At 39.1% G+C, this 144,179-nt stretch overlaps 1 protein-coding gene across 2 annotated transcripts; it reads right to left on the minus strand.

Moving 5' to 3' along the window:
- Window positions 1-14,886: 14,886 nt before the first annotated feature.
- Window positions 14,887-88,373, minus strand: LOC132124008 (zinc finger homeobox protein 4-like). Of its 2 annotated transcripts, XM_059534727.1 has the most exons (10): window positions 87,818-88,373; window positions 70,487-73,062; window positions 69,008-69,510; window positions 53,269-53,500; window positions 30,344-30,460; window positions 25,988-26,121; window positions 25,295-25,495; window positions 24,832-24,949; window positions 19,468-24,684; window positions 14,887-19,148 (listed from the first exon to the last, which is right to left on the minus strand). In XM_059534727.1, exons 2-10 carry the CDS (start codon window positions 73,014-73,016, stop codon window positions 17,671-17,673), a joined length of 10,530 nt encoding a protein of 3,509 aa, XP_059390710.1. In that variant the 5' UTR covers window positions 73,017-73,062; window positions 87,818-88,373; the 3' UTR covers window positions 14,887-17,670. The 2 variants fall into 2 exon arrangements, with proteins under 2 accessions (XP_059390710.1, XP_059390711.1); XM_059534728.1 differs by lacking the exon at window positions 30,344-30,460.
- Window positions 88,374-144,179: the final 55,806 nt, after the last annotated feature.

The following is a 144,179-nucleotide window of genomic DNA, read 5'->3' on the forward strand; positions in this document are numbered from 1 at the left end:
CATAAAAGCCATCTGAAAACTAGCAAAAATAAAGTGAAGCACTTTTTCATAGAAAAACATTCCTTAGGAGGTGAAAATGCCTTTAGATTAAGAAACCCACTTTTAACAGACAAGCTCAACACCATGTCTTCCTTCTCTTTCTCACAGATCCTCTCAATTCCAGGCTGATGCTAATGAATGCAAGACTGGCACTGACATTATCTGCTGGTAACGTCTGAGGTGGAGGGAATGAGTTTGGCACGGTAAGTGATAGCCTCGCTGACTCCTGTGGAGAACTACTAAGACAGACTGCATGCCTGGAAGGAAAAGCCAATACCTGTGTTCCTCCACAGGCCCTCCATTCATTGGCTGTGCCGGACTAGAGTGGTTTAGAGAGAGAATGAACGGCAACGAGGAATTAAGGGGGATTATGGGCCAGTCTGCGCTGTAATGAGCCTGAGGTGAGGTGGGTTCCAGCCAAAGTCTGAGCAGGCCTCTCATTGATGTCTACTACACACAAAATTGCAAATAATCTGCAGACATCCCTCCAGATGTCCCCTTGAATTTCCTGCAGCTTAAGACAAATCGAAAGTGCTTTGAAAGTTTTGATAATCAAATAGCAAGTTTGATTGAAACCTTGCACATGGAAGAAAGTAGCGTGCAGCCATCTAAAGATGTTTAACTCGTGCCCTAATGACAGTCACCCCATCTCTAGAGAATTTCACAGGGATTCAGGAGAGAATGATACCTTCTCTTCCCAGACAGCGTTATCTGGTCAAATAAAGAGACTGAATTGCAGCACCTTGGAGTTGAAATTTAACAATGTTTTCAATTTTTATTGTAAAAAAAATAATAATAATATATATATATAGTGAAATATTACCACAATTAAAAATAAACACTCTAATAGACATTTCTATTTTAAAATATATAATCTTACATTTATTCCTGTGATGACAAAGCTGAATTTTCAGCAGTCATTACATCCTTAAATATGCTAATATGGTGCTCAAGAAACATTATTATTATTATTATTATTATTAAGGCATGGGAAGTTTATTTATATAGTACATTTTATACACAATGTTAATTCAAAGTACTGCACATGAAAATTAATTTTTAAAAAAACTAAATGCATTAGAAATAAAAGTAACATAAGAAATAAAATAATAATAAAAGCAAATAACAAAACAATTAATAAAAGTAATTTGGAAAACATTTAAAATATATGAAAATTAATAACAAAAAAGAGAATACATAAAATACAGCACAATTATTATTAATGTTGAAAACAGTTGCACTGGTTTATATTTTAATATATAAAGTTTTGTTTTGTTTTTTCAGTTCAAAAGAAGAGAATTTATTTAAAACAGATCGGTTTGATGCCAATAAATTATGAATAAAAGTATACCCACAGAGAGAATAAAGCATATTCAAATACAACATGACAGCATTGGAGAAGAGAAGGCCGAATTATAGTTTAGAAGATGCTTGCTGAATATAAACTGAAACCTCTAAATGTGCAAATCACCTGAAGGGTAATGACAACATACAGCATACAGATGTTCATTTCAATGCAGCTGGCCAAGAAAATCATTTCCTCCCGTTCCCATGGAAACCATACTGCAAAAGGTGTCTGTCTGTGAACTTCAGCTGGAAATCACAGAACCAACGTGTCTTTGAAGATTAACCTCAGCGACAGAATTTGTTCTGTTTGCCAATTCCCCACCAAACATGGAAATACTGATCAGCAGGAGAAGAAGGGAAATTGATTTCCATGCGTGTTATCGTTTCTTTTTACAGCGGTACAGATAGGCAGTGTAAACTTTCTCCTGTTCACCTGCTGTTTCTGTATCCTATTTGCCTCCATTATTTACTGAGCAAAACATTTTTTTGAAAGAGGCAGGAGGAAATTGTGTGAAACAAAGCTTGTATGCATGATCTGATATTAGAAAATTCCTCATATTTTCATGCTGGGTACCAGGACACTTCTATTCACCAATGAAAGACATACCTTTGCTTTTTCCTCCACAAAAGCCTGCTTTTCCAGAGGTCATTGTCAACACACCCAAATGAACGTCAACTGTATCTTTCAATCTGAAAGCAGCGACTTGTCCTGGTGATGCTGCTCTTGTATGAGGCCTGCCCTCTATATGCCCCAACTGATTGCTTTGCATTCACAACAGCTGTGGCTCTGCAGCAATTTTAAATCGCGCATGATCTTTTCTGCTCAAACATTTTAAAAGGCTAAATTATTCCTTCTGAAACACATTTTATTTTGTTGAAAACAAATGCTGCGTTTCTAGGCATCTGTGTGGTATTTGTTCAGTTTGAATAAACATCACACACATATTTACAACAGGACAGTCTGTGAGCAGCACAATTATGAACAAACTACAAACATGTAGATTTAAAATTATGTAAAACATATATAGGTTTCAAATGTTGTATCTGTATGTGTCACTTTTGTAAGCTTTCATCATAAAGCTACAGATTTTATATATTTTATAATAAAGTTTGATAAACTACATTTTTAATGTTGTTGTTGTTGTTGTTGTGGTGTGTGTGTGTGTGTGTGTGTGTGTGTGTGTGTATATATATATATATATACATATATTTTTTCATTTCTAAATATGTACATGTAAAATGAGGTTTTCAATCTTCCATCAAAAAGCTTCTGAATATTATTTCCTTGATATCATACAGGGTTGATGGTAGCTCAAAAATCTAACCGTCCTGAAACCTATTTTTGTGCATTAATTTCTATCTCAGCTGTGTTTGTGTCTAGCATTGCATCGCTGCATGTATTTATGTATTTATCCATTGAGAGGCACACAGCATGACCTACAACTCGGCTCAGAGCATCTTGGGGGGCTGGTATTCCCCCCGGGCCTCTCATCTTTCACTGTGCTGTGACAGAAAATGGAGGCAGTGAGTGCAGAGTGCTGCATTAAAAACCCTTTACCCATTGGTGATTTATAAGCGTCCGCCCAGCTCAAGCTCGCAATGAAACACCATCTTTCCTGCAAGAGGCCATTTGTGATTTTCAGTTATGGGGGGTCGGATGCATCATATCAAAAGACCCAACTTCACCACGAGAAGGTTGCATGTCTAGTAATTTAGCATTTTAATGGTTATTCTCACCTATTCAGTCCGATGCAGTGTTGGTGAAGTAGCTGAGCAAGATGAAGTACTACAATTATATGATATCCTCTCGTTGACACCAGGTAGTCCTGGCAATGAATATTTGAATGTGGCATAAGCATGTTTTTCACTGAACAACTGCGTCAGGCAGAGCCTTGGGTCACCAGAAATCAAAAGTACCTTTCCAGAGACGGACTGGACTCTGTGTCCTTGAGATGGGCCAAAATATAAAGGAAAAACTTCATTCATAATAATACTGAATTTATCTACTTCCACCTGTGCAAGTTGCTACGTGAATGATAAATGGACCTGAAAACAGCAAAAAGCACACCATTTCATTTATATAGTCATTTTGATGTCACCCTTAAAAAAGAATGAATAAATATTTCAGAAGATGAATAGAAAATTCACAATGAACATATGATTCAGGCTCATGATTAACAAACTAGTCATTATTTTAAAATAACACTAATTAATATATTATTGTACGTTATCGTTTGACAAAGGTTGTGACTGTAACCAAATACACATATTTTATGTTAAACGGCATGTTTTGAACATTTCTTTGTCTGTGTGTGTATGCATGTAAAATCAGGTTTGACGTAATTAAACAAAGAATGTTTTTTATTCATGTAACATATTCAATTGTGTCTCATTCAGAGTTCTAATGAAAGTTATGAGACACACAGGGAAATAATGAAGATGGTGAAAACTGGAGAGGACTTTAGGGTTTGCGAAGGGTTGTTATAGTGATCAGATGTGCTGGCCTGATGTCTACATGGTCAGGTCGGGCCACAGACAGACTAACGGTGTACGCATTATTCCCTGAATAAACACAACAAGCCCAATAGAGGTGTTGACAAGCATCTGTTTTATCATTAATCAGTTTTTATATAAAGATTAAGATGTGTTTCCAAAGTAAAAATTAAGCAAATAAAGAGTTGTCACAGTACATGGACACATACAGGAAGATGTCAAGAAGTAACTCTAATGTTCTGATGCTTTGTGGACAAAATAATGACTCAACACACAGATCAAGAATTAACCTTGGGTTCACTGGACAGTCTTAGATCAATAAGAAATTCACAGTGAACTTATGATTCAGATTTATAAACAGCAAACTAGTTGTGGTTATTAAAGATGTGGGTTTTCCGATCATTATATTAAAATAACACTGATAAATAGAAGTTTGGTTGTTATAGTTTGACAAAGATTGTGACAATAACCAAATATACATATTATGGGAGGAAAAACATGCAAATATTGTCTGCATTTATGCTTGAAGAAAGCAAAAAAAAAAAAAAAAATAGGTGGCAAAAGGCATGCAACGTCATCACATGAGCTCTGACCTGTGGTTTCTCCATCTCACAGATATGACCACTCAGAGTGGTAAACAGGTTAAACGGGAAAATGCTTGTAATCCAAGTCCCATGTCTGGAAATGAGAGGGTCTTTTGTGTAGCAAGCATGTGTGATGCACTGCTTAGTAATTTACATATGGCTGTACTGTGTAAATATACAGGGAGGACTCAGACAGGCACTGCCAAAACACACAAGCGCTCTCTGAGAATACAACGGCTGGCCTCTCGTTCAACATCTTTGCAATGAATAAATGAATAATGTTGCACCAGGAGAAGTTCATAACAGCCATGCGGGGACTGTGATATTCAGAGTCTGAATATGCATAACATGAAAATGTTTTGTGTTGTACAATGAATGGAAGAGATAGAATGTTGGCCTCAGACTACCTACAGTAAACACCTTTCACTAAATCATTTCAGTTGTTAAAACAATTGTAAAATGATGAACATCAACTGACACATACTAACATTCTATTCTATTAATAACAAAAAAACATATTTATGATAACGTGTGATATATGTTTGATACATTAATATAAAAAACAAATAAAAATGACAAATGCACATTTCTAAATACTTAAAAATACAATGAAAAAAGCCAATATGTGTAATATTATAAAATACGAACACACACACACATATATTATTAACGCATTTAACTCACTTTTTATCTAGATCATCTGCCATTTCATACAGTCGATTGATAACTAATATGAGGCAGGGCAACAATTTACTGTATCATGGAGCCTAGAGCAGTGGTTCCCAACCTTTTTCAACTCGCGGCCCACACAACCAAACACTTACGTTTGCACGACCCACTGCAAAAAAAATTAACTGACCCCATTATTATTAAGTTAATAATTTAGTACTCAGAAGCTAGATTGTTAACTGTTTTGGCACACACATATATGCTAAATGAATTCAGGATGAGTTTGAAACCTATTTCCAAAAGAAAACCAATTAGAGCTTTATCAAAAAGTTGTAATGTCTCTAGAACAGACATAAGTCAAAATAATCACTATCGTAAGGGTGTAAAAAAATGTATAGACTTATGGCAAAAAATATATAAATAAATAAATCCAGTGTCCAGGTTTTTTTTTTTTGCCATGCATTGTTCATAGAGCTCAGTAATTGTAGCGGTGCCTCTGGTGTTGAAATAGATTTGTTATACATTATACATGGTTCACACATACTTCGTTTGCAGTGTTTATACAGTATGTGTGAGCGGTGCAGAAGCAGCAGAGAGTTATTGTAACGCGAAAGCACATTAAAATAATGCACGAGCACGAATCTCTCTGTTCACACGCAGATTTCTTTTGCTCTGTCACAAAAACAGACGTGCTTGCTTAGATACACGCTGCTCTCGCCCGAAGAGAAGCCTTTTACCGCGTGCAGTGTGAACGCTCTGATCCGTTAACATGGGTTCGGAAAAAAGGCGCATCACAGACAGTGTGTGAACCTGGAGTTAGGCATATGCCCAGTCTGTTCTGTTCTCGCGCTAGGCGCGTTGCATTCTGATTGGATCGGATGGCATAGCTACTGCGGGAGGTCAAGGCTGCAGAAAATGGTGCTATAAAGCGAATAGAAATCGCACACGCTCAAATCGTTATTTTATGGCGATTTCGATTAATCACACAGCCCTAGAATGGTCTGGAAATTAACAAAAAATAACTCGGGCTAGCACCGCTTAACAAAACGGGAAAACCAGATCCAGGCAGAGCTCAGCAGCGGGTAGACAGTCAACGGAGCAAGCACTCAGGAGGGAACATGCTGAAAGCCATTTATGCACTTTTGAATTTGTTGTTCTGTAGCATATGCAGCAAAAATATCTAAGATAAATTGGTGTTTTATTCTTAAACCAATAAGCGAGCTCAAATAGTGGAAGAATAGTAACAGTTTAGTATTTATTTTTTGTTATTTAATTATATATATGAAATGATGTTATGCTATGACTTAGACATTTTTACATATATTAACAATATTATTATTTATTTTAAAAGTAATTGGCGGCCCACCTGCAATACCACCGCGACCCACTAGGGGGCCGTGGCCCACAGGTTGAAAACCACTGGCCTAGAGAATATCTCTAAAATTCAAGATATGGGGCAAAATGCGCCTATTTGAAATTTTTGTCTCATATTAACATCACATAGTTAAGAAATATCACACGAGCTGTAGGCTAAGTGCAATATCACACAAGTGCAAATGTGATACTCATCTTATACAACAGGTCATTAAGAAATTAATATTGTGTTATTTTAGACACAATATTGTCTGTTTTGCTCAATTTTGCCAACCAAAATATAAAGACATATCAGAACGGTTTATCCCTGAGCAACCCACAGCGGCATTTCATTTTCATTTCACATTGAACCATTGGCCATAGTCGCGTTGGCTTTGAAGTGGCGCTGCACAGACCGATCGGTGTTTGACATCAAAGTACCGCGAGAGCGATTCAAAAGCACAAGGAGTCGTCTGCTCTCTAAGCTCTTGCGGTTCTTTGATGTCACACACGGATCGGTCTGATGGTGATGATCCGCTTCAAGTCGCACAAGCCTAATGATTCAATGAACCATTCATAAAGAACCATTTACTTTACTCCTGAATGAATTCGCCATTTGAACGAATCAAACGAATTAATAAATAAAAACTGGTAGTTTTAGTTTATTATTTACAGTATCATTTCATTAAAGAAATCCTATTTTCATAGTAATAATAGTACAATTAAGAAAATAAATTATTAAAGTTATAGTTCACCCAGGGCTGGACTGGTAATCTGGCATACCGGGCAAATGCCCAGTGGGCCGACGCACTTGGGTCCCCCAAGTATATAATAGAATTTTTTTTTTTTAATTGGCCAACGACCGGCCCATAAAGCAGGGACAGTGGCCCATTGGTTCATTTTTCATACAGACACTGGGCTGGCCCAATCATCTCTTAACAGGCTCCACCCCTCTCCCTCTGTTTCTTGTGTCAGATGCAGTCAGTGGCTCAGAGACAGAAACAAAAGCGCAAGGGAGGTGCGGAGAAGTTGTGGGCCAAAAAAATCAAAATTCAACGTGCAAAAATAACCTACATGTTTACCTTTCCAAGCCTACAGTACCTGACGACATTTTGCAAAAACAGGTGAACATAGCACATGGAGGTGACTAGCCATGGCAGCGACTGGCAGCACCCAGGCAGAGGAGCAGGTGTCTGATAGTGAAGTTAAGGAGGGACAGATTGAGCAGGAGAGTGTAATTGAAACTGTAAAAATGGAAGTTACATGATTAACAGGGAGGGAGTGTTAATCAGGGCAGGTGCAGGAGGATAGTGTGTGTGTGGGCCTGGTTGGGCCGGGCCACGACGAAGATGATGGTTTAACGTTACCTAAATTAATGAATATTATCATAAGACAACATAATCGTTGTCGCTATTATAAAGTCTGTCAGATTGTCATCTACTGCACTAGCCACTCAGCTAAAGTCAAATAACGCAGCATAAGCTATTTTGCATTTTTGTAGCTAGGTTAGCAGAGTTAACTTTTTCAATTGCAACTTCGGCTGATTATTCTAATGTTAACCCTTTAAAACCCATAATGGCCGTATGGCCCTTCTCAAGAAAAACTTAAATGATGCCATTTGATTATTTTAATAATTACTCAAAATGGCTGCGTCAAAGCGCCCACGACGAGTTACACATTGGAAGAGAGGTAGCTAACGCATGATATTTGGGGATTAAAACCCGCCTTGCATTTTGAAAGCTATATATTTTTGTTTAGCTGTAACTATATATTCAACAAAGAAGATATTTTCTCATGTTTCTAATGAATCTCCAATATCATTAATATGCAATATTAATGGTGAGTGAATAATATGAATATCATATATATTATTAGGACGTTTTGTGTGAGTAATTTGGTAGTATAGTTTTTTTTTTAATCTAAACAATGAGAGATAAATATTGTTTAGTGTCAATTTAAAGATGGGTTTGTGCTCTTTAAAACAAAGTAGCCTATACTGGCAATTGTAAACTATTTTTTCTGCTGTCTGGTTCATTTAAAATAAAAAAACTTTTCTTTTTAAAATTAGCAGTATTCTACATCCACATTCTATTGGGTTCTAAAGGATTAACTAGCTTTTATAACATGGAGCACATTGTCCATCTAGAAATCCTGCTGTTCAAGAATACAGGACTATATAACCAAAATGGATCCTTACTAAGTGTACTTTTAATAACTTTTCCAAATAATTGTAATAATCTCTCTCTCTGTCCTTATGTATAGTCAAGCCAGGTTGAGTTAGCAGTGGAGGAGAGCAACTTTGATCACCAGGGAGTCAGTCAAGAGCAAGCGAGTACACTGGTCCACTTGCACTGGTACACTGGTCCACGGCACTTTGTTCTCAGCTTTGTAGGGTTTTTTGGGAATGGAACAGTATATATGGATATCTACAGGGACCGCAAGGATGGTGTACTAGTTGGTTGTGTGGTTTGATACTTTACACAACAATGACTTTAAATGATCTTTTCAGAGTTATTTCTCCAAATTTGATATGCAATTAATTAGATTAATTAATCACCACATCATGTAATTAATTACATTTAAAAAATGTATCGCTTACCAGCCCTAAATATATATATATTATATACCTGTCTAGGAAGATTTCACATCTATCTATCTATCTATCTATCTATCTATCTATCTATCTATATATATATATATATATATATATATATTTATATATATATATATATATTGTGAGCCGTGTCCCGGGCACCTATCAGCGTCGCCCTGACAACGAAGGAGATCCACCTGCACGCAATCACCACGGGCTAATCGGTCCCAGCTGAAGCAGATGAGGAGAGGACTACAAAAGCTGCACCCGAGAATACACAGGAGAAAAGATCTCCAGACGACAGCCAGCTAATGTTGTGTCTCTAGTCCCTCCAGAAAGCGACGGACCGACCAGCCCGCCACCCGAGCACCGGACACCGAATCCCCTTGCAATCAGCCGGCCGGCGAACAGGATCACGCGGCACCGAGGACGAGGACCTGACACCTCTGGCACCTTCACGGTTATATCTGTCTGTCAATAAATGCACCCTACGGGGCTTTAACTTTCACTGCAACCTGTCGTGTGATTCTTCAGCCCGCCACAGTGGTGGAGAATGCGGGCAAGGCGGAGCCTAGACAGCGCAGTTGGGAAACATCTGGTGACGTCACTCCCTCTCACTTGCAAACGTTTGTGAGAACCCGGACTGGGACGGAGGAAAACCGGGGACCGCCTCCCAGCCACAAAAGGGGTAAGTGACTTCTCTGTTATTGTCATTTTACCCTGTGGATGGTTGAGGCTGTCACTAAAACCCGGTTTCTCTGTCCCTGTTCCGGTGCGCTGCGAGAGGGAGGACTGCCCGGAGAGGAATCCCCGCCCACTCCTACCGTTTGGAGCTTGGTTGAGGATGGTAGCACTCCCTTGTGGGCCCTGATGACGGGGATGTCGCTTGGGAGGGGGAATGTGACGAGTCAGCTGCCTCCTCCCTTATTGTCACCGGCACCCCGTCCTAAATCGCCGCACTTCACCAGGCTCCCGACTGGAGTGGGTGTGTGAGAGAGGAGAGGTGCTGGACGAGTCAGGGCTGGCGGCGTGTGATGGGGCACACCTGAAGGAAATGGAGCCTCATCACCGCCGCTGTTTAAAAGCCCAACGCGCCTCTCCTCGGGGGACTGGTCTCTTCCCCGTGCATGCACACTGGTGTCCTCGTGGGTCCAGGAAGGGTGCGTTGAGGGACTCCCGCGCCACCAGAGACGTGAGCTGCCGGACCCGCGATCCGGATGGGAACCGCATCCGTTTACACGGCCGTCGGGCCAGGATGCCGGGCCGTCCATCCCCTGCCAGCGCCGTGGCCAACGAGAGTGATGCGGGCGCTAGAGGAAGCCGCCGCCCCTCGCGCCCCGGACCGAAGAGGGGAGCGCGTGCGGCCGCCGGACTCCTTACGCCCCTTACCTGGACCCTTCCTCCATGAACACTGCCCGACCCACACGAACCCCGCAGCACGACGAGGACACCAGATTCCCTGTTTATTTTGGACACTCTTCCCCTTTGGCCACTTATCCCGTTTTATTTGATTTCTGTTAATAAAAGCCTCTCCGAGGCCTGACGCCACACCCACTGTGTCTGTCTTGTGCTCCTCCCCGTCACAATATATCTAGACAGGCAGAAAGTGTAATCTTTCCAGATTTGTAATCTTTCAGCAAAAGTGTAATCTTTCGAGATAGGCTACTCCCTTACATTTGAGAGCAGGGCTACGGTTAAACCAGGACCCCTGATCACCATTACATTCACTCATAATGTCAGCTCTATTTCTGAAAGCATCCAAGTGCTCGTAAAAATTCAGACCTCTGCTTAAATGCTTTTTCAAATTTATTTAAAGAGTTATGAAACATGACATGTTTACTGCGGTTGCCATAGTGTTGTTTCCAGTGTAAGAAACAATTAAATATGAATTTATTATGCAGAGGCTCAACCTCAATTCATGGCAGTCCCAGGATTTAGGTTTTTGCCTTGCTTCCCATTTGTGTAGAAAAGCTAATCCAAACTGCTTTACATGAATATTTACAGTATGCTCATAGCAGACACTTTCTTACCAAAAGAGACTTTCAAGAAGTTTCTGCTCTTTCAAAAGTCAATTAAAAAGGTGTCAGAAGTAACATTTTAATTAATTATGTCTAACAAACTGCTCACTACAACCTCACACTTGGTTTACTTCAAATAAACTTCACATTTATACATATTTATTTGCCTAAAGCACAAATAAACATATAAATATACTGCTGTATTTTTGGTTCATTTAAAGGAATAGTTTACCCAAAAACGAAAACTTGCTGAAAATGTACTCACCCTCAAGCCATCCAAGATGTAGATAAATGGACTTGTTGGACTGGACACTGGAGTCATATAAATTACTTATGGATTATTGTGATGTTTTTATCAGCTGTCTGAACTCTCATTCTGACGGAACCCATTCACTGCAGAGGATCTGTCGGCGAGCAAATGATGTAATGCTAAATGTCTCCAAATCTGTTTTGACAAACTCATTTACATGACAACTATTCCTTTAAACTTTGATCTGTCCATCTAAATAATGAAAACAGAACAAAGAGCAATTTATGCACAAAAAAAAAAAATCCTAAAAAATCTGATTGTAATATTTTGCTTTACTCACCATCCAGACCTTTATGACATCATGAACATCACACACAAGGCTTGTAAACAAAATGCTCAAAATAAGATTAGCAAATACTCATCTCTAGTGGATGTTTACATTGCTATTGTTATGATTATATAAAAACGGACATTTGTTTTTGCATCTCACTGTCTTATGTCTCCCAAAGAGTTTTCGCATAATTCAAACAGACTTTATGTTTGACGGGTTTGAAAAAGCATCTGATTGATTTAGGGAACATAAAAGCTGGAAGTTATAAAAGAAGAGTTCAGCTTTGAGGAAGAAAATACATGCAGTATGAAGCATTACACAGGCAGTTTATATAACAAAACTTGGAACTTCACACACAATTCAGAAACCTAACAAAAGGTTTCTTTTTTGTATTATCAAATCTACAAAACTCTGCGCTGTTCTTTAAGCACCGTCAATGCCTCAGGTGTTTAACAATTCACTGTGTTTCTTTAGATGCATGGCCTTAACTAAAATGCACAGAACATCAGCAGAGAAGTGTTCTTTTGTTTGGGAGAAGGAAATAAGACATTTCTCTGTGAGGAATGGTATCATTCAACTAGTTTTATCTCTCTTAAGCAATAGTGTCTCCCAACCTTCATCTCAAGCCATCTGGGAGGTGTGGTTTTCTGAGCAGATCAGAAAACATCACAGAACAATCTGCCTGGGAAGCCCCAGCGGCTTTGAAACAGCATCTTTTTTTGCGAGCATTTGTTTCAGAGGTGTAGCTCTCTGGCTTATTTAGATATCTCTCAGGTCTCCGTACTCTTCCATTCCTTAGATATTTGTGTTTGTTGAGCACATTGCCTACATGGATATTGGCAACGATAGAAGCTTATTTCAATCTCAGGATGGTGTAATTCTTTTATCCCTACAGCTTTCTTCTATATTTGTCTGCTGTGTGATGTTTCGGGGAACATTTTGTATCGTATTAAAGTATAAGTCTTGTTGAGATCTCTCTCATCACCTCTAATCTTGTTTTTCTCTGACCTTTTTTCATGAATGTGACAGGACTGTATACAGCAGCAAGAACGTATTGGGAGAGTGGAAGTGAAATGGGATTCGGACTCAAACCTGCAAAAACTTTGAATGAACTCTATATTGTTGCAAACCTGCTGCTAACCACTGTGCCGTGTGGATAAGGTTACCTTTTAGTTCGTAAGTTTTTTTATGAAAAAATAAAGTATTTTTAATTTAAAGCTGCTTGAGGCAAACACAAATGCACTACTGATGAATGCAAATTGTAATTAGAGACCTGATCTATGTCTGTGTCATGAATGCAGAAATGTTCTATTAATACAAGGCCTCTACAGTCAGGCCAGCATAAATTATTAGCAATTTTGTCTCGAACACATCTGGTGGAACTGCTCAGGTGCACATGGTAAATGAAGCACAGGTGTGGGGAACAGAGCAAGTTTATGAATCAAAGAACAAACTAAAATAGCTCCTGTGATCACCACTGAGAGGAGGAGATTTAAAAAGAGGAAAGATTAAAGGAGGACATAAAATAGAAATCTATAAGGGGAATAAATAAATAAATAAAAGCAAGGAAATTAATAGCAAATAGGATGTAAAAATTTATTAAAAATCATTTTATACAGATATTTGTATTTGTTTTGTTTCTAAGCTTATTTTCAATGTAAATAAATAAAAAAAAAAAATATATATATATATATATATATTGGACTGATGCATTTTCTTGGGATAATATAATATTTGCCACAGTAAATTAGGGATCATGCAGGAATGATACATTCCCATGTGCAGAATTTAATTATAATTGAATCTGTTTAAAATGAAAGACCTGAGCTCAGGGAGCAAATACAGGAATTAGTATTCTACGCTTGGGATTTCAGTGACAGCAAGAATGACAAAGATCCAATCACTTTTTATTCAGTTAACTGTCCCTAGACCCAACAAATGGCTTGAGAAAATATCAACCATAAATGTGTCAATAAACATTAGTATACGACACATCAGCTGCATCTCTTTGACTGAATAAGTATTCTACCATTAAATGACAAGTATCCCGTATGGACATATTTAGGTCATTTTCAAATAAGTAAAAATACAGTATTTTGGTGCGCACTGAATACTTTTTACAAGGGCAGACGGACTCTTTAGTGCAAATCTGTGGATTAACTTCAGTCCTCTCTCACTCCAGAGCAAAGAAATATAACAATTCACCAAGATCACTTGGCATAAGATACGTACAGAGCTACTGGGATCGGTCCCTGAGTCTTAAATGTCAGCAAACAACTGTGGAAAGATAGTGAGAGGGCAGAAGCGAAATGCCTTCTGCTATTGTTCTTCCAAAGGTCAAACCCTATCCAATCACAGAATAGTGTTACCCACACTCTACACAGCAGAAAGAAACAAGAAAAATAACAGGAATGACATCCATGTGTCCTCAACACTGGGTTGCAAAACAGATTTGGGAAACATCTGTTAGAATAAAAGATATATGGCCAAATATGAAAAAAAAAAGAAAGTCAATGTGGATGCACTGAGTAAAGCTTTTTGGACTCCAGAGGCTGATCAAAGATATGCAAACTGTGATAAATATCTCAGAGAATCAATTTCTAATCACTAATGGGAATGGCAAAAGTTAGCCGCAGTTAGACCATGAAAAAGAACTGCTGGATGAGATGTGATAGATCTTACCAAGTTGCGTCTGTTTTGTTTTAAAAACAAGTTGACATGCAACTTCCTGCAATTACTTTTTTTTGTCTGCGAGTTTTAAAAAAGACTAGTGATTAGAAGAAAAGTATGCAAAGTCCTTTTTTCTCTGCTGAATAGCAGTTAAAACTCACGGCTAGATGATCTGCTTGGTAGATTGATGAATAATCCATTATCTCTTCCGGGGGAGAAGCTTAGACAAATACCTGCAGAAAGGCTCTTGAGATTGACACTTCTAGAGATAATCCATTTCATCGGGATAAAGCCAGATTACAACCAAATAACATGTAAAGGCATACCATGTGAAATTAAAAATGTTCTCAGTGTGGATTTAGGGATAATGTGACCTCTTCTCAAGCTCATTGGCAGCATGAGCTCAGGGTAAGAATGGAATGGATGGGCTCTTCGAATTTGTGTCTTTTCCTTGTGATGTTGTTATTCAATAGTATTGATGGCTAAAATGCACAAAGTATGTGAAAGCATAAAGAAACATAGACAGTGATGCCAGGCCCAGAAGTGGTTTGCAGATACAGTTTTTAATGTATCACAACAATGAGCAACAAACATACTTGATGAACTATTTCCAGAAGTTGTTCAAATACCATCTACAATAAACGTCATTTCAACTATGACAACAGGTCTGTGACAAAATAAAAAAAGTTTCAAAACCATGTTATTACCGTAATACGGTACAGCTGAGACCTCAAACATTACAGTAACAAAAACTAATGAGCCTACTCTCTATATATAAAACATCAATAACATTTTTGGTTTAGTTTATTTAAAGTTTTCGCCAGAGAGGCATTTTTTTTATTAAAACCTTGGGGTGCATTTCCTATGTTACCCAGGCGTTGAAAGTACGTATTGTGTAGAATATGATTACGCCTTGATCATCCCTTTGATATCCAGAAGAACAATCCTAATATTAACCTTTAGAAGGTTGTCCTCCTATGCTTGACACTATCCATCCGTACAAAGGTTTTTGTTTTTTTTTTGGCTGCTGTGCAGTTGCAACATTTATGTACAATTACATTATTGGACCATCCTTTGTTTTTGTGTTTTTTTTTTTTTTGCTTTACCAGTCCTTTGTGTGGGAAGCATTCTGGTCCAGGCTAACACCTTAGCGCACGGTGCTAGCTGACAGCTCAGTCTCTAAATGCTGTTCCACATTCAGGGAAAGGCAAAAGCTGAGTTCTAAAAGCCTTTGGAATCAGGACAGTCGCTCATGTTTTGGACAGAGGCAGGATTGCACCTTAGGAGGCAAAGATGTCTCTTGTGAAACACAATCAAAAAGTGTCTTCAGGATTAAAATAAACATTAAAATATTACAAATTCAAATAAGAACATTAAAAAGTCACCAAAAAAGAGAATTAAAAACTGAGACATTTTACCTTAAAAAAAAAAAACAATAAAAAAAAACACCTGTACAGCAATAAAAACTAAAATGAAATGTTACTTAATTTCATTGTTTGAAACATTATTTGATTTAACCTGTCAAACAGTTGCATTACATGCTACTTGTTCATCTCAGAATAAGGAATACCAAAAGCAATACATTTTTGCATTTCTTCATATTAATAAATTTGTACCATGCACAGCCAACTACGAATATGTACAACAGCTTAGCTTTCTTTGTTCACGAGCATTTTACTTTCATACATTAAGCCTTCTGTTACTTTGGAATGAATCATATTGTCTAACTGTATCAATCCAGAAAGTGATTCGTAAAAATTAAACACCCTTGACAGCGTTCACATTCTTTAAGTTACACAGCCAAAAATGAAAAAAATTAGTAAAACAATGTAATTCATGATGAATCAGTATTCTGTCTAGTAGGAAGCTGAAAATGTATGGCAAGAGATAAAAAATAAAACATTATACAGTAGCAGCATAACATCATAAGATAATACTTTGTAATCCAAGTATCACTAAATTTGATGAAAAATGATCTATGTTCATGACATTAACAGAAGTGCCCAGAGTAGAATGGAAGAAACAGCCTAACCACTACATGGCAGTGTATAGGGGTAACACTGTGTTCATTCAGTCCTACAGAAGTACAGGAGAAAATAATAAAATAAAAATAAATTTGTAAAACAAATGCTTTGTCCCCCTTTTTAAAAGCAGCTTTCTTGTTTAAAAGAAGCAAATGTTCATACAATTTTTCAACACATTTTGTCCAACTTGCACTTTTTCAAGTATACAGTACTACTTTCATGGATGCACCAATTGTTACATGTATCTGGATTGTTAGGTGTGAAACGTCTAACAAATGTGTACCAATCTGCTGCTGAACTGCACACGAATAATAATTCAGACAAATGAACAAACAAACAAACACAGAGAACTGATATCTATTAAATTAAGACATGGCCTACCTCAAATAATAATAAAGAAAAAAAGTCAAATCAAATAAAAAATCAAATCAATAAGTGCACTATATTCCAGACACAAGCAAGTACCATAACAGTATAGCAATTCACAAATGAAAAAATGTCCTATTCACAAAATCTTCAAGAGTCTATCAAAACTAGAATTATTACCTCTTCAGAAAAGGGTGTGATGAGAGGTAAAAGAAAGAAGGTAAGAGTTGGCACAGATTATTAGTATATTCTACAAGAAAAAAGGGTGTTGTATATAAATACAGCTTGTGGCAATACAAACACAGGGGCATACACGACTTCACCATTCTAAATTCCCTCAGTGGTAAAAGCATATTCTCTTGTAGGGCAAACTAAAAGGATATGCGCGTGGCCCTGTAACAGTTATATTGTCTCTTGGTACACTACACACATCAAGGAAATGCCTCCAATAAAGCTTGACATGTTTTGGTAAAAGCCATTTATAAGCAGGCTTTGTTGCTGTTTCAACAAATGAGAAATGTTATGTTCTGACCTGAGAATTTAAAGCTACTGAATTACACCTAACTAAACTAAGAGAAATTCTCTTTGAAAGTTCTGGATCATTATCCCATACAGTACATGCTAGCATTTGGAAATCAATCCAGCTGAGGTGCAATTTGCTATCGTGAGAATTTTTGGCTTGAATCAAGCTCCAAAAGAACTTGTGAGAGTTTTCCTATTCCATGTTTTTTTTTGTATACAATATAAGCTCAGTCAAGCATCTGCAACAGTTCTGTCCATAACAAAAATCAATCATTTTCTTGCCAGCATATCAATATGGGAAAAACAATCCTGAGTCAATCTTTTGGTACTGTAATTTTTTGGGTTAGAGAAACTTTGGAACTGCAGTTAAAAGTCTTTTTTTCGTTTAAGCAAGGGATCCTTTTTTCACACCTACACACTGAACATATCCATTCTGATACTACTGAAATTGCCATCTAGGCCGGATGCCGCCTTAGCCTTGACTTTCAAAGCGTTATCTAAGTCATCCAGCTTCTGGCTTAACTCACTATCAGACTCGTCTGAACAACTTTCGGTGGGTAGTGAGGTTTGAACCCCTGAGGTGCTGCACGAAGTTGAGGTAACCGTTGAAGGCAAGGAAAGGGAAGGAGGAGGAGAAGCAGATGGGCAGGAAGCAGCTTTCCTGGCTGAGGCCTGGAAAAGAATATTTGGCCAGGACTTCATGGACAAGTGAGAGAGATGAGGCAAGGTGTTATTAGAAGAAGCTGCAGACTGCGAGGTAGATGTGGTGTTAGGACAGGGGGAGCAGACTGAGTGAGGTAATAATCTAGCATGCTCTTTGGCATTTCTCATTGCTTGTTTGATTGTTTTCTCTTTGTGCAAGCTCGACTGAAGGTGTTGGCCAAGTGCTTCGTTCCCGCTGACGGACACATTGCAGGCTATGCAATTGTACTTGCTCACAGCCTTACGAAGCACTGTCTCTTGCGGATCAATAAACGGGTGTCCAAAGTAACAGAAGGACTTCTGGTGGCGAACTGCTGAGTCTTCATCAGCAAAAATCATCTGGCACTTTCTGCATATAAACTCGTGTTTGATGGATGGAACGATAAATGCATCTGGAAAGCCTGAACTTTTGGTATTCGTTTGGGGTTCTTCATTTGTGCTTTCTGTAGAGCCTTTATCATCCTTAGTTTCAATAGCCTCTTTTGACTTGTGAGAGTTGCTCTGTGCACTCTTTGACTTCATAAGGGGCGTTTTCTGCTGCGGTTCACATTGCTTCTGCTGCTGATGCTGCTTCTGTAAGGAATCCTGGAGGGACTGCTGGTACTGTTGGTACTGCTGCAGCAGGGCAGTTGGAGTAAGCCCAGCGATAGCCTGCGGCATTGCAGGGCCGTAGGGAAACAGGTTTTCCATTCCACACAGAGGAGGGAAGTATCCTCCCTGCACTCCACCAGGAAGTTGGGGTGAGAAGCAAGATGCAAAGCCAGGGATGAAATAAGGCAAGAACTGTCCCCCTAGGAAGGAGCCTGGGTCACCAGCAATGGCATTCTGAAGTGCTTGCAGTTGTACTGGGTCCATCTGTGCCTCACTTCCCAATTTTCCTAGCACTGAAACTGGTGGCGAGGGCTTTTCCCTTTTTTTCACAATTGGGGTCTCGGGACGGGCAGTGTCAGCTTCTCTTTCTTTCACCTTGGGCTTCTCTAACTTCTTGTCTTTCTCTGATTCTTTTATGTGCTGCTCAGTCTGATTTGCTGCCAAAGGAGTGGGAGGAAGAGGAAGTGCGGTGGGTTGAGGAGGAGGAGGTGGTGTCTGAAGAAGAGTCTTGGTTGGGGTACTGCTGAGAGACATGGCAGGAGAAGGGGTGGCTGGAGTAGGGAACCCAAGCATGCCAGCACCAGGAGATGCTAAAGCTGAAATACATTAATATAGATAATATTGAAATATTTGACTGAAAAATCACTCCTCAATTTTGCTAGACATTATTTTGGGGCTATCCCTCTCTAATGGATCCAAGCACTTAATGAAAAGAAGGATACCACAAAAAGAAAGGAAAGATGAAACCACGAAAACAAGCATAGGCATGAAATAAACTAAATTTTTAGGGGTCACAGTCATACTCAAAGTATTCCACATTTTTACAGTCAATGCATGCATTAAAAGTCTATGAATCAGTGAATGTCACAGTCCTTCAAAGGAAGCAACTGCACTGTGTTTGTCATACTAACTCACCAGGTGTATTTGGTGGAAAACCTGGAAGAGAGGATGGCCCATTGACACCAGGAAGAAGCACTGGTGGGAGACCAGATATTCCTGGGTAGGCAGTTGGCAGGCTAAGGCCATGAAGTGCATTATTGTCCACTGCAGGTTGCTGCTGGGCTGGCAAGTTGAGTACGTCGGTTGCCTTCTTCAAACGGTCAAGTTCTTGTTGAGTCATAAGCTGGCGGACAGTGGTAGGTGCAAGATAGTCTTTTTCTCGATCAACCTGGTTGCCCAGGATTTCCTGCACTTTTCCAATGTGCTGCTTTGAAAAGATATGATCGCGAATCGAAAGTCTGGCTGTATACTTCACGCCACATAATGTACACTCAGGCCTTGGCCCATCTGGGGAGCCCTGGCTTATCATGAATGGCTTTCCAATGTTTATTTTGAACTTCTTTTCTTTTGCACGGGCATTCTGGAACCAGACTTGCACAACACGTTTCGGAAGTCCTATTTCACTGCCCAGCATTTCACACTCTTGCATAGTAGGTGTGCGGTAGTCACTGAAGCAAGCCTTTAGGACTTTAAGCTGTAGATTGCTCATTTGGGTTCTAAAACGTTTGTGGCCTGGTCTCTCTCCCCCAGCTTTTGCAGACTTGAAGGGATTGGTACCTCCAAATGGACTGGGTGAACTTGGATCAGCCAAACTTGAAGTCTCACTCTTGTCTGCACTATCATCGAATTCATCATCTCTGGAATTGAAGTAGTCACTGTCTTTACCAGAGAAACTTAATGGGCTAACCATGTTGAAAGGGATTCTATCCTCATTTAAGTCAGAGACTTGAGCTTGGTTCATTTGGTTCTCAATCATTTTCTCCCTTCCATTTACTGTTAGATTCTCAACTTCATTATTGGTCTCATCTCCAGTTGTAGCATCACTCACAGCTGTGTTAATTGAGGAGGTCTCATCAAAGTCAATTTTGTTGGCATCAAAAGAGGCATCTGCAGAACTTATGTTAAGCCCCTCAAGTTCATCACTATGTTCTGTTTTTATGGATGATAAATTTAATACATTTTTTAGTGGCATCTCAGAAAATCTAACTGGAGCAAAAGATGAAGTTGGAGGCTCACTGTCATTCATCTCAGTCTTTGTGGGCATCTGTAAGTAGTCAGCAAAATTATACTTGGGACTTTGTCCTCCTTCATCTTGAGGCATCATTGGACTTGGGGGCAAACTAAAGCCTGCCTGTTTTGCCTCATGCCAGTGTCTTGAGCGAATGTGGCTATCAAGAGCTGACTTAGCCTTGAACAGTGCTCTACAGAAGGGACACTTTTTGTGAAGCTGAGATTGCCCAACTGCTCTAAATTGTCCCTTCCTCTCTCTGGCTCGGGTGTTCTGAAACCATACTTGGACAACTCTTTTCTTCAGGCCAACTTCACGAGCAATGTGATCTAACATCTTTCTTGTTGGGTTTGAATCAAGTAAATATTTATCATACAAGATCTCAAGTTGCTCTGGAGTAATGGTAGTCCTAAGACGTTTATCTCTGTGCTGATCTTCTGCACTGTTAACACCATCTTTTTCATGAGATCCATCCTCTTTTTCATCTAATTTACGTTTCACAGAGTTAGAGTTCACAGCAAGGCCAGAGTTGCTTGGAGTTGGCATCTGAGACAAGGCTCCAGGCACGAGTTGACCAGTCATAAGAGAGTTATTTGGATCAAAGATCATATAGGGCATATCCAGAGGCCTTTCTAAAAACTGTGAGTGTAGGAATTGGTTCTGGGCAGCAAGAAAATGCATGTGCTGGTGCTCCTGCCACAGCTCTACTGTTGGGAAAGCGATTTTGCACTGATCGCAGTGGTACTGTAACATTTGAGGTGGTAGGCTACTGTTAAGAGAGGAAAGTGCAATTGAAAGAGGACTTGATGGGACAATCGTAGACTGGGGCTGGGAATGGGGTCTTGACATTTGTGGTTGAGGTAATTTTTGTGGTGGAGGCTGTGGGGTTGAAGCCTTGGAAGATTTTAACTCATTTAGATTCTTGGGGGTTTGTAAAGGGGCAACCTCTCCCAGTTTGGGTTTTTCATGGAGGAGGTCAGGTTTGGGTGAGGATTTTCCTACATCAGGTCGAGGCGAAGGCATCAAGGGAGAGCTGGAGCCAGAGCTGCTTGCTGTTACAAGAGAGTTTTTTGCTGGCTCTGTTGGCTTTGCTGAACTTTGCTCATTGTTCTCTGTGAATTCCTCTGAGTGGTTTTCATCTCCAGCTTCATCATCCTCATCTTTGTAGCACTGCTTCTTCTGGTGAGTAATGAGGTCAAAAATTCGGGGGAAAATGACACTGCATTTCTTACATTGGTACTGCATGTTGTTGGTCCTAATGTATCGTTCATTTGTTAGTTCTTTCTTTTCACTGTCTTTCATATCTGTTTGGTTCTCATAGCTCTTGCGTGCCTTCTGACGGGCATTTTGGAACCACACCACAATCACTCGTGTTGGCAGGTTGAGTACCGTTGAGAGCTGCTCAATTTCATCATCCTTGGGGTAAGCATTGGTATCAAAGAAATCTTGGAGTACTCGCAGTTGATAATCTGTGAATCGTGTCCTTGATGACCTTTTGTTCGCCGTAGCATCAGTTCTGTAGTATTCTAGCATGTTCATTTGGGATTCAAGTCTGATATCTTCCAGTGTGGTCATGGGTGGAATGTTAAAATTGTAAGGGGAATCTTTGCTTCTTTGACGTTCTTTGAAGAGAGTATTGCGGAACCAGTGCTTTATGACTTTCTGTGGAAGGCAAGATCTTTCTGCCATTTCTTGAATCTGTTCTTCGTTGGGTGAATTATTGATGTCAAAATGAGCACGGAGGATTTTTAGCTGATCGTCTGTGATTCTGGTGCGGGGACGCTTGAACTGAGACTGTCGCAAGAAGTTTGGATCCAGTCCCAGTTGTTGTTGACATAACTGTGTGAGGTCAGAAGATAAAGAGTCCATTGTTGGAAGCTGTAACGCAAGCTGTGGGGGTAGCCCAGGGTGCTGCACTGATTGCATCATCAGTGGTGGGAAAATTGGCAGGTCAAGAGAAACAGGGAGCTGCACTTGAGGAGGTGCAGTGGGAGGTGGTGGAGGAGGTGGTGGCACTGGCTGATGAGTTTGTAGAGGTGAAGGAGATGGTGTCTGCGATTTTCCTCCAGATGTAGTGGCAGGGACAGCAGTCACTGGGGCAGGAGGAGGAGGAGGAGGAGGAGGAGGGGGTGGTGGAGGTGGTGGGGGTGTTTCTGGAGATGCTGGGTTTATGGGATACAGTTTGTCATATGCCTCCCTGTACTGCTGTGCAAACTTCTCCAGCTCTACATATGGAAAGAACTGCCCATGCACATGTTCCTGATGGCTTTTGAGAATAAGCATGTTGGAGAAAAACTTTCCACACAGCCCACACTCCAGTTTTTCAGTCAACTCTTCCTCTCTATTCTTTTTCTGGGTTTTCTGTCTATTCTCATTGTACTGAATGACCAATTCAAAGCCAAAGTTCTCTAGCAGAGCTTTAGCAGCATTACCTCTAGCTCCTGAGATGATGCGTGGTGGAGGAATTAGAGGTTCTGAAAATTTAGGCTTTCTGGAATCTTTAGTGTCTTTTGCACTATCAATATCACTAGCTAAATCCTGCTTTGCTTTGCTCTCCTGCTTCTCTAGGTGCTCTTCAGCATCTCTGGACATTTGAATCTCAGACAGAACAATGTGGTTGGACTCAATTTTAGGCTTGTGACTCTGCTGCTGTGTTTTCTGCTGCTGCATTTGAGACTGGGAGGCCTGCTGCTGAGCTTGCTGCTGAGAAAGCTGAAGCTGTTGCTGTTGGCCCAGCAGATGTTGTTGCTGCATCTGCTGCTTCAGATCTTCTAAGAATGATCCAGTCATACCAGGCATCCCAAATGCAGCAGAATGCAATGCAAGCTCAGGGCTGATATTAAATTCAGCACCAGGGATGTAGAATGGGAAGAGGAACTGGGGCTGCTGGAATTGCATTAGGGCCTCTGGTGTCATTGGGAAGTGTGGGAAAAAAGCTGGGTTCAGAAACTGTGGCTGAAAGAATGCAGCTTGCTGCTGGAGTTCATGCTGCAGTTGCATCTGAAGCTGTGCTGGTGACTGGGTTGGTGGGTGGGTAGCCTGCACAGAGATGTGATCAGTAGTTTGTTTCGTGGTAACTTCTTTGACATCTACAGTGTTTTCTTTGCTAGAGGATACTGGTGCATTTGCAGAATCTGCATTTCCCTGATTAAGTGGAACAGGGCTTTTGGATGTAGTACTTCTGCTGCTACCACCCCCAGTACTAGTACTACTCTCCATTTTGGCGGTTCGTGCTTTTGTCTGATGAAGTACAGACCTCATGTGAATCTCCAGGGTTGAGCTTTGGCTATAAGCAACATTACATGTATTGCATTTGTATGGTTTGTTGTCAACACTGTTGTTGTTTTCCTGGGGAACTGGGCTTGAGGCCTCCTGGATAACTTTCTTTAGCTTATGCAAATGTGAGACAGAATTGTAGTGAACAAGGAGAATGTTCTTTTGGGTGAATGACTCCTTGCATACTGTGCATTTGTATGGACGTGATGGGTCTAAAAACTTTTCAGTGGTGAAATTTGGACCTTTCCTAAAAGGCAAGGTCCGCTTTGGTTCTGAGCCCATGTCATCAAGCAAGGAGCTGCTGTCACTTCCAGTTGGACTGGCCTTCCCTTCTTGGTCAAGTTCCTCATCTTTGTCTAGCTCATTCTCAAAGGCTTGTGCCTCTTCCGGAGCCCGCATCTCACTTTCAGCAATATCACCATTTAGGGGCAGGTTCCCACAGAGCTGCTGTACTTCGGCTTCACTCAGTTCAGGGTGACCAGTCTCCAAATGCTTTCGGAGGGCAAGGAATGTCCTGAAGCTGCGCTGGCACAGACTGCACATGGTGGCTGCACGAATGGCATGGTACTGGGAATGTATCTCAAGCTTCTGCATAGTCTTGAAAGCCAGGCTGCAATGGTTGCAGCGATATTTGTAAACGTGGCGATCAGAGACTGAGAGCTCCTGCCGCTTCTGCAGATCACTAAGATGCTCCTGCAGGGAGTCTGGGCTCTTCCTGTCTTGACCACTTGCTTTCTTCCAGTCTGGGGCCTCAGCTGCCTCCTTTGGTGGTTTGAGTTCCTCAATGGCAAGTTCAACCTCACTTTTGTCTTGGCCTGTACTGTTTTTCAAATCCTTAGAGCTGTTTCCTGTTGAAATTCAGAAAAAGGAAAGATTTCAGAATTCTTCCAAAAACATTTAATTATAAAAGACTACTATTATAACTTTTCTAAGGAATATTCTGTAATGCCATTCATACATTTTTGATGACACTGTGGCTACATAAATGTGCTTACCCATGGGTTTTCCCGATCCCTCAGGGATAACAGCTGAAGAATCCATCAAAGATGGTACTTTGTCTTGTAATGATGCAGACAGCAAGGAATTGGACACTGTAACATCTTGGCCTGCAACCTGAAGAAAACAAATAAAATAAAAATCAGTTATTGTTTAAGATAAACAATAAACACAAATATTTACTAAAATAACAGATTTATATAAAATTGTAACCTTTAAATAAATTAGAGATATACTGTATGGACTTCGTTTTCAAGAAAATCGTTTTCAAAACTGCTCTTTTTTATTTTATAGGAGGAGAACTTTCAAGTTTATAATTCTTTGAAGAATATGCTAGGCCTGGGAAATGCTTATTCAAGTTATTCCCTGCCAGCCCTGCCATATTATGATCTAGTTAGTAAGGCTGACAGTTAAGGCAATTCTTTTTTTTTTGTATTTAAATTAAATGAATGCTGCACATACTGTCATAATTAACTTCTCCACACAGTCTGGAGCCACGCTATGAAGGTGGGTGAGATGCAGCTGCAAATGAATCTTGTTGCTGAGGATATCCTGACACAAGGGGCAGCTGATGACCGGCTGCATGGAATGCTGGGACATGATGTGCAGCTGTAAATGGTTTGCATCCTTGTTACTGTAATTACAGTATGGGCACTGCTGCACCTGAAAAGACAGAGTTCATCATAGCATTGCCATGCATTACAGCACTGCTCCAAATGACTATACATGAATGACACTGCTACACGATGACTTAAGGAAATCAAATTCCAAACAAAACAAGACCTCAAATGTCTATAAAATCTAATTTCCTCCAATTCACTTCAGTTTCATTTCATGTAACTTAATTAAAAATGTAATGAAGTAAATAAGTAAATGAACTAACATGAATGTCTAGAATTTCAAACTAGAAAATTGCAAAGTGTGTTAACTTTCAAACTATGCCTGGTTCTCATTACATGAAGTAAGTTTAAACTTCTCACTACCTGTTTTAATATAGCACTTTCAGAAATGGTTCATTAAGTCCTATACCACTCACACAGTGCTTTTTAATATAACTGAAAAAAGGCAATGAATCTAATCCAAGAATTTATACACAAAGATGGCTCAGTCTTTTTTATTAAGTCCCATTTTTGCAAACAGACTAAAGTAACTAACCTGCTCATTGGACAGTGTCTTCTCTTCAGCTGATTTGGGCCTCTTGGGTGGATTGTCATTTTCTTTCTCTTGCTGAAGCGACCGCTTCCCTGCTGTAGCAGTCCCTAGAGTTTCCTTAGCCAGTGTATTAATTCCTGTGAATAAACAGATAGGATATCTTCTGTCACAAGCTTATTCTGGACTCCTGATGCTGAAAATCTCCTGACAGAGGTACAATGACCCCACTTTAATAAGACGGCACATTCAGGTAACATAAGCTTATTGTTACGAATGTAGATCTGATAAAACGTATTTGGGGTGACTCACATTATGTAAGACTCAGATTATGTAGCAAGTGAAATGGACATTATATATTTAATAAGATAAGGCAAAAAGCAGAAATTAAAGAAGAATTTTAATTGAATAACTCCACAGACAAATTGTGCACATTGATTTTGAACATGAACATGGAAAAAAAATCTATATTCACAAAAAGCAAATGAATGAAGATATTCACAAATAAATAAAGGTTTAAATTCATTGTTATTGCATTGCAGGTCACAGTACCATTATTCAGTTCATTTGGGGGATATAGACAGCCAAATCACCATTCCCAGTATCCCCCTGAATATCCATGCCTCATACTGCGTATTAGAGGGGGTTGCCATGTTATTTCCATTTCAGCTGAGTTCAATTCAGCAAATCAGCCCCCAGTTGTATTTAGAGTATGGTGCATAGAGTGATAAATCTTTCATTACCCCTGTATCCTCAGATAGAGACAGTGTCCTAGCCTCCTCAGTCAATGCAATTTATCCCCTCACTGCATATACAGTGCACAAAGAGAGTCCTGCTCGCTGTTCTTTGCTTTAATCTGGTCACTGTAGGCTAAATGTGTATTACTCTTATGAATCAAAGCTTAGCAAATCAGTCACCGAAAATGGATGGTGAAAAAAAAGCCCTGCATTTATTTAAAGTATATTTCAATATATGCTGCGTGTTCATGCATTTTAATTATTGGTATTACAAGTATTCTGCTTATTTTATTGTGGTCTTACATATCAGGAGCCAGATATATTAGTCTGCCAAAGAAAGTGACACAAGAGGGGGAAAAACCACTAGGACACAATACAAATTTCCAAGTGTATCAAGAGTATGGTCTGCAGTCTCAAAGAGCTAGCTAATCTTTTTTTCTCTCCTGGACTTGATATCCCTGCTGCGTTGGGTGGTGTTAAGGGGGTGGGTGGATGTCACATGCATTTCATGACAAACAGAAAACCTCATTTGCGAGGCTCCCCAATCTCATTGCTGTACCGCATCATCTGACCTTTTTTCTCCCCCCTCTGTTTATTAAGAAGATTTCTAATTTTAACTTTCAATTTATGCCATCTTTCAGTCAATCTGCAACTAAATTATTTCCCGGGTGAGGAGGCGACTCCTGGACAAGCGGTTGCAAATACATTTCACAATGCAATGTCCCTTCCATTGATTGCCATCATATTGAATGTAAAAGTATGGTCTGGGGGCTAATCTGCTCTACATGAGGATCCATCTATATGATTTATTTTCTTAATCAACACTCTGCTTTCATAAACATTTAAAGCCCTTTGCAGATGGACACACTAATCAGAAAAAAAATAGTTTAAATTAATATACTATATATATTATATTATATATGTGTGTGTGTGTGTGTGTGTGTTTAAGAATATCTACACACAATAGTCTTTATGTTCATGTAATACTGTGTCAAGACTCAATGGCTAGACTTTTTGTTTACCCCACACAAAATTAGAATGCCTTTGTCTTTGTCTACAGAAACACACAGAGCTTTGAAGCAATAGAGAAAATAATTGTGACACCACAGCCCCCATCTCATCCAAATGACAAATGTCTTTGAGAAGCAGGACCTTGCTTGATTAGATAAATCAAACAGTGATTTATGACAGTCAAGCTGTTTGCATTACAGGGACCAGAGCCACAGACTGGCCACCCATCTTTATTTACAACTGTCAATGGGATTTTTAAAATCAAGCAACCTACACAATACTTCTTTAAACACCTCTGATAATTCAACCAAACTAAAAGAAGAAAACAGAAACCATGCTAATGTTATCTATCTGATGTTCCTCAACTAGAGAGAGAGATCATTTTTATTCCTGTAAATTTTTATTGTTTGATTTTCTCCATTTTATATCTCAAAGCGCAACCTAACACGACTGAGATTTCATATTAACAAAAACAGCACAGCTTCACTTTGGAAGCTCTGCAAAATAGTACTGTGCACTTGTATATGACAAACTATTTTATTTCAAAATGTCTTTCCCCTGCAAATTGCAATTACACAGTATTGCTTGATAAAGGCATCATAAATCTACTATACAATTTACTGGTCTTCAGTCCAGCCAGTCTGGCTGAGGTGACAGGGCAATAAATAAAGCAGGACCCTGGGACTCTCCGAGAACTTTAGTGATTTACAAGGACAAGAGGTTAAGGTGACACATTAGTGTGACCTACAGTTCAGCAGATAACATTTGAATACCACACTCTAAATTCTCAGCTTGCACAGTGCAACCCCGCTTTCTCTGAGCTCTCGCAAAAAAAAAAAAAAAAAAATCAAGAGTCCATCAGCTTTGCCATCGCACTTCAGACGAGGCGTAAACCGACTGATGTCATATTTGGCAAATCCTACAGGACTCTCTGAATTGATTAAGTCAGTAACAGAAATCATAGCTGTAGGGCTTCAATGAAATATGCAAATACTTTTAATTTATTTTAATCAAATATCTGGAAAGACAGAAATTGAATAAATGCTCATTTCAGAGCTGGAAACATGCAAATGCTAATGGTAAATATGCAGAATTCGATCCGTCTTGCATTTTATTTAAATCAGCTGCATTATTTTAAATCTCATAAGGAGCTGATTTAAAAACAATATTTAATTTCCCTGTTAATTTACAGCTAGTCTGCAGAAAATGTTCTTAGCAATAATGACAGCTAATTTTCATCTTTGCTTGTGTTTGCTGATTTATCCCTTTACCCTAAAGCCAACACACTGACAGGCTTCCATGCTACATCTAAACAGAGCACAAAGTAATCTGGAGTTGATCCAGATTAAGACATTTGCATGGAAAATGCAATTTGGATTATAATTAATCCACAGTGACACTAGATTAAAATGACAAAATGGGCTGTTTTGAGAGATGCTGCATGTGAAGATGAATATTATGAATATCTCTACGTATAATCTTTAATATGCAGGAGTCTGGTGTTTTATATTCAAACCCACATTTGTTCCTTTGGTCCAAAAACACATTTAACATATGGGTTCAACAGAGCAACCCCTAAAACCCATTCTGACTGCTCCTCAAACTAATGGATAAAAAAAAAAAAAAATTCAAAACAACAGCCATTTTGGGACGGATATTTTCTCATTTCTATGTAAATACTGCAGCCTTGAAAAAAAGAAAACAAAGCAAATTTTATTATGCATATATTCACATTAAGATTTAAGAACAATAGTTTAAGTAGAATCTGCATCTCGACCGCAGCGTTAAATGACGCCGCATGTAATAGGTCATGTAAATGCATTGAGTACGAGCTGCCTCAGAGAAGCCTGTCATGGCTATATGGATAAAAGATAAACGACTGGCTAAACTAATAGGCTCTGTCCTGTTTCAGCATTTTCCTTTGCTCCATTGAACCCAACATTATGTAGCTAGGTATGGTGTGCATGAAAAGACGCCTAATGTAATATTCATTTTTGACCATATATTTCCATCTCATACATAAAAAAGCACATATGAGTTCTTATTTGGCAAATCAAATACAACAGAGCCTTAGGTAGTGATGCCAGATGCTAGCTCCAGGGACTGTTTCCTGATCTCAACACAACGCTGTTTTGTAAGGATTGTTGCCCTTGCTAATGTGCTACCAGTCAGACATGTACACAGATCTGCAGTTCGAGGACAATGAGCTCTGATAGGTGGTGTGTTGGTTGAATTAAATAAGAAGGGGAAAAACGCTATCTAATCCTATGCTTATACAAAATTAGTATGTCATCAGAGAAATCGCAAGAACAGCAAAGATTAATGAAAGGCGCTTAAAAATTACAAGCGCACAAACTGATTTGATTAAAAAAATAATCTTGGTGGTCACTGCAGAATATTCTATGCCTTTATCCACATGGCTATGATTTAAATAGGTCAGCGGGTACTGATAGCATTCACATGCAACACACACATGCAGCTGTTATTAGCAGGAAAAGCCCCATTGGAAGTGAACAGAAGAGCAAAACAGGTAAGAGAGCAGTGTGTTAGTACTGAGCAACACTGGGGACGGTACCAGGGTGGAAGAAAAAAAGACCAAAACTAAAGGTCTTACTGGTGTCCTTCTCTGTTATGTTGCCTTCTATGGAGTCCCTCTTGCTCGAGTCTTTGTCCTCGGCCGCGGCCAATGAGGAGGCTCGTGGGGATTCCGCGCTGTCTTCACCTGGTTGTTCTACAATTGAACACAGGAAAGGCAATTGGTTACCCAATAGGGGTTAGGGCGACTGCTTTTGAATCGTCTGCTGTGTGTGTGTGTGTGTGTGTGTGTGTATATATACAAAATATACTAAAAGACATTGATGCAGGGGGGTCCGTCTGGTTTCATTAAACCCGGGACACTCTAAAATATAAATGTTCTTCACACACCTCTCCAGATTGTTAGCACTGGGCAGATTACATGGAAATTTTTCTGTAGGCTCAACCACCCCCGCCGCCACCCCCCTCGTGTTTAATAATTCTGTGTATCTTTGCAGCACTACCAGTGGATTAATCTGTTTATGCTGTTAGGTGATAGGTCGAGGCCGTGCGTCTCTAATCCCTGAAAGGCCTACTGTTCCCTTTCATCTAGAGAGCATTTGTCTTTCACTGTGCTGATGTCACATTTTAATGAATTTTTAGCAGGCTGAGTAATGCCAGATAACCACTCCTGTCTTTCCCCCTCCACCCCATGCAGCTTCCATCACACGGCACACGACAGGGGAAGAAAGAAAAAGAGAGAGATGCAGAAAGCAAGAACGAGGGGGAGAAATAAACATATTTCGGAAGACCCCGCGAGAAATGAAATAAATTAGGACAACATGAGGCAGGAAAATGGCTTTCAAAGTGCTGCGCTCATCCATTTTATAAAACTTTAATAACCATATAAATTGACCACGGGGAGGCAAAAGGGTCACTGGTATATTTGCATACAATCACTCAAGTCATTGTTTGTAAAGCAGAGGGCCCCAACTCTGCAGATACATGATACAATTAACCCTTTCAAACTCCCCACACGGTGCTGGCACCGACGTTTTAAGTGCAATACATTAAGTGGAAATTATATACAGCATGAAATTTTCATGGCAGATGCTGGGAGTGATTGAAAGGAAAAATTGTGCTGCACTCTAGTCCTGATGTTTTATTAATAATATTCTGACAACAGGATGAAATATCTCCTGTCATTGCTGGCAGCCGGCTGCAAAAATTGCTATTTTGGTGCACATGTGGTGATGGTGTGCTCTAATACATCCTGCAACAAAGGCACTGTCTGTGTGTGTGTGTGTGTGTGTGTGTGTGTGTGTGTGTGTGTGTGTGTGTGTGTGTGTGTGTGTGTGTGTGTGTGTGTGTGTGTGTGTGTATGCGTGTGTGTGTGTGAATGTAAGACAGTTGGGGGGTATCTTTAGATGTACATGCCACATTTCTGCAAAAATAAATGGCATAAATTGCGGCGTTTGTGCTTAAGGATAGAAAAGACTGTGGTGTCTTTTCCATAAATATATCGATTTTATATATATATATATATATATATATATATTAGAATTGATATGATTATTTAAATATATATATATATTTTTAATAATCATATAAATTCTAATATATATATATATATATATATATATATATAATGACTATGCAGAAATATGTATGTCCTCGAAAAGTGTAGGCAAGTTATAGGCATCAATGAAACAAATGAAACAAAAACAAACAATACATTGACTTGTTGTTGTTGCTCTTGTTGTCTAATTAATGTTTCTGTTCGCCACAAAATAGTCAATATAATAAGAAAACATAATTAATTAGCCAATCATATAATGAATTTGACTGCAATTTGAATAAACTGACAGGCCGAACACTGTAGGAATTAGACATATTTATTTAACCTCAAATATCTTGATATTTATAAAAAAAGTCAATAAAATAATATTAAAAATGCTGTCATTAAAAACAATTTAAATGTAACATATCACTAAGCTACACTTCATAGTTATACATTTCATTGCATAAAATATGTACATACTGTAACATTGTTTCTCATTCTCTGTGCCTCACTGTTTTTTATAGTCTAGACAGGTCTGGGGTTGAGTGTTGTGGGGAAGGGTGGTATTGGGGCTCTTATTAAAGGGGCTCTGGACAGAGCTTACGCCAGTGTCAGGACAGAGGGCTAATCAGAGAGAGAGAGAGAGAGACAGAGAGTTTTGCCATAGTAGGCAGATGGAGGTTAAGACCAGCTGGATGTCTGTGATCATGACCAGATTTCAGGCCGTTAATAAAAGACACACACACACACTCATACACAAACACCACAGCACAATGTCACACCCTTAGGGTACAGGGGCCAGGCTGTGGCACATTCCCTTTCTTTCACCCCATCTCATCCTCCCTCCTGCAGCACTCGTCCTAAGCGTGAGGCGCTCTCTTCAGTAAGCTAGATTTACCGACCCAGTCCCCCTAGCTGGGAAATTAAGTGTCAAAGTGCTAGTGAGTGTCTCTACCTCGTGGGGGGATCAAATTTTTAAGGCAATCGTGGAATGTATTAATAAAACATGGAGTGTCACAAAAAAGAAAAGGGCAAATTATGAAGGTAGTAACAGAAGGAATAAGGGATCTGGGTCTCATCTGGGTCTCATCAGACGGCATTTTTTTGCTCTCTTTCCTTCCACTGTCCTTCTTACTCGCCCTCGTCTTTTAGCAGGGTGTTCTGCAGTTTTTCTGGTATGCATTTCAAGAGAGAGAGAAACTCCCAGACATGCTTTCCTATACATCATAGTGGTGTCTGCCCCGCGCCTGACCCTGGCAACAGTTTTAGTTATCTGAATGCTTTACAGAGGCAGCATGTCAGCAGCATTGGAGCGGTGCAAGGGGGGTTCAGCAGACTTTCTGCCCATCAAACTTAATCGCAAACAGCAGAGCCATAGACAACTTTGACTGCCCCCGCCATCCCTTTCAAGCAAAACCCGCAAACACATCAGCCACACATCTCCGACAGCTCTCTGTTCGCCAGTCTCCCATGAGACCTGCTCTGATGTGGGATGATCGGTACGCTGGAGGAAGACTGGGGTCAAGAAACCATTGCAATTAAACCAATGCTGTGTTTTGGCCTCATCAAAATGCACCAGTTCCCTTTGCACAACTACCATAACAAAAAAAAAAACACAGAAAAGGAATCCATGGAAATTTATAAAGATGACGGTCGAAACTTTCTTTTCATGAAAGCGACAGGCCTGTCCGGTATTGAGAGAGCGTGATGATGGCCGTGAAGGGTAGGCTGATCCTTCTCTCTTCTCTAGGGAACTATAACACCTCAGTCCAGTCATTATCTGGCCAGAAGAGACAACCACCATACACAAACGTGGATACCCCCAAAAATGATTGTGCTCATTAAAATGTGTCCCCCACCCCCACCTCCACCTTAGACTCATGGCTTAATTATGGATCTCAACAAAGAATAACAAAGAACTTAGAGAAGCTAGGCTATCATAAATGCTAGCATTACTTTAAAGACAATTTCTTTCAACTAATTACAACCAGATAGCATTTTTGCAAACTTAGAATTTTTCACATTTTTATATTTTTAATTAAATTATAATATAACTATTGATTTTAAACAATGGGACTATTATTATTAATAGCTATTAATAGATACAAGTATTAATAGTTCTTTGTATGATTGTCATGTCTTATAATTTTCCTGATCTCAATGTTCGTGAAAAAGCAATCTGGTTGTAATTATGATTTCTGGACTGTCTCGTCTTGTTGAGGTGTAAGGAACACTAATTTCCCTGCACACCACAGGTTGGCTCTGAGCTGCCCACGGTTTTCATGATGTCACATTCTTTCCCCCCATGGTTTTCATTTGAGCTGCTCCGTTTTAAAGGAATCTTTGAAACTCGAAACCCTGTGCTACTTTGTTAAGGGCCAGTTGTAATACTTTCAGGATAATAAGCTTTACTGACTTGTTGATCCAACGTCAGCCCCACTCAAATCTTTCTTTTCTTTGGTTTTTTCTTTTTTTTTTTTTTTAAATTTCAGTGTATTTAACAACCAATTAGATCTTAACCAGATGCCGTTAATGTACCATGTCTAAAATACTAAACATCCACGCAGAGAGCAGGCCCTTTTCCCTTCACGGCGCTGCTGCTGCTGCTGGGAGACACAAGAAAGCTGCTCTGCACATTCACACAAACTCAGCTGCTGCAGGGAACCGCGGAGACGTCCAAGTAAATTGCATATTAACTTAAAGATTTTGCGATAACTGGTGAAAAATGCTCTTTTCTAATATTTTATAGTAATAAATTAAATTAAATCCTAATTCATTTAGAATCTCTTCTTGAATTTCACTGCATACAGCCCACTTGTAAGAACATCAAGCAAGATGTATAACAGTCCTTAAGCACTTGTTTGCTAATGATGAAAAGAATATTTCATTTAGAAATTTTGACTTAATACTTAAGAATGTTTTTAAAATCTTTATTCCTCGTCTTGCTAAATCAAAAAACCCCATTACTTCATATGGTCCCTATCAATGGCTTTTCTCTGAGGAAAAGCAAGCACCCTTCCACTGCAGTAAACCTTATGCCTCAGCAATCAGAAAACGTATTTTGTTGCTGTCAGTTACTTTCTTCCAAAAAAGTTTTCCTATGCTACCAGCTGATGCGCTCAAACCCATTAATCACCTCCATCAACTGAATAAACATGATAAAGATTAAAGCTTCTGCTTTTGCTGCACCAACACATATTCCCCCCTTCATTTCTGCAGACTTCTGTTTCTGCACTCCCCCACGTAAGGGATATTAATGGTTCCAAATACCTAGCATTAAATCTTTTAAAGAATGCATCTTCAAAGGTTTCTACAGACAAACCCCAAACACCTGCATCATACACAAAAAAGTATTTTTGTGTCTGTGCCATTCGGATCACCTGAGGCATCCGGAGAAAGGAGGCACCGCGGCCAGGCTTACTTTAGTATTTGAAAATAATATAAAAAGATTCCTCCTCGTTCTGATCTTCCCCCTCTCTCCTTGCTCCTTTCGCTCTCTTCTTTTTTATTATTCTCCATCCAATATTTATTCAAGACATGATTATAAACATCTGTCCGGGTAGCCGTTTCATCTACACAGGAGCCAAAAGGGCTGGAAATTTCACACACGGCCGCCAACATGACCTCGGCTCAGACGGAGCATGACACTTTTTTTTCCTCTCATGCACTGCACGGCTTCCTGTCTGTGACGTCTGAAAAGCACTGGGGGCCAGGGTTAATGGCCCTTCCAATCTCTGTGATAAGAATTAATTTTGTTCTATTACCAGCAGTTATCAGAGGATGCTGCAGCATCACTTCAGCAGGAGGTTCAATCAATGAGAGAACGTAATGAAGTAACCATCTCTAGATCTATTTTCTTACTCAACTCTTATCAGACAAATAAGACCTATCTGTCACCTCTGTGCAGGTCTACTCTGGAAACCCAGAAAGCCTCAGCCAAACCTCTGACCGCATTGCGAGGAGAAACAGACGACTGAAAAGGCGGTCTGGCGCACATGCAGATTTTTCAAATATACACAGAGAGCTGCATCATCCTTTGGAAAGAAAAGACAAGAAGGAAAACATGGACCGAAAAGTACCAAAACTGACTACAATGGCAAATTCCATAAGCAAGTTATTATAATCGATCAAAACAGGGGTCATTTACGGGTTACAGTGGCCCTGCTAATGTTCAGCAAATTCCTACGGGATAGAAATGAAGTTCTCCATGGCCACATCTAATTAGATAAAATCTCGGGCCAAAATTCTGAATGGAAACGGGGCTGACAATAGCTGGGCAGCTCGATCTGTGACGATGGCTAGGAGATGGCATCCATAGAGAGAAATGAATGAGTCTGTGCGCTCCCTTCCAACTCTATAAAAACATGCAAAAAATGTCCATTTCATTACTTGCTAAACAATGTCATATGGGCTGCACTGCCCTCTAATAGACCCTGACAAAGGAGTACCAGCAGACATATGCTTTAAATAAATAAGATTACCCTGATAGACAGAGGCCTCTGACAATGTTCCTTGTTCTCTCTCTCTCCCTATTTTTTCCCCCTTCCAGCGCCTGTCGTTCTTGCCTCCATTTGTCTGATACAGAGAAAATTAGAAGTACAGCAGATGCCCTGCTTTCAGGGGCCCATAAGTCTCTTTAATGGCCTTGAACCTGTAATAAAAGGACATGAAGGCGTTCAAACATGACGTTTTTCATGTGTTCTTGCATTAGAGAGATCTTCTGCTTGATTTTACGATGACCTAATACAATTAAAATGGCATAAACGTACTTTGTAATTAAGGACACGCTGTATCTGTGTCAGAAAAGACAATGAAATTGCCTGTGGGCCTTTAGGAAGTGTCAATGGCAGTTTCACAACATACTAATTGTGGCTTATTGATTGAATTTGAACAAAGTTGTTTTAAAAAAAGAGGAACGATGAGCGAATTATGCCGGGCATAGGCGGTCTGCATACAATTTGAATTAAAAGAGTGCAATCAATATTTAAATGACTTTCAGCATTGATTTAAAATTTACTTTCAATTAAGATATCTGTTGGACTTTTAACTACAACACTTAGCCATTGAGGAGGAAATAAGGGAACATTTATTGATACTCTTAAACACCACTGGCCATTCTGCCATCGATTCGGTCATTTGTGCAGCATTGGTATGCAGGAGGTTCTAACTCTTTCCTTCCAGGCTCCACACTAACAGCCCCTGGCCCTGGCCTTAGTGGAGGACTTAAATAAATATATAAAGCCCAGACCCATCTCACTGGACAGACAGACGGAGATTAACCTTTATCCAGAGCTAAGTCAAAGGCATGTTATCTGCGGAACTGTTTGGAGCTGTAATTACATGGGCTCCATGTTTGTAGCCGATCGAATGGAACTCCTCACGCTGCGTCGGCAGTCCGGAGGGGGAGAGACTTTCTGGCCGGCCTAATCAGGTAACAGACACCTTTTGTTTTGGGAGCTCATTGATGGATGAAATCTTTATCTGTAATATTGATCAGCCGGGACTCTAAACTGTCTATCTTGGCTACTGGAAGCTCTAACAAGATTGCCAACTGGAGTATATCAGTTAACATTTAATCAATGACAGTTTAAGACTCAGATGGTTTAAAAAGTCAGTTTGTTTTCCTCCTGCTCTGAACGATTAGGGGAAGGATTGCTCAGAATTTATCATCCACCATCCAAGACGAAGGTCTGCATCCTTGCATGTCGGAATGTCAAAAGGCAAAGTAGGTATGAATAATGAAAATGAAACAAAAAGTTAAAAAGATACCTCAATCCATTTCTATTACACAAACATGCGCTTACGCCACCCACCCGATATCATCGCCATACATCAAACAATAGGGTGGATAACCACAACCTGCACCCTGTCTGAGAGAAAAATACATATATGCGCCATTTTTGTAAATGTAGAATTTGTGCCACCCTTGCAAAATAAAGCAATGTTAGAAGCAATGAGATGTCAGCAAGCAAAGCATGCAATCCGTTCAAATTCCTTTTTTTGGCTTGTCTGCTGTTTGCGCAGTTCAAACCCCTGTCCCTCCTTTTCCGATTCTTCCATTTTCCTTCTCCTACAGGATCGGGACCAATTAGGGTCTGAGCTCGTCACAATGGCTAAAGCGGCTGTCACTCACGCTTGGACTTCATCGCCCCTGGCATATGCGATCATTAGCTATTCATTTTCTTGCCTTAGCTGTCCCTTAAAGAGAAATGTGAGTGGGTTAATTATGTAAAACATCAGTGTCGGACAAAAACGGGAATGTCTCAGAGAAAATCTTTTCATCTCCCGCCTTCTTTAATACCTTGTTCTGCTTGGAAAAGTACAAGCAAGCATATATAGTGTAATGTATAGGGCACAAATGTGATTAAATTTGATACCCACAATCCAACATGTGCATGTTTACAGTTTTAATAATCACAGTGATCAAAGCTTATAGCCTTCTGTGATATTAAAAAAAAGCAGACAAGGTTTCCTTTGATTTGCATCTGATAAGGTGCTTTTGAGTGACTAAAAGAGGGATGTCCTTCCTGGGCCTCAGATCAAAGGCACTTCAGTGTGAATGTGGCACCAGAAATCTTTGCTTCCCTCAATGTCGAGTCAGTAAACACAATCGTCAGGCACATATTATGACAGCAGCAATTACACAGAGGTGCATGACACTATTATTGCCATTTGCCAGAGAGTGATTATGCTAATAGAGAGATGTATAGCAGGTGGCATGCATCCTGGCAGCTGCCAGCCAGAAATGCACACACACGTAGAGGCCACCCCTTACACACGCTCTCGCTCCTGCCCGTCTTTCTAACATTGTGAACAATGCCTTACAACCAGTCGGTCCCAAGATATGTAATTAGGCCTCACTTTGATTTAACACTTCCTTATCACATCAAAGCCACTGGAATTAATACTGAAGGAGAGGGAGAAAGAGACAAAAAGAGAGAGAGAGAACAAGGGAGAATAAAGGGGAATTATGAAAGCCAGTTTCCACCTCAGAGAAGAAAAAAAAACATGTACAGGTAATTGTGAGATAAAGTTTAAAATTAGAAATAACATTTGCAATTCTGAGAAATTTTAAATATACAATGAAACTGTGAAATACAAAGTCACAATTATGATAAAAGTCACAACTGTGAAACATTGAGACATATTGTGAGATATAGTCAATATATAAACACAAATTGTAAGATATTGAGACAGACTGAGCAATATCAATTTAAATTGTTAGATATAAAGTCAAATTGCAAGATATTAAGTCTGATTGAGAGATATAAATGCAAACCGTTAGATATAAATTCAAATCACAAGATATAAAGCCATTTTGCGAGACATTTACATTGTGAGATTTCAAGTCACAATTATGAGGAAGAAGTCAGAGTTGTAAGAAATTAAGACATATTATTTTTACTCTGAGGTTTAAACGGACTTCCCTAGGGAACAGATCTGCTTAGATGTTAACAGGAAGTAGAAGAGGGGCCTTGTATAAAAACAGGTATATCAATCAATCTTTTATTACAGACTCAAGGTCCAAAAAAAAAAAAAACACGCAAAAACCAAGACAATAGGACAACAAATACAGTACAACCCACAGCATCTACCACACACAATAAAAAGTTACAAAATGCAACATGTATACAGCACGGTTCTGTTTTTGTTTCTCTTCTCTAAAATCTTGAAAGCTTTTTACAATATTTGCACTGTACATACAGTTTTTAGATATGAAAGTACACTTGTTGAAGTGTGTGTGTTTAGCAGGCTTCTGCATAACAGAGTGCTGTGGCTCTAGTAGCCCTGTGTGTTTTTAATTCCTTCAGCCGGGTTATTGAAACGGAATCCCCCCCGCTCTGCCGGCATACTCTGGCGAGGGGGAAGCCCCTCTCCTCATCCCTGCATGGATCCTGCCTCTACATGAAAGCCCCGGAGATCCCCACCAACAAAAATCAATGTATGGATGTTCAGAGCAGTTTTCAAGGTTTTGTAAGACAAATCTTCGGAGCATGAGCTGGTTTAGTGCTATCGAGCCGAGCTTCGATCAGCCTGCCCCGGTGAATAAAATGAGAGGGCCTTGCTCACTTTACCAGCCTGTGAAATGAAGACAGGGTGCCAGCCGGCCAGCAACTTCCCTTAAAGGAATGTAACCTGAGTAACTCCCCCTCCACAAATAACCTCCCTTAATCTAATGTCAGATGCCGCCTCCAAAAGCCGATCCCAGATCAGGATACAGCATGGCATGGGAGTTATCGCTTGCTAGGGGCTGCATCCTCACAGAGCCCTTTGTATCTAGTGCACATTCTTCCCCTAATTAGAAGAGATGGGTGATTATACCTTTAAAAGGAGGCTACTGTTTGCAATTGTCAATTGAGGCAGGAAGTCAGTTGTCAGTTGATGCAAATAAATTAGATTAATAATGAGCACTCATATAACATTTTATAACCTGGGGTAAAATGAAAAACAAGTTTAAGCAAAATTATACTGACAAACAGTTATTAAAATAATACAACTTGACATACTCCATAAGGGCCTCTCTTAGTGGCTTTGTTGACAAATCAACAGGGAAGACATTGCATATGTCTTTTTCTCTCATTTTTAGGTAATTAGGTTATTAGTGCTTTTGAGGAAATTAAACATCAGTTTTTATCAGTGTGTCTCAATGTTATGGTCTTGCAAGTAACCTAGTACAGATTGCATATTGAGAATTGGGAAGGCAGATAAACTCTCTATTCCAGCCACAAACGTCTAAAACAGTTTTGGGAAATTTCTTTGCTTTGTGGAGTTTACAAAGTGGTTTTCATTGAGAATCACAAATAAACGAAAAGGCAGACTGGTTTAAGAGTTGCGCATGTGTGTTGTTGGGTAAAGGAAGGCATCGTTAGCTGACAGGTTTCAATTTCACATCCGCGATTATCTCATCCCCAATTCCACGCAAGCCAAAATCTATAAAACCTCATCCAGTGACTCCGTACAAACTATTTCACTCCAATAGCCTCAACACACACACATGCTTCCCAAGGAGCACCATCTCTCCAAGCTTAAATAGCAGAAAATTGCTCTGCTTTTCCATGGTCTACCTCCTCATTCCTATCAGCCCAAGTGGGAACAATAGGCTCGAATTCACTGGCGTGTGAGACCTGCTGATGGGCCGGGAGATGGGTTGCAGTTTGGTGTTGTTGATGCCCTGCTGACGGACAAGCCGGATGATGGAAGACAGGGATTTGTGAGCCTACCAGGTCGCCATTTTGTCCCCAACGCACAAATCAGAGACACCACACTTGCACCCACAGAGGCTATTAAGCTCAAAATAACATGTGAGGCAGGAAACAATGCTTGATTTCATTATGGAAAACAGAAAAATGGTTATAAATGTCTTGGTGTAAAATATCGGGGTTTAGGCCCAGGCCAAAGACAAGACCACTAATATAAGAGGAATTGCTCCAGTGACAGCAAAAGGGCCTTGTGTAATTTTACAGTGATGGCAGAGAAAGAACAGGCCTCTCTTAGCCTCTTTTTCTTTCAATCTTCCTCCCGTTTTTTGCAGGAGAATTATTATAGGATGATAAAAGCAACAACAATGTTGTGACATGAAAATGTTAGCATTAGGGTGGAAGAATGGAAGATGAAAGAATGTTCTTGGGAATTGATGATTGCTCACAAGGCCCTGATTTCAGCCTTTAATCTCATAGCACACTCAAATTTCCCTCTATATGCTGCTGGTTTTGGCAGCAGAGAGAGAGGGGAGCCAAAATATGTGAGGCTAGAGAGAAATTAGAGGTGTATTATATACTATAGTAATGGTATACATTCGGCTGTAATACACACCAGCTGTAGTAAACCGCTGGCTGTAAAATATATTCAGTTGCAATTTACATTAAGCTTTATCACAAGCTCTGCTGCAGTACATATACATCATGCATTATATATTAAGATTGGAATCATAGTATATATTGCGGATGCACATTATATCAGTTAAATGTTTTGTTTTTGGTTTTTTTTTGTAAAGGCTGATGTTGGATATTTAATTGTGCATGTTCAATACCCATAATTTAGATTTTATTTTAAACACTAATATTTTATTATTTAAAAAAGTAAAATGATAATTTAAAATCTGTTAAATTTAATCCTTAGCAAATATCAAAATATTTGTATATTTTGTATTGTCTTAATACACTTTCAAATATGTATGTTAGTATGGTAATATATTTAGACAAAAATAGCAATGCATTTTAATTTGAATTAAATCATTTTTAATTTCAATTTATCAGTTACTGCCATGACATTCTATATTTCTATATAGATATTTCTATAACTCCTAGAATTCTAAAATATTTAAGAAAAATTATCTAAATATTAATAATACAACTAATATTAATATTTTTTTATAATGATATTTTTGTGTTGTGATGCCGCTGGCAATACCCAGCCCATTTTCATCTTTCTCTAACAGAAAATCATGAAGTGGACGGTTCTTGGTGTGTGCTTTGTAAACAATGCACTCTATTTTTATAAATTGGGCCCCTTTTATTAAGCATGAATTCCTCCGATGCCCATGTTATTCATAACATGGCCTGGGCTAATGAAGATTGGCCTGTTAAGAACCTCCAGAAGCAATTAAAGTGACAAGGAGGCAAGGCCCTGATGTGTACATTTGCTATGACGAGCGCTCACCAAAGTGAATGCCCTTATTAAGAGCCACTGTTCACCTCTACAGCCTGCCATGATGAGACAGAGAGAGAGGGAAAGAGAACAACATGTCAGAGGCAAATGCCTGGAGAAATACCTATTCCCGGAGTGAGGGCGATTTGGTAATGAACCTTTCAATTCACTCCTGGGGTAATACATTCTGACTAGTGCATTAATTACTCTGTAACATCTCATCAAAATGCGAATGCAGCACTTGACCCACAAGAGTGTCTCATTGGCTCTGCACTCGTTGGAGTTTCTGCACAAATCGTCTGTTTTCCTTTATCAAACAGAGCAATGGTGTCGTATCGGGGAGGGCAGGATTGCTCACTTCCCGCTGTGTATGTGATCGGTCACACAGGCCTGACGACCCCCCGTCCCCTCACAGGCAGACAGGACTGTGGCCGCTTACTGACATTCTTAATTGCAGCACTTGAAGACAGTGTGCTGCTCAGATGGAATATTTCCCCTCTGCCTGGCCATGATCTGACAAGCTTGAGACAACGCCTTAATGGCTTTTCCAGAAAGGGTGGGGCAAGAGGAGAAGAGGAAGAATGAAACATGGAGGAAATGAGGAACATGGTCAGAATCTTTTAAAGACCTCATAAAAAAAAGATTCCAAAAATGGATTTCAAACTTTTCATGCTGATTATCGTCCTCAATGCCTTATTAGAATAACTTCATATCATCATAAATTGTTATAGCTAACCAAAAGCAGCCCTCAAAAAAAAATAACAAAAAACCCTGAAACCAACTAGCCAATCATAGTTCAGGGCTGTGATGTAAACATGTTATTAGCTATTCTCTAAAAGGAGTTATTCAATGCCATATTTGCCACGCAAACTTCCTGTTTCAATAGGAAATACCTTATTAAAGGATATCGCTGAGCGATTTCATGGGTCCTTTCAGGCAGTTTGCTTCTTGAACATGGCCAGGGGTTCCAAGAGATGTCATTCTATCAACAGGGCTGGATTACAAGCTTCAGCTGTTAGATGATGCTTTCACAATGGAATGTCTGATAGTCTCACGCCACATCAATCCACCCATTTTCTCATCTCTCCATCTCCTTTCTCGTTCGATCACCTGACTCCTTATTCATTCAAAATTATGACTAATTAAGTCATAAGCAAATAGTTTCTGGGAAGAATGGTGAGATTCTAAGAGCGGATCTGTAGCTGTAAGCAATGGTCGTGGAGAGGAAACCCTGATGAAGTGACTGTATTGTGCCGATCTCTAGAGCAGGTCATGGGAAAGCGAGCTGACAGAGGCATTAGGTGTATTATAGCAGAGAGAATCAGTGTGTACGGTATGTGGCATTATCAGAAATACAAGCATGTGAGACAGAGAGAAAGAGATGAAAATGACTTTCTGTGGCACAGATCATTCATGCATACTAAAGGTTTGGAGGTGTCTGTGCTGTCCTACTTTGCCATATATACAGGGATCTGGATCTTATCATCAATTTGTTCCTTTCTGGAATAGTCACCCCTGAATGATGAATTATTCAGACCAAGTTAATTGGTTTGTGAGAACGTGTCCAAAGTAGAAGATATTCCGTAGCAGTGGCTAATGAAAGAAAAATACCCACATTTTAACCCCTATGCTTATACAAAAAAGAGAAGGTCGAGCTCTGTAGGGGATGCTTGTTTCAGGTATCCTTGGTTGTAATTGTGAGGGCTGAAGAGCTATAAATGAGCTCGAAATCATCAGGGTTTTTTGTCCCATGTATTATGCAAATGCCACAGAAGCACTCCAGCACACCTTGACACAGTCAATGAACAATCAACAGGCCTTCTCAATGACAGCACTAAACGCTAACTATTGTCGCTTCTGCGAGTCTCCTACGAGTATGTATGGCATTGACCTCCCTTTAGAAAAAATAGCTGCTCTTCCTACTTAAACGTAAACTCCTCCGTTGATATATTTTTTGACAGGTACGTGCATAAAGTTTATATACCGTAAAACATAATGGGGAACACACACGCTAATACACACCTGCCCTGGATGCCCCCCTTCACACGAACAAATTAACTGAAAATCCGGTTTGACTGGAGAGTGGAGCACTCTACTTAAACAAGCCCACTGTCTTCTGATTAAGGAAAAAAGCCTTTGCCCTAGAGAGTGAAATTTCATAAAATGCTAGTGCCTGTGCTTGATGAATCATGTCTCTTTAATGCAGTGCAGTGTGATGGAAGAGAGAGATACAGGCGAGGAATCATCAACCGCTGCTCCGGCTCCCTCTGATAACACCCCATCTGCAGATTGCCTTGATCAGATTCGCGTTTTATTTAAAACAGGACCAATCCTGAGGCCCGACTCCTTTTAATTTGCATATATTAACAGGGTTCAAATGCAGCAATAGCTAGGAGCACTTCCCAGTCAACTTCCCAATCTGCCTGCATAATGGCAGCCTATTAAATAGAGTTACTCATCAGTGCAGGAAGCAGACATGAGAAAAAAAGGGAGGATTAAACAGGCTAATGTGAGCATTTGCATTTATAAAAAAAAAAAAAAATTGATTGAAACGGACGTTTGAATATTCCTGTTGTGCTGCTGTGAACATATTAAGAAATAACATTCAAGACAACATGAAAAAATACAGGCTTTTTACATTCTTAATAAATAATATTTCACTTAATTCATTGTGTTCTTTAAAAAAAAAAAATTTTCACCTTTTATTTCCCCCCCCAATGTAACAAAAGCTATGAAAGAAGAAGAAACAAAAATAATATTAATCAAGAATATCACCAATAACCACTAACATCACAGCCTAACTCCATCCATAACTCACAACATTTCCCTCCTGAATGTTCAGGAAATGTGTCACGTTCCAGGAGTTAAATGCATCGTGAATGGCGTTTCATGTTGTCCTTAAGCCATTCCCTTGGTCCAGAAGGGACTCTGTCTAACATGCGGTGGTCAGTCGTAGTAAGAGAACATGATGACAGCATTAAGTATAAATTCCCAGCTGCATTATAACTGGCCCTGGCTGATGCTGGCTAAATCTGCAAAGCTTCCTACGGTTAGCCACGATTAGGGACTGCTATGGATAATCAATACCAGCTATCAATTCCATACTTTGTTGTGATGGATGAGGTAGATGGGGAAAAGGAGAGGGGGAAACAAGGAAAGCAGTCTCTATCAGAGAAAGAACCAGGGAGCAGAGGAGAGAGAGAAGATTATAAACAAACCAGTGCACCATCTACGCTGAACCCAAGAGACTGAAAATGAATCTGTTAATAAAACAGTGAGTGTAAGTATATATGTGTGTCTGTGTGTGTGTATATTTATATATATATTATATACTGTATATATATATATATATATATACTGTATATATATATATATATATACACACACACACACACACACACACATTAGATAATGCATTAGGTACCATGACCTAAAAATTAACAACATTATTTACTGCATTTATTAATCTAGGTTAATTTAAAAATAAAACATGTTCAGAGTTAATAAATATTTGTTCATCATACAGTCATTATAATGTTTTATTAAATTTATGTTGTATAGTGAATTCATATTAGAAAAGGTCTAAAGAAAATTACTGATGAATTCTAAAAATAACATTAAACAAAAATAAATGCTGTATTATTCATTATGTCCACGTGTTCATTATTATATATAATACAATTTAAAAGTTTGTCGTCATTAAGATTTATTTTTTCCATAATGCTACAAAAGATTTGCATTTAAAACAAACTCTGTTCTATTAAATGTTTGACTGATCAAAGAATCCTGACAAAAATATATCACTGCTTCAACAAAAATATTAAGCTGTGCAACTGTTTTCAACATTGATACTTTTTTTTCAGCACTAAATCAGCATATTAGATTGATGTGTGAAGAATCATCTGACACTGAAGACTGGAGTTATGGCTGCTAAAAATACAGCATTACCATCAATTGAATAAATTACATTTTGAAATATATAATAGAAAGCTGTTTTTAATTATTTAAAAATATCATAGATTTTACTGTATTTTAAATGCAGACTTATCAAAATATCTTACCGACTTTAGACAAAATTAAAGAGTGTACTGTATTTTTTTTACACCAATCCCTCATACAAATTTATCTCAAATGAATGAATAAGAGAAAGCATGCGAGGTCAGAGAGACATCAAGAGATGGAGGAGAGAAAGAGAGAGAGAGAGAAAGAGAAAGAGAGGGCTGATGGTTGGAGTCAGGACTAATTACTTGCAGGCAAGATGCAGTGGGGAGGACGGGGTCACTAACTTTACCCTGACACCTGGACGCCTCAGTCATCAATGGCCTGCCATCTAATCAGAAGTGAAGGGATTCAGGGCCCAGCGCTCTGGTGGAGATGATAGCTAATGACAAGGGTGGTGGACACGCAGCCAGACACGTCACACTATTGCAGTCTCATCACAAGTGTAACCCACTGGAAGTATCTGTGTGTGAGAGATCCATCCGTATTATCACACATTAATAATAACACTAGTCTGCTGTTGTACTGCTTGAGGCAATTAGTTAATTGCTGCTTTATCAGAGCTCTATGCTGGCTGTCTTTGTGACGTCCTCCAAGCTTTGACAATGGCTTGTTTACCTTAATGCCCTGTGACAGAGAGCATTGTACTATCTCCTATGGTTAGTGTCAGTGGTGTCACCACACTATGAGGAAGATGTGAAGCAATTTTCATCCCCCAGTTTGAATTAAGACGAGATGAAGATGAGACGACAATAAGTTCAATAAACGATAACTATGACTATATCAACATGCAATTTGGTTGACAAAATAACTGAATAATGATAACTGAGACTGAAATGTATTAAAAAAAATAAAAAACTTTATTTTTGTCAAAAAAAGAAACAAAATGTTATTGCGGACTGCTCTACATGCCTCTACTATGTGAGCTTTCATGAGCCCGGTTGCCAGATATCAAAAGTTCAAATCCCCGAATAAGAGTTTTGCTGTTACAAGCATACATTTTCTGCCCGGTGTTTTGTTTAGTTTAAGCAATCTGGCAACCTTTGCTCGCTCTTCATTGCGGAAGTGCCGCCGCCGATGATCTGAAGACACAGATAAACAAGCTAGAATTTAGTGATCAAAATGAAAGCATCTTGACTATATTGTTTACGATTGTGGTTGCTGATTAAATGCACTTACTGCTTTTGTTTTAATAGATAAATATGCTATTGAAATTTGGAATTAAAGTGGAATTACTTTGAATTTCACTCTTATAATATTTCCGTTTGTATTAGCAGTTTTCATAATGTAGAAAGAGAGACTGCATAAATCTTTTGTATTAAACTTTATTAATAAATTAATAAATCAGTAAACTAGATTAGGTAAAATACACCATGAGTCCACATTCTATTGATTTGTGCTAACTGGTGAAAGTGCAATGCCTGAAATGCAAAAGTAAATTTCTTAAATGACAACAATCTTATTTAAATAAAAACATTTATTTAAATAAAATTTGAGCAAAAATGATTTTTATTAGTTTAACCATTATACAGCATGCCGAAAATGTGAGTAAGATTTGACTAAAACCTTACTAAAATGCTCATACATTTAATTGACTTAAACTTAAACAAAAACAGGACAAAGCTGACTAAATATGATAGCTAATGTACGTTTGAGTAGGACTAAGGCTAAATAAAAATGCATGCCAAAATGAATACTGCTGTACGGTTAATTAATAATAATCTTATTTACAATGACGAAAATAGATTTAAATACTTCAGGTTTTCTATGACTAAAACTAGACTAAAACTAAATAGGATAAGGTTGACTATATATGATAAAAACTAATTTTTCAAGGACATTTAATACAGGACTAAAACTAAGACTAAAATTAAAAATAGCTTACAAAATTAACACTAGTTTGAACTAGTGATCAAGTAGAACAGAAAAGATCAAGTCTCTGTAGGCTGCTAACACCTTTAGTGGCTATGTGAACTGTACATTTACTAAAACATGGCCTCTTTAGTCGCTTGCACACTATGCAGGGCTTATTAGCATTGTTCGGCAAGAACAAAAGAGGGCCTACTTTTTCAGGCATATAAAAAATCGAAACTGGCATGCTTTTTTAAAGGTATCACATTCCTGAATGTTTACAACCTGTCACAGACACTAACGAAATAAAAAAGTCCTTATGGTGTAAAATAATACATTAGTATGCAAAGAACATGTCCCTCTGACTTTAAATAAGCGCAATTGTTTAAAGTCAGGTATGTTAATGCAAATAATCAGTGCAATTTCTGCTCATTTTAACTGTCAGTGGCCACAACAGCCTGGTAACAATTTAGCTTTTGTATCACTTGTTGAACCTTGTTGAAAGAAAAGCAACTGGGTACGCTGGTCCTAAAACATGTCTTTTAAAAAGCACTAACTGGCTATTTTCAAAAATAATTTTGGGACTTTCTGCAGACAGAAACCGCAGAATAATTATGATAGCACTGGACGGAATTATTCCGAAATGACTCGATCTTGAGTGCCTGCCATCTGAAAAATGGTTTTGAGCTTTTCTGGTAAAATCACTGCTCTTTGAAAAAAAAATAACACACATATGCAGAACTGAATTAATATGATATGAAAAAAAAAAGATTTGAGCATTGAGTATTGTCTCCATTTAATGATACAGCAATACAAAATCGGGGTCGGGCTATGGATCTCCTGAGACAATTTATGTCCATCAACAAAAAGCCTCTCTTGGTGAAGATCGTGTTTCACGTGGGATGGCCTATTTTCTGTGAAAATGCGTTCCATTGCCATCGTTGTGATGGCACTGCTTACTGAATAAATGACTTTAACAGCAAAAACTTGTGCATTTTTACAAACATGACTGATAATCTCACTGACCTACTGTCGTCCTATCTTTCTGGGGATTTTTTTTTATAAAACTTTCCTCAGGTACGATAGCAGGAGAGTGAAAAAACACCGCAGGCTTGTGATCCTGCAGCCTGGCCCTTCTCGTCTAATCACAGTGGAATGTGGCCGCCTCTGCGCCTCCTGCTTTGTGTAAGGAATCAAAGGCAAAATGGATGGCCTTGCATTAGTACATCACCCATGGCTAACAGAATGATGAGACCGATTTGGCTGTATGTCATATCTTTCACTTCACTGCTTTCCCATTTCAGTTTATGTAATGGCTACAAATTATGGCCACAAACCCTGGAAACACTGTCTAGGGATGTGATCTCGAAAAGTAACTGTTATAATTGCTTGTGTGCCCTCAATGTAGGAAAAAAAAAACAACTAAAACTTTAAAATATCTAGTCATGGCGCTGAAATGCAGGCGGATGAGAATGCGACCACTGGGAAAACAAAGAGCAGCTTTGAGGATAGCATTCAGAGTGTAACCGAACAAAGTATGCAGTCCTCTTCATATACACGCTTGCGTCAGGCTAAAACTAAACGCGTCTTTCTTTCTTTCTTTCTTTTTTTACGCCAATCTATACCAGAAGGAAACAGAGAGCATGTCCATTAGTGCATGTTGTTGGCCTACAGCTGTGATGAAAATGGTTCTCACTGCATTGGTGGTAATTTGGCCCTGGTTGCAAACCTCCTGAAGCATTATCACTCAGAAGAAACAAAAGAGTGGAACATGCGGGGCTCTCTCAGCTCCCATCCGGCAGCAGCATTTAAAGAAGTGTTCATCTCCAAAGTCAGCTAGGCCTTTTGTTTAAGCCCCTGCCAGACAAAGGTCTCCTCTTCTTGCCTAGGTTTAATACACATGGAAGGAGGGGGGTAAGTGTGGCGGGGGAGACTCTCAGAAATAATTACCTCCATAAGATCCCATCTCCTCTCCGAGAGCCACGACAAAATAGAGAAGCAACCCAAGGATGCAAAAAAAGCCCTTTATGCATCATCAAGCCCATCAGGCGTTTTACAGACCAAGCTACAAGGCAGAGAAATAGGTCCCACTCCACACGCATACAATTATAGTGCTTTGTTCTTTTCTTTCTTTAAGGTCTAAAATGCAAGCGAACACACAAAGAACCATGCAAAGACAATGTTGCTGTTATTTAACCTTTTCATCACAAATATGAATGTGTTAAATATTTATATAGAAATATCATGCATTATAACACAATAGAGTCTCATACAATGGATAAAATATTAATACAAATGGCCTTATTTAAGCTATCGATTTGGCTTTTTGAGAAGATTCCAAGCTGTAGCTATTCCAAAAAGGCAATAATCTATGTAAATATGATTTAGAAACTAATAAACAAAACCCTGTCACGTTTTTTACATTCTTAGTTATCGCACATCTGTGTAAAATATGAGTTTGCAGGGGCCACATATATGCTGTGGCTCAGATCACTGTGATTTACAAATGAGGGGCACCACTTCAAAAACATGCTTAACCACACAACCCCACTGCCTTTCCAAATTCTCAGCTTCATGATGTTTACCTTGTGTAAATGATGAGCCTTCTGGGTCCCGAGTGCAGGGAATTAGAGTCGCCCTGGGAGACTTGGCAGTCTGATTCTCAGGGAGGATGGGCTCATATAGTCTCTCTAGGAGGGTATATTACTGTTAGTGCACTGTGAGAGATCTACCATACTTGGTCTCGTTTGGCTAATTTAGCACATAGGGCCTGTAGAGGTCAGATTCATTATCACGCACCGCGGCAATCGTGCTGCTAAGACTGAAATATATAACGACTTGTCTTCCTGACATACGCAACACAAGTCTAAACTGTGTGCAAGGCCATGTTTAAATGCTTTGCGTTTATCAAGAAAAACAATGCTGGCAAATTTTTGTAGCACAAACCCTTTTCGCCATGCTTTTGTAGTCTATTTAAACAATAAGTATGTGGGAAATATAGACCTTGTGATACAGCATTGATGTAGTTTGCTGAGTGTGGCTTTTGGCACTAATGCATTTCTCCTTTATTTAACCACCGTAAGCGCCACAAAATCTCCCCTTAATTACATCTTAAAAATGGCATCAAAATTGTTTAACGAAATCCATTCACATGTACATGAAATCAATGGCATTCTAACCTTTATTCCCAAATGGTTTTATAATTATTTAGCGAGTTTCCAAGAAGTTGCTTTTAAAAGAAAGATACAGGTCAGCAGTTAAATAAATCTTTTTTTCCTTCTCTCTCTCTCTCTCTCTCTCTCTCTCTCTCTCTGTGAAACTGACTAATGACTAGAAAATGCTAAACTAAGGAGTAATACCCACAAAAACCTACTGGCCCCCTTTAACATAGAGCTGTAATTCAGGGCTGAAATGTTGCTTACTCCAGGACCTTTCTCTAGACCAAAGACACAAATTATTACCATCACATACACACAGGCACCCGGCCCGGTTCCTGAGAACGCATTGGGCACTGTGTCACGGGGAGGGTAGACTCCCCCCGTACTGCCAATTTATCTTCCCCTCACTCCTGCGCTGGCATTTGGATAACTTTTTATTTATTTATTTACTGCTTACACTTGCCAGTTGGAACAATTAACAAAAATAAGTTGCGATTTATCTGGTGCCAGCGATCCATTTCGCTTAACCTCGACCTGTGTTAGGCCTGTTTGAAAGCACTTCAAACATTAGGATTACTGGGTTAAACTACCTGAATAATCACTCTCCTACTAAGATCTGGAGCTGTAAAAAAAGTTCAACGGCACCCGCTAACTCTCCCTACACGCTGCACTTGAGGCTCAAACCTATTAAACCTAGTCATTTTTTAACTGAACCAAGTGTAGTTGTGTATAATCAAAACATTAGCTGCTCTAGAGTCCGCCTAGAGCACCAAAAAACAACAACAACTGGTTTATCTTTTTCATAATGTACTCTGTCTGCAGTCCGCCCACCTCGTCTCCTTGGTCTGACGTACCTTTAAAAGACCTTTCTGGTACTTTAAGCACAAATAATGGCAACATCAATATATTCACATGGAAAGACAGAAGGATAGAGAAGTGAGGCTATCTGTGTGTGTGTGTGTGTGTGTGTGTGTGTGTGTGTGTGTGTGTGTGTGTGTGTGTGTGCAACAGAGGTAGGTTGTCTTTCTAAAAGCAAAATAATGATTTATCTAACTAGTCATTTGGTGCACCCAGACTCCGAAGCACCTTTGATCCAGATATAATTAATGCCAAATGTAAAACACACTCGTTTATTTCCAATAAGGATAGTTTTGGAGCTGAAGTTTCACATATGGTTCTCCGTTTAATCCCATCTGGTTCTGGAGTTCATATATAAACAGGACACTTTGGGGAACAGAGATTAATTCAGCTTTGGAATGCCATTGAAAACGTGTTAGTCGTTTCCCTCGGCCAGGTCAGGCAAAGCAAAAATAAGTTAAGCGTTCATTTGGTCATGCGGCATTAACGTGGGCATTATTATACATTGGACCCTGACTCGCTCTGATGTTTTAAATTACAGGTCCCTCTCAAATAAAACTATTAATCTTTTTTTTTTTTGGGTGTGCGTCTCTGAATGTTTTACAGTCCTGTTACACTTATTAGCTTCTGGCAGCTCCAAAACTTTTAAATGAAAGCCAAGTTGCTTTGGTCATGAGAAAGGAAATTAAAGCTCACTCCACGGGGAAGAATTTCACTGTGAGATCCTCCCAAGGTAGAGTTTCATAACCTTCTGCATGCCTGCTAAAGATGTCACCGCGTACAGGGCCGAGTGTGGTACTGATATAAAAAGACGGTCCGTAATGGGAACAACATGTTCATTTTAGGGAGATTAGTCAGCTGGCATGTTTTACATCGGAAGAAGAGGTGCGCCAGGTTTGGGTTTGAGGGAGGAGGTATGCGGCATGGGAGTGGGCTAAATGGTGCACTCACCCAATTCGTTCGGAGGGCAGTCCTTGACGAAGAAAATATCAGCGAGGTTGTCTTCGTCTGGAGGAAAGCCCTGCTGGTGCAGCTGCAGCTTGCGGAGGCCTTCGCTCTGCTGGTGCTTGACAGACTGGAGGTGCTGCAGCAGGTTCAGCTTGGCTCGGCTGGAGTAGTCGCACAACGCACAGTAGTAGTAGCAGGACTCCGAGTTACATGCACTCTCTTGTTTTTGCAAGTGCTGCAGGAGGGGAGGAGGTGCGAGCATAGATGGAAAGAAAGGGAGAGAGAGAGAGAGAGAGAGAGAAGGGGAAAAGTCATTAGGGGCTATACGCTTCACATGAAATTACAGCCGTCGTTTGTTTCACGGGCTGAGACAGCACCTACATGAAACAGATACTTCCTTTCCCCCGTAATAATCTCCCGACATGAAATGCATTCCTTCTAGCTTTGTCCTAAACATAAATGCTGATAACAAAGAGAGATTGTCAAGGCCGAGTGCTTTAGAGGGGCTGCCTGATGAGGAAAGACAGACGAGGGAGAGCGAGCGAGGTGCAGAGGGAGAGACAAGCCAACGTGTCTCCGCTTGGTATCGCATAATCCGGGACATACGAGTAATTTACCACGACAAAAAGTCCAGCTTAACTTTAAGTCTGGACTGTGCAACTTTAGAAAGGGATAAGGGGATAAAAGAAGATGGAATCTGGTGTGGGTAATTTACTATCTGTGCAGTGATAAAGATAAGAAAACAAATCTACCAGGACCTGGCAATAAAACTAAGACAGGCCTATGGCTTTATTCGGTAAGAGAGAGGCACCTCAGCTTCCATCCTGCTCATAAAGGCCTATGGAGGGCTGTGAAACAGTTTAAACATATACTGACACACACACACAAGTTCAGGTTTATGTAGTCTAAATATTCACATGCTGCTTTGTGTGTGTATAGACAGGCGTATGAGAGGCCTGTGGTGCATTAGTGGATGAGAGTGGAAGCTAGACCCCCGCGTGGCCCCTCTCTCTCTTCTCCACTTACACAAAGACCCCTGTTACTCAAGCCCCACTGTGTATGTGTGTGTGAGAATTGCACAGTGGTTTTACTACCACCAGGTTGTTAATGTTTTGAAGGCAGAATCTAAAATTTTTGAAATGTTTTAAATTTCAATTGCAAAAATGTGCTAAATTCTATTAATCATCTATCTATCTATCTATCTATCTATCTATCTATCTATCTATCTATCTATCTATCTATCTATCTATCTATCTATCTATCTATCTATATACACACACATGCACATATGTATATATACACACGAAGACACATATGTTGTGACTATGTAAAAAAAAAGAGATTTATACATAATAAATAAATGAATAAATAAGCTTTCGATTGATGTATGGTTTGTTAGGATAGGACAGTATTTGGCACAATTAAATGCAACTATTTGAAAATAAGGAATCTGAGGGTGCAAAAAAATCTAAATATTGAGAAAATTGCCTTTAAATTTGTCCAAATTAAGTTCTTAGCAATGTATATCACTAATGATAATAGGGCTGCAACTAACAATTATTTTGATAATCGATTAATCTGTTGATTATTTTTACGATTAATCGATTAGTCGGTTTATGTGCTTATATTTTAGTTTTTTCCATTTTTTCCCCAAGTAAATTATTAATAAATGGTCTTTATCCTTCAGCATAGATTTTTAAGAGATTTTAACCATTTTGCATTGTCATATCCTCATTAAAAATATACCTGGAGTTGTTTTATTGTGTTAGTAATCCTTTGTCGAACTCTTCTGCAATCAGAACACTGACCCATACTCTAGCAAATTTCACAAGGAGATATCAAATAATGTTTTCACCATGGCAGTCCTTAGAGCTCCTAAAGTAGTTTAACATCCCGGACAAAGCTTATTAAGGAATCTTTCAGAACATATTTTCACGAAGAATAAGGATAAAACAGAATAAAATTGCAGTGCATTGTATTTTATTATTTACTGGAAAACAGCTTTATAGCTTTTGCTGTGAAATTGTAAACAATCCTTCGAAAAAAGTGCCAATGGCATGAAACCTGAATGGAACTCACAATTTAAAGTAAAATCCATCAGAAGGTTGTCCAGAAAAAAAAATTGGACACACACAAAAAACCTGCTGTGTGAAAAAGAGCAGTGAATACTTAGAAAAAAAGTGCATTTCAAATATCTTTAAACATTTATCTCTCTCATTCAGTCATAATTAGGCTGCACGACTGAATTATGAACTGGTAAACGACAAACTGATCACAGAACATGTTTGTAAAGCTTTAAATGTTAACTGTTAAAAAGCAATGTTATCAGCTTTTACGACTAAACATTTGCAAACAACATTGTACTGGAGAATCTGCACAAATGAAAGTCTTAGGGGCCGTTCACATATCGCGCCTAAAAACGCGTGGAAAACGCTAGGCGCGCCGCTTTCTCCTCCTTTCCCAAGCGCTCGGGCAGAAGCGCCCCTGAGGCGTCTGCCTTTGCTAAGCAACCATGACGTGCTCTCTCCTTGAAGACGCGGAAATTTCAGCAAAGGATAAATGGATTTGCAGCTCAAAAAATCGCTTGCAGTAGCTCTGCTACTAAATTTATTTCAAAATGGAAATCCATATACAACTATGATCAGCTGTTCCATTCATCTTGACTGAGCTTTTAACGTTGTTACGGGAAAGGATGAAGCTGATTGGTTAGTTCTTGTCACATGAGCCACGGTGCGCTTGCTGCATTCTGAAAAGTTGAAATGTTTTAACTCGATGCGGTGCAGTGTTGGAAATAACGAACTTGAGCGCGCAAAAGACGCGATATGTGAACGTCCCCTTAAACAGTTCAGTAGTGCAGAGTTTACAGGTTACTCTTCTTTTTTGAAGGCTCAAAGTAAAGTACTCCCACATCCTGCTGAATGCTGCAGAGACGCTGTTCGGGAAGCACGTGACATAAAACGAGGCCAGCTATTGGCTATTCGCTACTTCTCCTGCTGTACTGGCTGAGTAAAACCTCCGGTGGCTCATTACTGCCACACTTTGGTCACCGCAGATTTGAAATATGCACGAAATGAGCCGCTTACGGCAAATAAAAGTTATTTAGCAACGAATCGATGACTAAATTATTTGACAACTATATTAATAATCGATTTTAATCGATTAAATCGATTCGTTGTTTCAGCTCTAAATGATAATACATTTTTGTTATAATTACTGTAGGAAATTTACTTAATATCTTCATGGAACATGATCTTTACTTAATATCCTTTTTTTTGGCATGAAAGGAAAATCGATAATTTTGACCCATAGAATGTATTTTTAGCTATTGCTACAATTATACCCGTGCTACTTAAGACTGGTTTTGTGGTCCAGGCTCACAAATATATATTAAATAATTAACATTTTTTTATTTTATTTATAATAATAACCGTATATTTTTTTCCATCACCCAGCTTTAATATGCACACACACAAAAGTTTTAAACCTTTCCTAAAGATTAAGAGGAAATCCTGGCTACTTTCTCATGCCACTATTTATAGCTATTAAACTGCACCTAAATGCTTTATTTTACTTGGCGTTCGAGCTTCCAGTGGGTCAGCTGGTACGAATATGGTGAATTGCCTCCTTCCCCCTCTGCCTCTAACAAAACCCAAACTGGATTGGTCTTTTTAGGGACAAGCACTCACGCACACACACTGAGCTGGTGGGGCTTCCTAAGCTTGTGAATTCTGACAAGGCTAGACACAGAAGGAGAGAGAAAGTATTTAAAACAGTGCTTTGAAGGAAAAATCCGAACTGTCCAGCTTTGTGTTTTGTTCTATTCAGCTCTTATGTGTTTCAAACAGCAGGGCTCCCGCATTCAACCCTGGCTGACAATTATGCACTTTAATTTGGGCTAAAGTTTTGCATTAAAATTGTGCAGTAGTGCACCATGCAAAGCCATAGTAGGCCTCCCCTCCACCATACACATTTAAAAAGCCCCCCAGTTCTACAAACAGTCCCTCCTCCCTCCCCATTCCCCAGGCAAGCCAAGCATATCAAGTGTGCCTACTGTTCTCCCAGACTAATGAACAATGCGTAAAAACAAAAGGCAGAGTGAGGCTTCTAGTATCTGATCTTCCGCTAAAACACAAAACCGGCCCTCTACGAGCCTGAAGGAAGTACTGGCGTGCCTGCAGGTGTGAGCCGGCTAAAAGAAAACCCTTTTGACAAAACAGATTCTTGGACTGTCAGGGATTAGAGTCATGGCACCAGTGGTAACACACATCTTTTCTTTCATAAACTCGGCAGAATTTTCTCACGAGTCTGCAGGGCCACGCTCCGTAAGGGGCTCTCTGTGGCCATTGAAACATCTTAAGCTTTAATTAAGTTGAAGTTGTCAGAGGAAAGCCTTTTTGGCACAGATTCCGGGTCATTAATTACAGCTATCTTTGTTTCTTTCCAAAGGGAAGCCCTTCAAAGACATGCAGGGCTACTTGTATGAACTGCCTCCCTGTAAACAGACTTGAACCTGGCTGAATTGATGCATAAACCTTTCGAAGGGTCCTGTGACTTTAGGACAGCTGCTAATTTTAAACGTTAAGACCTGTTCTGTTTGGAAATTAAGAGGAGATTGTGCTCAAACATTCCCAAAAAAAGAAAAAAAAAAGAAAACAAGAAATGAGATCAGGCTAATTCCTCAGAACCAGATGTCTATGGAACCTTTGCATCATAAATTCATCTTAGGTAGTCGTATGGTTAGTGAAACAAAAGACACGATGTTCCATTTAGACTTAAGATGGTTTCTGGGAAAAACAGCAATATAATTTGTTTTCTCTGCATGATGACTAAACTCCATTAGGATGAATAACTATCGCTAATAAACAAGCATTTGCTCAAGGGCTATTGGCTAGCTATTGTCGCATTCATATCCTCATATTGCATTTATATGCATCTAATCCTGAGTTGTAGCCCCTTTTAGCAGCCTCCATTACTAATATTTTCATACTAATATGAAATAGATTTGTGTTGCATGTGAACGAGGCTGACCGCACATCTTAAATTATTCTGAATCACAATCGCAGCCGAGTATCCATTTATATGGTCCTAATAAAATACAATGCAAACAGACATGCCTAACGTTTAAAGGCTGAAAGACTGCGTAACTCTAGAAAATATTAATTTATTCGCTATCAGCATTCCTGCTTTGTTTGCTCAAGACTTATATTGAAATGGAGTATTTTTCTTCCTTCTTTTATAGACCCCTGTGGCACGAGTGCAAGCTGTTCAGAGACTTGAGCCTGGGGTTTCTGATTTATGAGGTTTAAGTTTACCATTTTTAGTACTGCCAGACTCCCAAAGCAGTTATATACTACCTGCAAAGTTCAAAATGTCCGTGCCATCCCATAACAGATTCTGCCCACCGAAAAGTCAGGATGCTGCTTGCAAAGAAAAGAAGGCCTATTTATTACTAAAATAAATAAATAAAAGAATAAGACTTTGGTTTCTCTCACCTCGACTTGCAGAGATTTTAGCAGAAAGCTGGAAGATAAATTGTGCGGTGGTTCTGTCAAGTGCTAAGACAATCTCTGAAACTGCTCCAAGTGCTGTTGTTGTGGGTGGCGAAGAGGCTATCTATGACAATATGGTGCCGCGCTCTTGCCTTTGATGGGTAATTGTTCCAGATTAGCATTTGGCAAAAAACCAAAAGTCGGAAACCCCACTGGGCCAAATCATTTTAGCTAACTTATCGTTCCCGGGTGCCCCTTGGCATGCCAAAGAGCACCTCCAGCCGAACGGGACCCCTGGCATGGGGGTCTGAGGAGGAACACCCACCCATTGCTCTCTCTGGGCTCTAATCAGGCATGAGCTGGGCGAATCTAAAGCAAAGACGCCATCGTACCGTGCTGCCAAAACAATGCAAATCAAAGCACCAGGGACTCCCCATCACCTGTCAAACTAGGCCCCAATTCCCAGTGAGCATGTTTTTTCCCTAACCTGACGAGACTTATTTATTTATGCTGACTTCAATGATTACAAAACACCTCTCGTTGCCTTCCCCTCTGCCCGTTTGCTGTTGGCAGTAGGAGACTGGTTTCATTTGTACAGCCTGCAGTGACAAAACAGACTCATTAGTGGCATTCAGAATATGGATAAGGGCTGTTTGAGACTGGATGTTTATTCACTCCGTTCTACTAGGATGACAAGACTCCTTCAGACAAGAAAATAAAAAATGAAGGGTTAAAAAATATCTTGTTCCTAAACGAAAACAAATTAGGGCATTCAAATGCCTTTTTTCCAGATCATTAGTGGGAGGAAAAAATCCAACAAAAGAAGATACATAAAATAATAATGTACTTGAGCATTTTTTAATAAAGGCTATCAGCACTAATTTTTGTTTCTTCCCACCACCTTTTTTTTTCAATTGTTGTTTGTATGCTTTCGATGAGGCACCGGTTTCTGGACACCGAGAGCAAAAAAATGAAAAATAAACTAAAGCTTGTTTTGTTCCTCAAAGCATTTTAAACACATTCCAGCCTTACTTGGAGGCCGGCCAGGTATACGATTCCATCAGTGCTGACACCGTCCAAACACATGTTACCAGTAACCGCTATTGAGCCCGGAGACATAAATGTAATGTTATATCATGGGTACCACAGGAGTTGGCAACCTGAGTGAAATTCTTGTGCGAGAGGTATGCCCCCTACATTCCATTCAGAGACTGCACACAAGGCCACTGTCTTTTCTGCTACAGGCACAAAACAAGAGCGAAAATCCATCTCTTTTCTACTTTCCCTCTCCTCTACCTCAACAAATCCCAAGGAATGCATCAAAGAGCCCCAAATTGCCTCCCCTATTTATTTTTTCCTCCGAATCCGTCTGGTTCATCATATGTAATTATGGCTTAGGACATTCCGCCAGCGCATGGCTGTATGGTTAGCTGCTTAGGTCATATAATAATAATAATCATCCTTGCAAATGAATGCCAAGTTAAATAAGTGAATTAGCACAATGTGTCTTTCAGCAGCACACTCTCGTCTGAGGTGGCTTGTGGAGAAGCAGGAAAGAGAGCGCGGACACACCCCAGGGTCTCTCCAAAATGACTAAACCCGCAACTGCTGTAGCGTCCATCCACAGCCTTTCATTTACTGTAATTGCGCTCAGACCGGACAGGGCGACATACGCCCCATTTTCCCAAGGACACTGGTTCTGTGGAGCTACAATGTACTGTGAATATTACAGTTCGCAATCAGGCCTTCAATAAGTCGATGAAGTTTGTTCCATGACTTTGGAACAGTTCATGTAAATGTTGGCCAGCCAAGTGTGCTTCAAACAGAAATCCACTAAAAACACATAAATCTAGGAATTGACAGCAGGTTTGCGGAAAGTCTTAAAAGAACTTCTGTGTGTTCCTTTGGAAATATTGTTTTTCTTTTCATGTACATTTACATTTGTATTAATCATGTCAAAGTCTGAGTGCATGTGTTTTACTAGCATTTTAATAAATGGATTGATCCACGTCGTAATATTTCATTAATCGCTGTAAGCGCCAATTCCTGTCCACTCAGTATTAAAGAAAACAGCGCACAAGGTTTGGGGAACCAATCATGCTGTGGCTTCATACTTTTCTTGCTGAACGGTAAACAGATGAACAAGGAAGTGTTGAGAGAAATATTTCCATAGGGTGCTAATGTTGTTGATCTGGCATATATCATTAGGCCTGCAATAATGCTCCTTTGACAGAAGGAAATGAATGAAAAATACTACAGGGTTGATGCAATGGTATTCCTAGATCAAACACTCTTCCCACTGATTCACTGGACTTACAGACTCTGCTGAAGGTCAAACAGAGGTCCTAATGCAGAAAAACAATCTGGGTTAACGGGCTTCTTGAATATACAACAGCGAAAATAATCCTTAAGTCATATTGCTCATATTTGAGCTGCCTCTAGAAAGGACTACATATTTATAATGTCTTTGGTAGGTCTTGGTAGATTTTGAAACAAATCCAAAGAGTCTGGTGATGACATCCTGTTATTGCTGATTGGTAGCCAGATAAATGAACCTCTTGTCTATATTATTGAGTCACTGGACTTAAACATGAAGCAGGAGCAATGGAAAATTCCATTTGCATATCACCTCTCACCTCTGTAGTTGATATGGAAGATTAAGAACTAGTCCTTAATCTTCACTTCTCTAATCCTTCCCACCGCTAAAACAGGCACGATTGTTCGTCTGCTCCTCAAATTGCCTTAAAATAAAGCAAACTCCCTATGAAAATGGAGGTGTATTTATATTTTGGTGATTTAAAATCTGTGGCCTGGACACTTCTCTCCCATTAAATCCACTGACCTTACCATTACCCTTAAATGCTTTGCCTGTCTCCATCAGAAGGTGAAAAAGACCAGAGGCTCCACCATCATCTTCATGCCGCACTATCACAAAAAATTAGCTTTTCTGCAATTGAACATATTAGAAAGTCTTAAAACTGGCTTCTCAATTAGCTGAGACAAAACCGGGTTTGCAAATTACTGGATAAACTCTTTACAAATAGAGTCACAACTTTATTTTGAGTAAGACTTCTGTGAAATGTCTCACTAGTGTCTGGAAATAAATAACTAAATAGGCTACAACAACAAATAAGTAAAGGGCACATAACATACAGCTGAAAATAATAAAAATTATAATATTATACACAGACGTTTAATAATTAATGGATAATATCTTTAAATTATTTACATGGTTTATATACAATATGTCTGTGTGTATAATGCAATTATAATTATTTAATAATATAAAAGAATCAATAAAATATTTAGAAAAATGCAAATCCATAAAACCATGTGAATTATTTGCAAATAAAGTTAGCAATATGTTTTGGTTTAAGCTGTGCCAGCAGCTCAGCTAACAGTGATGGACAGCTTTGCCTCCAAACACAGGAAAAACTGTACTATTAAAATTTTTTGGAAATTATTAACTACAATAAATTATTCTGAATATTACACTGTTTTATGAATAAACATGAAAAATGTGCAACAAAATAAATGTACATCTCAGCATATTTTTTTAATGCAAACAAAGAGCTATAAGCTCATAGTCTCCGGTGTGAAGCACAGGAAAGGATGATGCATGCGTATGACCCTCAGCCGGTACAGTAGGAGTGGCATTCTGACTAATTATGATGCATGGTCTACGGGCTGAAATCTTTCCTTCAAATGAGCCCATGCAAAGATGAGACAATCTCCCACCTTGTGTATCTGATAAGAGCAGAATGAGCCCTCGCTCACCACTGCGTGCTTTCCCTATTCATACTTTTAAACATTAAACCCTTTCATGTTTCATCTGCCTTCTCCCCTTCCACAACAACATAGAGGAGGGTCCCTGATTTGCATCCTATTATGGGAGGGAGGGGAAAAAGGAGGGAGGAAGAGCGTGCAGGGATCACGGAGAGGAGCTTGTTTAAAGAGCCCTGCCTCTTGCTCTCACTCCTCAATGGGAGCACTTCTTAGCCGAACGCTTTGCATATTGCCAACAAAGATCTTCATGAGTCGAGCCTGTAGGGGTGAACGCTTTTAACCTGTGCTGTATCTAAAGAGTCTAAGTAAATTACACCTTACCCACCCACTAACCCACACTTCAAGAGCCGGAAGGGATATATTTAGAACTTTAAATACATACAGACAAATAGAAATGTTCTAGTGCTACTAATGCATATAAACACATCAATTCAAACTGTGGTATTGTAAGCTGATACAACTGATACAGCTAATGCCTCAACCACAGTTTATGCAGTTACAACCCATAAAAGGAAAGCCATTGTTTTTCATTGTAAAGCCCTAGCCATAGCTTGCATTCCACGGTCCACTCTACATACCACTGGCCACTTTGAAGATTACTGAAATGTTTGCTGTTGTTCTCTGGAGAATCACAAAAACCAGGCAGGCTTCTTTTCAAACACATAGCACCTTTAGGTGAACCATTAGGCTTGCCGGATATGCATGATATTAAGGGGAAACTAAGGTGAGCATTCGGCTGCTGGAAAAACTGTAATTATAGTACACTGCATTAAACAAAAAGGCCATCTGGATCTCACAGAAAGGCTTTTTATAATTATAAAAATGATAATTCAACGGGGGTAATTTAACTAAATGTGGAAAAAATCATGGGTGTAATCCCAAATAAGTCAGAGAGACTTCTATCAGATCTATTTCAAAGCATTAAGGATTACTAGTAGCAGTCTAATCCTGCTGAACCTAAGGGGAGGTAAATCGTATTGTGTTGGAAATCCTGGCCAGGAAAGAACAGGAGGTTAAATGAGTTCTTTGCTCTGTAATCGAATATCACACTCTACTTATCTATTCAGTGAGCACCTAATGTTTAAAATCAATTACTTGAGGAATGCTCTCTTGCATTCAGGTCTGTTAATGTGAGCAAAAACTGCCACCAATGACTGCTGCTCTGTCTTCACTCGGGCATCCCGTTCTGGGCCGCAGCTCTTATTAAGCGACACACGTCAATATTGATCTTAATTCTAATCTTTTCTGCAAACTCTCTCTCTCTTTGCCGTTAATTGTTGACCGACCTAATAATCTTCGAGATGATTCTTCTTTTTTTAAACATGCAGTCTACGTGTAGCTACTTAAAATAACTGGGAAAATAAAGGTTAGCACTAGATGAAAAATCTCCACTGAGGTACAGAGGAGACCTCAGGGGAACGTGGGATGTTCAGGCATACATTTATTGTCCAATAATGCTTTCCAGACAAAGTCATATGTTTGCTCTCCCGTCTGTGTCTGGAGAGTTAAAACAAAGCTAATTACCTTCAGCCAGCTATTTCACCAAGAATATCATATTATTGCAATTCAAATCCTTCCACGGCTGGCCTTATCAGAGAACTGTGAGTCATCCTTTGTTAAGCTGGGCCCAAATCCCATGAGAAATGGACGGGTGGAGGGAGCGAGTGAAAAAAGGAGGAAGGAAAAAAAAGAGAAAAATAAAGGAAAGGGGTAAAAATGACAAAGTCCTACCACTCTTTGTTCCTGGGAGTGCCGCGCTCCCCTTCAGGGCTCTGTAAGTCTTATTTCCCCTGCTATGGTTCCCATACCTGTCAGCCTCAATAGCCTTCACAGTCCCTGCACAGTGACAAATGGCCTGACCTGGCCGGCCTCTCTGACCCCAGGCCAACAGGAAGATCACATCTGGTTATTAATATCAGAGCATCCTCATATGGCAGCCCCCCACTCATCTCACAAGATGGAAAGAAAAGAAAACAGCATAACAGGAAAAAACCAAACAGAGAGTAGTGTCTGGGGTGCCACACTTTAGCACAATGCTTTTAAGTTGTCCGTCAGCAAATGTTAGTCCTGTGGGGCCAGTGTGGAGATGACCATCTGCTTACGAGTGTGGGGGGGGGGGCATGATGGGAGAAATACCTATTAATATCTATGAGGATTAATGACAGCAGGGCCTAGCTGAAGCCTGGGCTTTGTGTTTGCACCCACACTCGTCTGTCTGTATGCTTTAATTATACCCCCTCCCTCACGTGCCCTCTCCTGAAAGATTCCCATTGTAATCCGCATGCAGGTGAAAGACGAGAGCGTCTGAATAATCTGGCCGCGCTGTTGGGAGGCTGAGAGAGTGCTGACACACTTTTATGCCTGCAGAGAGTAAGTGGATAAATGGACACATTTGAGATCCTGTGGTTTACTTTGCATTTGGAAATTAAAGCAAGGGTTTGCATAAGGCTGTTTGGACCAGCGCAAAGTTATCTGGTGTTGTGGCGGACTGGCTCTTATTGACAAACAGATGAGACCGGGCAACATCCGCTTTTCTTTTCTTTTTAAGAATTCTCTCTCATCTCCAACCAGGTTTGGGTGATTTCAAGGGAGCATTGTGTCTAATTTGGCAGATTTGGCATGAGAATAAATGCAAAAAATACTGTTAAACAAATCAAAACTATTTAAAAAATGACATTTTGTAGCACTTCAGTTGGTTAAAGCAATAGTTTGTCATTTGTTACTCAACCTCATGTTGTTTCAAGCCTGTAGGTGTTTTCTTTTGTTATTTTCGATAAGATTAATGTTAAGGGTTCCAATGCTATTTTGGACCCCACTGACTTTCATTATATGAAAAAAAAAAAAAAAAAAAAAAAAAAAGTCAGAATTGTAAATGTCAGAATTTAAATGTTTGGTGCTTACTGATCTGAATCCAGCCTGTATTTATTAAATAAAATGTGGGGGAAAAGCCCCAAAATAAAATACAATGTGTGCTACGGGACAACACCAATGATGATGATGATGCTATATGAATGTGCATGCAAAACAGATTCTCCTCGTTCTTCTATAGGACAATAGCTTTTTATGCAAATACCCTCAACTCAATCTCCTGTCCATTTTACCATCAGATCGGGGGAAATGATTTGAGCTGCATATATATGGGGCATTTGATTTTCAAATGAGAAGGAGTGAGGCTGACCTTCAGTAATGAATGTGCTGTAATATAATGCGCCCATCAACTGGCAGCCATCTTGGTTAAGAAAGATGGAGCAAAAGAGAGAGAGAGAGAGAGAGAGAGAATGGGGAAATGAGGAGGAAATACTGGCCTTCTGTATGAAAATAAAAAGGAAAAAAGCAAAAAGGGGTTGGAAAAGGGCTTTTTGATAAAACTAAAATTCCAGTCTCCTCACTCTCACATTCTTTCCTCCTCCCTCTTTTCTCTGCTCACCTCTTTTAATTTCCCTTCTCATTTCCCTGCCCCGACCAATGGTGTTGCCATCTGTATCATGGATAATAAGATTGGCTATCTGCCTCTCCCTGGAGACAGGGCCATGGAAAGCCAGTCGCTACGGCTCCATCTCCTCGCCTGCCTCCGCCAAAGAGAGGCACATTGTGTGTGCCACGGCCCCTGTGGCTCAAAATGCGAAAGGGGAAGCAAAAAGGAGACAAGGAGGTAAAAAAGAGAGGAGGAAAATACAAATATAGAAATGAAGCCTTGGACGCCAGACAGACAGAAAATTCTGCTTGACTAATGACGGATGCTCTGTAAGGGGGGTGGCTGCTGTAATTAGGCAGTTCATAGCTCCTGATGCGCAACTGGGGGATACATGCTGGACATCCTTATGTGCTGCACACAAACCTCCGGAGAGGGGAAGTACAGAGAGAGAAGGGAACAGACAAAGAGAGGGGGAGGGAAAAAGATATATAAGAGAAGAGCTTGGCGAGGACCACCTGGTAAACAGGTGCAGGTCAGTATCTAGCTTCCCCCCCGCTTCCATCACACTGACCATGAACATTCTTGGAATCAAATGACCCAAGTGCCCAGCGCAAATCGGCCCTCTTGAGCAACACACATTTCTCCCCATTTCTTAATCAAGCGTTACGCCGCCTAAGAAAGGCTTTGACAGATTTACACTCGACTACATCTGCGTTTATTTGAGTGGTTATTAACGATAATTGTATAATGACAATATATCTTTACTGTAAGCTAACGCCAAACACTAATAGGTTAAGAATGTGTATTGTATTTTTTTAACAGTCGAATTACTTCATAATAGTGAAAAAAAAAATCCAAGGCTGTTTTCGGGGTGGACTTGGTACCTTTAAAACCACCTATGAGAAGCCAAAGTCTTTCACAAAGAAGAAACATTGCACTGCTAATGTAATTAAGGTCATGTTTTAATATCTGGAAAATCTGAACTCCCCTCCTCAAAAAAAATAAAAATAAAAAAAATAAAAATTTTAGGTACAAAGCTGCAATAAAAATACTGAATATGCTTTTTGTTTGTATCCTCAATCATTTTGGGCTATAAAGATACTTTGTGTTCCGTGGCTCATTATAACTAGCTATCTCACAAAGTTTTGCTCACTCAGTGTATTTTTTATTTTATAGTGGTGTAATTTTGTTGCAATAGGACGAAATAGCTTGATTTCAGGCTTTGAATTTAATAAAAAAAATTTAAAGTAAGCATTCAGTAAAAAAATAAGAACAAACTTACTAATGAAAACACAAATAAAAAATAATGATAGGCCTTTAAATTAAATGATTTGTATTTTAGTTTTTCAGGTAGGTCTAACAATAGGGCAAATAAGGTATTTCTTTTTTTTTAACCAATTATCCAAATAAAGTTTAGTCCTAGAAAGCTATTATTATCAGTACATGTAAAAATAACATAGCTGTTATCTGATCAATGAATGAGAGGACAGCGTTACCAAAGGTGCCCATATACCACAGGATGTTACAGCACAGTAGGGCTATTGCAAACAGAAACAAAACTGTGCTACATAGATTTTTGAGTGGACTTTACAGTTCCGGTGAGCATGAACGATATATGAGTGGAGCTTGAGTGGAGTGCACACCAATAAAGCGGGGTAATATGCAGAGCGTCTAACCACGTGAAAGTGAAACCTGACTGGTGAAATAATTTTCATCATTTCGGTGCATCTCTAATTATTGGTGACATCAGCAATGGATATTATATAATAAATGTTTTTATGAACATTAAAAAAAATATATTTTTTACATGGCACCCCTGCCCTCAACAAGACTGCACCCCAGTTGGGAAACACTGGACTAGATCACTCACTTCCAAGCTTCAAAAGGAAAAACACAATTGTCATACTGGTTTAAGATTACATTTGAAATATTAGGAAAATTTTAATCCTACACGCTCTATATAACCACCTGTTGTTCTAATCAAGAGAGTGTAAAAGATGCTCTCCAGTTGCAAAAGACAAATAAAAATCTGCTTAACTCTAATGAAACATTTCAGGAAAAACGCAAACAATCATGTCAGTAATCAGGCAGTGACCCAACCACACGTGCACGTTAAGAAACAAATCTACTGCAAGACTTACTAAGATCATAGCTAAGCTAGGCCTTTCTCTTCCTCTAATCTCCAATATATTTGTCTTTCAATGTGATCCGTAATGCTCTCAGTTGCCATGGAGCCTTTTTATTTGCTTAGAGAATTAGCCAAGCCCCCACCCCCCCACACACCGCCTCTTTATGAACTGCTAGGGGTTTCAAAACATTCCCATGAATGTGTCTTTAATGCCAGGCCTCCAAATACCACATACGATTCCTTCATCCCTTTATTTGCCCCATGCTGACTTCACCCATTGGAGGGTTTGCTCTTTGTTGTTTGGTTGCTTGCTCTGTATTTCTAACACTGTCTAAATACATTAATAACACGAAGTAGCTCAAAGTCCCATTTCTTAAAAAAAAAAAAAAAAAAAAATTTTTTTTGAAACTTATTCTTATTCGCAGAAGGCCTTTTCCAGCATTTGGCTCTGATTTGACATTTTTTTCCAGGAGGTTCTCAAAGTAAAAGTGACTGTAGTTGTATTTTCCTCTAAAATTTTTTTTTTTTTTGAATGACTGTAAATGGGTCAAAGTAATGAATTATTTGCATTATTGCTATCATTACAAGACTTCCAATTTAGTTTGCAGTCTAGCCATTGTCAGCTGCTAAATTCACTCTTCTAAATATACAGCTTGAGTCCAGCTTACGAGCACACACAAGTCAAAAGTGACTAATGCTGGTCAATAGATCCTCATTAAGTTAATCCAGTTTATCCAGAGGAGTCCACTAATGTGTCTGGGATGTGATGCTGGTCTATGATTTCAGGAAGTTAGTATTATTGTTTCAGGCAATCCCACAAGTCCAGTAAGTCAACACCCAAATGCATTTAAGAACAGGATGAAGCTGCAGTGGTCTCTGTTAAACCCCCACCACTGTGGATCAGTAAAGTAAAGCATAACTGACCTTGTAGACCTTCAGTACTGCTTCGTGCCTCTGGTTGGTCGCATGCAGTCTCAGCTTCTCCACACTGTTGCTGTAGTAGTCGCAGGCATTACACTTCAGGTGCACAGGGTTGCCAATGGCAATGCACTTGAGACGCCACTGGTTGGATTTGCCACCTTCCTTGATGTGGGCCACCAGCTGATACTTCTGCATGTGCTTGTCGGTCTTGCAGTGGAGCTGGAAATTGGCCTTGAGCTGCGTGTTGTAGTTGCAAAGCTTGCACTGGTAGATGTCTCCCATCATGGCCCTCCACTCCTCCTCCGGAAGCGATCGCTCCGCTGCCACGTGCCCGCTGAGGGCCTCCAGGCTGTCAGAGCTGAATTTGTTGCACACCGCGCACTGGAAGAGCTTCAGCAGCGGGTCGCTGATGCAAGGTGACAGCTCCCCAACAGAGAGGATGGACAGGTCATCACCCATTAGCTGACCACTCGCAAGACACAGCTCTGCAGGCAGCTCATTATTTACTGCAGGGTGAGAGAGAGAGAGAGAGAGAGAGAGAGAGAGGGGGGGGGGGGCACAGGGAGAAGAAAAAGAGAATTTTTTTTATTTTATTTTTTTTATGAAATTTAAAAAGAGCTGAGAGACTGGTGTAGGGCATCCATACAAAAGGATTTGATAAAAAAAGAGCCCCAGTAAGGAGTATGGCTTTTATAAAGCCTTAACTATAAAAAGCTATAATAGGATTGAATCAGGATCAATTACAATCATCCCTCTCAAGTTCTAAACTCCATCATCAGATAGCTTTAATTACTCCTACCAGGCATTCCTGAGTTTGTAGTCAAGCATATATTTTTCCCTTTTTCTCTCTTTAAAAACACAAAACTGATCAATATAAAACGAGCCTGCCTCAACAGTACTCCTAAAAATTAAAATGATAAAAAAAACATCTTACATCTAATTGTAATTTAGTCCTTTGATCTCTGCACTTTTAGCAACAAACTAGATCATTTTTCATACCCTCAACCCCCCGGTACAAAAAGCTTTGAATTTAATAATTACACAAGATCATGACACGGTACAAAAACCGAAATTTGTTAGGCAAGAGTTTCTGTGTTGTTGGATAAAAGACAGGCTAATGTATATGTGTCAGTCTATATTATGTATGGAGGTAAAGATCCATGAGGTGAATGCACAAGGGTGTCGGCTTTCAGAAACAGACCCAGAAATACTGTGTTTGGTCTTGATTGACAAAGTGAAAGAATAAAACTGCTGTTGCATGTTGTGTGTAAGCAATCTGCTCACTACAGTCCATATTGCTGGCTGGAGCAAAGGGCTAAACTTAAGAAAATTAGGAAACAGATTCTCACATGGCAGCTCAAATCACAAAACAGGTCGCGAGCTGGAAACGATAATGACAGGAGTAATAAGACCAGAGTTAGTGAAGGAGGAAGAGAACAAAAGAAATTTAGTGACAAGCATATCCAAGGGAAACCTACTCACCGTGACCGGGAGCCAGAGCTGCGGCAGTGCTGGGGTCAAGCTGGTAGGGGTTGATCATCATCTGTGGGTCTGAAGGGTTCTCCAGTTTCATACCGGTGAGCCCGATGTTCTGGGCCAGGTAGTACTGGTAGAGCTCCGCCTCGGCCGGCGCCAAGCCCAGATGCAAGTTGTGCTGGATCTGCTTCATGTTCTGCTGAAGAAGCATCATGTTGTGCATGTGTTTCTCACTTGTCATGTGAATGCGCAAATTGCGAGCCACATTGGTCTCATAGTCGCAGACCTCACATCGCCACGTGGGTTTCTGTTTGGGCTTGGAGGGTGAGGGTGTGCCACACCTGCTCAGGCTAGCATTTGACACAGGAGCAGTGTGGTTGTAGATGGCTTCCGTTCCTCCATTCTGCAGTGTTTGCACATTGTTGAGGTGCTTATCCGACTGCATGTGTATGCTAAGGTTGCCTTTGGTGGTTGTGGAGTAATTGCACACCTCGCAGCGGAAAGGTTTGTAGCCGCACGTGTAGCTCTCACCCCGGGCAAGTCGAGGGTGAGGCTGGCCCGTGTGGCAATAGACACAAGAGCCTCCAGACTCTGGATGCTTCTCCTTCATGTGAGCATCCAGGGTCTGCTGGTACTTGTAGTGCCAATTGCATTTGGGGCATTTGAGTGTCTTACAGGAGTTCCGTGAGTGCATCATGGTCATGTGACCACCAAGTGAACGCGACGAACCTAAGACAGTGTCACACTTGGGGCATTCAATTCCACTTCCAGGAGAGCCAGGGGTGCTGGGCGTGGCAGCATGCTGGTGCAGTGGGCCTGGGCTCTCGTCATCTTGTCGTATCATGTCAAGAGGAAGAGATGGCGGACTGCCATCCCTGCCGCCACTGGAGTCGCAGCCGTCTTTGCTGCCTCCACTCATAGAATCATTGCTGTAGTCCAAGCTGGCAGCAGCTTGCTTTGTCTTCTCTAGGTCATTGGCAGTCACAGAGGAAGTAGTACCCCTTTCAGTAAGTTTTAGCACACTGGACGATAAAGAAGAAATGCTTTGGTTTAAGAAAGGGAAATCTTTTCTACAGGTACTATCCCTAAGTTCACAAACACCGTCGTCGTCAAGCTCGTTCAAAAACATGTCTTCATCCTCCTCAGCATCGGCCCCATCCCTGGGCTCGCTTTTGATGGGGACCTCACCATTCACATGCAAAGTGCTAACGTCCTTCTGCCGTTCACAGTTGCTCTCCTGATCCCTGCACCCAGCCCCTGGTGACGAGCGCTGGAGAGACATGGAGCCGACGGTGGATTTGAGCGCCGAGGTGGCCGTAACCCCGAGGTTCAGTTCAGCCTTTGGCATCTGGGCACTCCTGGGCGACTGGTCTGCAGGAGATGCCAAACTGGCACTTCCTTTCAGGAAGGCAAAACCAGCCTGCAGGGAATCACCGTTTTCCATGTGAAAGGTGTTCCACAGGCTGCGAATGCTTGGATCAGGGCCCATGAAGTTTGCAGTAGAAAAGTGTGGTAACACAGAATTGTTTTTTTTTGGTTCCAGAAAGCTTATAAGAGGTTCTTTGTCTTTACCAATGCCCTGTATAATGGCAGAGACATATTTATTACTAAGGAGCTTTTGCTCCTGTTCATTGAGGGTCATCCGATGATCATGCACAGCATGGGTTACAAATGACCTACTATAACCAAAAGACAACTTGCACAAGAAACACATCAGAATAGGTTTCCGTTTCCCATCACTAATGCAACCATCAAATTTAGACAAGTCCACATTGTTTGGAACATCTTTGGACACACAGGAGTTTTTGGCTGCGCCGTCAATGGTAAGATAGTCTTTATCACTTTTGTGTCGGAGATCGTAGACACGGAAAGTGTGCAACACAGGACCATCTCCTGCTAATGCTGAGGTATTTGGGAAAGCCTGATCGGCCATAAATGGTTTCCCGAGGGATGAAGCGATGTGAAAGGTATTGATCACTTGTGGATAAAAGGACATGGGGGCTGTGGCTGACTGCTCAGTCTTGTCCCCAGCAGCAGTTTGGGAGTTTGAAAACAGTGCTGGGGAGAAGAGGCTTTTAACCCCTGACTGGGCATTCTGGCCACGTTCTTTGGAGTCCTCAAGAATAAAAGCTGAGCCATCTGGCTGGTAAACTATCTCTCCTGTCAGGTTCTCTACATCGCTGTCCTCAAGGTCACTGACCTCGCTCTCATTCTCGTCCTTCAGAAGAGGAAGGCGAGCATTCGGGCAGTGGTGCTCCATGTATTTTTGTAAACTCAAGAAGGAAGTGGCACATTCGTTGCAGGGGATCTCTTTAGTGGCTGCACCTATCGCATTCTCTGTGCTCAATGCCGATGCGATCTCTCGACAGCTCTCCTTCGTCCTCAGGTTGTCATCCGCAGGGCTATTTTCCTTGTCAGGCTCCATCCCAGGGACTTTCTCTGGCACCTCATTATCAAGATGTGTCGTCTCACGTAGCTTTGATATCTGCTGCCCATTTTCCTGCCTTGAGAGAGAAGGGGAATCACAAGTTTCCATGGTAATCGCTACATGGGGATCTCATTTCATCCAGCCTGTCAGGGACCTGCATAAATAAAAAAACAAAAGAGAGCAAAGACATATTAGAAGGTGTATAATGATGGCGCACCTGACCTTCAGCATGTGCTGTCCTTGAAGTTATAGAGAGCATTTCTGCACTGAAATTACTTGTGAATCAGGCTACCTCAAAAATAAGCAGCAGTGTTCTACCTAGAAAAAAAGCTGTATGATTTTTAAATGCACAGACAGACACTCCACTGATTTTAGCAGAGGTTAATGGGAGTTTTCAATTGTTAAAAAAGGTTTAAATATGTGGCTTTTTCACTAACATGTGCAGCCCTCCCCTTAAAATCCAACCACTCCCACACAAAAGTTTCTGTGAGCCTGTTAGCATTGCAACATAATTACAATAAGCAAAGAAAAGGGGTATGAACCAACCCCATTAGAATCATGACCACTCTTTGGTTCCTACGTTACTCAGTAAAATGAGAGATGCCCCAGTAGGTATCTAACAAGCCCTGATGAAGCAGCCATCCAAATTCTAACCCACGCTTTGGCCTCTCCGACAATCACCTCAAACTCAAATTAATATTTAGCACACCCAGTCCAGTCACCTGGGAGGGCCATATCGCAATTTCTTTTCACTTTTTTTGTTTTTCATTTTTTATCCTTGGCAGCTCACAAAAACCCAAGTACATTAAGCACACCATTTGAAATACCATCGCAATGTTATCTATCCTGGATGGCTGCCCATCTCCCAACCATCACTGCCTCAATCAGGGTCTCTCCTGGCTTTCACAAATCATCACCTTGCTGATGAAAACCCTTGAATCATATTTTTTTTTTTTTTTTTTGGACCAAAGACAATTTATTCTCGAGGCTGGCAATGTAGATTCAATGACTGGGGCTAAGCTTGGATGCTGAAATATAGTTGGATCCAAAGCATATGTGCCTACGATGCCCAGACACGGCGAATGAGGCCAGAGAGCAAAGAGAAACCCAGATGCTCCAAATTTTCAGGGTGATATCAGTGTGTACAGAAGAGGTAGAGATTTGTAGTGAAGGCCAACAACTACAAGCTTGCAACTGCTATGCTTTCAATTAAAATGAAATACACTCAAGGCGGACCCAGAATTTGAAAACAGCAGCCTTGTCTGCTGTGCCAGGCTTTATTTTTCTCTTTATTCTCAAGAATATAGAAAATCTGATAATATCTTATTGAACACAATGCAATTCGGAAAAGCTCTTTTTTTCCAAATGGAAAAGAGGCTAAAGATGATGCAAAATTAAACAACAAATACAGACCTGCCCACTCCACCTAGCCGTGAGCAAATCACTTTTTTTTTCTTCATTTTTTTTATGCTTATTTTGATACAATGCATTTTAGGGATTCATTTAAATGAAGCTCTGGCTTAATACATTTGGGATATCATGTGAATATTATGCACAGAAGTGATACATTTTAATATTCAAAAGTATAATCTCAACAGCTAACACGAGGAAACACACAAAAATAAAGAATAATGATACTTCTGCTAGAAAATGCAGATGAGCTAGCCTATCATATGAAAATTGAATTGTATAATAAACAATTGGTGGGGGTGATCTGCACAATGCACTGCTGTGAAAATAAAGACCTGAGATTGCTCTCAAATGCCCTGAGAGCAAAACTGCACAGCAATTAGTGAAAAATTAGTACCTATTAGAATTAGCTTCACACAAGAAAAGAAAAGGTTGTGTCTGTGTATGTGTGCAGTGGCGAAGTGGGGCGGTGGGGCATTTATGCAAGCCAAGAGGAATGTACATCTCCAAAAACACACATTTGGCAGGGAAGCGAGGGCTAGATTACGGTGTTCTCCTGTGATAATTTCTGCATCTCCCGGTGTAAGATCACAGAGCCAGCAGCTGTGCCTCCAGGGCCTGTGGGCGCTGGGTGAGTGTGTGAGCCGCACACAACATTCCAACGACATTAACACAAAACCCACTGCACATCAAAAAACAAGCAATCTTCACAAAACACACACTCTCCCCCATGTGTCTACCTTGTCAGCGGCTGTCTGTGATTTGTTTCTGTTTGAAATCAGCCTTTAAAAGGTATCAAATACAATATGGAAGCTGTAATTATACCGGCTTCCTCATTCTATTTTTTCTTTCTTTCAGGTAACAGAAAAATTTTATTTATGCAGAGAATTTGTGAGCAACTGTGCGTGTTTGTTTCTTTCCTTCGGATCCTTAACACAACACCAGTTAATGCAGGTCCGGACATAAAACGCGCAGTTTGAGATGAATTATGCATTTCTTGACACTTGAAGTGCTGAGAGAGATGCCTCCTCTGGATTTGCCTGTGTCTCTACATTTTTGGCTATGCATGCGAATCATTACATGCCTATGAATTATAAAGCAAGGCACAAAAGAGCTAAACAGCTCAGAGCTACATTTGTTTTGATAGGAGGCGAGTATCCGGGGATGCTGAGAACACCTCTAGCTTTTATATTGATATTTAGCATCAGAAGACATTTCATTGACAATCAGCCTGGTTACTTGTGTGCCCATCAATTTCTTCTCACAAAAATAAATATATAAATCACTGTTTGCTACAGCAAGTCACTGCATATTATCCAGACATCCTCAAGTGCTCAAGATGCCTGACAAGAATGACTTTGAAAGAATCACATGTAGGCGTCTTTCTTCAAACCAGCTACAGAAAAGTCAATCTCAATTGTTAACATGCTCTCTTTTCCACCCAAAACACAGAAAATAGTCTTAAGTACGTACTTTTCTATTAAAAAGGGCTCTATGTTCTTTTCTTTTTGACTGCATTTTTTCTCTGTTAACACCTTTTTGTATACACCATTCTACAATTCCTCCAACGTGTTGTAACTTAACTGTGAAACAGCTTTTCTCTCTTGTCTTACTTTCCCTCCTTCTATTCGGTCTAAAAAGCAAAGGCTACAAAAAGAAAGAAAAAAAACGAAGCTCTTTTTCTTGGAACTGAAAGAACGCTCTCTCAAAACAATGAGGACAGATCTCATTGCATGGAAATGGTTCCTGTTCCCATTAGAGCAAAAAGATGGCAAACAGTGTTTCTACCTGTTTTTTAATTAAGACTGTCTCGGCTTCTCTCTCGGTTCTCTGTGGAGACGCTGCCTGTGAAGTGATTAAAAAGAATGTGATCTGATCAAGAGACGGGAATAATGGAGTAGGAATGCTAGGTTTACCCGAGTGCTAAGACTCCCCCTGATCCAACCAACCCACCACAAAAAAGAAAAAGGATTTCACTCACCCTTTCTTCCCTAAATAGTTTTTCAGGTCGTCCTTTTTTTTTGAGACATAGACAAACGTTAAACGTTAGCGTGCACATATGTGTCACGCGTTACTGAAGTGGAACTGCAATATGAGTGCAAAAGAAAAAAGCAGGAAAAATAGGTAAAACGCCTCCGATTTAGGAAAGGTCACCCAGGCAAAGGCTGGGGCTTTTCTCAACACCAAATCCTCTATCAAAATGTCATAGTGAGTTAGGGAAAGACAAAGGAGAGTCACAGCATGCAAACTGCATATATATCTACTCCTAACAATGGCATGAATAGGCCTTCACAAGTCTAATTATACTTGTTTATTTGTTTCCATGCAGAAAGTACTGATGAAAAATCCATCAAAGTGGTATTATCCAAACATCAAGAGCTTCTCTGGCCTCCAAGGACACCGGGAGGCTTAATTCTTTCTTGTTTAAGTCCGAAAAAGAGAGAGAATTGCAAAGGGGAGAGAAAAGGAGTGGGGAGGCAGGAGGTTTTGCATGACCCTTTTTTCACAAAGGCTTGTCCCAACCCCGTTGATGCCCAGAGGTGTAACAGTAGAAGCAGGATATCTCCCCTGTGCCATAACCACATTTATGGGCCTCATTTTCAATACACGACATATCTATCATTACTATTGGGTGTGGCAAATCCACATCAGCAAAAGACTTCTATTTAGCTGTTGTACAAATTACCTTTCTGTGGCTGGCGTTTAACAAAAGAGTCAAGCAATCTGAAGCACAAAACAAGTATAAAAAAAGCTTTCAGTTTTTAAAATCTTATAATACTAAAAACTAAAAAGCATATCACATGACATGAGTTTTACAGACAAAATTACTTTGAAAAAGACCCTTTAAATGAGAGAAAAAAAAAAGTGCCTGGGTTTATACGACTCCCTCTCCCATTCGAACACTTTTAACAGAAGAGGCCGTTATCAAAGGGAAACATAATCTACATAGCTAATGTCTTTTCTCAATTCAAAGCAGAGAAGGCTGCAATTTCTCCTAGCTGGAAATCTGGAAACACTCTGGAGTTAATTACGCCTGATTCGAAATGAACCGCACAAACAAAGGCCAGTCTATGTCCAGACTATTATACTATATTAACCGGCTTTAAGCTTCCTGCGGATCATTCTGAGGCTCTTCCATTACCCTCCCGTACCATCCCGACATGGAGAGAAAATGACTGCACACCCCGGATTAATGAAAAGGAGCGCAAACAGAATGTGTGATAACCTCTCCCGACACAGTGCAGACTTTCAGTCCTAGTCACCCGAAAAATGGAGAGAAGGTAATTAAGTTTGAAAGAAAAGGTCCTTGCGACAAACAATGAGGCTGTGTCTCTGGAGGAGCGCAGGGGGGTGAAAAAAATCATTAACATTCTTTTTCAACTGAGAAAAAGAGGAGGGGAAAGGGGAACGTATGCTGGCAGGTTCCCCACTAGTCTTCCTTTTTAGCCTTTTTTTCACCCCACATCTGGTTTCACATCTTCTCTTGTGCCCGTGTCCACGTGACACAGCAGATCATCTCTTTAACCCCACCTCCTTCTCTCTCTCTCTCTCTCTCTCTCTCTCTCTCTCTCTCACTCTCTCTCTCTTCAGCTTTGTAAAGATAACTTCAACAGTTAACTTAGAGAGTGTCGTAGAGACAACCCGAGACCCAGCAGGCATATTTGCTGTGTGTGTTTTGCTAAGAGAAATAAGCCAGATGCAAATCAATGCATTGCCCCTGGTGAGTCTTACGGCTTAATTAGTAAAGCAGATATGCTGTTTCCTCTTTATAGTAATGATACAAACAAATACAAACATGTAAAGGCACTGACATAGAATATGACTAAACACACACCGACTCACTTGAAATACACATTTCTCAGAGGAGGCACTGACTAAAATCAGAGTTGTTTTCTCTGATCCACTGGCTTGGGGTGAATTCATCTCATGATCTTTCTGCTGTCCGCACAAGCACAAGTGATGAATATATTTGCGTTCTGCTTTTTTTTCATCTCTTCTTTGTGTTGTATGTGTTGTGTGTTTTTTTCTTGTTTTCAACAAGAAAAGCAGAGAATCTAATTGTACTTTGCCAGTCCGTGTTCAGTAATCACCCTCTTTGTCTAGTTTTTGCAGAGCAGGATTAGAGTTAAAATGATGACTGACTAATCCCTTGATTTCCCTGTGCTAAATAAATATTAATCTACTGGTCAAACATGTTCTAGTGGAGTAAAATACATACAATATGAAAGCGCTTACCAGTTACATAAATCGTAGTTTTCATACATCTTTTTGAGAGTACTGCCCCCTTCCACTACATAAAAAAATAAAGGACAATTAAAAAAGGTCAAGCCTGCAATCAAAGTTGTCAGAATGAATGGCGCTCACATAATCATGCTGTAAACGAACCAAACACATGCTCTGTGTTTGTTGCTTGCTAATAAATTCTACAAATATGGCTTACATAGCAAAGACAGTGGTGAGGACCAAACACACACACAAAAAGTCAAACACAGGCCACATATTTCACCTCTAAAAAACAAATGGGAGGGGATGAATTCACCATTTAACAAACCATCCAAAATATACCCTGTTAAGCCTGTCGGACAGGTGTTATATGGTCTTCCTCTGTTTTACTAACTTTAACCTGATGAATGTTCTGACACGCTACCATGTTGGCCGGGAGCGGGAAAGCAGGCGCCATTTGCAACGAGAGCCTGTTTTTCATCCACAGATTTTGACTTTTCCGTGCTGTCATTTTCCCCAAGAAATAATAAAAGTTCAAGCTGCTCAGTAAAGACGGAGCATCCAGCCTGCCGGTCCTGTAATTATCTATTATTATAAACATAATCACAGGCAAGGTATCCCTGCATGCATTCCAGCGCTGCTAGCTATGCACTAACCCGAGTGTTCTTCATGCAGGAATTCCACAAAACATGTCAAACAATCTATTAAAGCATGAATTACTGCTAACTATGTTCTCCTGTGCAGGCCTTAATGCCTTTATATGGCAGCATGAGAGATCCTAATTTCTGGAGCCAGAGAATTACTAATTAACTTAAGGTTTGAGCCTATATTTAATTAGAGAGCTCTCCAAATGAACTTTAGACCAAAGGCATTTGCTTTTTAAACAAACTCTGTTCTGACAGCTGTTGCAAGTTTACCCTTGTATGCCCACAAAAAAAAAAAAAACATTTATTTTCAGAGCCATCATGGGGTCATTATTTCTTTAAGATGTAACTGGAGTATTCCGCTTGAAAAGTGTACACTTTAATTGGATTTCACTCCAAACAAACAACTGTCAGATGTAATTAGAATGAGCTGAAATTAGGGCCACAATATTCCATTATCAAATAAACGTAATGTCACGCAAACTACCGATTCAATTTTCAAAGTTAATTTCGACGAATCAGGCAATCACGTCGCTCTGTCTGCTTCCTACAATCACCAGATGAAATGACGCACGTAGTAAAATGATTAATCCTTTTTTTGACTCATTAAAAAAAATCATCAATTTAATGGCATATTATAAGGGAGCCAAAAATTGTTTCTCTCTCAGATGAAAAGGGCAAGAGACCGAAAAAATATCTGTGAGCAGTGCTAATGAAGAGAAACATTAAAAGAGTCTGTGGTTATTGCCACTTACGCCATTTGAAAGCCTATATGGGCCACTTTGGCCCAGCTGTAACATTATCAGCGCGCTGCAGTGGGGAAGGCCACATTGTGTTATGTTTTTCAGATCACTAAGGCCTCAACAAGACACTGGGGGTATTTTAAGGTCAATGACAACCTAGAAGAGAAAACAAACACTGGATCAGCATAACCGCCAACTAATTAAAACAAAGAAAACACATTATAGCTACATCTCTGAATGGTAATAGTCTGGGGGAAGAATGATTTGTTTTGCTATCAAATGCCATGCAGTAATAAGTATAAAGCTGCGGTGAGAGAGTGTTTTGAAATGCAAAGCCCAGATGCGAGTGAATGAAATGGCACATATACATTTGTTTCAACAAATCTCAGACACTCACAGGCATTAAATGGATAATAATCTGTGCTTTCTCGAATATTCGTCTAGCCCCCATCTATCATCAGATTTAACAGCCCTCCAGTCCGCCATTCTTATGCATCGCTTGATCTTCGGGAAGGCATCTGATTTGATTTTATATGAAACACCCCAAAGGACCTGAATTTTCCTTAATGGTTTTTTCATACGCTTTCCATAGGTCTTTTTTATTACACTTTCTTTGATTGTCCATAACTTAAATGGTTATGGACACGGCAAGCAGGGCTCCCTACTGTCTCCATATAAAACTAAAAGAAATCTCCCCAAAAAAACGTGGACAAGGTGAGGCAGAAAATCGTTGCTTTTTCAAAAGCCCAAAATACAGATGACACCATTATCTTTTTTTTCTCTCGGTTCAATGCAATACTTTGTTCTTTTCATTTCGTGACCACGGTTCTCTAACGTGAGCTCCGCGAACTGGGCATTTAATCTAGTTCTGTCGCTACACGTCATTAAAACTAAAAAGACGACGACCCATGCTGGGACCTCAAGCACTTCAGTCCATGCCACTCATCTGCACTGATGGAAAGTCTAACCCCCTTTAAAGCAAATAAGTAAAGATGATTCCAACGCACATGCCAGACCAGAGCGAGACAGGATATGAGAAGTCTAGTATTAACCAAATACTTCTCCGGGGACTTCTCTTGCTCAGCCTCTGGACTAACACAAACACTGGGTCAGTGTCATGTCTGGAAAACTGCTCTTTTTCTTCATACACATACACACAGGTGGAACAGCCATGTTAATATCCTCATCACAGAGCCAGATGAACTAAGCAGCATGAATATTCATAAGGGCAGGCTCTCATTTATCTGTTTACATAAGGCACTACCGGTCATACATATTTAGTTATGGTCTCATCCCTCTCATGATGACTAATCTCGGGCTTGTTATCCAGCTGAGATTGGCAACTAGGGTGCGTACGATTTTTAAGTGTACATCTGTCTGAATGGAGCTCCTATAAAGTTATATCTATATGGAGGGAGAGACAGGAAGAGGATGTGACTGTTAAGCTCAAACTTTGCCGAAATAATGCTACTTGGACATGAAATAAGATGCTTCACAACAGCTGTGGCAATATGACAATCCCCCTGTATGATATTTAGTGCACACTTGGTTGCTGTTAGCGCTGCTGTGATCCAGAGACACAAATCTTCACAAGAGATTATTTTGTCGCAAAGTATAAAAAAGATTTCCATCATAAAATCTCAGCTGCTTTGAAACACGAGACAGACATTATGTCAAATGCTAATATATAATATTACAATAGATTAAATAAATATATTTTTACTTAAAACTCTCACAGAGAAGAACAGGTTATTTTTCACATGCCACATGGACAAAAAATATCATATAACAGGTACCTTTCAACCTTTTCGCTAATTGTCTCAGCAACTATGACGGCACATGTACCTGAAAACTTCACCAACAGCTGCATTTGCATAAGCTAAATGTCCTGTTCCTCGTTAACCTGAATTGTTACTTAAAAATATTCTATGCATTCTATTTTGTACACAATATTTGGTCTATTCTGTTTATTTCCACAGATGACTACTTTTTCCAGTCAAATGCCTAAACTTTGCTTTAGTTAGATTTGTTTTTTTAACCCCTTTTTTTAATATCCTGTAGCAAAGGCGTCACCAAAAACCAAAGAAGGCCTGAGAATACGAAGGAGAAAAATCCCCTTCTCCGATGAGACGCAAGCTGACAGTAAAAGTAATGTAATCCTGACTGGCAGAGGACCAAGAGCAACAAAAACATTTAGATAACTGTGCTCAAAAATGAAAGTTCTCAATGAAGACAAAAATGACATTTCCTCACGATAACAAGTCCTTTCTCATAACAACCCTTCAGATTGTTTGAAATGTCCATGTCCTCATCAGTCATGTGCTCTCACACATTGGGGGAAATGGAGTGTAAGTCGCGGAAGAGGAAGAGATGTTTTTACTACAGCCAAGCTGCGGAGTAAGGAGAGCACATCTCAAGGGCCGGTGGGGGCGGAAAGGACAATCCTCAGCATACAAGTTTCACTTGGCAACCGGGCCCACATCAACATCTGGTTGAGCTTGTCAGTACACGCCTGATTCAACCAGACACTAAAGCATGACTTGTCTAACTGTGAGCCTTGTCTGAAATGGAGAGACGTGAAGCATCATCCACAGTGTATCCTTTTTTTTTAGCGCCGGGGTTAAAAAGACTGACATCGCCACCTTTCACAATCGACTCAAAGCTACTTGCTTTTCACCGCTGGAATGGTTAAAAAAATAAACAGAAGATAACCTGTGAGCACTTATCCTGGCTACAATTCCTTTCCCTTAATCATTTGCATATGAAAGGATAGCTCTAGTCTTTAAAAGGTCAGTGAAAGAGGATCAAGGCCTCACAGAGAACATAACAAAACATGGAAAAACTTCTCTGGTGGCAGCTCGCGTTCATTTAACAGATCGCGATGTCAGTGACGCTGAGATCACGGAAGCGGTGCTCACGTCTCACCGGTACCTCCCCCCAAAACAAGAAACTAGAGCGAGAATCAGTCAGTCCTCCGAAACAGCTCATCTATTATATATGAATGCTGTATTAAGCATTTTATTTTTCCACACACGCACAAGCACAAACAAAATTCAAGCATGGAATGTTTTAGGATTACAAACATATTCCTAGTGTTCTTGATCAAAACTGTTCCTGTTTGTATTGAGGACTGTAAAAGAACAAAACGAAATAAAAACTAAGTAGTACACACATTTCTAGCATTCAATCAAAACCTCTCCTGTTTAAATTGAGAACACTGGATGAAAAAAGAAATCCCATCTCTGCAGAATCCACTCCCTAGCTCTGCTATTGTGCCTGAACACTACTGAATAAAGCATATGGGCTGCAATTTACCAGTTGAGAGACACCATTATCATACATATTACTTCACGACAAAATCTGCAGGCGTCTTGGGAGACTTCAGGAATATGAAGCCTGTGCCTGTTGTCTCAAGTCCTCGACAAACATCTTTGGGGACAAGCAGGGCCTAGAAAAAAGGGACAAGAAGGCACCGTTTCCATCTCCCTTTCATCTAAGTCACTCAGTCAACCATCCATTGCCCCATTCAAAGCCGCTCTGCATTATGCAAAAAAATGCTAATCCTTTTCCGATGCTTTTTACACTTGTACAAACCCTGCGTTCCCTTTCCTTGAAAGCAATTATATCAGTTTACATTTCTGTCCAAAAACAGGATTACTTCAGGAGAACTAGCACTGCACCAGGCTTCTCCCATCTATAGCTGAAGGAAACTAGAGATTATCTGCGACAGTATTTTTTTTCCTCCTCTTCCACTCTCCTCAAAAAAAGTGGAGAGGCCTTAAGAATGTGATTTAATTAGCCAAAGGGAAAAGAATAGATCTTTAGTTGCTGTGGAAACTCTTTCTGACCTGACCTTCTCTTTGCAAAAAGCCCCGAACAGAACGAGTCTGGTCTATTAATCAGAAACAAATTATGAAAAAATGTTGTCCGCCTAAATAATGCTGCCCATTCTGTGGTGAGATCAGCAACAACATTCGCTCTTGCTTTCATTGTCTTTCTGTGCGCTTGACAGCCCAACATGACAAATGAGATCAGGAAGACCCCGGATTTGCATATGCAAATTCCCACATGAGGGAAACGTGTCTAAACAAGTGTTATCGCGAGGCAGATTAAGTAAGCCAACGTGCTTTTGCTGTTTTTTGGGGGCCACCACCGTAGTCAGGACCATTAGTCAGCACAATTAACCCCATCTCCATGGCTACTAATGAAATTTCGCCATGGTACAACTTAAATTAGATAGCTGGTTATGCGTTGCCACCATCCAACTCCAAACCCATTATTTGCCCCCGGAACAATGAGCCATTTGTGCTAAGGCTGATCTCCACCAGCTGAACAAACCTCCGAGTTAATAATTTGCATATGTTAATAAAATTAAGTCCTAATTACATGAAACTTGTACATATTCAAATGCACTTTCCCTAGGCGCTATGGAGCTTGAACCCTATCCAAGTGTTTAACCCCTTCAGAAAGCCTCTAAGCAGGGGAGGCTCTTTCTGCCTCAGAAATGCCTCGGGGCTGACTCAAAAAGGCCCCCCTTAATACATTAAGCCAGCTCCTGACTTCTGAGCTTTCCACCTACTGCTCTGCGGACCGGGGCAACTACTGCATCATCCGAACCAAATTCAATTGGGCCCACAACAAAAGCCCTATAGTTCCTCTATCAACAATGTGACAGTTTTCTCAATGCTATCTATGAGATGTGCACACACAAACGTTAATAAACAGTTAATGTGCTCAGGAAAACACAACAAGCACTAGCAATTGAGAACATAAAATACAGAGATAAAATAGATTGTTCTTGATGTAAAATGTAAAAGTATTTCTTTTCCAGCGGAAAAAAAATGGACAATATCTTATCGCAACGACGTTAAGCTTGTGAAATTGTAACAGACAGGGAATCTTAAAGGAAATCATACAGTAGCAGCCAGATTAAAATTGGTCTGTTCAAAGGTAAAAAAACAATGCTCTATCACATATGAAATTCATGCTGCTCTGCGTAGCCCAGATGGTGCAAGATGAATAAAAAACAAACACCTAATGACAGACAGCAGAAAGCTCAGAGGACTATGACAATACCAGGGTTAAAGAAAACAGAAAAAAAAAATTCTGCTTCTTCTCAGTATTGCTGACCAACAACGAATTTCCACGACTGCAATGAAATAACAAGCCGTGCTCCGGTGAATAGAAGCTCTTGGCGCTCTAAATGGTTCATATCACCACATTCGAAAATAGAAACTGTATTTCCCTGTCTAACCCTGTACAAGGCCTTTACAGAAAAAAAAATTATATTGCAGCTTACCACTGGTCTTCTGGTATTTATTTTATTTTTTTAAGATGGATGCTGTAAAATTTGTACATATATTATGTGTTTGTCTACATGCATGTGTATGCAAACATCAGCTTGTATGTGTGTGTGTGTGTGTGTGTGTGTGTGTGTGTGTGTGTGTGTGTGTGTGTGTGTGTGTGTGTGTGTGTGTGTGTGTGTGTGTGTGTGTGTTTGAATTGGGCTTCTCTTTTACAACTATCAATACCGGGATAACCATGTATTAGCATTCAACCAAACACGCAGTCATCTCTCTTGCCTTTTAGCCAAATTGGGTGTCTTAATGTCACAAAGCAGTGGCAGTCAACCTCTACGTGTTGCCATAGGAGTTTGGGTACTGAACAACAGAACAGAACGATGTGTAGCAAGCCACTCCGCAGAGGCGGATTTTAAATCATCCAGCCTCTTCTATTAGACTTGAGACTTATTGAGGTAGAAACCATGAAAAATGAAGAAGGGAAATTTAATCCCTGAAATATTGATTTGCACATTAATATCATATAGGCAGTGGGCAATTTGGCTTCATGAAAATGACACATTGTCGACCCTAGGAGAAGCCTCAGCCAATCTTACTGCAGAACATGTCTCAAGAGTTATTAAAGGCTCCTCGCGTTGGCTTCACGATATTCTGTGCTGCCTCGAATCAATCTGTGCACTGTACGAAATTATGTGGACACAAAAACACAAAACACATCTGATATTATATCAAAGCGCTCTTAATAGATCCAGATGCCTTGTGGTGTCATACAACGACTGCATTTAAATGAACATTACTAATTACATTAATACAGCCGAATGCACTGAACCACATCTTTTCTAAACCTTTTGTGTCTTTCTGTAAGAGCAGATCTCAGACACAACCTTTTTTAAATATGCACATTTACACAGCATCAAAATTGCTGAATGAAACATAGGCTACCCTTTCATTCTTTAATACAAATACAAATAATTAAAACTGAAAATTTTAATATGAAAATACAGAACACTATTACACACAAGACATAAATATGAACAACATAATAATAATGATAATAATAATGTTATTATTGTAACAAAAAAATACAACTATATAAATGAAAAACGAATCCAGTAAAACAAAAGATGCAATTCCGGTCCAATTCCAATTTGTAAACAAATCCAGTTATCCACAAAGGATCGTTTTTAATACAAAAAGCGTACAAATCCACAATGTCTAATGAAGAAAAACCAAACGCAGCTCATTTAATACACAAAACAAACAAACATGCTGCCAACGGTACAAGAACCCCCCCCCCAAAAACAACTAGAAAATCCTATAAACACGGTGATCCAGGCAGTGAAAATCTGCTGGTTTAGAGAGCGGAGAGCGCAGACACACCGCGATACACACCGCGGCTCTGAGCTCTGCCTCCCCACTGCCTGGGTTTTTTCTGTGCTCTCAATGGAAGCGATCGATGCCCTTGTCACTGTCGCGTTCCAATCGGAGCCAAGACTCTGTCTCACACTCACCATCAACCCAAAAGCCAAGCGCTCACACACATGCCACGGTCTTCATGGCCAATGTTAACGTTTCACCACAAAAAAAAAAAGACTTCGAACTTTTAAGAATCTACCGACCTTTCTATAAACTCGGGGACAAGTCTCTAAGGAAAAACGTAAAGGGAATGAAAGGAGAAGAGAAGGAAACGTACGGGCAAGACAGAAGACAAGCTTAGTTTAAACACGGAATGGTCTTTCTGATGAAAATAGGAATGATTTCGGTTCTTTTTATTCCGGGTTTTTTTTCCGTCTTTGCCACAGACACGAAGGAGTCCGGGATATGGCAGAAGAGACAGAGTTCAGTCCCTCCTATCGTTACCATCATCCGACCGCAGCGTGGAGAGACTCTTTTATACGTTGCAGGTAACATGAATATACGAAGAAGCATCTTTTCGTTATCTGAGGTGAACTCTGCAGCTTTTGAGTCCATCTCAAGAAGCATGACGGAAAACACCGGTCCGGAGCGTCGTCGTGTCAAACAGCAGCCTTCGCGTTTCTAACTATTGCAGGGTAACGTTAACGTTATATTGGCAATCCTCGACACGTAACCTCTTCGAACAGATGTTTTATAGAATGTATGACTTGTATTGTTTGATAAAAACATTTGATCAGCTGTAAGGAAAGCCCTGCCGTTTGCTGTGATTAGGCGAGTCCAACTCCCGAGGCAAACACACAACAGACCGCGAGCGTACAAATCTGTCCAATTTTGACTCCGTATAAGCGAATAACGGTATAAAATAGAGCGAAACTTGACATTTCTGGCGGTTGGCTTGTAATAGAAACGAAACGGAGTCTGAAGTCTGGTCCTGCGGTAACGTTAGGTAAGGACAACATCGCGGCTGTTCGGCAAAAGGACTGTTTTACAAACTGAGAGGAAAATATTTAGGCTGGCATTTCTCTAAATTATATCACATAAAGTCGTATTCCGACAGCGGAATAGCGCAGATTAGACAGGACTAGTCGCGAAAGAAAATCAATAACTTACTCGACCTAAATTTAACACCAACTAACGTTACTCAATAAAAGTTGAAGAAGAAAAAAACTTACTTTCTTCCCCGCAGTTCCCTCCGCTTCTTCTCTTGATATTTGCTTTTTCTGAAGAAAATCACATCCAATGGTTGCGCAAGTAGGTAACAAAAAAGGATAAAAAGAAAAAAATGTAACAATAATCCTCCAACTTTATAGGGAAAAACGTAAATACTACAGTAAGAGTCGATCCTTTGGGTCCGGTTGTGTAGAAGATGTGTCGACGACTGCCTAGCAGTTTCGGTTGTGGAGGAGTGAGGGAAAGGAGGTAAGGAAATGAAAATCCGATATGTCTTTATTCTGCTAATTATTATCGTTTTAGCCCTGTTTAAAAAAATGGCTGATTAAGTTGAGTGCGCATGTCTTTGTGTGTCTATTCTCGATATGCACTCTGGGAATGAGAGAGAGAGGGGGGGAGTGAGCGCGCGAGGGAGGGAGAGAGAGAGAGCACGAGACAGAAAGAGAGAGACGTAATTAGTGAGGTGATCAACAGTCTCCACATTGCAAATGACGCGCTGTTTCAACTAGGAGAGCCGAAGGGCTGTGCGAGCCAGATTCCTAATATGATCTAATAGGGGGAAATATTTTTCGGTGGGCAAGTCGTCCTGTAACGGCCTGGGACATTTTGTGGGACAATAAGATATATAGATATATATATATATATATATATATTTTTTTTTTTTTTTTTTTTTTTTTTGAGTCATACTTGTGATCAGATCCGTTTTATTATTAGCTTTGTAACCCAAAAAATAAATTAAGAAATCTTCAAGACTACATGTTATAGTATGGCACTTTTAAAATGTTAAGTCTGCATGCTGTTATTAAAAAATAATAATAATAATAATAAGGCAATATCTGATTTTGTTCGTCATGCAGTCGGCCTAAATAGCAATGCTTTCCGTATTTTTTTATTTTTATATTATTATTATTTTTATTATTATTGTTGTTGTTGTTAAATATAGAATTAATCACCCGGAAGATGCTTCGATTTATGAAAATGCACAGCTTTTCAAAAAGCAGAAATGTGCATTCGGACACTAGTGTTGCAATAACATCCGTTTGTATTGTATGGAATAAATAAATATATTAAAAATAATAATAATAGAAAACAACGAATGAAATGGCACTTTTTGCTATTCCTACAGTACAAAAGCCTAATAAAAAGAAAGAATGAAATGTAACGCAAATTAAGAAAAAAACGTAAGAAAAACATGAATACTGTACAGGCGTCTCTTATTACAAACCGTTATCTGCTTGACACATGTAGGCTACAATGTCAATAACTGAGCAGATTAAATGAACAAATCCTATCAGTTGTAAAGGCCATGTATTTAAATGATTTTTAGTTTCTGTATTGTAGCCTAAGAGAACATGCAGATGTGAATATTATTTTGCTTTTATAAGAGATATTTAATGGCACATTGTATGACTACGCATTTGTTTTGCAAACAAATAATATACGTAACGTTAAATTAGATTCAAATAATAATGTGCAGAATATTTATCGATAGAACAGTGTTCAAAATAAACCTAAAAAGTAGGCTACACTACTTAATAGTAAATGGGCCTCGGATTTAAAGTCCAAAGCAGCCTATATGCTGTAAAAGAGCCTGGCTTATGAAATGTACATCCTTCTATTTCACTCATCAGACGTTTAGTTCATATTCAAACACGCATGCAAATGCTCCGATTGATTTGGATCTCATAAAATGTCGCCATTGAAAGGAAACCCGACAAGATGTTAATCGTGAAGAGAGAAAAAAAAAATCTAAAGATCGGCACTCCTTTATGAAAAAAATCGAAGGGGGTGAACTGAGCGAGGCTCTGTTTCCGGATCGCACGACAAGGATGCTACCAGAGCTGTGTTTGCAGTAAAACACGAGCCCTTGGATTGGCATGTCTACTGTGGGTCTTTGGATGGGCGAGAGGTGGTCAACAGAGGCGTTACTTCTTCACCCCTGCTCCACTGTTTCTAGTCCTCGGGGGACTCATGCCTGCCAGACCCAAGTGCCGTTTCGGCAGGATGAACGAGAGAACAGAAACAAGACCGAGACGAGCTTCAGATTTTACCTTCATATAAACGCAAAGCAAATGCGGCGGAGTAAAGGTTATTTATTTGCCACTGACGACTGTATTTCTGCTGCTCACCGCGGAGGAATATAAAACTATTGATTTAAAGGTCTCACCTCTTATGCAAGTATACTTTCGACAAATACATTTAGCGTAGTTATAACAGTTGTGCTGTCTTTTGAACTGTTTGAGGCTGTGAAATGGAGAAAGTGGTGTTGCTTATCTTAGTCTGCAGCACTTTCAACTGTGCTCTTGTTTCCACCTTCGTACTTTCTGCTCTTCTTTCTCTCAGGCTATCTGACGAAAATCGCGTTATGTGCGTTTCATTTAATCTTGAATTAATTAAAGATTGTATTTTGTTGCCACATACTGAGATTTTTCCTTTTATTTTTGTTGTTTGGTAAAGCTAGCGTGTAGTAGCCTATGACTAGCATTTATAATTGGTGATTAGCCTATATTTGTTTGTCTTTTTTTTTCGTGCATTTTCCTAGTTTTCGGCTATATAGATATACAAACAATATCAGGCTGTGTTCGCTTTTTTATGACATTTTGAAGTGTTAGCTATGAGACGTATCAAAAACTGCATGAATATTGATTTAAGTGAAATGTCAATAAAGCAATCTGTGACCTGTGATTTCTTATAATTGTCTTTTTAAAACGTGTGTTACAATTACTTCAGGGTTTCTTTTTCGGTTCTTTGCTTGTACCGAATGAGTGAATGACTGTCCTGCCCCCCAAATGAAAGGTTTGTCCAAAGCTCCTGGCGCCCTCTGGGGTCTGAGAGGTCACGTTTTGACAGTAACTGACCCTTTGTAGCCGCATTAAACCCTGTCCAAAATGCTTCGCCAAAGGAGAATTAAATCAAATCACAAATTCTCAACTCTCTCACACACACACTTCCAGAAAGTTTTCACTAGCCTATTTGTGGAAGACGGGAAAACCTCCGCGCAATATACGAAAGGTAGCCTAGATAGCCGAGCATGCATTATCAGAACGAAAATATCTAAATGTACTTAAAACAATTTATTAGCTAGGCTATACAATTTGGTAAGGTCGGCATGGCAAAGCATTCACAAAATGGATCATACTGTGAGTAAACAACAACAAAATAGCCAGAAAAGTACAAACTACGCCACAAGATTATTTATTTTAAAGTCAAACGATATCGATGTAACCTCCCTAAAAGCCATCTCGTTTCAAACCTGTCCCACACTGGAATCTCACAGATTTCTCTTAAAAACAAGAAGAAAATGCTTAACATCCACCACAAATAAAAAGAAAAAAACTCCGTCATCTCCTATCCGATCAGCTCTCTTTTGTCTTTTAAAAATGACAGTTACGCTAAAGCGACATATTTCACGTGTAATATGTTTAAAACGTTATATATTTGTTTTTAGCATTAGCTTTTTCCCCATCTCTTGTTTATAAACGCCAGCTAAAAAGAAAATAAATCGCTTTTACCTTTGGTATAAAAGGGCATCCTGGTGTCCTGTCTCTCTGATGCTCCGCTTATAGCATATGGAAACTCTTTTGAAAATGCCTAGATTTGGCACATTGTCATTGAAAAGAGCGGAGCGCGGTGATGCTGGAACACAAAATGGGAAATAAGTTGGCGATTGGGTGCAGCCTCCCTCAATGCGGACTTATCTAACTTTAATTTCATATAGCTAGGCTACCTCAATGACAAGTCATTCAGAATGATTCGAGCAATTAGAACGTTCCTGCGATTTTCAAACAGAATAAGAAGGGCTCCACACAATGCTTCTGCGCGTTCTGTAGTTAATATTTTATTAATCTGCTTTTATGAATAATACAAACAAATACACGATTGCGTGAATAATCTGTAAAAAAACGTCGTGGCAAAATCACTGCCAACGTAAAATCGAGATTCACAAAAGCTTGTTTGTAAAACACTGGACTTTCGATCAATGTATTGGGACATTTCGATCGATTATATAAACGAAAATCCATATAGCCTACGACATGAGACCGGTATCAGCACGACTTTCAGTTTCATGAGAAACAAAAGTAGGCTACTGAGCAGTACTGAGATCATAAATAAGAGATTTAATTATATTATATTAGAAAAATACTTACACAAAACAATAACATTTGCTAACAACGAGCAATGTAAAAATAAAAACAAGATAGTGTTAAAGATATGTGAGATAAATTTGAATATTGTAGCCTTATATTTCACTATGAAATAAAGATGTAAAATAATTCACTGACACGCTAAATGATGCACTGAGCTGAAACTCCGGAGTTTTAATGACAGACAGCCATCAATAGTAATGTTACTGTTTAAATGTGGTAAATGTACATGAGCTATAGCTTCTGGGTCCCATGATCACGGATGAGGGAGGTGGCCAGGCACGCGGTGCCATTCTGTTTATTTGATAAAGAAAATCAATGAGAGTGACTGTGGACTATTTAGCAAGATGTGTGAGAGGGGGAAATGGTTGGTTGAAAAGTGACTTCAGTTGGCTGGTCGATCTCATCGGGAAATGTACACTAAACTACACTCTCAGAGACACACTTGGTCCTCTCTTTGAGTCCATTCACCCCCACTGCCCCCTCCCACTTGGCCCTTTGCTCCTCGTGGTGCGGAGGTTTTCATTGTTGATCCCTCTTTAATAGACAAACGGGCAGGAGCTGCATCTCCGGCCATCTATCCTAAAGCAGGAGATTCTCCATTTGCTGAGCTCCTGAATGTATATAGCCACCTGCTTTGTTTATTAATTACAGTATATAATTTGAATATGAGTTTTATATTTTAAGTATCATTTTTTTGGTGTAAAACAAATAAATAATAATAAATTAAAATCAGTGATGATTTAAATAAATACATAATTTATAACTTAATAATGAATGTTACTATCATTTTTAAATAAATGTAAATTGATTAGTGTTTTTTTTTTAAATCTGTGGATTAAGATGATAAAACACAAAAAATCATTACAATGATCTAATCAATGAAACAATCAATAAAGTGCTAATTAATAATAATTACAAATGAGCCTGCTGTTTGTAACGGAGAAGCCACTGAGACCCTCCCTATTCCATGAGTTAAGCCCCCAGGACCAGAGCACCTACTGTGTGGGCTGCATTTAAACATACTAAAATCAGAATCATTAGAACACTTATCAGTTCGAGCCATCGCCCCTGTTCAGGAGAGAGTATATTTCACTGGGTTATGGGTAATGCTCTAAAGCAGAGAAGAAACTGTGCCTTTCTTCTTATGAACTTTATTAAATTATTTGTCTTTTTGTGCTAGATAATTGCATTTCCAGCTTTTCCTGTTCAAATGAGTCTTTAGTATGGCTACATGTTTTCTTCTGCTTCTCCTGGGGTTATAAGCTGCCCTCTCCCCCATACGTAGTGGTGCATTCTATTTAGCGGATTACCTGGTTACCATTGGTCAGCACAGGAGAGGCAAGAGAGCAAAACCATGGCAACATGACAGATTCTAAACCCATCAGTCAAACCGGATGATAACACAGTCAACTTGGTCAAGCGGTTTGAATTTTGCCCTATGAGAAAAATGAGAAACATGGTGTTGTTTCATTTCAGAATAGTGTGTACATTACATACGGGATTACATTTGTGAATAAAATATCACTATTAAATATAAATGACTCATTTATTAAATGAGTACACGTATCACTTACTGAACATTTTAGGGAATTAATGAATGTGATGGTTAATGATTTTCAATCCTTGTATTAATAAATAAAAATGCAAATTATGATGTCAGAAGTCACAAGGCACAGCATAAATTGAAATAATGGATAAAGCTGCATACAACAATTATTGATATTTACATGAGATATCTTCATCTTAGGGAAAGATCAGAGAACGTGTGCAATCAAATGTTTTGTGTGGATCTACATAATTGATCAGCATTAAGTTAATCACTCCAATTAGCCAAAAAAATAAACAAATCTGTCAAAACACCAACTCATTTGAATAATTAGACAATGTTTTTTTATGTTTTTGATTGATGTGTAACACCCATTTCACACCCTCAAATTAAATGCACTCAGTCAAAAAAGAAAATGTCAGGACGCATCACGCATGAATGGCTAAATGGTGAAGCTATCAGCCACAAGGACATTTTTTCACCTTTATTTATTTTTTGATTATTATGATTTTTTGTATTCCCATATACATTTACCTAAGGTCAACAGCAAAATATTAAGCAAGAGGAAAGTGATTCAATATCATAATCAAACAAACAAGGTCAGTGAAAATATAGTTATTTAAAAACAATGTCAATATGTCTAAGTGTCAGATAAGCTGATTAGTCAGACAGATTGCTTATTGATTATAATAATCAGTAAGGCTCGCTGATTGATTTATAGATCATAGTCTATAATATAATATTTAACAGTCCTGAAGCTTGTCCTACTAGGAAAAAAACACACCTAAAACATCAATTAACCAAATTATTCATGTATTTATGTATCTGCTGATCAATCTTCGCTATGTTAGGTGTTTATGGCATGATCGTGTGTAGCAGTGCTGGTTTGTGTACAGTCGGCTGGCGGCTCTGAACACTATGGATGAGAAATCTCAGGCTTTTTCACATTTAAAATGCACCCGTGGGCCAGACAGCTGAGAACGACTCCTTGGTGTCTCAGAAAAAGGCTGGAGTCTGTTTGGACTGATATTTCACTAGTGGCAGCACTAAGGACACTTGGAAAAAGGGCTGGAATGGGGGTTAATAAAATCTGCGTGTCTCCTCTTCGCACTGGAGGTGTATGAAGCTGATTGCGGATTGGTTAAAGGGAGTCGATGGATTGTCATGCATAAGGTAAGCGCCCGTCCGTGAGCTTTGTTTGAAAGCGCTGATGTTGAGAAGGTGCTGACAGACCTTCGCTGTGGTTTCTAAAGCGAGCAATTTCTGTGCTTTGATTTCTTCCTATGATATGTCAGATGCACAAAACACATTGTGCGATTTGAATTCATTTGCAATATGTCTCTCCTACCACCGCTGTCTTTCATGTGCATGTTTTTAGAAGAATTTTCTAGCAATGCATTTATTAGCAGAGTTGCACCTAGACTATAGATTGAATGAGAGATGGAGAGATACAATTAATAAAATATAATGTTTTATAATATATATATATACATATATATAAAACATATTTTTTTATGCATTAAGGTACTAAATAACAGAAAAAGCATTTAAATAGCGAGTGTCTGTTTTTTATCATCCTGCTCATCAGCCAAAAGATTACATTCATTCTCCATATGCATGCAAGCAGTCATTCATGCACTGCGGGGGGCTTCTCTCTCTCGCCGCCAGGGCTGCAGAGGAGATAATTTGAGTCTAATCTGCTGCTGCAGAAGTGTGAGAAGTGAGACTGGACAATGAGGCTCCCTCTCTTCTCACCTGAGAGAGGTTTCCGCTTAAATCAAGCCCGTCTCACTGGCCACAGACCTAGATCCCCAACTTTAATGGGAAGACTGTTAATAACCTTCTTCTTCTCCTTCTCCACCTTCTTCTTCTTCTTTATCCCCTGTGCACTATCAATCTGACCTGTCAGGGCACTGCTGAATCAAAGCAAAAGTCCTCTTCACAGATGACTGATTAGAAACGCAAAATCACAAAATCCATCTTCATGGTCACTTTTATTACAGTCATTTTTAAACTGACAGCAACCTGCTCAGGCTCAGAACAGAGCTTGTGGTACAGATTGTGTCTCTGAAAGAGAGAGAGAGATAAGAGGATGCAGAGAGGTGCGGAGGGAACCTATTGTCTGTGGGAATTGGGGTGCAACATATATGTTGCACATATGCTTACATGCAAATATGTGCATATATTTGCGCAATGCATGCACACTGCAGATGCACATAAATACGAAACATGTTCAACTGTTGTTATGTATGGGGTCACAGAGCGTGCAAGTAAAAACAATAATAATTACTCACAAAAATAACCTAATTTCATTCATGTTCCTCAGACTGAATAAAACCCCAGTAATCCAATACTAAAGTTTTCCAATATATTAGTGTAGCTTTAGAAAAATACAATAAAATAAATCAAAATGATTGGCAACAGTGTACATGTTCAATTACAAAATCATAGCATTTGAAAATATTACTGCATTTATCCTTGCAATTATTAAATGTTTGCATTTATCCCAAGTAGTCTTTTCATAAGACTAGAAAAATCACAACATATTAAGCTGTCAAACTATTAAAATGTGTTTGAATATGAGGTATAGTATGTATAAACAGTATAAATGTATCTATAGTCATACACCCTACAGGCCTACACAATACACAGAAAAAAAAACTCAATAAATAAAAATAAATAAATAAAAACTTCAAAAAATCTAAAAACTTCACACCTATAAAACTAATATTCATGCTTTGAATATGTGTGCAAAGTACACTTACAGTTCATATTTAGTAAGGCAGTATAGTATTTCCAAAAACTTCCTATATGTATGTATATATATATATGGGTGTGTGTGTGTATAGTAATAATATGGTAATAATTGGTAACAGAATAATCAACTGTATGTTAAACTATTTGAGAATGCAGGAGGGGAAACAGAAGGCATTTTGTCGAATAGGCGACTTTTACTGTTCCATGAGCATGTCTGTCAGGGCCCGGTCCTGGTCTAATCCTTCTCGACATCATTCAGGAGGGGTTACGTGTGTCTTGGTTACGTTTTTGTACACAGAACAAAGGAAAATGGGTCACGAAAGAAAGACAGAAAACACACCATTTCACAGAAATCAGGGGAGCAGACCGCCTGCCACATTTAATGTTCTTAAAACATCTGATTGAACAGCTTGTCAAAATACTAAAGCTCACTTATGAAGGCCATCTCTGGAAGGAGGGGGGATTATTCTATTTAACAAATGATTTATTTTTTTGTATTAACTTGCATTTTGTATGGTTTCAAAAAGGCAGGGGCAATTTATTAAAATGTTTTTTGTGCAGTTTATTTAAACATCTACGTTTTCCATCATTTCATTTATTTGATACATGTCCTTAAGCCAAATAAATTATTTTAAATAAAAAAGAACATCTGTCATATACTGTCCGTCACAAACTTCATAATGTCACACAGTCTGACCTAGCCTAAAAATATATGAAACACATTAAAATATGTTTGGACAAGGCTTTAAAGATGCAGGGTTTGGACTAACACAGTCGTGTCAGAGTGTGGAAGCAGCTGCGCTCTGGAAATGAATGCCCCTGACTGTGCGCCTGTCAGTGGACTGAGACCTGACTGACCTGATGGGTTTGATTACTTCCCTGACATTCAATGGCGATAAAAAAAACACAGCAAATAGAGACCTGGGGAAATTTTACCGTGCACATCCGTACATCCACACGTATACACCCACGCGCACCGAACATACATGTAAACAACACTCACCCACACATACAACACATATGATCCGAATAAACATAACAGATACAAGGTGTAAAAGCCTTAAAATCTTCAGCTTCAAGAGCCAAAGCCGTTTCATCTTCTGAACAGAGAGATTCGGAAAACAGGTGGATATTCGGCCTCAGCTATGTCCAAAAAAACTCTTACGACCAATATAGAAAGAACTACACCAGTATTTTACATCTGACTCCATCAATGACAAGCACTAACTACCATGAAATTCCCTAAAGATTATATGTCCCAGGACCATATTCCATCGACTCTGCCTTTCCTTGTCAGGAGGGAACAGAGGAAAGGCAGATAAATCCAAAAGAACCACCCCACAAGACTCAGCGAGAGGCGAACCAAGACAAACAGCACATCAAACCTTAGTCTGCAAAGCCTCCTTTTTATCCTGCTGGCATTAAACCCCAGACACACATACATACATGCACGCACACACACACACACACACACACTCTCTCTGAGAGAGAGATAGAGAGAGAGAGACAAACACACACTCACATACACACACCCTCACGGTACAGGGACTGAGAAATCCAGACAAACAGAAAAGTCAAAGAATGCAAAGCACAGTATTCGAACACAAACACACGAGCCGTTCGCCTACCACACCTGCTTTTGTGTGTCTGCAGCGTCGACTGGCAGTCCTGTCTTTTCTGCAGGGCAACGCAGAGTCCTTTCAAGACGGGGGGAGGCGGATCAGTCCTCAATGGACAGGTTTTACTAGGGGTAAATCAGCAGGTCAGGGGCTTTCAGGTGGGTTCGGGCAGGAGCGGCGTTCGAGAAGGCCAGAGCGGGTAACTTCCAGCAAGTCTGTGATTCCTGGGGTTCACATCCTGACTCCCACATTTGTGCTCTTCAAAAGAGAAAAAAAAGGAGGAGAGAGAGAGAGAAAGAGAGAGAGGAATAGGAAGCACAGGTCATGTAAAATGTATAAGCTGCATTTAAAAATAATTTAATTCTGGAAGCGAGCAGCTCATCTCCTGCCACCGAGGATCCGGGTGAGGGGATTCTTCTCTCTCTCTTTTTTTTTTTTTTTCACTGAATGCACCTTTTGTGACAGTCTACATTTTGGTTCAGGGAAAGCAAGAAATGAAAAACTTGCTTATGAGCACTAGAGAAAATATTTATATATATATATATATCTTTTAAGGTAGTCCAGCCGAGCGTACGACAGTTATCACTGGCATTCGTGAATTACAAGTCTTCCTCTGCTGTTTGTTCGCGGTTTCCGCTCATTTCGCTCATGTCATGTGTATTTTAAATTCACCATCGACTGAGAGGTATTTAGACTAGTTGAACTACAGCTTTTAGTCATGGTGGAAGGTGTAGGCTGCTCCTCACAGGTGGGCTTGTGTGTTTTGCACTCGCTGACTCACTTGTGAGCAAAACTCTCCTCGGGAGGCAACTCAAATAAACCCAAATTACAGGGTTAATGAAAGCTGTATAAATTAAACAAACTCTCGGCTGCTTATTTTATGTCCGTTTAACAACATATGCATTTATTTTTTTTCCATAAAATCAGCTTGCCCCAAAAAAGCGCTGCTGCTGCTGCTGAAGGCGGTGTTTTTTGAAGCAAATGCTTCCTATAGCTCCGTTATGCAGTATAATTATGTTATACTTTTGACCTTTGTCAAAAAAAAATGTATCTTTGAAAGTTTTAATGTGAACAATTTTAAACCCCAAACTGAGGGGAAAAAAAGACAAAATGCCAAAATGTTTTCTGCCTTTTATTTTCACTTCATATTCTTAAAATGAATGCCTGTCGACTGATTGAGCATAATCAAAAACATTCCAAAGTGCAAAACATTTTTTGCTCACGGATTACTTCGGAAACCTTGTTCGGATTATATTTAGCACATCACAAATGATCCTTTTGCACACGTACATGCAGAAACGTCTTATGTAAACATCATTTTATGAGAGACATATTGCTGAAATGTCGATTTCTGTTGCTTTTAATAACAAGCACATGACAGGGCACAAAACACTGCATTGTGGGATATTGACCAGGTCGGGGGAAGGAGGGAGCAACGATTTGGTTTGAGGATAATATTCTCTTTAAAGCGCACCGTGTAAATTGTGCGTATAAAGTCATTGGAAGTGATTCCTCAGGACAGCCTGAGAGGACAGCTACCTGCTGGCTTGAAGAAGCCAATCAATAACAGGAAATAGAGCCATGCATGAGACTGGGAGGCTAGCAAGCAGTTAGCGCTAATAAAAACGGCCCATGTCAATATTTGGGAATAACAGACGAGAAGGATAATATACAAAAGACAGTATATGCCGTTGCGTACTCAAACAGGGGCTCCGAATTAATGCACAGAGTCCAGCTGCTCCCGAAGGGTAGACCCCCGTGCATTAGTTACCGCAGGTAATGCCAAACTATAGTAAAATCAATGTGCTCAGAACCACTATAAAGAGAGACAACACTTCACAGGAGGCAGGACTGACAGTGCCTCTCTTTCTCTCGCTCCATCGCAGGGTCACAGAGCTGTTGAATTTGTAGAGCCTCAAAAAAGACAAAATAAATTATGTATAATGCCAGGTCTGTGCTCTGCACAAACAGAAGCAATTACGACTGACAGCAATGATCCAATTTCATTTGAGTTGCCTTGATGCCGATTTTATATTTCTAGAAGGCCCATGTACTAACTGACGGATGTATTTTGTGCTCGCTTGCCACGCTGCTCTTAAAATTACTCTAATTTTGTGTTTGTTTGGCTAAACAGGAGATCATACATTAAAACCTAATGTCATCATATTTATATTTTCCTTTTATAAATGCTATTGTTTGTCCTTCATAAACCATTAACTCTCTTTCCACAAACCCCTAGACAAGAGACGAATGTCTAACAACCTCAAAAATTGCTGAATATTTTTTTGTAGAGAATGTTTCAGGGTTTGATCATCTGAACATTACCAAAATAAAATAAAAAATAATAATAATAATAAATCAAATTACAACAGCATAAGGCTAAATTCTGCAGTCATGGCCCTTCATGAAAGATGGAAATAATGGTCGGATGAAATTAGCGAACTGAATGTACTTGTACAAAATGATATGTAAGAACAGAGAACGGCTTCTAGGACGCTGCTATTTACAGATCCTCCCTCCGCATTGTGGTTGTGTTCTCTCACCCATTTGGACCAGATGGATTCTGAACAATTGATCCCTGAAAGATTAGTTCACTCTCAAGGTCAGATAGTTTTCTTTGACACATGTCATAAACACACTTCTGGTACCTGTCTGATCCCAACATACCATTGTACAGGTTGATGTTGTACGTGGGTGACATGCTGTCTATCTGCATAAGCACATATTCATCACTGGTGTGAGAGCTGGACGTATTTTTGCGGCTGAAAGGGGCAGGATGACCTCCCAACCGTCCGACAACCTGACCTAGACTGCTCATACAAACCAGCCCTGGACAGGAAACAGGAGAACAGCCACTGGATGCAGGCAGAAGCTGGATGACGCATTACTTGGACTGGAAAATACACAAAATTACAGTGTTTTGAGTTGCTAAGAATTTAATGGACACATTATACCAAAATATTGAAATTATACCCATTATATTCAAATCCTTGTGACTAAACCACAAACAGAAAATGGGCTTTAGGCTCATTACGGAATTGTGAGAAATGCATTTGGGTGTCTGTAATGACTGGCTTCAGTCCCAACAAAATGCACAGCTGAGAAGTGCAGAAGCCTGTCATGTGAATTTTCCATCCACTCTTCAACACACTGTAATTCGGGCAGCATTCAAAATGGCCACCTTTTTCTTTTTTTTTTCTTTTTGCTGTGTGTCCATCCATTATCTCCTTATGATGCCCAGAAAACATTTCAATTGGATTGTGATGGCCTGTTTGGGCCCTTTGATCCCTCTCCCTTTTAAGACCTCCATTGTTCAAGATTCACCATCTTGTGCTACCGAGAGTCTGACCCTAGGCAAATCTTCATAATGAGCTTCTAGTCTGATCCATTATAGATTCTTGGATGTGCCCACATCACACATGCCTCTGGTGCGTATTTCTGTTTTCCCCATCCTCAAAATGCTCATAAATGTATAAACAAGGATCAAAATCCAGCAAAACACACTCATCAAAGTCCTCAAGGTAGAATGAATTTAGACACTAATTAAAGATTAAAGACTAGTTGGGAGCATTACAATTTAAAACAAATAACTCAAGATGGGTTTCATCTCCTCCCATACACAAACGAACAATACGCTGTTCTTCGCCTACATCAGCTATCTGGTAAAATAGTTTAAGTTCTTCTTTTACAACATGTGAGGGTGAACATATATAGGGGAGACCAGAGATGGTTGTAACATGGGTGAAGACCCTTACTTTAACCACTTTGGTAAAGGATATAAAGGATTTAGAGGTCAAAACACTATTTTGAGTAAAAAAATAAATAAATCTCACAAGATTTTTTTATTTGAACTGCAATCAATTTAATGCATGTTAAATGAACTGGAATAATTGTAATCAGTGTTTTCTCTTGTTTTGTTGCGGAGTAAATTTTGACTTAAAACTTTTACCTAAATATTAAAAAAAAGGTGAAATATCATGGTTGAGCAGAAGAGAATGTTGTTACACTATTTTGACCATTTACCTCTACTGGACCCACAAAGACTGAACAAAGATTTATTTGTTTGTTTGATTAATTGTTTTGTATTGTATCCAGCAAAGATGCATTAAATTGATCAAAAGTGACAGTAAAGACATTTATAATATTACAAAAGACTTTATTAATTATGTTTATTATGAAAATCCTATTCATTAAAGAATCCTGGAAAAAAAATGTATCACAGTTTCCACAACATTTTTTTAACACAATTGCTCACAACCAACAAAATAGTCTATAACAATAATCTGTAATTGATGATATCCACAGTTTAGGGATGAGTTGTACATTTCTAAACAAACCATCCTGACCTCTCCCGTATACTTTGCATGTGTTTAAATCTTCATTTCAATACTAGACACCTGTGCAAGAAAACCTTCAAGGTTAAATAAAAAAATCTGTAAACCTGCTGTACGAGACCAACAAAAAATGGAATTGTGGAGTGATTTACATGGGTAAAAAAGACTTCTGTTTGTTTTAGACAAATACATCATGTCAATTAATTGATATTAGCAAGGCCTACACCAGACTCTAAGGGCAAATCCATTAACTTATATTTATGTATGTACAAACAAAACCAAAATGCCTCGGTTGAAATATAACAGGTACAGTAATATAAGATAAATAGATTTCCACATTGTTTTCTGAAATATGGCAAGAGCTGAGATCCAACCGAATGCTTTTTCACAATCGCCTCGAGAGTAAACTTTCCAGAAAAAGAAGAGGCAAAAAAAAAAAAATCTTCGAAAACAAACAACACATAGACAGAAAAAGCAAGGGGAGGTAAAAGAGGAAAACATCAGTTGTCTTTCTTGAGAACGACATGCTTTGTAGCTCTTCTGTCATATCTCATGGAGTCGAATGGACAGCAGGATTGCTGGCTTGACTGACTTTCTGACATCCCCAGAGACAGCGTTCCCATTCCGGCACCTCTCGGGAGACGGCTGGACTTTATGAATTAGTTACAAGCTTTGTCCTTTTCTTATTGCATGGCAGATGAAACCCACACCAGATAAGACAGAGGTGCAGGAAAAGGAAGAATATCAATTGGAGTGAAATGTGAATTCTGGGGGGAAAAGGCAAATGAAAGAAAAAGTTTTGCTCGCATTTGCAAATGAAATGCAGCTGCATGTAATTTTTGGCCTCCATCCGTTCTAAGATTGGAAAGATGGAGTATGTGTGTGTGTGTGTGTGTGTGTGTGTGTGTGTGTGACGGTGGAAGAGTTCTGTCTCCTTTGTGACCATTTGCTTTGACCTAAAACGTGGCTGGGGGAAAACAGCACTTTTTACAGTGTGTGGCTCAATGTCAAACTTATATTTAATATATGACATTTCACACAAATCATCCGACCAAAGACATGACCCTGAGGTATTTTTGCAGATTGCTTTTCAGTACCTCAGCAACTGTGGAATTACTCTTCCTCAAGAAAGCCTTTGAGTTGGACGAGGTGATCACCTCGGATGGCTGTGGCCATCCTGATCTGGAACAGCTCAGAGAAAGTGATATCATGATCATAGAGCCATGCTAAATTGAAAACAGCTTAGTGGCTGGAGGCTGTACAAAATACCCATATATTACATATTGTATAACACTCAATTGGCCGGTCGAATAATTATTCTGTTGTGGCATCTCAGATGGTCTGTTTATAAACGTACCTTGATATCTGCAAGCATTCATTTTAATATGGCAAATGTTTTAGGACCTTAAGAATGTTGATTGAGTTTTCTGTGGCCTCAAAAGGAATTCAAGTTCACCTAAAAATGAGAATTCTGTCAAGAGTTTGCTCACCCTCCTGTCACACCAAACTCTTCTCCTTGAGGAACACAAAAGACAGACTTTTTTTTGTTTTGTTTTGTTTTGTTACAGAAAATTACAGTCAATGGGGTGCAATATTGCAGTTTAAAATAACTGTTTCCTACTTTAATATATTTCAAAATGTAATTTATTCCTGAGATGTAAAGCTGAATTTTCAGCAGCCATTAATCAGATCCTTCAGAAATCATTTTATTATGGGTTCCAAAAACAAGATGGGAAAAAAAACACACCTAAAATCAATAAAACAAAAATCATACAGATTCTGAATGACTGAATTATTATTTTAGGTCAATTATCTGTTTAAGTCACACTTAACATGTCTGAATGAAGTTACATTTCATTCAAAATATCAAACCAAGTGGCAAAGCTGTTTTATAATGACTACCAACAGGTCCTTAAAAAGTATCAAAAGCATCTAAAATTGTCTTATTTTTGAACAATATATTTATTGTTATTGTTATTATTTGTTTTTCTATTATAGTATAATGAAATCTAACGTATTTGCTCACCGTCCTGGAAATCTGACTTATTTCAGTCATATGTTTTACTTTATTTCTTTCTTCTTTTTTTTTCCAAATCGATACCACCTGCTTTCATAATTTGTTATCTAATGCAATGGCATTCAACCAATTTTATACAAGTGTGGCCTCTGCATCCAATACTTTATGAGATCTTTGTATATTAATATATAAAGGACTTCACCGGAGGAAAAATAACAATCAAAGTATAATCCACGTAACACAACCAAATCCCAGCATCCTCAGAAGAAAGGAAAAAGTAGCATCCCAAATTCTCAAGGTTAGTGTCAGGCCTGGGCTGTATTAAATCCACAGAGCCTGTTCAGGTTTCTCCTCAGAGACAGCAGCATCCCCATTCTGTCTCTACCCACTTACTCTAATTAAGCAATTATTTTGAGCTAACACTATTAAAATTGAATATAGAACACAAAAGATGAAAGTGTACTGTATATTAGCTGTGTACAGCTAATATACCCCCATCCGCCACAACAGAATAATTAGCCGTTCTCCCTCAGGGCAGAAGAAAACCTGTTTTTAATTGGAATCCAGCCGGGACTTTACCAGTTTTAAAATACATGAGGCTTCAGCAACAATAAAATACACAGAATTTGATATGTTTACTGAATATGTTTACCTTGAATCTACTGGGTTCCCTCTTATTGTATTAAGAAAATGGGTGGCAGTTACAAACACATTTTGCAACATTTTGTGTCTATAGCTTAAGCTTTTGTATAATAGATGCAAATGTATAGTGTTCCTGTAGCTCAATTGGTAGAGCATTTTTAGATGGGCAATTATCTGCTGTTCTGACTTGTCTTATTCTGTGGCTACACCGTAAAAAATGACTGTGATTTTAACGGTAAAAAAAAAAAACCTGTGAAAATGCTACCGTACAAACCTGTTAAATGGTTAATTTCCTGTAAAATGTACGTAAAAAAAAACGTAGACTGACATTCCAAGAATGCTCTGTGTTGCATTTCAAATTTGGTTTGAATTTGATGTTTTTTCTTTGAAATAACTATGTTTCTTCTTATTTTTTTCTTATCTGTTATGTTTATTAAGGTTAAATATAATGTTGTTAAATGAATGTTTATAGCATATTTCACTTTAATGAGTCTAACCATGATGGTGTTTAGTGCTTGTGCGAATGGCACTGTGCACCTTCTATGTATGTTATTATTTATTTATAAGCTGCTTGTGATGGACTTAGGTTCATCACGTGACTTTCTTATCACCACCTGCTTTTGGTGGTTATCAGTGTATTACAAAGGTACAAAACAGATTTCAGTGCTTCAATAGGTTGGTATATTAACATTAAATCAGTCAATGAAATTACGGTATTTAACTGTAAATTTAAGGTAAAACCATAAAACCTAAAATGTTGTTACCGTAAATGTTTTTTAACGTAAATTTTACAAATTGTTTCTTACTGTTACGTACATGGACTTTCAGTTCCCTTATTTGGTCATCTTCCTTTTCATGTTTGGTTAATTGATTAATCCCCACCTGTCTCCATTCACCTGATTTCTCCCTCGTGTTTAAATACCCTGTCTTTTGAGTTCCTCCTTGTCCGTGATTAATGTTGTATCTTGATGTTGTATCCTAAGTTAAGTTAATGTATTATGTTGGATGTTCCCTTATTCTCCCTCGATCATTAAAAGTACCTTTTCTATATCGTCTTCCTCGTGCGCCTTCCTTACACACCAGCAAACCGGTAACACTTACAGTGTATTAAAAGCAAATTCGGCTGGTCTGGGTCAGAAAGGTGACTCTTAAAAGTGTGTGTTTTGGTCTGTAGGTCTTACGTAGCCGCACACCCAACCCCACCCACCCCCACCGGTTTAACCTATGAGATTCCCCAGCCATTTCCCGCGGGACTCACCCCAGACCCTGCGGAGGGAGGCTAATGCTTAGGCTGTGGGTAGCTGCGGCCTGGTCGCCTTTATTTTCCTCCAGCCTTGTCAATTCCCTTCCTCTCTCTGCCCCAGTCAAGTTCAAGGATATCCTCAATTGGCTGACTGCAGGTCATTTCCTAGGACCTTTGAGTGCTGTGATGCTAGTTCGCCCGCAAACCTCCACTCCACCACCGGCCTATAAACATTTGGTAAAGGGATTAAGTCACATGTGCACCTTATGAAAATAAATCCCGAGCATTACATTTGGTTATAGAAGGGGGTTCTGCCGTGTTGCAAATTTCCTCTATGCCTTAATGGAGAGAAGGTTATTCTTCTCCAAATCTTGCTGACGGAGGGCAAAAAAGATCCTGCACATTCTCTGTCAGCTGCGCTGTTGATGGATCAACATCATGTGTCTTACTTGTGTGGAAATGGAGGACAGACAATTGGCTAGTTGCGACTCACAACCCAATTTAATCTGCTTGGAAATGGAAAACCACCAGGAAAAAGTTAAATAAATAAAAAAATAAAGAAGAACAGAAAATATTTCCCACCCCAAGCGAAAAGATGAAATTAAACTAGTTTATTATAGATGTGTCTGGAATAAACACAGAGTTTGAAGAACATGCAAAGGAGGAAATATTAGCTTTTTTTTATCCTGATTTCTCAAAACAACTTTACTAAGAAAGTAAAACAGTTCTGAATGAAAAAAAGGCAGGACTGATTTGACCCTTTTTAAAGTGGATAAAAATCCAACATCATGATTTCATATAAAACTGAACTATTATAATTTCAGATGATTAATTTGAGATGTTAATGCAATATCTCTTGTGCAAAAGTTCTCTATTATTCACCAGAAACATATTTCTGGCTTCAGCCACTAAATAATATTCGCAATGTATGCCAATATCGGCATAAAATTAAATATACATGTTTGATCTCTGAATTTCCCTTATGGTTGAATGGATTTTAATTCCAAACACAAAATTAACTTTCTGCAAGTCACTGGCATTCTGTTTTTCTTTCAAATTAATTTCTTATTTACAAAATTTATGAAGCATCACAGCCTTAATACAGTATTTTAAAATCTTTGTCCACACATGCAAGTAATCTTTTTTTTCCCCCACTAAAGAGCAGTTTTTCTTCCATATACATACAGATATGAAAAAAACTGCTGTTTAATAGATCTAGTATATATATAAATATACATATATACATATATATCATCTTATCTTAGAGGCACAGAGCAACCTCATTATGTAAAACTATGGACTGTGTTAAAGGTGGATAGGGATGCTGCAGGAAGACGGGGGGCTCTATAGGGGATGTATGCGGTTTGCTGTCTGTCTCTATATGTACATGTCCATCTATCATGCCATCTGTGGGTCTATCAGTTCCTTCTCAAATGTGTAAGGGGAAATAAATGTAGCCCCCATCTTAAAAATGCACATACATTTCCATACATTGGGGGTGAGTTAAAGGGGCTTAAACCTATTTCCCAACAAACCCAAAACACCAACAGAGGGAAGATAAATGCATCTGTCCCTTTTTCCCAGCCGCTGCTGAAAATCCCACCATTGCAATATTTATCTTAATAAGGGGCACAGTGACAGGGACCACTATTGGATGCGGCCTCACCTGCACATTTTTTAATCCCACTCTGCGTTATCATACAGGATGAGAAACCCACATGAAGCGGAGTCGTCCCCCTTTCAGGACACTGCGTCTCACATCTATTCACCTTTCGCTCAGCTGTCACATGTTACCTCATTTGCAGATATTTTACCTGTACACACACTCACTCTCTCCCTTCCTCTTTCTATATTCCTGCCTTTGTTTATTTGTTGTTTAGTCCTAAAAAAGTACCGTGACATCTCTTCACCTAGAAAATTCGAAAAAAGGCGACTAGTCTGAATAAATGAGGACACTCGCTTTCCGGATTCGGAAAACTGTTATAAAAGACAAGTTTTACTCACCAAAAGTGTTTCACTTCAAAAAGTTCAATTTTGTTCTCCTCAGACACGAGACTGTTTGTGTGCTCTCTATCAGTTATGTTTATTGTGTTATTTTGTTTATTAATGTTAAAACACGATGGGTTGGCTGTCACAGAGCTGGCTGGTGTGTAACCATCTCTGCCTGTCCCTCTTACGTTTGAAATGTGGGGACGGGTGAGGAGAGATATGCACATACCAAAAACAGGGTTTATATCTTTCATCAGCATCTCTTCTACAGGCCAAAGCAGTGGAGAGAGAGAGAGAAATCAGAGAGGGAGAGAGCATGACAGAGTAGGTTGCCATTCTGTCACCTCGACCTCTAAACATGGAGTGTATCAAGCTCCACTGCCTCACTTTCACACATATACACACACAAACACACTCTTAGACAGCGACTACTGCATCTACATAACCACTGGAGCATTTCACATATTAAACTTAAGTTCACATTCAAGACTGTACCTATTCAAAGTTTTGTTAGGCTCACTTTATTGTCACATTTGTGTAATTCTAAAACTTACTGACTGTTACCCCCAGTGTTGTGCCTGAACGCGTTCATTGAACGATATATTTTGGGCGAACGTGAACTGAACGTGCTGTATTAATGCCTGATGAACGTTACTGTGAACTCGTTCATTCTGGTGTCTGTGAACGGCACGCTCTCTCAGGTTAACTTCGTTCAATAGGGTGCCAGATTACTATAGAGCCTTCCAGACGAAAACCGGCCTAAAACACACCGTAAACGGGTCTTAATATGTAGCGGAAAAACACCCAATCTGGCAACACCAGCCACCAGTGTCGCACCGCCGTCCGCCACATGCGTGACGCGTCATCAAAAAAAAAAAACAGCAAAAGACAGCAGCATGTAGCAAGAAGGCGTATGATCATTTAAAAGAATTTTATGATGTTTATGACAAGGTCGGTGAGAATGGGAGACAAAGCATTAAAGCCACAATGGGGAAATGCTGTCCACTCAATGCTAATGTAAACCCTGGTTGGATAAAGATTCAAAATTGGATATGAAGATGAAATCTGACGCATAGCTTCATTGTTAAAACTGATAAAATAATTGCGGTCTGTGATTCTATATGGGCTGTGGCAATAATTTTGAAAAATAATAGCTCGCAGCAAGGTATGGAAAAAAAGAACTATGAACTAGTTCATTTTTGGAACTGTGAACTTTCGTTCAAAACTTTGTAGTTTGAACTATGAACTGAACTAGTTCATTTTAAAATTTGTGAATTGAACTTTGAACTAGTTCATGTAGAAAATGAACTTTCCCAATACTGGTTACCCCGCAAAGGCAAGGGGGACATGAGTTTATTCGAGACTTATGAAGATGACAAAATGAGGAATGTATTAAAACACACACACACAAAAAATCCAACGTTTTACTACAGCTTCATGCAGAAATGAATTCTATCCTCGGTCAGCGTAAACAAATTAAGATAGAAATATATTACTACTATGTAATATTTATCTAATATTCAGTTTATTATTAGTAACATTTACACAATTTAGAAGTATTATATCACACATTTTTCAATTAATAAAAAATGATTACAAAAAATACTGAACAAAATGAATAATAATAATAATAATAAAATAATAATTAATATAATTTTGTAATCCAGATTGCAGGAAACAAAGTATAAAACTAAACTGGATTGAGATCTGGTCTAAAATGGACCAAAATGACCAGCAAACCATCTTTGGCTGGATTTTTTTATTTTTCCCCTCGAGCATGGTAAAGAAATCTGTGGAAAAACATCCTCTGTATGATATAATACTAATTTATGAGTTAGCATATCACACACAAATATGCAACACAATCACCACTTGTTTTGAACAGAAAACTCCATTGAAAAACAAAGATGACCTTATGATTTCTGAACTGGTGCTGCTCAATCAGGCCTTGTAAGATGACCATGGCCTAAAATTGACAGCAAAAGGGGAAGAAAAAAAAAACACATAACCGCCTGCAAACTCATTCTTTCTTTTCCTTACCATCATCCTCTTCTTTTTCTCTCACACTTTGCCTCTCAATCCCTCTCTCTCTGATTTCCCACAGCCCTCGGGGCAGACGGATTGTCAATCTGCACCATGTGCTGATAAATTAGCACAAATGTTTCTCTGATACACTCTACTGCATCCCAACACTTTGGATAGAAATCTGTACAACGCAGACTGATAACTGTCTCTCAGGCCAGACCGAAAACACACACACACACACACACACACACACACACTATAAGAGTACAGAGAACAGTAGTGGATCCTGTAAAATTCTCAAGATTTCATTCTACTGAGAAGCTAAGAGCAAAAATAGAAATTGCTTTTCATTTTCTTTTTGTTCGGGGAGCACTTTTATGGTGGTGTGTTTCTGTGTGTGGATGGTACAGGGCCCTTTCATTACAAGTGGAGGCAGATCTTATTACCTGAAGTAGTATACAGACATATGTTTCTCATGAAGGGCCTTAGCGAGTCAAATGAATTCTCTGAAGTTACATGGCGACTGCTACTCTTCTCTTTGAAATTGGGCACACCGTGCTCCATAATCAATAAGTCAAGCTATCACACAAACATATAACAGACCCCGTGGCATTTTAGATGAAAAACTTCAATTTACTTGATTCACTTTGTAAATTAAAGACAAACCGGAAAGCATTAAACTATGTAAAATCTGAAAGTTTGCACACTGGACACACTGGGCGAAAGAAGAAAGAAAGGACACGGGGTCTGCAATATTTACATGTTCGGTGCTTTAGTGGAGGCGGCAGCCGGACATGCTCGATGAATCCTCGTTTCGCTCTGAAAATAATTACTTACATCATGGTTGGGTGCCAAACTGTACCACATCCCTTCTGAACTTTCCGCACTCATTTACACAACTCATGTTAAAGCCAAACTAGATGTGAGGCCTGCAGGTTCTGTACATTTAAACACTTGCATGCTATAAAAGGATAATAATAATACTTAATGCTGCATAATAATTTTCTAATATACAATGCATTATTATTAACATTATTTATTTTTTATTATATCACAAGCTATTAAGTAAAATATATTTGCAATGGAATACACAAATTATTTATTAATACATAATTAAAATAAGTATTGAATAAGAATGAATCAGTTATTTAAAATTATATTAGCATAGTCTATATATATATATATATATATGTATGTGTGTGTGTGTGTGTGTGTGTGTGTGTGTCTGTGTGTGTGTGTGTGTGTTTTCGTAATAATAATAATAATTACAACTGCATACTTTTTTAATATTCAATTTATTATTTTTATTATAATTATTATTAAATAATGTTTACTTATGTTACAAGCTATCATATAAAACAATATATTTATAATATAATGAACAAATCAATGATATAAAGAATTAAAATAAGGACTGAATAAGATTTAATCAGTTACTTTGACAACTTATTTACATTTTCTTAATTATAATAAATAATATTATATTTTGGTCCTGTTAACATGGTCTGTTATTATATATAGAACATGTTAATATTCATCTAAAATAACCAAGCCAGGGTCAGTGTGAGTGTTTTCGTAATAATAATAATAAATCTTAATTATCAGCAGAAGAAACACTACTGAGATAATTTGCTGCAATAAGGGGTAATTTATGGAAATAAATAAATAAAACTGCGACACATCCAGGACAGGTGTGCGAGTTAACGCGGTGCTATTTATGGAGGTGGTTATAACCCGTGTCGAACATGGCAGAGTGGATACCAGCCGATACAAACTCCTGGAAGCAGACTTTGATTCACAAATCATCTCTTTTTGCATGCCATTTATATGCTCTCCATGAAAACTGGCACATGTTACCAAGACAACTGTGATGGCTCAGCACCATGACAACAAAGCAAAACTCTGACAGTGCCAAAGAAGAGTGGGAAAGAACTAAAAAAATAAAAAAAGTGGCAGAATTGTCAGTTAGAGGTTGAAGGTGTTCATGCAAAATACAAAAACAAAGTGAAAAGCCTTAGTAGGATACATAAGGCTGAAGATTAATTAATTCTCAACCTGTTAGCTACATTTAAGAGAAGAACCTTCTGGTGCAATAATCTATAAGATCAAGCTAAATGCTGCATCTGTGAGGGAACCGATCTCCCGGATCAAATAGCAGCAATTAAGATGTCAGAATGTTTGGCTAATTGTGTTCAGACTCATTAACAGATCTGAAACGCAGGGTAACAGGATACAAAAGAGGAGAAAATAGTTCAAAGAAAGCCCTGAAGTCAATCTCTCATTATACAAGATTATAATTAACTGTGGAATAAAGGAAGCACAGTTAAGAAGGACCACCGCCAAGGACATGTTAAACAATTCAGTGTTTAAAGAATGTGTGCAATTGATTTTGAATATAATCTCAGAACTGTATATCTGATTTCAACTTCGTTTAGGTAATTTACAAAAACATATATTCACACATCCCGACTACAATCCAGAAACAAGAGAAGACAGTTTATCCTGCTGCATTTCCTCATAAATTTCCCCAATGTCCATTTAGGAAGTATCTAACAATACAATAGCACATGCTTTGGCTAGAATGCAATGTCAATGTAACCTTGTAAATCCTGACAAGTACAATTTTCAGTGTTGTTGTTTTTTTTGTTTTTTTTTGCCATATGAGGAGGAGAAAGCGCAGATATGTCTAAAGGAGAAACCAGAGGAAGAGTGTGAGCTGTCTGATGGTGCCACTAATGCTTCACAAAACTGTCTGCTTTTCAGTTCAGGGTTCCCGTTTCAACTTGAAAGCAGTGCAGCTTGTGCCTTAAAGTTAATGTTGCCGTCGGAATGCTAATGGTGCTGAATTTCTGAGCGTCAGAATCATTACCTCAGCTGAACTGGTGCACAATCCGGTTGATTTAGACGAGTTTTTCAAGGGCATGGTTTTGAGCTCCAGTGGAACAGTGCTGTGCATCAGTGCTTCTTTAATTCTTTAATAAAAGCATCAGCTAAATTAATAAATGTAAATGATGAATGTATTAAGCATTTCTGAGAAAAATCGGAGGATTTGCTTGTTGTAAATGAAAAAAACGCAATGACAGTTCTAGCAATTAAGAAGTGACACCTGTAAAATGGAAAGAGATTGACCGTCTAAAGCTCAGATCAAATGAGATATAGTTTATTAAACATGTTCAACCTACAGTATATGACATCTTTATTTCTCTTAGTTTTTCCCTTTCTTCCATTTTATTTTTCTTCAAACACTTTGTTGCTTTCCTACCAAAGCATTTTTTAAAGCAATACATCACCCCAAAAATTCTTTTGTCATTTTATTTTGTAATTTATACCTGATGTACACTATGGAACACAAAATATTGTTTTATTTACTTTTTGTTTTTTTTAAGAATTTTATTTTTTTTAATTACATTTATTAAATTACCTTTCCATATAATAAAAAACACCACAATAAGATTACAAAAGTGTGCCATACGACTAATGCACTATATTCCAAGTCTTTTGCAGTCACATGATAATTTTTTGTGAGCTCTAACCTTCTGCTAAATCTATTTTTTTAATGTTTTTGCTAATTAAAATAAACCTGAAATGAAATAATAAATAGTATAAGGAAAAAATCTAACTGAAACGCAACTATGCAAAAAGTACAATTAATAAAGTTAAAGCTAAATAAAATATATATTTTTTTTAATTACAAAAGCATAACTGTTAATAAAAAATTAATTAAAATAAAAACTGAAAATAAAAACAATAAAAGCCAATTCAAAAAATGTATACATTCTATAATAGAATGGAAATAATATTAAAATAATACTGTATGAAAAAAAAAAACATAAGAGTTTGGAACAACATGATCGACATTAAATGATGACATCGAGTTCCTCATCTGGGAAATTCATGATTCACATGTGAAAGAAAAGCTGCATTGAACTCTCGAAACATAATCAAATGTGCAGACACACACACACACACACACACACACACACACACTGTAAAAGGCACTGCTGAATTAAAACAATTATATCTCCAGATTCTCATAGCTCAACCCCTGATCAGATGAATCTCCTGCGATCACTAGCACATGTTGAAGTAGCCACACAGATACACCCAGCTCCTAATTAAGTTCATTTAGTTCATTTCATTTCCATGCAGGACTCGCAGACACTGATGCACGGCGAGGGTTTGGGGAAACCGAAGTTAAGCCCATCATTAAGAGTGTTCAAGGCAGACTAAGTAAGGTGGAACAGCAATGACTAGTGTGACTGCTGAAATAATAATAATGTCCAGGTTCCAATGATCAAAGTGTACGTGTGATATGAGGAATGGAAGAAGTTAGAGCATATCTAATATGTGAGTTCAGCTCAGACCAGGGCAATCAGCAATTACAGGGAAGGTTTAAGTGATGGCAAATTGCATTACCATTTAAGAGCAGAGCGAGGAAAACATATCCAGCCAGAAGAGTTTCCAACGAGAGTGAGATTAGGTTTCACTTATTGATTTTTGTTTTAAACTGATACATTAGTGAACCTAATGCTTTAATAATTTCAAATAAACTGTCCTTCCCCAAAGTCTTAATGAGCCCCACTGACTAAACGCCAAAGTTATGAGTAATACATACATGTCTGTGTTTTAAAAGACACAAATGGATTGATGAATAAGAAAGAAAGAAAGGAGGTAGGTATCCTGTTTTTGAGTTGCTACTGTAATGCCACATAAAGATGTTATATGCATTTATGAATAATTTTCTAGATTTATTTTTAAACCAAATATATCCAGAAAAAGTGTCAAAAGTGTTCAGAAAAAAAAGGTTTTCTCATAGAATAATTTTACGTAACAATATAAAGTGAGTTTATTTTTTTTCCTTTTCTTTTGTACTTGGTCGTTCATTTCATCTTTGCCTAAGTGGTACAAAAACGGTAGATTTGTATAACAGGCCGAGAGGGAAAAAGTGGGAAAAAGAAATAAAATCACAGAGTTAAAAAAACGGGGGAAAAACAATGACCACGAGCATTTCAAATGAGACACAGTATGGACTCCTCTCCCTCATTCTCTCTCTAGATTTCTTTCTCTCTGTCTGCCTCTCACCACAAACAGGCTGTTCAAGGCAACTTAGAAATCTCTTACATCTGGAAGAGTCATAATTCATGGGATTTCTCTTGACAGCCATGACAGGCACAGGGGCAGCCAGAAACAACTGTCTCCTATGTTGTGCTATTTGCACAGGGGCAAGAGAGGAGGAGCAGGCACAGGACCACATCCTTCTCCAGCAGATGTGAGCAGCGGAAGCCCTTTTATTCTTTGCCAGTTACTCCATGAATAGGCCTTAAATATTATATAGACAGTAGCTATTACTTCCAAACAAGAATTCCGGACTGTCTACTAAGCTGGAAAGCACATGAGGGTTCATTGTTCTAGCGCAGAGGTCACACCGTGCTCTCTGCCCGCTGATTCATCTCTAGGATTTCTCACATGTTGGACGGAGATTAATGATTGGAGCTGCACCCCACCCTGTGCATGAATACGATATCATCCTTTGGCCAACAATTGGCTTTTTTTCTCTTTTTGGGGGGTGATATTTATAACAAGACCTGGCTGTTGGTTTTGAAATGGCCAGGCAGGGAATGGTAGGAGAACTGCTGAAATCACAACAGTTGGGGGTGAAGTCCAAACCAGATCCAAACAAGGTGATTCTACATTTGAAATCATTTATTAAACCTCATGTCGTTTTAATGCCATTTTCTTTCTTTCACTGAACACAAAAGGAAATACTTTCAATTTCTAAGCCATTTCCTCTTCCATACAATGAAAGGGGGCTTTGAGATGTAATGCTTTAAGAAGATTTTTTTTAAAGGCCCATTAAAGTAGTCCATACAACTTTTGCATTTTTTTCAGCAAATAATAAAATCTATTTTAGTCTTTACACCAAACAAAGTTATTGTGTGCCTTCAAAGAAACTATAATATGTTGCAAAGGTCTAATTTCATTAAAACATATGATGTTATATAAAATATACAATATATGTGAAATATATGTAAAATAAAATAAATTCTGCTTAACATCATCATTTTTTGTGTTTTAGGTTTTTTTTTTCACTTCACTTCATGAACATTTTACTTTTTGGAATGAGAAATGTAAGTCTCAAGACACAAATAATTCCTCATGGGGAACCCCTGGCTTAGAGTTTCCATGTTAGCCTAGCTGGATGATGTGAAGCATATACTCACTGATGGATGATCTTTTGGTAGTCTTTCCAAAAAAAACTACTTCACTCTCTCTCCGCCTTCTTTACTCCCCCTCTTTCTCTCCTTCCAGAGGCTCCAGCATCTGACCCTCGGGCCACAGGGGTTTAACAAAAATCCAGAGCTACACTGGGTGAAACAAGGACGGAACAGGAGCATCATGGCACTAAAGAAAGCCAGAGAGCATCTGTGAGCATGAGTGAGAAAGACAATGTTTATTATTTATCTATTAGAGGAGGAGGATAAAAGCACATGACCATACTGCTTAAAACTATATATGTAAAAAAAAATAAAAAAAAATTAATTAATATATTTAGCAGATGCTTTACCTAACATGTGTACCCTGGAAAACAAACCCACAACCTTGCACTGCTAACGCAATGCTCTACCACTTGAGCCACAGGAATACACAAAAAAAAGAACACAAATTGTGACAAACATTTGTCCAGATTTATCCAGGTGCGAAAATATACAATCATAGACTACTGTTCAAAAGATTGGGGTCAGTAAAATTGTTATGTTTTTTTTAAAGAATACTTGCTGCATTTATTTGATAAAAAAAAATACAGTAAATTATATAATATTTTAAAATTACCATGTAAAATATATATATATTTTAAATGTAATTTATTCCTGTCATCTAATATGCTGATTTGTTGATCAAGAAACATTTCTTTATTTCATTATATATATAGTAATAATGTAAAAGCCTCTGTCACTTTAGATCAATTTAATGCATCTTTGCTGAATAAAAGTGTTTAAATAAATAAATAAACGACCCCAAACTTGAACCATAGTCTAAATATTGTGAATGTATAAAAATAAAACATTTTGCAAAAGATTATCTATGAAAAAACTATTCAAGTTTTTGTTTCCTAATATGGTAGTTGTGGGATGATTTGTGGGAAGTTTTGCGTCGAAATGTACAAAATATGATTACGAATACTATAACAATTAATATTATAAAATGTTGAAAACGCTTTGAAATATTCCAAATAATAAACTTTTTTTTTTGCAATTTCTCTTCCCTAGAGGACAGCTTAAGCAGTGGTACAGTTTAGTCCAGCCTCCTATTCGAATGTGTAGTAGAGATAGAGAGAGAAAGAGAGAGAGAGAGAATGCTGTGAAACAAACTGAAAGCAGTTGTAAGTAGTAGAAAGAGAAGAATCCATAGGGCTCTCCTCATTGTAAATTCCTCAGACCGATTCAACTCTGTTAATGCACATATCCTGATTTAGATCTCTTATCTTAGCTAACTGTGGTTTAACAAGGCAAATGCATGGAGAACAAGTAGGTGGTGATGTAAACCTAAATGTGCCATACATAGACGTCTGATTAACAGACCAGACCAGAGCAAAGCTAAAGAAACAAAATGGATTGTAAAAAGCACAATTCAAATGACTTGACTTGGTTGCAAAATTCTGAAATTTTGCCTGTTCTTCATTTTCCATTTAATAAACAGAGATAATGCAAAGCTCATTGCTCTGGTGGTTTGTTTACTTTTCTGTTTTTCTTGCTATGGTTTTGATGATACACTTTCGGGAAGAAATGCCAGGCTTTTTCCCTCCACCTGTTGACAAATGACAGATATTGTATTGCCAAGCTCTAAAAAAGGGAAAAAGGGATCATAAAATTAGTTCATATGGGTCATTTATTATTGCCAGAGTCATGGCCTATAGCGGTTAGCAATACTTTCGTTCATATTGAGCCATGATGCTCACATTTTGCAGGTTTTCACAGATTCTGGCTCTTATCCTATTTCCATTTCTTTTCTCTTTCCGAAATCATTTCACGTGTCATATTCACAATTTCAATCCAATAAAAAGGTGGCAAACGTCCTAGTTGTGCATGTTTTGTTTAAAAGATAACTTATGATTAAATGTTCATGTGCTGTTGGGAAAAACATTATGGTAAATTCGAGCTACACCTGTGATAGACAGGTAAAATACAATTTATAAATACATTTCAGGTATTCGGGTATATATTTTTTCTTTTCTTTTTTTTTTCTTTTTTTTGAATTAAGTAAAAAACAGTACTGTTCAGTACAAAAACAGAATGTTCCCTTAACATAAACGGAAAGTTCTTATTCTGAGATTTTTTGAGAACCAGTCCCTATAAAATGTTCTAGAATATCTTTTTTTAGGTTTTAGGGTTTTACATCCATCAACTAACATTCCCAGGATGCTTTATAAACCTTAGGCAATCTATTTCCATTTAAAATAAATAAATATGTAACAAGATGTCTGTTTAGGGAACAGTCTGAGGACTGTTATCTTGGCGAGACCAAAAATAGCCAGAAATAACAGCATAACTCAAATTTTCTTTATAAGCAAACTTAAGCTGCCATGTATGCACGCACTACAATGCAAGTACTTTTTAAACAGATTCATTTAAACCTGTCTGAACTAATTAATCAGAATGTTGAATGTGAAATAAACACAACATAGCCTTTTCTACTCTTAGAAAAAGTGGCTTGTTAATGAAAAACGTGGACAGAAATTTGGACAGAAAAAGAGAAGGAGTGAAGTTCATAAGCAGCAGAGTTTGCACCCTTCATTTCAGTGTTTCTGTGAGACGATGCTTGGCAGCACTCTAAGGAACTGCAGGCAAATTCGTGAAGACACGTCTATTTTGAGATCAAATGCAAAACCAAATAATAAGATTGACGGCAAATTGACAAACACGCTCCCCCTCGAACGTTACCTATTGACTTCTGTTTTAAAATACAAAAGCGAGCAAGCCGTAAAATATGAGTGCGCTTTTAAGATGTATGACAGATTCAAAAAACGTGCGTGCTGCGTTTTGTAAAAAGATGACATTACATTTGCAGAAAAAAAACAGAAGGATCTTTTCATGGTAAGAAAAAAAGAATGAAAACAAAACGGAAAGCCTGTGATCGCTGGGTTTTTGACATAGCTGAAGGTGTTTTTTTCTTGACATTAGGAAAAGTAAATGAATATGTATTCTACATACACACAGAGAGAAGAAGGTCTCAGGGAGAATTGTGAAAACTAATGCCCTAATGTTGGCTTCAGTATAAATATCTGCTTTAATTTTGCATCAGATATCCAAGCGATGACGGGTTCAGGCTACGGAGTCTGCTGCTGATTTGTATGTTTAATGTGCTGCATATCTCTTCCTTAGATACACTACCTGTGTCATGCTTAGAACAGCTGCAGGCGAGCAAGGCAAATGAAAGAGGAAAAAAAGTACTTCCTCTGCAGATATACACAGCTACTGTCGCTCTCTCTCTCTCCGTTTCTGTCTGAGGCCGTTTTCTCCTGTGAGTTTAATGTGTTGGCTCACACCACACAAATGCACTGTGTATGCCATAACTCCGCCTGGGCCTCTCGATCTTGCGCCTCATGCCAGGAAATAAGCTGTGGGATTTCCAAGAAAAAATTCCTTCTAATAAAATGACTCGAGTAAATAAATAAACAAATCTGTGGAATATTTATGCAGCACGCTATGTTTAAAAACTGTGATCCACGGTTATTTGCCTTATCGAGGAATATCTAAACCAACCTCCTGAGGATATTAACCAAAGTAACGAAATGCTTCGATACCCAGCTTCTTCGATATGTGATGTCTAGATATTTGTCATGTAGTATATATGTTAGATCTTAAAAGAAGAATTAAATGAACTCAAATCATAGAATCGCAAGTATTATGAAGCCTATGACAGGGTCATGCCAGTCACAGTAAAGCTGGGGAAAGGTCATAAAACATGATCACATGATCTGGAGTTATTTTTAGATCTCTTTTTCTGTACAACTGCAATTCCAAAGCATATGAATACAGAAAAATATGCTTGTGTAATTAAATAAAAGGACAAGAGGAAGTAGTTCTAATGTCTCCAACTCCCATTCAGTGTAATGAAATCTTTTTTTTTTTGCCATTTTTCAAATGTCTATTTTTTTTACCTTGTCCTTAAAAGACTTTTTAGACTTTTAGCAATATAAGAATCTGAAAACCCATCATAAAAATATTATCATAGTTCTAAATGTTCTAATCTTAACAAAGAATGCCATAAAAACTATTTATTTACTGTAAAAAAATCTTTTAAAAACTAGGTGAAAATATTATTTCACAGTTAATATTGAAATGCTTTGAAGCACTCCTCGCTTACATTATAGTTTTAAACATAACAATTCAGATTTTTAAGAAATATTTTACACAAATTACTAGAATTCCTTAATTATGATTTCCATCCTAAACTATTTTGCCCGATAATGTTTTTTTTTCCTCTCAAAAGTTAATGTACTTGTTTACCAAGGAAAAAGAAAACACAAAAAATAAGGTGTGAATGTTTTTGAGCATGCCATTTCCGATCAAGCTGCATGTTCGCCAAAGCATGCAATTGTGAAAATATATTTCATTGTGTATGAAGGGCATAAAATGCTTACTGTGAAATAAGTCTTAGAAGAACAAAAAAAAAAAAAAAAAAAAAAATATATATATATATATATATATATATATATATAATGACATTTGTTGAATCATAAAAATTACAAAAAAAACTATTAAAATGCATTTTAAAAGAGTTTATTTTCTAACTTTCCACAGGGCCAAAATTGCCTGTGAAAAAAACAGCTCAATGCAGAGAGGGTGAAAAGGCTGAAAACTAGCATAGTTTTATGTCTTTGGCCTAAAGACCTGCTCTCCTTTTGCTTCATCTATAAGCATTTCTACAGTGTTTCATTGAGCTTAGGAACAACACTGGTAAGTCAAATAGAGTATAGAGAAAGAGTTAAGATTAAGACACTGCGTGGTCTCCCTTGCTCTGTTCTTCTCTCATCATTTGGCTCTACTGAGTCAGAGTCCATGAATCTCTCTATCTCTAATTCCCCCCATCAGATGCAGAAGTGAGCGAGCATGAAGAGATCAAAGATTAGGAGAGAGAGAGAGAGAGAGAGAGAAGGGGCAGTATGGCGGGGCTCTGAGAGAAGGCTAATGAAAGCTGGATGGACATTGCACAGGCATCTTAAAAGCCGCGATCTCAGCATGAAGCTCATGTAAGAACAGGGTCACCACAGAGCTACTATACAGACATATTAGATCTCTATAGAGATATAGAATTCCTTAACATTCACTGTAACAGACCTTCAGGTTTCTGTTTAACTTTTAAGCTGAAAATGCAAACTCAGTTTTTATTCCATCTTTAATTAAAAACTTTTGTGATTATAAATTCACTATCATTCAAAAATTTTGGGGTCGGCAAGAATTTTGAGTTTATTTGATCAATACATTAAAATCAGTAATATTGTAAAATTGGTATGGTTATTACAATTTAACATGATTTATATGTAAAATTATTACAATCAAATAGATTTTAAAATGCAATTAATTCCTGTGAATGTTCAGCATAATTACTCCGGTCTTCAGTGTCACATGATTCTTCAGAAATCATTCTAATATGTTGATTTTGTGCTCTAGAAACACTTCTTATTATTATCATCAATGTTGAAAACAGTCGTGCTGCTCAACATTTTTGTAAAAATATGATGCATTTTTGCAAAATTAAATAGAAAGAAAAGCATTTGTATATATTGTAACAATGTAGAGGTCTTAACCATCACTTTTCATTAATTAATTGCATCCTTGCTGAAACACCTACATTTTAACACAACCATTCTTTATTTCCTGTGCAAACATTCCATTTTCTCTCAGTTCCTTCCCCAGGATCAATTAATAATGCCTGGGGGAAGTAGTCTGCTGTTTATTCCATGGTATTTTGTCCTCATTAATGATTTTAGTTGCTAGTTCATTAATAATTTTGATTGAGGTGATTCTTCAAAGCAATCAATACCTTTATCATACCTGACTTCAGCTTTGGCTTCAAAACTTCAGCCTTGCCTTCAAAAGAGCTTTAAGCAAGGTCATATCTCCATACCCCAACCCTGCCCCACTACCAACAACACCCTGGAGCCAATGTCAAGTGCCAAAGCAACTAATAATGGAGTCTCACTTCATCTCCAAGAGAAAACTGACAAAAGTGATTGATTAAATATGGATCTAACAGTTGCAAGCATGAATTAAAACACTGTAAATAATCAGGAATGTATACATGCATGTATGTACTGTATGTATATCAATATTAGAAAGATCCAAATCTGCACCATCATTTCCAAAAATCCACACTTCACAGACACCTCAAGAATAGAATGATACATAGCTGCGTGTTAGGAGCATTATATAGGACATATATAGCATTGTACATAAGAGATCATCTATGAAAAAATAGAATTTTCCTTCAATACATTAAGAGGCCGGATCATTAAGGGTTGAGTCTGTGTTCAGTAAAACTTAAGATTCAATACGTGTTTAGAAACCACTCATAAATCTTTTCTTTTGCTCATGACCCTGGAAAAGTCCAACAGTCTGGTCAGTCCACTGCACTGCATGCAGTCCTACATGCCTGCACTTTCTAATCTCTTTAGATCCGACTTCAGAGAACATAAATTACAGATAGAAAATAGGAAAAACATGGAAGCATATCTATTATGTCCTAAAGCAAACATGGGTTTGATATATAGTGGACCGTTCATGAAAAGTACGGATGAGACACTTAAGGCAAGACAATAGCATAATAGATTGTGGCAAGAGTTGAATCAATAGACCTTATAAACGAAACGAGACTCCCACAAGATATTTTAACGGAGCCATCAAAGGAGGAGGGAAACAAATGAGCCACTAACAGAAGAGGCCACAGACCCATGTCACGGAACGGCCATTATTAAGATCTGCCAGTGGAAAGACAGAAAGACGGAATGAAAAAAAGACAGGAGCTGTCATACCAAAGATACTTCCAAGACGCAGAAGTTCATACAGGTGCAGAGACGAGGAGTTGCATGTTTATAGATTTCTTTTATCTTCTCTCTCCTGCTATAATCTCCCCAGGATATCAGAGGGGAGCATCATCTCTATCAGCAACACAGCACCCAAATCCTGCCAGACAGCCTGGGCTTTGTAGGTGGCTCTCGCCTTCATCCATGGCCTTTGTCACATACACACACCCGCCCTTTTGCTGAGCCCCCTACACGGCCGAGCCGTGAGCCCTGGCTCCCGGCTTTCAGCTCTCTCCCTGAAGTTAGCTTCAGCTACTTGATCTGGCCTCGTGTTCTTCACAGGCCTCGACATTTGCCGGGGCCTATTATCCTGGCAGGGGCCTTATCATATTCTCCCATCAGAAGCTGCAGGAGATGGCAGGAGATGGAAGTGCTTTAGACGTCCCCTGTGCTCTCTGCCCGTGTCACCCATCCCTCCCCCCTGCTAAGGCACTTCCCGCTGGCCTCTCTCTTCCTGCAGATCCCTCTAGACGCTCCAATCGCACCTTCCTTCTCATCCTCTGGCCCTCCAGATCTCTTTAAACGGCCTGCGTTCTGCCATCTGTGGAGGCTAACCTCACAAAGGCGGACCAATGATTAGGTTGTCAGGATTTATTAAGTTAAGAAGTAGCAAAGTTTCTCCTGACGACCTCTGAACTCTTTCTCCGAGGCCATTCTATCCATCTGGTTGCAAGGGCTGGCCCTGACCCAGGGCCGCACACACCCAGCACTAATGAATTTAGCCCAATTAATCAAAACCGGGAAGATTTAATCAAACCAACATGAGGGATGAAGACATTATTTCACATACACTTTTTTGCTTGTATCTGTCAGTATTTGGCAGGCTTAACAGGAAACCAATGACACACTTGGAGAAAATATATAAATGTAATTTAACGACAAAGTCTTAAGGCCTGTTCACACCATGAACGAGAACGTGGAGAAAAAAGTAAAAAAATTTAAACAATTAAAAACAGAATTGCATAGTCTACAGTAGACCACAACTAAACTATAACAATAAAGGCACAGATGAACATTAACATTGCAATTATTTTCAGAACAATAAAATCTTTAATAAAAGGCCTGTTCAAATCACAAATGATAACTACAACAGCATCTTTAAAGCAGGATGGATTCTGAATGGCTGTCAATGCAATGCAATGTCAATGCAGTTATCGTCCATTGATGTGGACGTTAATTTATCATTACAGTTGACTTCATATTTATTCTTGCTTTACCGTTCTGAAAATGATTCCATCAATTTTGTGTGGTGTGTACTTCTTTAAACATAAAATGATTTTTAAAACTTTAGCATAATATTTATCATCTTTTGTGTGAAAAGGAATTAATGGCTCATTGTTATTACAGTGCATATTACAGTTATTACAGTTATTTATTTCACTTATTTTCTCCAAGTGTGTCACTGGTTTCCTGTTAGGCCTGCCAAATACTGACAAATGTAAGCAAAGTGTAAGTTATTGTAATCATGCTTGGATTAAAATTAGAGTAATTATGATCTATAATTCTTTAGAAAAATACAAATCCGCACTTGCACCTGCAAGGACATTGTGAAATATTCTGGACACAATAACACTGTTCATACAGCAAAGCAAAGCAAATCTTTACGTTTAATGACAGATCGCTGTGCCGTGGTAAATCCAATGCATTTGGTATTGATTTTTCCTACCATCTGTATTCCTCATATCTTCAGTGTTCATTATGTCACGTTAGACATCACCCCCTCCTTCCCTTTCCCCGAGAGGGTCTTAGCGAGTTCTCCCCCTCTGTACTCTTGGCTGTTGGTGATATCTGCTGATCGCTCAGACACCTGCCTCACAGACTGTGTGATCTCTGGCCTTCATTTCATATTGGGGATATAATTTAGTGCCAATTTGTGCCAGATGTTTGGTCACTAATCGTAGCAGGAATTTATATATATATATATATATATATATATATATATATATCATGATAGACTCATGCATGCTATGAGTGAAGTGGTGTGTGAGAACATACATTTACATATCTAAATAAGGACATATTGGATCATACATTTTTACCGTTTACAGAAAAAGTAAAAAAAAAAAAAAACATAACTGCAATAGACTGCAAAAAAATAAAAATACTACTTCGTAAGTTACATTTATTTGTAAATTAAAAAGATCCTTAAAAAAATTGCACTGGCATATCTTTTTCAAAAGGGATAGTTCATCTAAAAATCTTAATTCTGTTAGAATTTACTCATCCTCATGCAATTCCAACTTATATGGCTTACATTCTTCCATGGAAACACAAATAATGATACTTTGGAAAATATCTGTACAATGAAATTCACCGGGGTCCAGTGTTGTTTTGGACCCCACTGACAAAAACAAAGATATCTTTTTTTGTTAAGAATATTTTATTCCAATTGATTACATTCCCAGATATCCCCAAAGGAAGGTTTGGTGAAATTTAGTTACAGTAATTTCTGAGGATTTTGCCCCCAAACTATAGCCAAGCAAACCTTTATAAACACAAACTTTGCTTATTCTACATTTTCAAACTCATCAGACAATCCACTGCAGAATATACTTCATATAGCTTCTGTTTATTCAGGGGTTCTACTCATGTGACTTATTGAAGGAAACTATGAATACAGGAGAAAAACTGAGAAACCATGAACCAGCATTAGTGCAATTACTGAAGATAAGTAAAAATAAATTACACCATTTAAAAACCACAAATAGTCTGCAAATCTATTAAAGTGAAAGTGACGTGACATTCAGCCAAGTATGGAGACCCATACTCAGAATTCGTGCTCTGCATTTAACCCATCCAAAGTGCACACACACAGAGCAGTGGGCAACCATTTATGCTGCGGCGCCAGGGGAGCAGTTGGGGGCACTTAAGTCGTGTTATTGCCAGCCGAGATTCGAACCCACAACCCTAGGGTTAGGAGTCAAACTCTCTAACCACTAGGCCATGACTTCCAAACACTCATATTTGTCTGAGACCCCAATGATGCAGGTATAATAGTATCTCATCTTTTCAAAATCTTTTAAAATGCTCCTCAGCCTAATCAAAACAAATTTGATAAACACTACCGTTCAAAGATTTGGGCTCAGTAATTTTTTTTTTTTTTTAATTAATACTTTTAATCAACAAGAACACAATAAGTTGTTCTTAAGTGAGATTTGTGATTTCCATTTCAAATAAATGGTTTGGCTTTCTATTTATCAAAAATCCTGAGAATAATAAGAAATGTTACTTGAGCACCAAATCAGCATATTAAAATTATTTTCTTAAGTATCATGTGACACCGAAGACAGGAGTTAATTAATTAATTTTTTATTTTAATAGTTAATTTTCTGAAACAACCACAGAGCATCCCTTTATACTAGTAACCATGAAAACTGTCCATTAAAAATAAGTGACATGATAGCAGATGCAGTTGCATTTAATTACAAATATTATATTATCTGTACCAAACTGGGCGCTGGATAAGACTCAGATGAAGATGGAGATGGGCAGCTATCTTTGAGAATATGACAGGTCAGTGACTGAGCTTCTTATTAAAGGTGAAGGGGTTTAAGAAAGATGAACGAATGAGCTTATACTGAAAAAAAAAAGAGCAGGTGCACTTGATCTCGCATATACACCTTACAAATGAAGGAGAAAGCCATCCACTTTCAAATCCAGCTTCATTTCATGTTTGTGTTTGCTTAATCTATTGTGATGGAAGGAACATTAGCATAGAAACTAGTGCTGGTTAAGGCAGGGCGGAGGTTTGAATTGAATCTCAAAACTCTCCACTTGTAAAAAGCCCTTATCGCTCCAATAGGGTTGAGATCTATTTTCTATCCCAATTAGACTGCAGGGCTGGGATGGGAAATGTCCTCTGGAAAAGAAAAAGGTGAGAAATGGAAGATGAGGAAAAGCACAAGCGGCTAAAAGAGAGAGAGAGACGATATTTAAAACCCCCCGAAAAGTCATGGACAACAATTTCAGCTGTGCTGGCGGCCGCCATCCACTCCGCAGTGAGATTGATGTGCTCAAACAGAGATTTATCCCGTAATGTTTACAATAAGATTCCAGCGCCGAGGCCCAGTTGGCCGCATTGGGCTGCACAGAAAATGCAGCCCGGTCTGCCAGGGTAATTTGTCCTGATGTAGTAAATAACAGGGTATAATGAAAATACCCCTGATGTACTCAGGAGTCCTGATTGATGCGGGATGAAGGAGGCCCGTGGAGGAGAACTCCCTATCTCCACATTTACATACTCCGAGCTTCTGCACAGCCACCCTGACAGCTGCTGCCAGTGCTCCACAACATTTTAAAGCAGTTATGAATTACTGCTGACCCTCCCTGCCCCCACTCACTAGTGCGGGAGACACAGGCATATTGAAAGTCATCAGTCTGTGGCAGTCATTCATTTTAGTATGATGCGGTGGGCTTGGGGGCTGTGGAGGGAGGAGGGATTGGTTTCAATCATACGCAGAAAAAAATGTGGGGGTGCGGGTTACAACAACAACAAAATCCTTCTAGTGTGCTACCATGATATTTGTGTTTTTAAATATAAAATAAATGAATAATAATAATAATTAGCGATGTAACGATTAACAGCGAGCCGGTTGAAAATCGTTTCAAATATGTGCCGATTCAAAGCAGTTGAGATGCTAAATAAATCGCGATTCAGTTAGGGGTAGAAGTTTATATGAATGTATGTCTGAGGCGAACTTACTGTCTCAAGAAAAGTTTAGATGCTATTTTTAATTTTGATCTTGCCTTTGTATAATGCATATTAAAGTTCATAAATGCAGCGCTGCTTTGTTTACAGTGGAAACCAAGGAAACGCTTTAAGCGCCAGCTGCTAGCAGAGAGTCAATCTGCGTTTCATTCAGCTCATCTGATGTTTCATGCAGATACTCTTTATGTATAAAGTAGTTTCACAGAACTGAAGTCAAATTTAAATGAAATTTGCTTCCAATTTAGAATTATACAATCTAATTTAAAATGCAGGGGTTGCCTCTCATTCTAAATGGAAAGAGCACATACAATCCTTATTTTGTTTATATGAAAATATTTATTTTATTTGCGTTTCTTATTTATTAATAAGCTTATTCATTAATAGGCTTGTTTAAAATTTATATTTAGTTTTGTTATTTAGATTTACATTATATTTAAATTTTGTTATTTAGCAGACGCTACAAAGCGACTTACAAATGAGGACAATAGAAGCAATCAAAATCAACAAAAGAGCAAAAATATCCAAGCACTTTATTAATATATTAATGTAGTGTTATAGTATATTTCAATTTCACAAAGAAACATGCAGCATTTTATCCAAGCAATAATAAAAGGACACATTTCATTTAGAATTTGTCTTAAATCTCATTTTGTAAAAAAAAAAAATTATTGTGAATCTAATTTAATCGTGAGTTGAGTGAATCGTTACATCATTTATAATAATAATAATAATAATAATAAAATTACCTGAAATATTAACTCGCTATTGAACATTAACATCTAGCAATTCAGAGCATTCTACAAATTAAAAATTATGTGGCACAATCTGACAATTTTACTTTTTTTTCAGAATTCTAAGCCTGCATTTTGCAATTTTCGAGTTTGAGACAGTCTGAAATGTGAGATGTACACTTGCAATTCTCAGAATTTCAAAAAATTTAAATAAATAAATAAATTGAGTGATTGTAACAATTAAAGGTCATAATTATCTTTTTATATTTTATTCAATGGCGGAAATAAGCTTCCATGTCAGCAAGAATTTCCGAAGAAAGTTTCTTGTTTTTGTGCACTTTCAGGCTGAGTTCTGAATGCTGCATCAATTAATAAGCTAAAGCAAGACCAGTTTTCATTTTCAGATATACATTCACCATTAAAGTCACTCTGAGAGTGACTGGGTGTTCAGGTCAATTCTTCGCTAATGCACATCCTTTACAATTACATTTAATTGTGTAACTTTGCTGCCCTAAAAGAAATCTCAGATAAAATATCAAAAGGCCACGTCTGAAATAAAAGGCCTTCCACTCACACAAACAAAAACTGCACATTTGCAGACCGGCTATAAAAAATGAAGGTGAGGAATATTTGCTAATTTTTTTTTTCCAATCAACACCACTCTTTGACACTGTCTGAAAATGCACGTAAAGTTTGGGCTGGTTAGTCTTTCTAATCAGGCTTATTCATTACAGCTCTGGCTTTCAGAGGCTTTTTATTAGCCACAGTGATGAGGCGATGTGAGAGAAGATGACAATGAAAGGTTACAGTGATGAAAGCTTGAATGCTCCTCACTTTCGACATCTCCTCAATAATTAACCGAGGGGGTGAAGGGTGCAGGGGGGAAGGGTCTTCACTTTTGGCCCTTTTAGACCTTTGAAATGCATAACAAACATAGACTTGCTTCCAGTCCTGACAATATCGTTTTATTTTCCTGCACTTATGTGTTCATACCCAATTCAGCTAAGAGTGAATATGTGGAAATTAAAATAAAAAAAATAAAAAAATAAAACAAACAGCCACTGGTTGGTGACTTTATTAAGAACTGCAACATAATGCACAGTTTCAACTGCTAACCCTAACTCTTTTTATTTGATATAGATAACATGAGCAAATTTAATTGTATCTTATTGTTCAAAATCTTATTGTTCAAACATCTGGGGCCAGTAAGAATTTTTGTGTATTTTATAGAAATCTCTTATACTCACCAATGCTGTATTTATGTGATAAAATACACAATAAAACCAGTGATACTGTGAAATATTACTATAATTTGAAAATAACTGTTTCTTTTTAAAATACTGTTTAAAGCATAGTTTATTCTTACGATGCCAAAGCTGAATTTTCAGCAGCAAGAAGCACACACATATATTTATGTATAGAAATGATGCAAAACGCTTTGAATTTGGTATGACTCCACTGGGAATAAACTAATCTGATTTGGTGAAGTGATCTTACTCCATATTATATATCATATTTAGAGACATTTTAAACATCCAGTGTTTGGCAAGACAAATAACAACATTAATTTCTTCAGTCATCTTTTTTCAGTTCAACAGATATGATCCCCAACCCCGCTTCTGCCCCTTCTAAGCATGAGAAATAGTAAATATTAACTGCTGCCATTTTATAATCTTTGACTCGAACTGCGCCAGAGTACGTCGGAGGGCAGACACAGAGATTGAAAATGGAGAATGACACCACGGGAGGAAGTCAGCATCTGCAGTCTGCATGCTTCTCGGGGTTCAGTCCAAGACAATCATGTAATGTATCATTCATATTGCTGCAATGCTGCTGCTGCAGCCCTCATTTTCTCAGTTGCGGCTGTCCGCGAATGAGAATCCAGCAAACGCTCCCCGTCGTCATGTTCCCCCCCATCACTCAACCCACAGTGCTCTTCTTCAATCTGTCACCCAGAGAAATGCTCTGCAACACACACGCTAAACGCAATACAGAGTTACACAAAAACAAAGCATTTACTATGAATGTAAATCAATATTATCTGTCAACAAGTACTCTGAAAATATGTTTTCTCTTAACTTTCCCTTCCTTAACCTTGAAAACAGACTGCTGGGGTTATTTTCAACAACATCACAGCTTATCTTCTAATTCCAAAAGTCATTTTTGGTACAGAATAAAAAAAATTATGAAGAAAAACATGAATGCACATTTATTTAACCTCTCATTTGGCTACTGAATAGAGCGTCCAATCCTGCCTCGTTTCCCTCCATCCGAATTGACAAAATGACCCTTCATTTTAAAACCTAATCAGCGGAGAGCATTAAAGGTATGTGCAAGATATTTCTTGAGCTATGGCTGATTATCATTCTGAATGAAGGACTTGTTTGGCATTGTCCCAAGGGAGCAGGAGTCATTCTTCAAGGTGACGCTCCTCACTAGAGGAATACACTCGCAGTTTGCAATTGAAAGGAGTCAAATATACACGGCCATCCTCGGCCAGCCCAGATGGAAGCGGTCCATGTATATTCACAAGCATCCAGATGGGCTCTCTCCTTTATCTGGGGAGGCTAAACATGGACATGGATGGCTGACTTTCTGTTTGCAGCTTTAATAAGACAGGGAAATTATCGATAGCAAAAGTACATAAAGGGAGGGTGAGATGAATTAACTCAAAAGGAATGAATAACAGGGCCCTCCCTAAGTGGCCCGCAGGTCTGAAGGAAAGGCCATGCTTGCACGCAAAATGAGTCGGTAGAAATCTCATTTTGGAGGGTGAATCTGATAGATGTTCCAAACTTTGAACAGAGTTCAGGGTTAGAGGCGAGAACTTCTGACAACAATTTGAATGAGGAAATCCTATTTCAGTCTACGCACAGACTCTGCCTGGAAGAAATTGGCAAACCATACAGTAATCACCTTATCCATCATTGTAATCCTACATACACAAGAGGCTTTGGGCTGGAAGATTCTTCTCCTCCCTTTTTATGAGAAACATGAAGTCATATTCTCTCTGTAGCTCAGGTATTCAGTATCCCCTCTCTCTCTTTTGTGTGTTTGAGCGGAGGTGACCAAATGTGTGTGAGGTTAACGTCATTAGCTGTAAGGTAAGCAAACATAACACACACACACACTATTACCTCAAGACAAACAATAGAGAGAGATGACAATGTGGGCAAAGCTGAGGAATCTGATACTGGAAAGGAATCTACCCAACCTGAACCCTTACACTCTTATCACTGTGGACAATTGTGCTTTGTGTGAGAGGAGATTTTTTCTATGGATGCATCAGCAGAATTTAGCTAGGTGGTCGAGGCCGGTGCACCCAGGTGGGTCACCTTGCAGTGCATGCTGGGATTCCCCAAATGGATAATCACGCTCTTTAATGCCAATACAGGCTTAGACACAGCTCTTTAGTTAAGCCACAAACACCAAAATATACAAAAAGGCAACTGCTGACTGTTGCGTGTTGCTTTAATCCATCAAACGTATTAGTGAGTGAGATTATAATCAAGAAATATTTGAAATCGGAGAGGAATTATTTTTATTGCTAAACAGTTGCTGTACTTTTGACTAGAGTAACACAAATCCAGCATCTTAGTCAGTGATTAGATGTTAAATGTGTAAAAAAAAGTGTATTCAAATGTTATTTATTTTCAATGCAAATATAATTTAATTGAATAATATTTTGCGATAATGACTCATCAAATAAAGAAACACAAAATATGTATTAGACTTTAAATTATTTTTATAATCTGCCCAAACAAATTTTAGTAAGATTATTTTACTCCTTCAAAATTATGAATAAAGAATGTGTATCAGGTGTGTTTTGTTCTTTTTATGTTTATAAAGGTTCTGAAAATTGAATCATTATACATTATTTTATAATTTTACAATAATATAGTTTATGGTACATACATGCAACTTAGTTTTGCTGTAAAATGTGGGGGGGGAAACACTCTTTTCAGCACCTCTTAAATATTACCGTTCCAACATGTCTTGAAAGCACCATTAGACCACCGAATGTTGTGAACTGACCAATGAGAATCAAGTAATCCAGAGAGATGTGTAAATGGTCATATGGTACGTTTACGTGATATCAAACATATTGTACTTATGAGCACATGAATGGCACCGCAAAGTCATAATTACAATTTTTGCAACAAGTTCTTAAAGGTGCTCTAAGCGATGCCTGGAGTCGTAACTTCTTGTTGACGTTCAAATTGTTGTCAAACAAAACGGAGGCCAGCTAGACCCTCCCTCCTCCTCATCCATGCACTAACCCCCCAAACCCCACCCCCAAATCTTTCTTGTCGGTTATTGGCTGGAACAGTTTGTTATGTTTTGTGGTGCGGGTGAGCCCAGTTTGTTTTTCTTGTTGTTTGTGGAGCCTGTGGTGTCTAGAGAGACCGTTTTTTTACAGTGTGTTCAGGGGACAAGCAGCTAGCGGATAGTGAGGAGATGTTTGCTGGATGTGACAAAAAATGTTTTGGCCTAAAAAATGTGTGACATCACTTAGAGCACCTTTAAAGTTGGGGGGCGCATCAGTAATAAAAAATTGTACAACAGATGCTGTGTCTATATCAATAGCAAATTTGTTCAAATGAATATTTTGTTTTTTACAATAGTATTATACAATTACAATAATGAATATACAGTATAATTATTTACATTTACAGCTCTTCGTTAATTGAATAATAACAATTCAAAAACACACTTTATTCATCTTTATTCTTCATTTGGTAGAAGTAGAGTTTTTGCTGCAAAAGCTCACAGATTTTTTTGTAGAAATGGTAGATCGCCATATTGCGCCGACCTCTGGTTTTGAACGCACATAAGATCGAAATCTCGACTTCCCACCTTGTAAATACAAACTTCTCAGGAGAACTTGACCACACCAATATATCTAACCACTCCTTACTTCAGCAAATGGGCCGCTAAAACATCGCATCCCGTTCAAATAAGCAGCTCTATAAGTGCCGCAATTCATTCTTTGTAAATATTCCCCTGAGTTTCTATTCTAGTCAGAGAATGGGGTTTTTACTGATGAAATTTGCACATGACACTAAAAGAGATTATCTGGCAGGCACCCATGATCACGCACACAATAAGAATGCATTAAAACGAATTTAGTTTAAGATTAAGACAAACAGTGACCCCTCACTGAACTCCAGAAAAGAAAATGAAATCACACAAATGCTTTCTAAAGAGTATTTTGCATTAATCCTTATATAGCATCGCGTGAGCTGCAAACGGACAGCTGTTCCGGTCTACCCTTTTTACACAAAATAATCTCGCACCAGAAAAAGTAACATACAAAATAAATTGGCAAAAGGGGAAAATGTTTTTCTGGGTCACATCTGAATATTTCTTTTGGAGCTATTGATTTGTTTTTTGAGTGACCCAGCTCAGACCATTCTTCGCAATTAACACGCAGGGAAAATTTTACTCGGAGGGGGAACTATTACACATGTGGCCAGATTTATTGGATAGATAAATGAGCTCGGGCTCTGATAAAGAAGGGCGGAGTTCACCATAAGTAAGATTTATAATCTGACTCCAGTAATCAAGTAAATTAATTTTGCTATATTAAACTCAACCTTTAACCCACTCCGTCTCTGATTACCATTTATTTGAGCATGTGCAGACACGCTGGGCAGAGTCAGGGAGCGTGGAGCCTTACAGCTGAGTAAAGCATTATCACACATACTGAGGTTCTCTGCTTTAAATATTCTACAGTGCCAAGTAGTATCATCCAATCTGCCGTCATAGCACACCTCTAAAACCTTCACTCTCTTGCTGGGCGCAATGTGCTGGATCCCAACAGAACATTTGTAATTTCACATCACAACTAAAATGATATTTCAGACCATAGCGCCACAGCTGCACATACAGTGGGGTCCAAATATCTGAGACCGCATTGAAAACCTGGGATTCAAAATCTAATTTAAACCTGGAAGCAAAGTTATAGGGCTTTGACAACAAGAAAGAAAAATGATTAAGACATAACTAAGAGTCTCCACTATTTCTAGGTTACTATTTAAGTAAAAAAAAATAGACATTGACCATGAGGTCACTAAAGGTCACACGTTTTTCTTCCGCTGATGCACAAGAATCAAGGTAAAAAAAAAAAAAGGTGTTCATTTTTCAACCAAACGTATGCTCATGATATCATTTGTCAAACATAAATAAATACATACATACATATTCAGACTTTGGAGCAAGCAGCTCCACTGGTCAACTAGCACATCCACACACTTACATCAGTAGAATAAAATGTCCGGTCACACAAAGATTCCAGCTTGCTCCAGTAAGGGCCTCTGAAGTTGACAAAGATGGAAAAGGTGCTTTAAATTCAGAGGATATCCGAAACCTTAAAGCTTTCAATAATATCTTATATCTGTAAAAGTGAAAGGGGGAAAGAGAAGAGAAGGGAAGGGAAGGCAAGGCAGTCGTGCAGAAGCGGTCTGAGGTGCATACCAGAGACCTGTGAAGCTGTTACCTCCACTCCGTTAAGCAGAAACAGAGACGGCAATAAATAGCCCTTCATTTGTTCCACTAGATTGTTCTAGCATTCAAGCTTAACTTAATTGCTGGCCAACCAGAAAACATCTCTGAGGTTTTAATTACAGAGGTGAACTCATACAAAGAAATCACAAATGGATTACACAACCCCATACCCTCCAAAAAAAATTTTTTACATAGAAAATAGTTTACATAATTTAAACTTTGCCTTGAAGCAGTACCACTAAAATCTCATTTGAAAAGGGGTGGCTGGGGCTAATTGTCACACTTTTTTACTCAAGTGAATATTTCTGATGCTACATTCATTTTCAATTTGAAGTCAATTTTCTGCATAGGCACACGTCTTTGGAGTAATAAATAAATAATTTGAACCACCTTTACCAGGTAAAAGGACTGAACACTTACTTGAAAACATGTTGATACTATTTGAGGTAAGGTGTCACAATGGAATGGCCATTAAACAACTTAACATTCAAACCCATATAACAGAAAAGACAAGTATTGCTTGAATGAATTAATACATTTTACAAATTTATAACATTTGAAAAAAAAAATTGTGACTGCCCCAGCCTAGTTATGGGAAAATAATCTTGCCCTGAGAACCCAGTTCAAACTTTCGATTAAAATCCAGCTTCTTTCTTTAAAATGCACCTCAATCTTACACTCAATTTTCTGCATCACTCAAAAATTTATAAAAAACTTAAAAGCAACTAATTTATTTATTTTTTGTTTCAAATGTTATACAAAGCATGTTTACTAATTTTTCCAACAGCCAATAAAAAAAGAAATGATGCTTTCCTGCAACCAAATAGTAATTTATATCTATTCATACAAAACTCAAGAAAAATCTATTGAGCCCCGCATGACCTGACCCGACACAGCACTGGCGACCATTCCAGCTGACCGTGCCTTTGAAATACACCAAAATATTGTCAACACAGCCACAATCGATAAGCATCACCCCACGCCACTCTCCAAACCTTTTTGAAGTCGCTATTAATCTGAGGCAAGAATCAAAGGGCGTAGTCACTTCTTATCTCATCCGTGTGCCCTTCTAGAATATTCATAAATGATTTTTGAAGCCTTTTGCATTCAGCGTAGCGAGACAAAAAAGAGAACGGACTCATCCTGGCCTTTAAGTGTAATAATTCCATTTCTTCTTTGCTATGTGCCCTGTCAATAGCATTCATAATTGATAGCTCTCTGGAGCGCCTCAGGACACATTAAGTTTTATTCCTCTCATTCGTCAATATATCTGACCAGGTAGATTTCATTATTGACGGCCGCTGGCCACATTGTGTTGTATAATTAAGTTCAACTTCAAAACTTCAAACTCTTTTTCCGTTCGCCCTGTGTGCGCGGTTCAACAGGAAGTGTTTGAAATGACCACTTGGCGTTCTTAATTTAAACTGCTGTTTCATTCCTCTCTGTGGGTGTCTATTTTATTGTTAAAGGTCACCCTCATTTGTCCGAGCCAACAAAGGCAGCCCTTAAAGTTGCGGGTGCTTTTTGACAGACAGTGGTCCTCTGTAAGTGATGGCCTTAAGGACAGGCATGGCACTGAGACACTCTTTCTCCACAGCGAGGGAAATAACAGATAACAAATCACACAAACCCACACTTCTCTTCTTGGCATGATTGACGACTTCACAGAGGGCACAACTTTTCAATGTCCTCAGATTAAAAACCCCTCAAACAAATGAGGGCTAAAAATACTAGCCCAGGGCGCCGGGAGGGAGAACCGCCGCTCGCAACAAAACTTTAAAAGAGAAAGAGAGGGGTGATATGTGACATAAAGAAAAATATATGTTAGGGGAAAAAAAGGGGAGAAATATAACGCTTCATCCCGATCGCTCAGTCATTCAGATTAGAAATCTGCGAGATAATACTGTACGTGCACCCCCGAATCTGATATAACATTTATTGAAGCCGTTCTGCTGCTTTTCGAATGCATTGCTAAACTGACCTTGCAGTTTAAGATTCACATGAGGCGGGAAATGATCTATAGCTGGTTATTAAAAAAGTTTGATTTTACTGGTATCACATGACCTTAGCGTATATGACCTCTATTTTCACAAATGGCACAGGTCTCTTTTTTAATAGAGTCATGGTGAGCTATATATCCCTCAGTTGCTCTCATAAAGCAAAGCAACCTCCTGACTAATACCTGCGCATTTGTGGCGCGCTTGGATTTTTTCCTCTCGCTCTTAAATGAATGATACCGCACATACTCAAATGCACAAAACAAACTCTAAATGACCCCGGTGTTCACTTTCAACCCCAATTCGTCAGAACAAAAGTAAACGCGCATGTTTCTCGTCATTCGCAAATGCAACACAGAAACCATCTTTTATAAATTCTAATGACGAGCTGTCAGAGGATGGTAATTCTAGAGCACAAGGCTATTTAGCGCATCGATAATTCTTACAAATATTCGCTTATGACTAGGATGGAGGATTATACGATCACAGGGAATAATCAGACACCGGTCTCCCTAGTCGTGGTTACATTTTGCACAGTTTAAAAAACAAACTGGGCAAATGTCATTCAGACAGAAAATTGTATATATCAATGAATATAACAATTTCATTTGAGAGCATCAGAGTCCAGTAATCGAAAATGACAGAGGCAAACAAAGCATCAATCATGGCTGACCTTTTGGAGCTTTATTATCCTAGTGGATGTTCAAGGAAATCTGAAGGCCTCCGTTCCGCCACACCAGCACAGAAACGGTCACATTGAAGCCTGAATTCACTCTGGGAGGAAAGGAAATGAAAAATACTGGTTCATCAAATATAAAATACACATATGTGCTTTAATCAAAGAGCATTTTGTGTCAAGTATTATGTTTTTATTTGTGGGATCCACTAGTGAAATTGAGAAATGCATGATATACTGTATAAAAACCATTTTAGTTGGCAGTAAATATATGCTATTTTCTTTACAGTATTTATTAGTATTGGACAATATTGGTTGGCTGATATTGAATATTTAATTAGCTAGATAAGCATCATCATTCAGATTTCCCTTTAAGATTGACTGTCTATAATTGCTATTATGCTTACAACTTACATGGAATTAGTATTTTTTAAAGTAATTTTTACATTAGTTATAAGATCTACAAATCATTTTCATTATAAAAAAAAGTCAGCAAATTGTCAAAATAATATAAAAATGATCATCTATACATACATTTTTTTTTTAAATATATAAAATAATTAAAATTCATCATATAGCGCTATAGATAACAGAATGTGCTAAATTACTGTAAATTTAGATTTTGAATCTCAGATCCAGTCTCTGTGTGGTCGCAGACCTTCTCTACAAATAAGTACAAATTCAAATCTATTCATTAATATACTTGGCTCATGCAATGGATTTGTCACTTAAGAAATGGTTACAATGTTTTCTCAAGTTTTAGCAGCTTCTATAGTGCATGCACATACTATATTATTAACCATAAACTGACCAGCCCAAGAGAAAGAGTCTAGCTTTCACATTCACACACAGAACCGCCGCAAACACTTCTACATATTAGGGACAAACACACAGACAGTTCTGTTTATTGCCTGGTGTCAAACTCTAAACAAAAGCACACAGGATTCAGAGAAAGTTGACTTTCCAAGTGTGTGCTTGTACTAGTGCTACACATATTTCTCTTTCATGAGCAAGCGGTTTACTGCCGTCTCCTTTTCTGCACTTTGATTAAATGCCCAGTGCGGCGGTTACAGACGGGCTACAGGCAGCACATCTGGACTTGTGTTTAATTTCATGTCAGGGCAGAACAGGAAGCACCTGTCTAGATGAAACCATTTTGGGGGAGCAAGAAAAAAAAAACACATTCATTCATCTGTGGTGGAAACATATGTCAGGGTTGTCACATTTAAAAGAACATCAACAAACAGAGAAAATCTAAATTGCTTCAGAAAAGCCAGTCTTCAAAAGTTAACACACATTTAATTTAACCTAATGTTATCGCATCTGTCCGATTTGTGGCTGAATGAAATCCATTCTCAGGCCTCAGAGTCTGAAAACACAGTGAAATAAAACTTCCAGATGTTGGTTACTCTACATTACCAAATTAAAGGATCTAATTCTGACTCCATCAGTCTCCTGCAGGATATCTCTAACAACCACAGCTGTGTGCTAGAAACATCAAAACCTGAAGTCTAATGGCCATCAAGCTGTTAAGCACATGTTGTTGTCTGTGATGACGAGCGCATTTAATAAACCAAGTATGGATGGAAGCTTCACATTAAGCCAAAAAAAAAAAAATGTCTTACATCCAGAGGGTCATTATTTATGATTTATATTTGAGAAAATCTCTACCTTAATGAAATAAGCAGGAAGTGATCATGTGAATCTGATCATTGATGAGCTGCAGGAATGTATAACATATGGACACCCTGAGCATTTACAAATGTTCAGCCTGAAAAAAAAAAAAAAAAAACCTTTACCATACTTTTTGTTATAGAATCCTCATGTGCACATACCACTTTTCACAACTGCTGGTAACACTTCACAAAAAGGTTTAATTAGTTACAATTATTTAATGCATGGTGTCATGAGATAATGAACAATAATTAAACATTGATACTAATAAAACATGTTTCTTGAGCAGCAAATCAGCATTTAAGAATGATTTCTGAATGATAATGTGAGTGAAGACTGGAGTAATGGCTGAAGAAAATTTAGCTTTGCCATCACAGGAATAAATTACATCTTTAAATATATTCAGACAGAATTGTATTTTACATTGCCAAGATCTCTGTCTCCATGTTCCAACATCAAGTGGAAACAGTAAAGAACTGTTTTAACTGGACCAGCTCACTATTAATGGACAGAATTTTGACATTAAATGTTAAATATGCACATATGAACATTGGGCATGTGCTGCCTTTATGGAAATAAAATACATCAATGGTTTTAGCTTCTGTCTCTGCTTCACGTAAAAGCTGCTTCCATGAACTGTCACAACTGAGGCAAAGTCCAGGAGGCAAAGGCCTCGTCTGACCTCTCTCTTTTTACATGTAGACCCGTGCCTCTGTTATGAAGCTCCACTTGCCAAGCCTCGTTATTTTCACTTCTCAGATGGACCGAAGCCCACTGGCCTTGTCCAGGCATGCTGTGATGCTTTCTGCTCCGGTTTATTCATTTGTTTAGTTTTCCGTCACTGCATTACACTTCCTGTCAGTTATCTGGACAGACATGTGTCTGAGACACCTGGTCCTGCAATTGGAAGTGCATTTATTTGGCATATGAAATGACATCTCATGTTAAGCATCTAACAAAATGCAAACAGGTATAAACACCCCAAGGCCTGAACCAAGACTTCAGTTACCCCCGAAGAATGAAGGAACAGTATCATTTATCATGAGACCAATGGGAAATCTGCAAAAATTGGATGACCAGGTGCTGGTTTTAGCCTCTGATGTCACTATCCAATTGGCGAATGAAAACGTACTCTGTTACTAACGTAACCTCGGTTCTCTCTAGAAGAGGGAACGAGTACTGCGTCTTAGCTAAGACACTACGGGAAAAGTCTCTTTTCACGAAATACTGAAGCAAAAAATTATCCTTAATTTTGAATTGTTGTAAAGCGCATTTGCAGCAGCACACAGCCAAAGGCGAGACGGCTCGCTCGCTCATTGGCTGCTCTGCGGCAACTGATGCAGGCTGATGCAACATCAGACCAGACTTCTTGCCACTTCCCGCCGAAACGGGTGTGGCCCAACCCTATAAAAGGAGCTCGAAAAGGCTGACTCACCTGATTTATTTCATCGCCGAAGCGAACCAGAGTGAATCGTACGCACGGCAGAGAACGCAGTACTCGTTCCCTCTTCTAGAGAGAACCGAGGTTACGTTCTCTTACGAGAGTTCTCTCGTACTGCGTCTTAGCTAAGATGCTACGGGAACCCCATGTAAAGCGTCGTGCACGCAGGGATCACACACCAATAAACCTGGAAGCAACGCCCAGGATTTACAGTGCACAGTCACCCAAGGGACTCACAGAGAGCCCAGGACAGGAGGCGGGGGAAGTACCTCCGTCCCATATCTAGCAGCGCCCGTAGACGCGGCAATATGACATCACACAGTCGAGGCAAGCCCTGACCAATGTGGCAATGCGGGTCTTACGCAATACTGCTCATATAACAGTCAGCAGCGCATAACGCTCGCGATCTCAGAGTTCCAATCAGGGCCCTGATTCGACTATACCAACAGCAACCTTGCTTGCAAGGCAGGAACCTCAAGGTTATAGAACCTGATAAATGTAGACGACGAGGCCCAACCTGCCGCCATACATATATCCTGCAAGGAGATCCCAGTAGACCACGCCCACGACGAGGCGACGCCTCTTGTGGAGTGTGCTCTGATGCCCAGTGGGCACTGAAGGCCCCTGGAAGCGTAAGCTAATGCTATGGCGTCAACTATCCATCTGGATAGGCTCTGTCTCGAAACAGCCATTCCTTTGGAACGTCCACTGAACGAGACAAACAGCTGCTCAGTCCGTCTAAAGACAGTGGAGCGAGACACATAAGCTCTTAAAGCCCTAACAGGGCAAAGAAGACTCGAGTCTCCATCCTCCCCTGACACCGACAGGGCAGACAGGGCAATAACCTGAGCCCGAAACGGTGTGTTGAGGGATTTCGGCACATAACCGTGCCTAGGTTTGAGTATGACCCTTGAGTCATTAGGCCCAAACTCCAAGCACGACTGGCTCACCGAGAGCGCGTGCAGGTCACCCACACGCTTCACTGAAGCGAGAGCCAACAAGAACACTGTCTTGAACGACAGATGCTTGAGGCTAATCGTTAGGATAGGCTCAAAAGGGGAACCTTTCATGGCCTCCAAAACCGTCGCGAGGTCCCATACAGGGACTGACGGAGGTCTGGGGGGATTCAGCCTCCTAGCTCCTCTAAGGAAGCGGATGACTAAATCGTTCCTTCCTATTGACTGACCGAGCGCTGTCTCAGAAAATGCTGCGATAGCCGCCGGGGGGAAAAGCATAAAGCGGGCAGCACGGCCATCTCCGTGACAGCGCGCTTACGTTCTTGGAAAAGAACGCGGGGCAGTAAGCGTTTTCGTGGGATGCGAAGAGGTCCACTTCCGCCCTGCCAAATCTCTCCCACAACAGCTGGACTGTTTGCGGGTGTAGAGACCATTCTCCCGTACGAATGTTGTTTCTGGACAGCCTGTCTGGACCCAGATTCTGTAGCCCAGGCACATGAACTGCCCTCAGCGAGCGCAAGTTGCGCTGAGCCCAAACCAGGAGGCGTTCCACCAACCTGTACAGGTTTCGGGACCCGAGACCGCCCTGGCGATTTATTTAGAACACCACAGACATGTTGTCCGAACGGACTAAGACGTGGTGGCCCTTGATTCTAGGACAAAAACGCGTCAGCGCGTTCTCCACTGCCAGCATTTCCAGACAGTTGATATGTTGGAGCATTTCCCGTTCTGACCAGAGGCCAAAGGACGGTCTGCCCTCGAGCAGCGCTCCCCATCCCGAAGTGGAGGCGTCCGTCGACACCATCTTCACTTTCGAGGAAGTCCCCAGACTTACACCTGATTGGTACCAGTCGTTCGCTGTCCAGGGTTTCAGGGCTGTAACGCAGCTCTGATTGACCCTGAGACGCAGCCGACCAGATATCCACGCTCCGCGTGGTACCCACGCTCTCAGCCAGAACTGCAGGGGGCGTATGCGGAGCAGGCCCAACTGAAGAACTGGTGATGCTGAGGCCATGAGACCTAGCATCTTCTGAAATTCTCTGAGCGAGACGGTCGCGCCGCAGCGGAGAGAACTCACTGCGCGCTGAATGCCCAACGCGCGCTGTGGTGACAGCCGCGCCGTCATGGAACGTGAGTCCAGAGCTATACCCAAGAAGAGTATCGTCTGACTGGGGTTCAGCGAACTCTTCGTCCAGTTGACACTGAGACCGAGTTTCTCGAGGTGATCGAGTAAAATGGCCCCGTGTTCCACGAGCTCTGATCGTGATTGAGCCAGAATCAGCCAGTCATCCAAATAGTTCAGCACTCGCATGCCTCTGAGTCTGAGAGGAGCGAGCGCTGCGTCCATGCACCTCGTAAACGTACGAGGAGCCACGGACAAGCCGAATGGCAGGACTGAAAACTGGTATGTCTGGCCCTCGAAGGCGAATCTCAAGTATCGCCTGTGACGTGACGCTATCTGTATTTGAAAATACGCGTCCTTCAGATCTATTGACATGAACCAGTCTCCTCTGCGAATATGCGCGAGGAGTTTCCTGGTCGTAAGCATTCTGAAACTGTGTTACACCAATGCCTTGTTCAGCTGTCTTAGATCCAGTATGGGCCTGAGACCCCCGTCTTTCTTGGGCACTAGAAAGTATTTGCTGTACAGCCCCCCTTCGCTTTGAGCTTGAGATACAGGCTCCACAGCCCCTTTGCTCAACAGTCTTGATATTTCGGCCCGAAGTAGGTGTGCTACTTCTGTTTTGACCGTAGTTTCGACGCGCGCTGAAAAGCGCGGAGGGCGTCGAAAAAACTGTAGCGAGTAGCCTCTCTTTATAATGCCTAGCACCCAATCCGAAACCCCTGGAAGCGCTGATCATGCATCTGCATGAATGGCTAAGGGCTGGATGCGAAGCGCACTCTGTTGACTGGGCAATGGCGGCGCTTCGATGTGCTGCACCATGGGCGGGGAGCACGCTGATCACAGCGGGCAGATCGCTCCTCCTCGACCCCGCTATGGTGCTTAACCGATTGAGGGAGGGCTGAGAGGGTCCCGTGGGACTCGTGATGTCTGCGAGTAACTGTGGGCTGTAAGCGTGCACATTTACTGCTTTCAACTCGCTGTCCGCCTGGGCAGAGCGTACGTGCACGGGTTTCGTTTTTACAGAAACCGCGCGCCGTGTGTGACATAGTGTTTGTGGGCACTGAGGAGTGGGCACGTTTACTATGTAGCGCGCGCGATCTTATGGGTGCGAGCCCTGTGTGCAGGGCTGTGCTTATATGTGGAG

This window comes from Carassius carassius, chromosome 42, assembly GCF_963082965.1.
Source record: "Carassius carassius chromosome 42, fCarCar2.1, whole genome shotgun sequence".
In the NCBI taxonomy this organism is placed as follows: domain Eukaryota; kingdom Metazoa; phylum Chordata; class Actinopteri; order Cypriniformes; family Cyprinidae; genus Carassius; species Carassius carassius.

What these genes read in the sequence shown, in the direction of transcription:
- LOC132124008 (XM_059534727.1), bottom strand. Translation starts at nt 73,016, where the DNA reads ATGGAAACTTGTGATTCCCCTTCTCTCTCAAGGCAGGAAAATGGGCAG. An exon ending in AGCTCTGGCTCCCGGTCACG is followed by an intron (nt 69,511 to 70,486) that starts GTGAGTAGGTTT and finishes CTCACCCTGCAG; the next exon opens with TAAATAATGAGCTGCCTGCA. An exon ending in CATAACAGAGAAGGACACCA is followed by an intron (nt 26,122 to 30,343) that starts GTAAGACCTTTA and finishes GTTTATTCACAG; the next exon opens with GAATTAATACACTGGCTAAG.